The following is a 143,781-nucleotide window of genomic DNA, read 5'->3' as shown; positions in this document are numbered from 1 at the left end:
TCTGGATGATGATGGAATAGTTTGTGAGGATTACTGACATTATTTATGTCAGCCTTCCCCAGAGCAGTGCTTTCCACATCTTTTGCTCTATAGTGCCCTTCACCTGCAATCATTAGCCATCCTGGCTGGGGTTAATGGGAATTGTAGTACAAAATATCTGGGGCCATCAGGTAGGGAAGACTGATTTATATGTACTCCTTTGAATAGATTATTGCTTTATAATGCTTTAAATATGCTAGTGCTATATACATGGTTAGAATAATTTTCTCCTTTTCCTGGCCTTGATGCTTCTCTGTGCTATGAATTTCAGCATACTTATCTTCTTCCCCCATCTTCTCTATACCTTCATTTTTAATTTATATTTTGGTAACATGAGCCAGGATTGTCTGCAATAGGCTACCTGCCCTGCCCTTATCCTTTCTATCTGCAATTCTGCCACTTAACTCCTTTTTAATTGAAATTATTTTGCTTTTGTGAATGGAATTCCCTTTTCTAATCTGTTCAGCTGAGGATGTTGAACTCTTCACACCAGCTTTACAGACTAGTAGATTTCCCCATACCCGCTCTCTGGTGCTGATACATAGGCAATTTGAAGGTGAGCACGAGGTTTTCTTCCACCCTTAGAAACTGGGAGGACTGAAATATATCTTCAGCTTATCCCTTTAAAAAAGCAGGGTATCTATTCCCCATCTTTCCTCAATTGAAATATCTGTTGCTTTCAGATGGTTGCAAGCAAGTACCTCTATGATGAAGGGGAAGAGGAAGAAGTATTCAATGATGAATGGGGAGCTGCTGGCAAGGTGGATGTGCAGACCATGAACACACTGGAGAGGAATTTCCTCAGTGCCATTGTAAGGCTCTGGCATAAGTGCCATGTGAGAGAAAGGGAGGGCTGCACGTGCCTCTGTTGTTTCATGCTACATTCAGAGGATTGCTGGGATTAGAAGGTGTGAGGGGATGCATGTTATCAGTGTGATCATAAGGATGGAACTAAGGTTTGGTGTTTAGCTGAAATCTTAGTCTTTGCAGCTTATAAAGTGGTTTACAACAGTTCATTTGTGAAGCAGTTTAGTCTTAAAATTCTAACACTGTAACAATAACAGTAGTAATAAATCATCATCTCCATCACTGATAAACAGGCATTTAAAAAATAGTCACAGCAGGCTACAATCCCCCATTCAAACAAATAGTGCTGAAAAGAGTGGTTTTAACTTGATAGCACGTGAAATAAGGATAGGTGCCTCACTCATTAGTTTGGGGAGGGCATTTGTTCCATGTGCATGAAATCAGCACTACTGTTGAAATGTTGACAAATTGGGACAGGTTCAGTGAGAAGAGAGCTACCTGGCTTGCTCTTAGGATTTACTCCAACGGCTTTCCTTGCAGCATTGGAGAAGATTTTTTCCTGTTAGATGTGATTAAAGTGGGGACATGGCTATTTGTCCCTTTCCAGTTTTCCAGTAGGAAATCTCCTGTATTCCATGCAGCAAAATTCCATTGAGATTTGGTCCAGCTTTGTTGCAAGTGCAGGGATGGGAACACAATTTTACCTCACTAACTTAGTATTCCTTCCATGTTCTACAGGACTGGAGCCTCTATACAGATCCCAAGGAGCTTTTTGAGGTGCTCAGCTGGCTGGAGGGACGGTAGGTGTTTTTGTTCCTTTAGTCACAAGAAAACAAAACAGAAGAAATCCTTTGGCCTCTGTCCTTTTTTGGTGTGTGATCAATAGTCACTGTCCATCCTGGATGGGCTGAACATGGCCAGAATGCCTTTTCTTGTGCTCTGTTTAGAAGATAACTGGTAATCTGTAGCAACATTGCAAGACCTGAGTGAAAGTGCTCCTCTGTGAAGAGCCCTAGGCAATTAGCTGTGGCTTCTTAATGTAGCAACAAACAGTAACACTCAGCTGTGCTGAGTTCTTAAAAAGGGATCCTTCCAGGTTTAGAATTGGCAGCCATATCCATGCCAGACAGTTGGTCTGGAAAGCCAGAAGGGAAAGTGGAAGACTGCATTTACTGCTGGCTTTTATATCTGTGTGGTGCTAAATGATGTCTCTCTGAATGGTTGGAATCTGTTGCTGTCATAACAGGCTCTTAGCAAAGCCAACAGTGACAAGCTCCTGAAACAAAGGAAGCAGTGTCTTGCATAGTATTTCTGCCAGTGTCTTGCATAGTATTTCTGCAACAAGAAAGGGAAACTGTTCCTACTTGTGGTTCCAGGACATAAGGTCATAATGGGATGTCCGACTTAGGGCAAGGGCTTTAATTCCTCCTTTCCTTTTTGCAGTGTGGCTGAGAGGCAGGGCATGCGACGTGGCTGGTTCACTTACACTGACTTGTGTGTCTTAATGGAACAAACCCTGTGGCACCAAACCCTGGGTCAGTTCTACCAGCAGGTGGCTAAGGTAAGATGGAGCAGGCTGCATCCAGCATGAGGAAAGAGGACTGGCGTGGCAGTGAGGAAATCAGCTATCCATTCTTGGGGTGCGGGGAAAGAATGGAAATGAATGCATAAACATCCTACTTGCTAGGATCTGATATACCTCACAGGGGTTTATGTCTGTACTATTGCCTGATGAAAAGCTACCAATTTTACTAGTACAGTTCCTAGGCTACTTTTCAACTCAGAATGCTCTTCAACTTGTTAATTGAAGAAAAGATGAAAGTGGCTGAAAACATAGAAACCAACAAAATCAACCACAGCATGGTTAAGAACTGCAGATATACACACATGCAAAGGATAACACATCTAGCGGCATTTGTCCACTCACTCTAAAAACTCCACAAAACCAGAACCAGCCTTCTCAAGAACCAAAATTCACACTTTGGATGACACTACTGAAAAAGCTTTGCAAACGTTATCTCTGTAAATAATGGGATCTAGACAGAAATACATGATTATTTTTTTTACAGCAGTCAGGAACATGTGGCCCTCCAAATGTCATTGGGCTAAAATTTCCATTAGCCCTTACCGTTAGCGATACTGGCTTAGGCTGATGGGAGTTGCAGTCCAACAATATCCGGATGTCACACTTTTCCTAGCCCTGCCTTATCAGCTGGCAGCCCTCCCTTCCACTCACAGGCTGAATAGCCTGCACCTCCATGCCTGAAAGGGAGAAGATTCAGGAGGAGTGATTAACAATGTATTTTCCTGGACCTAGCTGGGTTGCTCTGTGCAAGGGGACTTTGGGGGCAGAAGGCACAGTACTTAATCATGCTTACTTTCTCTTTCTGCAGCTAGCTTGCATTCTTGGTGTGGTGTACCTGACAGGCATCGCTGCTGTCCTTGCTTCAGCTGCAGTAGTACATCACACTGTGTACGTGAAGAGGGCCGGTCCCACTGAGTTTGCTAGCCCTAGGGCTACTCTAGCTCCCTGCTTGCCTTTCCCCTCTCCAGTGCAACGTCTGGCTCGCAACTTGGTTCTACCTAACAGCTCTCCATGCCTAGGAGCAGAGAACAGAACCTTTCAAGATGAACAGCAACAACAGCCAGGAAGCAATGGTGTTATGGCTGCAGCACTCTACCTGTGGAGCAGCGTCCTTAATGCATTCTCTTACCCACCCCCAGCTCCCTTCAGTCGTTCACTTTGTCCACGCTGCAGTCAGCCCATCACCTGTGTGGCTGCCAACCACACAGTCTGCACCCACTCAGCTCCACAGTTGGCTTCTATTGGACTTGCTGCCCACTGCACCAGCTGCTCCTGCCGGGGCTGGCACCTTCCTGTGTCCTCTAACTGCAAAGACTGGCCTGAACCACCAGCACTTCAACAGTGCCCCATACAGGCTGCTTTGGAGCTGGGAAGGATGAAGGCTTTCATGTTCCCCAGCTAGGGCTGGGGGGAGGAGACCTAGCTTCGACTTCAGGGTGGGCTGGAGGATGCCTCAATGGGAAATGCTGTGGGTATCTGAAAGGCACAGCACACAAGGCAGGAAAGGCTGAAAGGGGCAGGGAGGGGGGTCATTGGCTGTCTGTTCGAGTGGAAGCCAACTTCCCTACCAGGTGCAATTTTGACCTGTCTGTCCTTCCACACCACAAGTTGGCAGCTGTGCTTAGAGGCCACAAAGCATTTCCTGGAGAGAGTCATCCCATCTTAGGAGTAGGCTTTGGTAGAATGAAGACTGAAAAAGCGAGGCCTGGGTCTGTTGTACCCTGTCATCCATTTCAGTTCAGCCTGTTACTTGCTCTGGAGGCTTGGCTGGACTTTTCTTCCATGAGTAGAACTTGGGTGAGTTTACAGATAAGGTCTGCTTGAATCAGGGCCAATGAGTCACCTTTTCACTTGGCTCTCTTGTGTGGCATTTTGCCACAGGCACTTGATATGATGATCTGTGGTGACTCAGTACCACAGTGACCAATGCCAGCAATTCTTTACATCAAGGCCAGTGTGCAAATAGCAAAAAATTAACATCATATGTGAACTCATTCCTGTCGGCCTGACCTGTTAAAACTATCTGCTTTCCTCAGTGGAGAAGGCAACAGCTCTGTCAGAACCATGCCAGCAAGCCTGGGGTTTTCTTCAGCCATAGCGCTGGAAAGAAAAGGGTGACATTTGACTGTGGCAGGGGCTGATTCAGGGCCTGTTAACATCAGCTTGATTCATGTTTGATACCCCTGCCCTATAGTTGTCTGCTTGACTGCTCCCTCTGGTTCTTGGGGTGTGAGGGGGTGGAGGGATGGCAGTCACTTCTTCACCTTATTCTTAGCAGCACTTTTTGCTTTAGTTTTTCACTGTTGAAGATGGGATCTCTTCTAATAAAGGTAGCTGTTGATGTGTTTCTCTCTCTTTCTCTGTTGTAAACCCCAGTCAAGTCCCACCAATCTCTTCTTGCTTTTTTTTCCTGTGCTGGGAGGCCGGGTGTAATCTAAAGTCACAATGGGCTCCACTTCCAAAGTTTGCAAAACTTGCATTGTATGGAATGTGGTATGTTTGGGCCAGGACTAAAAGTCAGGGCTTGGATTAAGGATTGTTCCAGACTCCCTATCTTCTGACCCCTTCTATCAAGGGAGCATTTAGCTTTTCGAACAGTATCTGGTGCTACTGTGTGTATTTTAAAAGATAAGAGGAACTCTTTTTCAGTTTAATTACAAAAATTTAGAAAGCAGTAAATTGACATTCTTAGCCAAATTCTGCATTGTTTATTTGCTGCTTATATGTAACAGGTGTAACTTTGCACTACTCATGGCACAGTGGAAGTGAGGAATTATTGTCTCCTTCTACAGGGTAGCTCCCTGAAGGAAGAAATTACCAGTTCCACATTGCTGTGCAGTTGCTGGGTTCAACATTTGTCTTTCTCCAGTGTCTTACACACTTCGTGTGTCTTCTCTTAGACCCCCTCAGCTTTGCCATCAAATGCAGTCTCGTTCATTCCTCCCCACTGCCTCTTAGGACAAAATGAAGTAGAGGTCCTACTGAGGTTCTATATATGTTCATTGTTCATATTGAGGCTTTACAGATGTTCAGTTGTTCATAGCGCTTTAGTATGCCCTGTCATTAGTAACAATCCTTCCAACCAGCAGGTACCTAATGGTTGCATGCTGCAGGGGCTCCCCCTGATGAAGGATATTGCCCTTAAACTCTTTGTTCGGCACCTTGTAGTGTAGTGCTCCCTATCACTATCTGGCATTGGCACTGACTACAAGAGGGGAGTACTTCTGACAGAGCCCTCTTCCAGTGTTGTGCTAAGGCAAAGCCACAAAGTGATGGGAATGGATCATCTTAAAAGAAGCACTACTTTGTTTCTGGGCTGAGGGTGGTGATATGACTGTGTCGTGATGGGGAAGAGCAGTATCTTGTGGGCCATTTAACCTTTATCATTGCCAGCCAAGTACAAAGGCAACAAAATAGGCAAGACTGGCATCTGCTGTAGTGGTGCACCTGGGGTCCCCATGAAAGCTGTGGAAAGTGTTGCCTTCTGAGACCATAATTAACATCACTTCCTTGGAGCTCCCCACATTACGTGGATGTGCAGAGCGGCACCTCTTAGACGAATGGTTGGTGCTGCCACAAAGTTGGAAAGATCTTGTATTGGAGTTAACAGAAAATGAGTGGATGAGCAAAGACATGAGCTATTGGGGCAGGTGATCCTCTCTGGGGAGAGTATTCCACAACTGGCATGTCACCTCTGAAATGGCTTCTCTAGTAGCCACCCACTGCATTCATTTGACACAGGCACCTGCAGAAGAGCCTCAGAGGATGATCTTGCCTCTGCAGGTAGGTAACCTTGCAGATAACCTGATTTTAAAGATTAGCACTCTGCATTTACTCCAAGAATGGACAGGAAACCAGTGCTAATGGATAAGTACTGATACAATATGATGGTACTGACCACTCCGTATGCTGCTATATTTTGGACCAGCTATTTCTGGACCATTTTCAGGGACAGGGCTACATATAACATGTTGCAGCAGTTGAAATGACTCTTGCAATGCCGCCCCGGGGCGGCTATGTTGTAAGCCGCCCCGAGGCTTCGGCGAATGGGGCGGCATAAAAATGTTTTAATAAATAAAATAATAAATAAATGCTACATCCAGATAAGTGCTCTGAGACACCAAACCTACCTATTCTTCCAAAGGCAGTTCTGGATATAAAAGTACCTGTTTTATTTATTTTTCGATTTATATCATTCCTTTTTCCTACAAAAGGCTCAAGGTAGCTTACATCTCCTTCATCTTATCCCCACAACAACAACCCTGTGAGGTAGGTTGGGCTGGGAGTCTGTGACTGGCCCAAAGTCACCCAGTTGGCTTCATGGCTGAGTGTGGACTAGAACCCAGATTGTCTTGAGTCCCAGTCCCATGCTCTTTACTACACCACACTGTTTCCATTGAAAACCCAATCCTCTGGAACAAGCTGAATTCCACCCAATTGGACAGATGAAGCATCAAATGCTGCCTACCAGTCTAATAGTTCCATGACACTGGCTTTGTCATGTTTCATCCCACGTTGGTCTCATTTATGCCTATTTCATAACCCCATGCTTTGGACTCGCCTTTCATTTCTCCTTTAAAATGCATTTGCAGTATTTAACACAGAGCTCATTACCCAAGCTTCTCTGGATGATCACAATCACAAATATAAAAAAAGCATAAAATCAAACTGAATAAAATCAAGAGAAAACTGAGCATTGGAAAATAACATAGCTACAAATAGTTTAAAAAGTACTAAAAGTGTTAAGCTAGAAAAGTCTTGGAAAGTAAAGAGAATGCTATGGTTCTGGGCATACTATTGCACTGGATGAGGACCAAAAAAATCTGATTCAAGACAGAAGTACTATAATAGATTTTCATTCTAGTCAGCAGCCACATTCTAGTCTTCTGCATTCACTGAAAGTGAACAAAAGTATTTAATCCACCTGTATCAGAAGCTGGTCTAAACTGCATGAAAACTTGTGATAAAGGAGGTTTCGAGTTTCTCTTGCTTCGAACCAAGACAAGTCTATCAGTCTGCCTAGAATTTAAAATGGTTGCTGTGTTCGCAGTGGACAGAATAAATTGTTCTCCACCTTCTTCCTGAGATAGTTTAGACCAACTGGCATGTGGGGGAAAATGGGAGCAGACCCACCAGCTTTACAAGCCGCATCAGAGAAAATCTAGGGCCACACTCCTAATTTAGAATAATATGAAAGTTATCGGTGCATCTTTCTATAATAATTTTTCAAACTATCCTTCCCCAATCCGGTGTACTCCATGTTTGGGACACCAACTCCCAACAGCCCCAGCAGGCACAGACAATGATCAGGGCTGCTGAGAGTCATTCAGCACCTCTAGAGACAAGAAGTTAGGAAAACCTGTCACCAGGCTAAATCCAGCTTCTGCTTTTTCATTCTGTAGAGCTCTGCATACAGGCCGCCTTACTTTCCTATAGATTGGCTAAGCTTTTCAACAAGCTCCTTGAAGTGCAATGCAGCCATTTGTCAGGCTTGATTGAGGCCACTCTTTTGGGGTAGATGGCATGCATCATTGAAACGAGAGAGGTTGGAGAATAAATATACATTTGAGGTCCATTGTATGAGGACAGTGATTGCTCCCTAAAATCTCAGGGAGACCAAGACTCAAATCCACTCAGACTGACCCTTCTCACAGGACTGTGAGAAGAACATGGCTGAGGGAAATCTCTTGGGTTTTATTCTTAGTCCTGCATAGTGTAGACTTGCTAAAATGAATGAGAAGTTACTCACTAGAAATATGAATCTCATTCATTTCAATGGGTCTACTCTGTGCAGGGCTTATGCATTTGAAACATGGTGTCAGAGGACAGCTTTGCAAGTTTGGACTGAGAAAGATGAACAAGTGGGTCCTCGATCAAATCAAGCCAGAGCTTTCCCTGGAAGCAAAAGTGAAAAACTGAGGCTGTCATACTTGGGGCATATCATGAGACAGCCTCCTGGGAGAAGGCAATCATGCCAGGGAAATTTGAAGGCAAGAGAAGCAAAGGTAGATCAAATATGAGATGGATAGACTCCATTAGGGAAGCCACGGGCTTGCATTTGGAATTGCTGAGCAGGGCTGCCATATGTCGGAGATGATGGCATGTAACAATAACTATGTAGGACCTCCAGTGGATGCTACAGTTGCAAAAATGCCCTTGGTCTCTTCCCCCGAAGGGTCTCAATTATTAGGAAAAAGGGAAGCAACACCCAGTAGAGCCTTAAACCATTTATTTTGCATGCAAAACAGGTCAACAGTGTGCCCAAAAGTGGGGCTGACAACAAGCAAAGGATTGGGCATGGTCTTTATAGGTTACAGATTGGCAAGTAGTTTGGACTGCACATGTCCAAGTGCTCTCCAGTTCCAGATCGGCCAATCCTGGCCTCTCAAGCCATGGCATCTTTAGAAAGTCATTAGTGGGGTCTTGTAGTCAGGTGTTTTGCTGGTCTTTTCTAAGAATTGTTTCTTGAGACATTTGGGATCTTGGTAGATGTCACCCAGACCTAGTTTGTGGTTAGAGTTAGTGAAAGTTTTCTGATAACCGCTTCCCCTTAACACTTGCAGTTATGCCAGGTGTTACTTTCCAAGCATCTAGGTGTCTCAGTTTAGCTTCTAACTGACTAACTGATCTGCAGCCTTAGACATGTAAAACTTTCACTCATTTTTTTATCTACAGCTTTAAACACACAGCGCCTAAATCAGGAGCTGCTGCCAGCAGCCCCAAAGCTATTGTTAAGGCTGCCAAGAGGCCTTTGGCCCATGGCCTGGCTGAGGCCATAGTTGTTGGGTCACAGAAACAGTCTGTGTATGGTCTTCCTGCAAGTTACAGCAAGCAAGCATCATTACAGAATGGCTGGCCTTTTTCTGACACTACCACTGGTACACAACTCTGGGATCATCAGAGAGTTAGAATCACTTCACATTACAGTTGTATTGATGTTCATTTTTACCATATTTTATCTGTTTTTCTTTTATTGTTCTGCGCCAAAATGTGTATACTGGAATATGGAGCAGTATATAAATTTTGTAAATAAACCAGTAACTTCAAACAGCTGCCTAAGATGGTTTATGTGTACACCTAAAAGGAAGGCATGTACAGTATGATGTATCCTGCAGGTACACTGCTCTGAGGAGGCCAGGATTCACAGTAGTTGTTGACGGCACATTCAGAAATCCTGGGGTTTTTGTCATGTGTGAAAATGGCTATCTATACCATAGAAGAAGAACCCCAATTCTTGCCCCTCTCTTCTTGTGAACACCAAACCCCAAAGAGGTTGGGTTCCCCCCCCCCTAAAATTACTACTGATTGTCCCGCTAATGTGGTTGTAGCTCCTCTTTTAGAGAGGTTACTCAAGTCAAATCCAGCTTAAAAATAAAGAACCATCACCACTTTGCACAGGGCAGTCAGGCATGCACGTCACCTGGTCATAGCCTTCCAAACCCTGTGAGATGTACTGCATTTTTATTTACAATCATGTTTTATAAATTTGAATCTATCCACATAAAAAGTCATATGCAAATATATCCTTTCTTAATAATGTGTTTCCCCTTTTTTTAAAGGACATAAAGGAGTGGCCACCTAATTTCTCCTTGACAGTTCCTATTGGTTAATCTAAGCTGTTTTCCCAACCCAGACAGCTCTCTTTTTCCTCGGTGGTGTTTCTACCTCAACCCATATGAGATGCAGAATAATTAAGCTGGCAAAAAATGAAACGGCTTATATTTTATACTTATGAATTGAAGATGTTTCTCAGTAGGTCAAGCATGGCCCATGGCAATGCTGTCGCAAATGAATCCAGCTTGCTTGGGTTTCCTCCCTGCTTGGTCAGGCCTTTCTCCTCACAGCAAGGGGGGGGGGGGTTTACTGGGCAAGCCAAGTTAATGGCTAACAGTTGGTGGCCTGGAAGGGCCAAAGGTGGAAGTTCAGGCATGTATCATTGCCAGTGAAGGGAGCAAACAAAGGAAGGGGAGGAGCTGGAGATATATCCCGTTGCTAGGCCGCTTTCCGGGCAGGAGGACAGCACAAAGAGAAAGGAAGAGGCTGACAGCATGAACAGAGCCAACGCAGTTTCCCGGAGCATCCTTCCCCATCCTTATTCAGAACCCAAACTGCCTGCCTGGCCCCTGAGCTGCTTGTTGGCTTTGCAGGTGAGTTGGGTTGCTGCAAGGTAGCACTGCAGCTGAGAAGAATCACATCCTGAAGAAAAGGGAACCGCCTTGCGATAAGGGCCATGACAGATGTGCAAAGGTCCAGCATCTGGTGGTTAGATACAGGCAAAGTATGATTCCAGGCTCCTGGCTACTCAGCTTCAGCCAAGAGTCAAGGTTTGAGGGCTGACAGTGGGGTGAGAATCACCTGGGTTAGAGAACTGAGGGCTGCTGTATCCTGACGTGGACTGCTAGGGATGGATTAAAGGTGGAACTGTGGGTTTGGCTGAGATGAATGGCTGAGCAGGGGTGTCACTGGGGCTAGAAGCCTTGCTAAGATTGTGGCTCTATAGGTGCGTCATGCCGACTTTTGGGCAAGGGTCTGTGGCTGGGTGCTGTTCAGGCTCACCACAGCCTGCTGTTCCTCCCCCCACCCCTCCCCACCAGCATCTCCTGGTCCAGGTGTCTTTTCTCTGCATCTTTCACTTTCTCTTCATCACCACCCTCCCACATGAAGAAGTGAGTGGGACGCCGCATTGGGATGAGCTTCTGGCACGCAACCTCTTTGCCTGTGGCATTTCCACAGCCTTACAGTGCGGACTGGGGGCCAGGTAAGCCGGCTTTCAGTGGTCCTTGACCCTTCCCAATCACACAGCCTTGCTTAGTGGAGGGGCATTTTTTCTTACTGGCCAGGGACTCCATTTGGGTTATTATACTTTTTGAAGCCTAAGCTGAGGAAAGGTGTTGGGGGTAATATTCTGGAAATTGGTCCAGTTCTATGTGAGCTCTGGATAAAAGTTCCTTACCATAGGCAAGGGGTAGGCAACCTTCCCTCCAGAAGTTTTGCACTGCAGATCCCATACTTGCTTGGTTTATTGGTTGGATTTGCACCCAGCCTTTCTACCAAGAAAAATGGCACCCCAGGCAGCTTATCATCATTGGTAAATAGGATGTGATTAAAAGAATAATAAAACAAATGCAGTAACACAGCAAGAAAATGAAAACAGGACCCAACTCAACAGAACTGTATACATGCCAAAAGCCTGTTTGAATAAAATGACTTTGATTACTGATGGAAGACAACAGAGGGAGCAAACAAGTGGAAAGATAACATACCCTCCCTCAGCAGGGAGTTCTACAGCTCAGGATCAACCCCTGAGAAGCCCCACCCAGCATGGCCAATGAACAGGGATTATGGGCGCTGTAGTTCAAAATATTTGAACAACACCCAGTTGCCTAAAGTGATCTTTAACATGTTTCACTCCTTGCAGCATGGTTGCTCTTGTCTCTTCTCTGCAGGTTGCCATTGGTTCAGGCTCCATCATTTGAGTTCCTCATCCCAGCTATAGTACTGACCCAACATATTGCTCCCATTCACCATTTGAAAGGAAACAGTGAGTAATGGACTAGCGTATCTCTTCCAGCTGCATAGTCACTGGGCACAGGACATTTTAACCACAGGGCAAAGATGGCAAGATTTCCTGTGCCACTTCCGTTGAGTGCTGGATCTAGCAAAAGGCTCCATCACATGATGAGACCCAGCCTTCAGTAGATCCTGTATGGCTGCACCAAAAGTACACTTCTTAGTGTTGGATGATCACATATTTCAAAAATAAATTCTGTCATCATGTTAATTCAAATAAGTTGTCATATGTTAACTGCAGGGGACAGAAAGGCGGGCTAGATGGCCATTGCACTCATCCAGAAAGGCAAGTTAGGGGGGCATGTCTTTCTGGATCAGTGTATTGACTATCCCGCCCAACTGTCCATCTCCAACACCAGGCGATTGTGTGTCTTACCAAATTTCATGAGAAAGCATGGAGGTAATGCTATCCCATGTGCTTTGTCCCTATCCTGCAGTGATGAATAGTGTGAGGAATCGAATCTTGGACATTTCATTGCCTGTCATAATTGGTAGCCACTGATAAACTGATACCACCATAGATTTCAAAAGCCATCCATGTCACCTTGGCCTTTGCAGGGATATTAAGCCATGCAAATTGTAATGTCAAATTTGCCTCATTGTAATGTCAGTGGCAAACCACTGTAGAGATTCAAACGTTCCAAATGTAGGTTGTTTTCATGTTAAATGTAGCTCTATTGTGCCTGCCAATGAATTTCAGCAGCAAGCTACCAATTCATGTTGCTACTACAAGCAATGCAGCAGCTGCAGTGTGGCCCCCAGAACAATCCAAGGACTGAAAACTGACCCCTGGACCACCCCAAATTGCCCATCCTGCTTAAAAACCTTGCTTGTCCTGTATAGCAGCATTCCATCTAGAGACAGTGAGTTCTACAGATCACTTTCATGAAACCTGCAATCCACTTAGCAGCTGCTTGCCAGATGCTGGACTAGATGGCCTTTGATCCAATCCAACATGGCTGTTATCATATTTTTATCTTCTCATTAGCCTGAATTCTGGGTCTTCCTTTTCTATTTATTGTGTTCTGTACTTCAGTGGCTAGTTAGCCTTAAATTATACATATCAATGACATACTCTACACTTTTCTCCCTTCCAGGCACTGAAGTTCCTGATGTATGTGCTGGGCCAGACTGTGAAAACACAAGAAACTGGGACCAGTTATTCTGTGAGGTTGGCCACTTTGAACTGTTCAATTTGATACAGGAGGCTGGCTTGGGTGGCACAAACAGATCCCAGGAAGTCTCGGTGTCTTGGCTTCCTTTGAATGTTAGATATCAACATGGTGGTCGTGCTGGCCTCATGGCACTATTATTGTTGTGACATGACATGACATGACATGTCCTATGGCCACTGTGATGCACAGAAAGGCATTCACCACCACACTGTGGCAAAGGGATGAGGAAACTGGCAGACGCTTCTCTTGCCTGCTTTGTCATCTCTTCCAGTCCCTCCCTAGCACTCCCACCAGTGTTTTCCTCCATTTCCTCCCACTCTATCTTGCCTGACGGGTCAGCCTAATACATTTTTCTCCCTGAGGTAGCACAGCAAATGGTGACCTCCTGCAACCCCAGGTCAAAGTATAAATTACCCCAAACCACCCAATGCTGGAATATGGGATCATCTGATAGAATTGACTGGCAGCTGGTACAGGAAGGAAGAACTTCACCCCTTATATGAGATATGCCTGGCTAAATGTCCTTGCAAAGGCCACAGACGAGGCCAAAAACCCCCACTGTACCTCTCTCCCTTGCTGGAACGAGAAATATAATAGCATCACACTAAACAAGCAACTATTTGCTTTCCTTTTGTGATGCCCCAAATCTGCAGCCTGAGGATGTCACATTCTGCCTAATGGGAGGGCCAGCCTTTCTTACCTGCATGAAACAAAGAGGATAGGGCCAGTAGCCCTGAGGAGGCAGGTAACGAGGTTTATAATTTAATCCTCCCTCTCTTACTTTCCCCCCCAGGTCTCTGGCGCAGTGCTAGTCTCGGCTCTGGTGCAGCTGGCTTTGGGGGTGTCTGGAGCCTGTGGGTGGATTGCCCATCGTTGTGGCCCCATGGTTCTGGCACCAAGCCTGTCTGTCATTGGACTGTCGGCATACAGGCCTGCTGCTCTTCTCTGCTCTGAGAACTGGGGAGTAGCTCTGCTGTACGTTCTTGAAAACTCTTATAACTAGCCCTTTTCAGAAGAAAAGCTTTTCAGAAGCCAAAAGCTTAGGTGCCGTTCTCCAATATCACCCAATAACAAGAGGTCTGCTGAGGGTTTAAAAGTGTCCTAACATAGTTTAAGATGAATAATTAATTTTAAATAAATGAGAGGTGGCATGGATAGGGTACGTGGAGAAAGAACTCTGTTTGGGTGGGGAACTCCAACTATTCTGTTTCAAGCTTTTCCCAGCAGAAGGGAAGCTGGGCACATTATGGCTGAAATCAGAAATTCAGAGATGTTCAAATGTGACGACTTTCTCAAATCCTAATTTAAATGGGACAAAAAATCTCCCAGAATTTTGAGGATGAAGCTCCAGATGTCAGATATTCAGAATCTGAGTTCATTGCGATGAAAACTAAGTGCAGCTTGGATATTTGCGAATTCTGACATTTCCTTCAAAGTAGGTGTTCAGAATGTCACATTTTTTAAACTTGCATTTCTATACTAGTTTTTGCTCTAATATTATTAGTGCTGGGATGCAGAATGCCAAAGATTAGAGATGTATGGGCTTTGTTAAATTTGCTGTGTCTGTATTTTATGGACCAGCAGACATCTTTCGTTCTGTGGCCATTCATTGACAGATTTGAATTTTTTCATGAATGTATGAGAATATCATTCCATTTGCAATAATGCAGATTTGAATAAATGCTCCCTGCCCACCCAAGTTTCAAAAAAGTCCAAGTCTGCAGAATTTGCCCATCTTGGAAAAAGCTAATGCACTCTAGAATCTACAAGTTGGGTTCAGAGAAATCTGAACTCATTTGAATCTGTTCTAGATTTTCCTAATAGTTCTATCAAAGATACATTGTTGTTTTGATCTGTGATTTTTTTCCTACCATAAATATGGAAACAGGAGAAAGTATGAGGGAAGAGGGCATCTATTTTGGGTCAACTGAACCATGACACCCCTTGGAACTGTACTGTTCCGAAGAGGGAGCTCCTGGTATATGCATATCTTCTTATGATTGAATGTGCTTTGCCTATGGCAATGCTTTGCTGAATGTCACCTACTTTCCATCTCTTTTAGGCTTGTGTCGCTGAGTGTTTTGCTATCACAGCACCTCGCTTCTTGCCGGCTGCCCCTCTGCCAGTGGAGCCAAGACAAGGGACTCTCTCTTAGAATGGGAGGCCCAGCTCTGCACATGTTTTCAGTATGGATTCATCAGATACCATCCCGCTGCAATCCCTTTCTCTACTGTCTGTGTCCTTCCACCCCTGGTATCACCTGTATCTTTAATGCCCTAAATTGACAATTACAGCATGGCGTAATCCTTGCACATGAGCTGGTTACTTTTGCAACTGACCTGTGGGGTTAATAAGATATTCAACATATGAAACATAACTTGTTAATTTTTATTAAAATAAAAGTAGGTAAAGTAGGATCCTCAGTGGGAACCAAGAAAAGTTTTCTGGGGTCACACTAGAGCCCATGGGCTCCATGTGGCCTACACCTGTATTAAAGAAAGCCTGAAGGAGCCATGAGGTGGCAGGTTCCTCTTATTCTATGGGGTTTATGGGGGTATAACTAGACCACAGATGCAAGCTGCCATATTGATCATTGTTGCCCATGGGAATCCTGGTGATTTGGGAGAGATAATGAACAAGGTACTATGGTGTTCATTCCTGCACCAGTGTTCCTCAGTATGTTTATTAATTATTTGGATGTGGAGGTACAGGGAATGTTCATCAAATTTGCAGATGTCACAAAACTGGGTTGGATAGCTAATATCCCAGAAGACAGAAAGACAATTCAAAGAGATCGTGAGACATTGGAGCACTGGGCTGAAATCAACAGAACAAAATTTAATAGGAACAAACACCAAGTTCTGCACGTACAAAAATGCATAATTACAAGATAGGGAATACTTGGCTCATCAATACTACAAGCGAGAAGGATCTTGGAATAGTTGCAGATCACAAACTGAATACAGATCAACAATGTGATGTGGCTGCAAAAAGGGCAGGTGCTACTTTGGGCTTCATTAATAGAAGTATCACTTCCAAATCACATGAAATACTAGTTTTCATTTACTCGACATTGGTTAAGCCTCATCTTAGGTACTGCATCAAGTTCTGGGTGCTGCTGTTTAAGAAAGATGCAAACAAACTGAAAAAAGTTTCAGAGGAGGGCAACAAGAATGATCAGAGGACTGGAATCAAAGCTCTGCAAGAAGAGACCTTGGGCATGTTTAGTCTTCAGAAGAGAAGATGGAGGAAAGATTTGATAGCACCCTTCAAGTACTGACTGAACATCAGGAAAAAAATCCTGAGTATTAGAGCAATATGACAATGGAAGCAATTATCTCAGGAAGCCATGGGATCTCCCACACTTTAGGTGTTCAAGATGCAGCTGGACAGCCATCTGTTAGGGACGCTTTACCCTGAAGTGCTGCATTGATCAGATGTGTTGCAGATGCCTCTCTTATTCAAGGAGGCAGTGCTTTTCCTCTGCAGACTTCTGAGCTTCATAGGGTTCTTGCAGGACTCTGCTTTGGGATGTGCTGACCCACCCTACTTTTCTAAAGCCAATTCTCTACACTTACTGTTGGCATGACTTTTCCTATGTGTATGCACCTATTTTTTGACATAATCTACTTTATTATAAAGATAATCTACTTTATCTTTTTACTGTTCGCTGCTCAGAAAACTACTTAGATATGGAGAGCTATCCAAATGTTGTAGATTATATATGTCAACATCACGTATCACTAAATAAATAATCTATGTGTAAAATCCTTGAGGTTGAGACAGCTGAGGTTCTTTGTAGAATCAAAGAGCTGCAAGGGATGCCAAACTTCCTCTAGCCCACCCCCTGCACCTGCAGCTACAGGAAGCCTGCTGCAACAACTTCACTGGTGGGTGGCCATCTGGCCTCTCCTTAAACACATGTAGCAAAGGGGAGTCTGTCACTTCCTTTGGTGGGTCCAGGGGAAGCATGAGGGACAGATTGGCTGATGCTTCTCTCTTTCACTCTGTGTTCCAATAGGTTCTGCTGCCATTCTGTGGAATCTGGCTCATCTGTGGGATTTTGAGACCTGCTCCAACCCCTTGGGACATGTTACATCCTTCTGCCCACCACATGATTCTTACCAATGGCACCTTGCACTCCCCATGGCTTAAGATGCCTTACCCAGGTAGCATGCAGCCTGAGCAGACTGTGCTTCTGTTGAGTTGCTGTCTGGGTTTCACTCACCTTCCTTCCTTTCTCTCTGCAGGTGAGCAGGGCTGGCCAGTGTTCAGTCCCCGTGCAGTGGGCATCGGTGCTGCTATGGGTCTCGCTGCAAGTGTGAATTCTGTAGGCTGCTACTTGCTGTGTAGCAAGGCCCTCCGGGATCCACCCCCACCGCAACATTCATGCAACAGAGGGCTCTGTTGCGAAGGCCTCGGCAGTCTCCTGTCTGCCGTGCTGGGGAGCATATCTGGAACCGCGTCCAGCATGCCCAACGCTTGCGCTGGCAGCCTGACCCAGGTAGGAAGGAGCATGGGTCAGGCATATGGATCTCATTTAGTTTCCCCAACTGCGCCCCATCCCAGTAAATTGAGCACTGGGAAGGCTAACCTCCTAGAGCTGCTCTGTGGACTCTGCCCATTCATAGGTTGCCTTGGCAACATGTCCAATGTCCCCCTTCAAGGGAGAGGGGAATATGGAACAGGCTAAAGTAGGCCTGTCTTTCATGTGACTGAAGAGCATGGACTATGCTGAGTAGTCAGTTCTCCCACCAAGGTGTCCATTCTGCACTGGTAGGTTTTCCAACAATTTCCTCCCTCCAGTGCAGGCCCCGCTTTGACACTCTGAGGAATGCTGAGGATCTGTGGGATAAACATGCACAGAGGATGTTCCTGGCCAGCTCAGTGGGGAAGTAACTTGCCAGTGACAAGCTCTCTCTCTCTTTCCTTTTAATTTTTATTATCCCAACATATACAATTATATAGAAAAAACTACAGAACAAAAGAAAAACTAACATACACTGAACAGACTAAAGGCAGTGGCAAGCTCTCTTACGCCGTTTCCCATTTCCAGGCAACTTCGTTTCGCTCAGTGTGGGTCAGCGCATTGGCATGTGTATTGCTGGGCCTGTCTCCCCGGCTTGTGAGACTCCTTACCACCATTCCTCTGGGAATTCATGGTAATCAATGCTCCCTTCTCTTCACTTCTTGCATCTCCCTGCCCCCAGGTTGAGGCATTTCACACTGCCATTGGCCACTTTACGCCAATGTCAGAAGAGAAACCAGAAGAGAAGGTGATTATGCAATCTATCACTGACCCCAGGCACCTGCAGCAACACTGTAAATGGGCAGGTGCACTTTCAGGGTGCCCTGTTGAATAGCAAGGGACCGTTTGTTTCCTCCACCTCACCCTGCTGCCCACTCTTGCCCCATTGTTCAATTCTATCCCGCTGCTTTGTCTCCTTCACCATCCACAGGAGGAGTGCTGTGTATGACGTACAGCGTGGCCGTGGGCACTGGAGTCTCCTACTTCCAACACACAGACATTGACTCAGGCAGGAACATCTTCATTGTGGGCTTCACCATTTTCATGGGATTGCTGGTTCCAAAGTGGCTCTTCGCTGCGCCAGAGTCGCTGGCCACAGGTGCTGAGATTGGAGACTTGACATGCTCAGGCTGTAGGAAGTGGGGAAGCTGGAGAGAGCACATTCTGCAGTAACAATGACAGAGCCTTCAGCCTTGCCCAACGTATAGTAATTCAGTTAGACATTTTTACTTTGCCAGACTTATTTATTTATTTATTTATTTATTTATTTATGTAAAATATTTATATGCCATCCTATTCGCAAAAAAAGCCTCAGGACGGCTTGCAATGTAAAATATAACATAAATAACATAAATAAAAACTTTTACCTTTTAGTTTGTAGCTTTCAGTGCATAAATGGCAGCTTCCTGAGGATGTTATTTTCTTGAGGATTTTCATTCTTTGTAAATACAACTATTTTGCTTTTCCTATTTATTCTGATTCTTTGTTTTTATTGTATTTATTCCACTGCTGCTCTATGCTATTTTACTATGGCATCTGTTTCTGAAAGGTGAAAAGAACTGATCATGTTTTTATGGAAAAATGGGGAGAGATTTTGAGCAGAAATATATACTAAATAAATCTGGAGATGTTGTATCCAGTATTCCTAATAGATGAGTTCTAGCACCCTGATTATGCAATGGGACGGCATACAAAAATTCTAAATAAATAAATAAATTATAATGTGCTATAACAAGGTCTACACAAAATTTATGCAATAATGATTACTGTTCAATTCATTTCAGAAATGGTTTGCAGAAATACATGTTTGATCCATTCCAGTTACAACTGTTTACTGTTGGAAGTTCTGTTGGGACAACTTAGAGGGATGTTGCATGAACAGCACTAGGTGATGGCATATCTAGATACCTGTGATGTCATTTCTGCAGGTTGGGTTCCTGTGGATCTCTTTCTCCTTTCTCTGTTGATGGTTCCAGCCTTTATTACTGGATTCCTGTCTTTCTTCTTGGAAAACACAGTCTCGGGTAAGGAAGCTACAGGTACTTTATTTTGATGGGATTTGACCTCCTTGTGCTCAACTCCGTAAGATGGTCTGCAGTAGATGTTCAAGTATTAGTAGTAATGACATTTTATTGCTTCTGGAGAATAATCAGATCTGCTAAGAACTGGCAGCGTCCATGTTTGTTCCCATGTTGACAAAGGATACCCCATGGAGATGGGAAACCTTTTGAGATAGCAGTTGTGATTGCTACTGCAGTGGTTGTGAGAATTTTGGTGCAGCAACATGCCATACTAAAACTCTGTCTCTATAAGGGTCATTTTTCTCATTACTTGAAGGTTGCTTCTTCACAGCTCCCCACTGATGGAGGCATTACTGTGCTGATTTCTTCCACCAGGAGAAACATTTAGGGAGAGCACATGGCAGGGCCTTCTCATTGTGATGACCCCCCAACTCCCGCACAAGAGAGGTTAGATTGGCCCTCTCATTAATGTTTTTCAGTCAGGAAATGAAGATGTGTTCGTTCCACTAGGCCTTTGATCTGTTTTATTTCTGGCCTGGCTCTAGATAGGTTTTATTGGCTTGTTGTTATCTGTTTTTGTAGTTTAATGCATTGATTTGGATTGGTTGTTTGGAAGGTGTAACTTAGGTAAGCTATTGCAAGGTAGAGATATCTAACACCCACTTCTTTTAAGTTACCCTGTTATTAACTTCAAGGCACCCTGCAGGAGCGTGGTCTGCTCAGCCATTCATCATCTTGCAAGCCAGAGACAGGGGACAATTCTTGGCAGCAAAACAGCAAGGGTTCTGCCCAAAGATATGAGTTGCCTCCAGCCCTGAGGAAGCACCCGCCATGCTCAAGGTGCAAGGGCTTTCCTCTCTGTCTGCTGTGTCCCCTTGAAAAAGACAAAGAAGAGATGGTGAATGTTCATGGCCTGGAAGAATTGTACCATTCGGAAGGGGAAGCCACAGACCTTCTGCTGAACCAGGGAACAGTGAAGCTGGAGTCAGAATTGGAGCCGGGGACAGAGCAGGAGCCTGGCATTGCACGAGGAAATTTGGAGAATCATGAATGTGGCAAACAGGTAGCTCAAGAGACAATGCCGCTGTGCTGATCTTGGGATACGTTTTGAAATGCAGGCGCTCATCATACCAGTTCCTGTAGCCACCCCTCAAAGAGAGTCCAAACATTCAGGCAGCTGGGCTGATCCATATCAACAAACTGGTTCTAGGAGCTTTCATCTCCTAGAAAAGGCATTATGTGAGGTTAATGCATTTAAGCTGCTCATTTGAAACCAAGCCACTCCAAAATACTTTGCATTACCACAGGGATACCTCCCAACAAGAAACTGCTGCTGCTGGGAAAATGCCTTCTCCCCACAACCCCAAGTTATTGTGAGAATTGCAGCTAAGCTCAGGGGGAACAAGGAAGTCTTGCTAATCAGAACAACAAGGCACTTCAACCCTGCATGCCCTGGCTTCACTACACCACTGTCTGGAGGAGAGTCCTTATTTGGACAGAAACATTATACAAGCACAGGTACTCAAGAGTCTCTCAATGGAATCTGGTTTCAGGCAATTCTGGAAGCAAATCTGAAAACTGCATGAGAGCCTGCACAAAACAGTCTTTTTTAACACTCCTTCTCTTTGTATTAGAGATTCCATCAGCATAACCTTCGACATGTCTTTTCTTCACTTCTGGCAGCTTGCATTAAGATATCCCATTTAATTTATCTGCATGTGGAGAATTGACTGGTCTCGTAGTGCTGGGCAGCATACAGGCTTAGTTCATGGGGCTAACAGTGCAGTTATGTGTGGATGTACTACGGCAGGGATAGATAGCTTGATATCCTCCAGATGTTTTGGCTCACAGCTCCCATAATCCCAGACCATTGATCAGGCTGGCTAGGATTTCTGTGAGTTACCCTCCAGATGCTTTGGACTATATCCCAGGTTGCCAACCCTGTACTTTGGGGTGTGGAAAGAAATTGGTCCATTTTTCTATACATCTGCCTTTTTATCTTTAACAGTTTAATCAGTTTCATCAACCCATTTCCAAGGGAAGAATAGCCCAATACACCTTGCAGTCCCAGGCTTACTGGTACCATTTGTGCTGTAGTAAAATACCTTCTCAAGTGGACCGTTGTCCTTTAGCTGACTGCCACTTTTCTTGCTATACAGATCACATGACACATTTGGGTTTTCCATCCTCCAGAAATGTGGGGATAATCTACACAGGCAACATTATTTTGTGTGACTGTATATGCATATGTGTAAAGATTTTCACTGCAGTTTTCAACCCTAATTTGTTGACTGACTGGTGATGCCATTCTAATTCTATGTGTTGTGGTTTCTTCTGACTCCTGTTATCCTCTGTAGTTGGATGAATCTGCATGGTGGAAGAAGGAAGGTTGACATCCCATGTACCCATATGTCTACTGTAGAGTGACTGCTTATGCATTCCCCAAAAATACAACAGAATTAAATAAAAAGACAAAAGGAGACACAAAACTGCACTGTATTTGTATGTGCTAATCATATGTATCGAAGCAAACTTAGAGATAATGATTATAACTTAAATGGGAATATAACACATTTCTCCATATAGCAAGGAAGACTATGGCCAGATGATCTGTCTGCTTGCTCAGACTGCTATCCCGGTGATAACTTTAGCCAGACAATGTTAAGGTCCCTGATCTGTTCTGCTTTCTTATGGGTCTTAAATTGAACCTGGACAGTTCTTCAGATAGAGGACTATCCTCTGTTACATAGGATGCATAGTCACCCTATTCCATTGGCTGGCAAGTATTTTATCTTTGCAGCACACATGGCTAGGCAGTGCTGCCTGTAAGCAGTTCTTACAAGAGAGAAACCCAGTACTGTGTAGACATAGGAGCATAGCAAGCTGATTTAGGCTATCAGACTATTGGTCCAACTAGCCCAGGAGACCTCAGCCTTTTTGCTTTTTGCGTCCATGGATACATTTGGGAATCTGAGCAACTGCTGTGGGAACCCCCACAAAATGCCTAATGATTGCCACTTTGGCCTCACCCTGTTGCATTTGTGGGTCATAGGCTGCATTTTACTCAGCAGAACCAGTTGCTTCATGTCTACTGGATACTACTGCAACATCTTTTAATAAGGAATTATCTAATAGTTAATTACTGGCAGTGCAATGCAGCTAATGCTTCTTTTAAATGTGTGTTTGGCAATATCCAGTAGTTGCTTCTTTTGAGGAGAATGTTATTATAGATAATTTTTATCTTTGGAACAGTCTTTAATATTCACTGATGTTCATGCTTTTTTAAATTACTTACCTGCTTCATGGAATTAACAAATGAAAGAGGAAATTGATTCTCTGAGCTTTTTGAACAGGCGAAAAGTCTGTTATTACAAAACTGGAAGGAAAGATACCCACTTGCTATATTGCAATGGATCAAGGACTTTACAGCACTTTTGATATATGAACAGGTGGCACCAACTTCAAATGGATACATATTTGTATATTTGGTCTGTTTTTGTTGAACCCTATGTCTAACTAGCCTGCATTCCATACAAATCAATGTATGAAGATTTTTAAAAACTCAAGGATTATTTTGGGTGTTTGTGGGCACTACATTGGGTGCTTCTTCACACTGGAAGTACCTGTGGGTGCTGTACTGGGGACCCCTGATCTAGCTCACTACTGTCCATCCCTCTGACTGCCTCAGGCAGAGATCTTTTCTAACCATAAGAATGGTTCTGCTGGATCATGTCAAGGGTATATTTAGGTCAGCATCCTATTTGCAGCCATGAGAAGCCAGAGGAAGCCGTGAAAGCAGCATCCATCTACCATGACTTACCTCCCTGAATCTAATTTTCAGAGGCCCATTGTGGAGATTCCATTGAGTTATCACCACTGCCATGAATTTGCTGAATCTTCTATTAAACCTAGGAATCACAGACATATCATCCAGTAGCAGATTCCCTAAGTGAATTCTGTACTGTGTGAAGGTGTATTTTCTTTTGCACATCTTGAATCTACCGCCCATCAGTTTAGACATTTGACAAATTCCAGCACAATGGAGCGGGGGCGTGGAGAAACTTACATCTACTCTCCTCATGCTGGGCCAGCCCTGCCACATGAAATTCCTTTTAACAAGAGAAGTAAGTTGGGGTTGAACCTTGAACCTTCTGCCTGCAAATCATGTGCTAAATCACCAAGTTCCCTGACCTGACAGGACAGCCTAGGAGGATGATCACCAGCTTTGGTGGAAGCACTTTTAACTATAAAGTTAAGGGCCTGAATAATTTATTTACTTTTCCAGAATGCTAGTTGAATGAATAAAAATAAGTTGAAGCAAAGGAATAGTTATAGGGTACCTTTCTGCCACTGCCAGAATTCAGCAGTCAGTTCTGCAGCATGGCAGTGCCTTCCCAAGCATTCATAGACAGGAGTCTAAGGAAGGGATCTCACCAGCTCAAAGTTGCTTCCGAGACAAGGAAGGATCAGAGCAACTCTTAGCTACTTATGCAATAAATGGAAGGCATCCTAGAAACAAGCCTGAAACTAACCTGTTCACACCTACAGAAGTCAGAGCCAGCTTTGCTGCTTCAGTTGGAACCTCTGGGTATTGTGTCCAGACCTCTTGGTGAGACTTTTATTTGAGCAGAACAAGATCAGCAAAGAAATTCCCCACATGGAGATACTGCAGCCCCCAAGGCTCCCAGCTTTGGAATCTTCATGCAATGTGGATACAGGCATTGGAATGTTTAGAGGACAGGAATTATTCCATATCAATGGGCTTCTCAATGGCAAAGGCACAAATTCCATAGCCCACAGCAATGCATAAAAGAACAACAGCTCTTTTCATGGCAGGTTCTTAACATTAAACTTTCAGTGAGATGAAAGTCCAAATTAGGAAGACTTTATGTACAGAGTGCCCCATTAGGTTTAGGCAGTGGTAAGGATGCAGATCTGGAAGACAAGATATTCCTCTACTGTTCTGTATCTGCTTTTAAAGCCAAGATATGACTAATAATCTTCCTAATTGACCAACAGGGGATTTAACCCAACTACAAGGCCTCTATTCAATCTGGGTATTTATCTTCTACTTTTCAAGAGTAAAGCTTCAACCTCAGTGGTACCTATGCAACCCCACCTCTCTGGTTCTCAGAGAAGGCTGCCAGCTTCTATCTCTGCAAGGTCGAAGTTGCCGCTGAATGGAGGGATAGCTACACCTACCTTCTTTTTCCCTGAGAGATACTAACACTGACAGATAATCATGCTAGTTTTTACTTTCCACAAACTGACCAGGCCTTATCCTTTTCCAAACTATTTCTGATCTGATTAGTCCAGCTAGAACTAAAAGGTTACTGCATTACTGACATTGAATGACAACACCTTTCTACTCTATATTCTGCAAGCACTTGTTTACAAAAATTACCCAAGTGAGCCAGTCTGCCTGAGTAGCATCTTTAGATTTGTCAATAGCACTTTTCACTTGAAACTCTTGTGTGTATGTGGGGTGACATCATTCAGTTTAATGCATTCATGAATCCTATGTATATACAACTGCATTTCTTTAAGTCTTTTACACAATCTGTTTTTCTAGGGGTCTTGATTTGCATAATAAGTAAATAAGTAATCATTTCTTGGGCCAATATGGGGGAGGTGATAGAGTTGTGACATTCATGCATTGGGTTGTATCCAGTGCTAGTTTAATTCCCATTCATTTAAATGGGTCTGTTTTTAAGTAGTATTAATATTAGATACAACCCAGTATTTAGATTGCAAGCTCCGTGCAGGCATGATGTCAAAGAATAACATAAACAAAGGCCACGTATACCGATGTTGGCAAAACACACACGCAGACACAAATTATGCAAATTATAAGTACTATAAATAGAAGTGTATTGCAAGTTTGGTTTGACACTGCTGCACATTTGGTGTTTTGACGCTTTGTGGAATAGCAGGGCCTGGCTAGTTGTATCCTTAGGCCTTGCGGCATGTGCACAGTCACCTATTTACACCGGAAAAAAGCACCTCTGCTATTGCCGTTTTCCTTGAAAGAAAAAAGGAAGGGCTCATCGGTGGAAAACTCCTTCCAAAGCCGCCTCGGAGCAGCAGCTGCAACAGGACTGTTTCCGGCGCCGCCTGAATCTCCTCCCGCTTCCTTGAGGTGGCCTCGCGTTTCTTGCTGTAGGACCCGGAATTCATGGTAAGGAGAGACGGGACACAACGGGAAGAGTCCGAGGGGTTTTTCAATCGCGATCTGCCCGCTGCCGCCTGGCTCCCCAATCCCGCGAGGGATGGAAGCCAGGATTTCCCGCCTTGGCCTCCCCTCACTCGGCAGCACCCCCTTCCAAGACTACAACCTCCGGCATGCCCTGAGAAATGAGAATGGTGTGCCGGGAATTGTAGTTTGTTGCGCTTAAAAACTAGCGGAGGACGCGAGCCGTGTGTACGCAGGAGGGTTGGGAATTAAAGCGGCTTAAAAATGTTCGAAGCACCAAGGCAGTCTCTGCCCCCGCTTGCCTGGCTCTCTTTCCCGACTGGGGTCTAAGCAAGCTGCGTGTGAAAGCGGAGTCGAGGCCGGCTGCTATAGCGAAGGGGGCCCTTCTTCCCACTGCGTGCTCCTTCGGCGGGTACCTTCGCCTCTCCCTCCAGCCGTTTTTTGCTTCGGCAGTCCCAGTTCTTTTCTGGTATCTGCCTTATCGCTGGCCTATTGTGCCTTCAGAGGAGAACCCCATACCCAAGCTACGTGCTTCTCCCAGTCCTCTACCATAGCCTTCAGTCATGCTATATTAAGGACCTAGGGTAGTTCAGTTTAAATCCTTGCTCTTCTAACCATGCTTTTACCGCCCCTCTGCTAGTTTTACTGGAGTCACACACCGATTTATTTCCAAATAAGAACAGCAGAGAGTCTTGCAGCACTGTAAAGACAAGCACTTTTTTTCTGACACGAACTCTGGTGCACATACTGCCTTATTTGTTATCTTCAAGTTGGCAGGTTTATATAATGTATGTTATGGCGGGGATGTGGGGAAACAGATATACACTTGTTAGAGGGAACTGAAACGTAGACTTCAGACAGCGATAACTGCCTTAACGCTGGCACTTCACAAAACGCTGCTTTGTGATGATAGTTACCTAGGTATTATGTCAGCTCACTGGTGAACTGATAAACGTGGGACTGTGACCAATTCGATTATCTTGAAATGAAATAGATAGGTGGCTTAAAAATATGTTTTACCAAAGGCTGCAATCATGTATGCATAACTTCTGAATAATGCTGCATAGAACAAAACTGCACACATTTGTTTTATTGAACATTCTTAAGTATCCAAAAAATCTTAGATGATTTGTTATTACAATCTAACTAGTGTTGGATAGGTTAGTGCAGTGCAGCCTTCTTCAACCTGGTGACCTCCAGATGGGTGGGACTCTAACTCCCAGTATTCCTGGTGCATTGTTCTGGAGTCAGAGCCAGTATTGCAGGTAGTCCCCAGGTCAAGAACTAGTTCAATTTCTGAGAATATCCATAAGTCGATTTGTATGTAAGTCATGAGTAAGCCAAATGTTTGTCTTAGTGTATGTATTTCCCCTTTCTATACATATAAAACACTTAAGGAACACTTCCATATACACTAAAACATCTTAAAAACAATACAGCATTGTAATAATTACAGTAATACAGTAATAATAAAGTAACTACAGGTACTAGAGAGAGAGAGAATTTGTACGTAGGTAGGTGTACAGCAGGGGTGTCCAACCTTTTGGCTTCTCAGGGCCACATGGGAAGAAGAGTTGTCTTGGGCCACACATTAAATACAAAAACACTAATGAAAACTAATGAGGAAAAAATAATAATCTGTGCATAATATTCATGATATCTACTACCATCCAGATAAGCAAAAAAGTTCTCACATAATAATTCTAATTATGCAGTGCCCCATTTGGAGAGCCCTTTAAAATCATTGAGCGGGTTCCAAGTTTGCAATTCCTAACATAGAAAATGAACATATCTAAGTAATAAAACTTCATTGATTTTTATATTCTTATTATAAAAGTAAAAGAAAAGAGGGCAACATAAAACTAGTGGGATATTTGAGATTGTATTTGAAAAACTAATCCATCAATATCTGGTTCAATGGAAGTAGTTGCAATTCTCAGTGAGTTCTCAAGGTGCTCATCAGATACTTTGGTTCTAATTTTACTCTTAGCATGCTTCATTTTTTAAAATAGTTGCTCACAAATGGAAGCTGCACACCGCCATAAAACTGAAGCCATACATGCGTACAAATAGTGAGAACATACATACGTTTATTTTACATGACGAACATTGTCATCCACAAAGTTCACACTTGAGAACCCCACAATCAAGTTGCAAAAAAAAAAAAAAAAAAATCTCATAATGTTTTAAGTCAGTTTACGATTTTGTATTGGGCCACATTCATAGCCATCCTGGCCCACATGTGGCCCACAGGCTGCAGGTTGGACATTCCTGGTATACAGTATTGTAAAAAACAAAAGAAATGGTTCTTAAAACAGTTTAGAACATTATTGAGGTAACATTAAGCCTAATATTAACTGATGATGATGGAGGTGGACCTGGTGCTGAAGAGTCAGGATTTCATTATGATGCTGGAGAGGGGGGGTGGGTTGCCACTGGAATCACTTTCTTGAAGTAGGCTTCAAGGGTTGTTTTACAGCCATTTTCTTTTTTTCATCATAAATGCCTTGTGGCAGCTGAAGGCCTCAGTAACTGCACAGTAAACCTTTGTGGACCTCTCCATGTCAGGATCTTGCTTCTCAGAGTTTGCCATCCCTACTTCAATGTGACAAAAGCTGTAAAAGCTGTATCTCTAGGGAACAATGCAGCCACTGAGAGATGTGTTGCCAAATGCATTGCATAACTCCCTAGAGATAGTCACAGTTTTTTTCTAAAGATACTCATTTAGGGTTTATGGCAGTTTGGACAGTCATAGCCCCTGTAATAGATATTTAGGATCCTTGTTCTTCCAGAGCTTCAGGTTATTTATTTATTTATTTAATTTTTACACTGCCCAGTAATCTAAACTCTCTGTTCTGAAATTTTTCTCAGAATTTTCCAAGGATGATGACTCAACCTTCACTCCACTTTCACTCCTCTCTTTTTTTTTCCCCATCCCAGCAAAGACCATGTAGCACTTTACCTCAGGAAAGTAAGTGCAGGCAGCCATTTTTCTCACCTTGAGTAGTGAAGGTGCTAGACTTTAGCTTCTCTTATATCAATTATTAACCCTTCTCACTTTAGCTACTTGAAAGCAGTATTGGTTCTCTTTTTCTGTTTTCTTCATCACAGTCTTCTCTCCTGTAGAAAAGATGAACAAATTGCTTTTTTCCTCAATCCCAAGGCCACTGTCAGGGGAGTGAAGCAGCCTAAAACAAACAGAAAAATAAGGGAGAGCGAAGGAAACGCCATATCCTGCACTCAGCTGAACACAGTTCATAGCAAACAATGCTGCTTGAGCAACAGCAGCAGGAATGCTTCTTATTCCCAACCAGTTCCCCAACTTAAATCACCTCATTCTACCCTGAGGCTGCTATTAGACCCACTGGATCAAAGAAAGCATTGGTTTTTGGGGCAATCTTACCAACTTTTCAAGTCTGACCATCTTGGGATGACTGAAGAGCAAGCCCATTTTGGGACAGCACAAATAACCAGAGGCAATACACTCAAAGCATCTTATTTTTATTTATTTAGTTGTTTATTTGAACTATTTGTATACTGCTTGATATCCTAAGCTCTCCAAGTAGTTTTATGTTAAAATACATAAACAATATAAAATCAATATAAAATTCAGTATAAAGTAACTAAAACATTAAATATAGAAACAGTAAAATAGAGCAATGCAATGACATGGCAGGGAAAGCCTGAGAGTAAACTTGTATTTCTTCAGAAGGTATCTTAAGTTCACCACAGCTTTGGCCTGTCAGACTACATAAAAGAGTGTTCTGACAAGGTGCTAGTACTGAGAATGTGTGCTTATGAGAATACATTATTGTTTGTGGAATGATCCAAAAGGCCTTCTCAGACATTTGTCAATTTGGTGTATATAGCAGATATGGACAACTTAGTATCCAGCTCCCAAGTTGTTTAGAATTTTGAATGTCAGCAACAAAAACCTTGAACAAGGCATGGTAGCTAATAGGCAGCTGGTGTCATTCTTTTAATACAGATGTCATCTGTGTATAACTAGGTGTACCACTAAACATCCTGGCTACTGCATTCTTCACTAGCTGCAGCTTTCGAACCAGGTGCAAAGGCACACGGAGCACATTCCATTAGATAGTTGTGACTTTGCCACTGCATGTATCACTGTGGCCAGGCTATCCTTATCCAGGAATGGGTGTAGGTGGTGCATCAGCTGAAGTTTCTAATGCGTGCTCCAGGCTACTGATATCACCTGGATCACCAGTCGCAAAGATGGGTCCAGGAGTATTCCCCAAATTATGCAGTTGCTCACTCACAGGGAGTGTAGTAAGAGCCAGAACATGTAAACACACCAGTTCCTGGATCTGAGAACCTAGGCTCTCTGTCTCAACAGGATTCAGGTTCAGTTTCTTAGCTGACACCTGCTGTATATCTGCATTCAGACATTAATTCAGAATGTGCATGTCTTGTCCCAATTTAGAGACTACAGGGAAACAGATACTGTCAGCATACTAGGGATATGTTGCTCTAGATCTCCTAATGGCCACTCCCAAATGCTTCATGTTCGTAGACTCTCCATTCAGTAGAACTCAAGCAACTGGCATTCTCAAACAATCAGCAAAAAATTCCTAGAAATAATACTTTAAATAAAAATTAAAATAAAATCAATTTCTAGTGGAAATGTAAGTTTAAACTTGGTGTGCCACACCTTGAGTAAGCCTGTGCGTTGGGCACCACATGTTTGTCTCCCACTCCCACCAATTCATCATGTGTAAACATAATGGTTGGTTGGGATCTATTGTTATTCAAATGTTATGTTCTCACCCAACCCCAAGTATGCGGAAACAAGTCCTAAGTAAGCGTAAACACATAGTTCTTACTCTCAAGCAGAAGATGGAAGTATGCAAGAAGCCTGAGATAGATGAGAGTTGTACAGCACTCATGGAAGAATTTAATGTCAGTTCATCAACAATGTATGACATTAAGGCTCAGTTTCAGAAGACAGAAGTTTGTCTTTATTTGTTTATAATAACTGTATTTCAATATTGATATCAAGTCAATACAGAGTGTATGGTATGGTATGGTATGGTATGGTATGGGGTATAGTATTAGTTAGGCCTATTTTTAATAGTAACTCAACCAGTCCAAAACTACATTTATCCGGCAGCTACCAATACTCATGGGGCTGATTAACTGAGAGTCTACTGTATAATAAATAACATTGAGGATAAAATAATAGACAATACACCCCACAGTTTAACTGTCAGAGGGCTGAGACGTAGTTATCCAATGTTATTTCCTGGAACTGACTGTATAAAGGCTTAAACACTCTAAAATTCATGGAGGTAGCCAAGGGGGTTACTGTGATCAACAGTACTGAATGCCACTGAGTGATCTAGAAGATGTAACTGTCACTTTCCCCCATCCCGTCTTGAAAAAGGTCATCAGGGTGACCACGGCTGATACAGTCCTGGAAGACTGGAATGCACCCAGAGAATCACTTTTATTCTAGAAGGCTTGCAACTGAGATGCCACCACTCATTTAAGCATCCCGTGAAAGAAGGGAGTATTGGTGACCAAAGGACATTTGGCATTTGCAGGTTTAGCAAGGGGTCTGTGATCTGTGAAAGTAGTCCCTGATGCCCAGTATAACTGATATTATCTATTCATTCTAAAATGGAAATTAAGCCAGCTTGGTTTGGAGTAAATAATTCACTGCTTGAGCTTTAAGTGATTTGGGAGCATTTTGATGAATTATCATTGATACGCTTCTTGTTTGGGGATTTATCCAGAACCAAAGATTGGCACAATAAGTTTCAAGTGTTAAAAATAAAGACCTATAATATTAAAATCCAGATCAAAAGCTCCCTTCTCCTGTGCTTTGGGAGCTGTGCTCCTATGATTTGTTAGGATGTTATTTCTGTTTCTTATTTCTATTTAATACAACAACTGAACACATCCCTAAATGTTATTAGGAATGTGTTCAGTTGTTGTATTAAATAGAAATAAGAAACAGCACATTTAAATGAAATGGATAAAAGAACATTTCATGATGGAGAGCATCGAGAGTCCTCATACAATTTCCATCCAATTTACAGGATGGAGTGCACTGAGGATGCAGACAGCAGACTGCTTCAGCAGCCCTGGGCTTCAGTTTGCTTTGCTGAGTCCACTACATTGATGGCCAAAGCTTGGTTTGGAAATACCAGCTATACCTTGCTCCTGTCTGATCTCAGCAATGTGTGGTATGAAAGTGCAGATGCTGAGATGATCCAGCAAAGGTCAAAGGTAAGTGAAAAATTGGGGATTGTGAAATGTGTGTATGGCATAACCACCTGCGCAGCTCTTTTAACAATCCAATTTAAAGGAAAACCATAGCAAGGCAATTCTGCAGAGAATACATTCTTGCCTGTGATTTGCTTTGTTTTACAAATGTCTTACTATCTGGCTGCTACCCTATTTCTAGGCATGAGCTCCAGATCACTAGAAAAACCTCCCCAGAACCCACTGGGACAAAATTGTGGTGGCATGGAATGTGAATTGTGTTATTATGGAATTGCACTTGTCAGCAATGGATGCAATCCTGTTCACTGTATGCAGAACTGACAAGTTTTTATTTAATTCTATTATACTTCTGTACTGCCAAATAGCTAAAGCTGTCTGGGTATTGCAGTCAATAATATGTTATCCAGAGGGAGATGCTGCATTTTCCCAGGTACAGACTATTGAATTCTGAGGGCTTGGGAATGGTTTCCAGAGCTTTTGGATAGCATGTCTGGGTATGCATACATCACAGTTCTGTGTGAACTAAGGATAGAGGGAAGCTGTGGTGGGGAAACGCATGCCCAATATTCTGTGGGGAAGATTATTTCCCCTACCTCATTGCTGGCTATATTCTTTTTTTCTTTTACAAAGCAATTCTGCAGAGAATACATTCTTGATTGTGATTTGCTTTTACTCTCCCAGAAGCTCAATAAACGGCTGACAGCTCACGTATCCTCATTCCTAAACCACTTGCGCAGCCTGATATGTCCCCTTCTGGAAGGGAAAAAGAACAGCTCTACCTGCTTCTCCTGTCAGCTAAGCCCCAGCACCCTGACTCTCCGTGTGAAGAGTGAACTCTCAGGACTGCCTTTCTACTGGGACTTCCACTGCTTGGCTGCACCAGTTGAGTTGGTGAGTTAAACATGGATGCTCATGGACTCGGGAAAGTAAGAGCAATGCAGCAGTGGAATACACCTGTGTCTCGGTTTCTGGATCTTTCAACTGAAGGATAATGATTTTTTCTTGACACAAGATAGGAAGCCCAGTTGCTTCTACCTGGAACTGGGAATGTATCAGTTGTAGAGCAGCTACTTCAGTAGTCCATGGAAATATCCTTACCTCTGAAGGTGCATCATTCAATTCACAGCCTTTGTGTCAGTGCTGCATGTCAGTTCAGTGGCAGCTGCTTGAGATCTGCTTGTTTTAAATGTGAAGCTACAAGGATGGCACTGTTCTTGCATGGACCACCAACTGCCAAAAAGCAAATCCTCAGAAGCAGTCTACCTTCACCTGGGCTGTCAGGATGTTTTGCACTACATCTCCCAGCATTGCTGTCCACTGGCCATCCTGGCTGAGGCTGATGAGAACCAAAGTGCAAACATAGGGAGCAACAGATACAAGAAAGCTATAAAGCATGAGAACTAGTTCAGTGTGGGATGGGAGCAAATTGATTTACTTTAGTTATTTTCAGGCTGCCTTTGGGGATGAAACTCTTACAAAGTAAGAGTAAAATATAGTAAGAATATAGTATAGAATATAGTAAAAATATTTACTGTATTTAGTAAATATAGCCCTAATGTTCCCTGACTGTCTTAAAGCGTTGTTAGTTGGTGTGTTGGTACTGAAAATTGTCACTTGGCCTGACCTAAGATGAGCAAAAGGTGAAGAAATGAGTCATATGAGACATTTGCTTTCCACCTGCTGCAATAAGGCTGCCTGCAAACTGGGCAATTGTATGCTTTTTAAAAAGGGGTTGCTTTAATGCTTCTGGATGGCAGCCCCCTATTTCTGCCCACACCCCCAGTGGGGAGAGTTCTCTTCTTTCACTGTATGGGCTTGCTCTCTCTACCTGCATAAGTCTATCTAGAATGTGGAAATCTGGTGATGTTTTGGGATTTGTTTTGCTCAGATAGCCGGATAGATGTTTCCCAATTTTGTAGTTTTCAGGGATTGGTTACACTTTTGCCATGTGTGCACCAGGGGGCACTATACACCAGGCAATGGTCTGCACTTGCTCTCAAATATTTGATTGTATTATGGCATGTGGGGTCTATTATTACTTGCATCTTGGAGAGCATGAGAGTGGTACTTCTTTCTTAAAGGGAAATATATGGCACCTGCACAGAATATTTCCATTCTGTACCGGCTGGGGTCCCAACAGCATTGGCACTCTGTAGCTGTTAAGTGTAGAATTTAGACATTGCTTATGCTTATTTTGCATTCCTTACTGGCTGTTAAGGGTTGTATGGGTCCTGCATCTACTCTAGTGGATGTGCCACCAGGTTACTTAGGGTCCAATCCTGCTTATTTGACAGGGAAAAATGCTGAAACTGTCATGCTGGCTGAGAAATGTTGGGAGTTCTAGGTGTTTTTGTTTTAAATCGCTACATGTCCAGGGTTCTGCTCTAAGTTAAGCATGGCCATTTGGCACCACTGTGCTGTGTAACACAAAAGTGTCACCTGTTAGCATCATGCCTTGGGTTGGGAAAAGTTGAGCAGATTGATGTCTCTCATATCTCTCTGTTTTTTTCCTTGTCCAATATGCAGTGGCCTGTAATCATTAAGATCAGTTGTGTATGTGAGAGCAATATGCATGTTGTTGAAGGAGGTTTCATGATTACTTTGGGTTGTTTTGTGGTTGAGGGATTAAGAATATGATTGTTGCAAGGTTGGGTCTAACCAAAGGCCCTTCTTTTCCAGGTGTTTGCACCAGGTGCCTCCACAGGAGCGGGGCTGTCCTGTGACACCCAGTGCTTCTCTATACAAGGCATTTATTGTGCACTCATGATCCCTGACTTGTGGATCCTTTTCACTATCACGTCATCCTCCAGTGTTTTCCAGCAGCTTATTTTTTAAGGGGAAGGAAAGTCAGCTATTAAAATTCAAATGCAGAACAAAGTAGAATGACAGTTTTGTGTATTGTTGCAATTTTCTGCTGTAACCTCCCCAGAGAGACTTATGGCTGATGGGAGTGGGTTGGAAAATAAATAAATAAATAAATTCTGCTGTACCATAGCAGCAGCTTCTAGCTGAGTAATGGAATATATAGAAAGTCAGAAAGACCAACTCTGGGGAGGGGAAAGCCCAGGTTTCTCTCCTGCAAAGAAAATTGGCAAAGAAACTCCAGTAAGGTGGTAAGTTAAAAGCCTCATGCAAAAAATCCCTTAGTGCTTGTTCCTACAGATATATGCCATTGTGAAGCCCTTGGCTGTATTTCCTTAATTTTGCTAAACCTGTTATGAGCCCAGACTCCATCCCTTTGGCATTTTCTTATAGCCAGAGCTGAAAATGAATCACCGCCTGAGTGGCTGATTTCTTGTGTGAATTTATCAAATGCACAGAGAAACCTTGTGCTAAGTTGACAGTCACTCAAAAGACATAGGGAAACCTTTGCTTGGGTGTTTCCCCTTCCATATGATGCACCTACAGCCTAGTTGCTAAATAACTGACATTTAGCAGACATGGACGCTGCTCAGTCACTTTCAAATTGGCAAGGTGGGTTTGATTGAAGTTTGTAATTTTGTCTGTGTGCTTAGATAACCTTTACTGGGTATGGGGAACCCCAAACCTGTATGCCTGATGTGTCTCATGGCATCTGTGGATCTAGTGGGTGAACTTGTCTTCTCTGCCCTTCCCTCCTGCAATTGTAGCGTTCATCCTAATTTTAAAAGCCATGGTTTTCTCAGAGATGGGAGCTGCAGGGAGAGAGGTGCACCCACTCCTTCCACATGCTGAAATCTCCACAAAAACCCTCCCCCCTCTGTCTGCAATTGTGCTTAGGGAAAAAGGCTGAGTGATCTGTCCAAGGATGCCCAATGAAACCATTACTTTTCCACATCTGAATCCAGTAGCTTCTCTGCAACACCACTTCCTTAGAGTCTGGGTCAGCCGTCCCCAACCTGGTGCCCTTCATATGTGTTGAGCTACAGCATGGCCCCTTTCTGGAGATGATAGTTGCAGCACTGCACAAATGGAGAGCAGAAAGCTGAGGAAGGCTGGTCTATAATGTGGGCAGTGTGTGAGTGTAGCCACCAGCTAAGTTTGTTTGCTCTGCTTGAGGGAAGGAGCTGAGATACCTTGCTAGCACCCTTAGTTCATGGTGGTGGGAAACCATGGGTTGCATAGAGAGGACCGGTCCTTAGTGCTGTCATGATTTGAGCGTTAGGATTCTTTTTGTATTTGATCTTTGCCTCTTGCTTTCCTTGAGCTGCTGTGTAGAATCACAGAATCAGAGATTTGGAAGGGCTGGAAGGGGTCAAGAAGGCCATCAGACCCAACTCCCTGCTGTTGCATGACCCCAATTTACACCATCCAGCTCAGATGACTGTTCATCTGAATGTCAGGCCTATGTGCATTACTTGTTCCTGTGCAACCTTTTCTAGGTCTGAAGAGACTGGGTCTGGATTGTGCTTTTCTCTCTTGCAGAGAAAACCTGCAGTTTCATAATTTTTATGTTTAAAAAGACCATGCAGCTAAGCTTGTTGTGGAGCCCTCTGCTGGCAGACAGAGGAAAGGCAGATAGTTCCTACTATGCTCTGCTGACTAGCGTTGCTCCTGGCAGGGTCCCAAGAAGAGCAGTGGCACATGGGGTGACAGAAATGCTTCTTCTTGCCTGCAGCCTGCCTTTGCCAAGATCTTGCAGTACCCTCAAGGCAGGTGTGACGCAGTTGACAAGGCAGGGTATGATTTAGTTGGCACTGCACCCATGAGCTCAGTTCTAAGAGCCAAGCCCTCTGCCATTGTTGCTGATGCTGCTTGACCCTTGTCCTCTGTTCTGTGCCCTGTGACAGGTGTCCTGCCACCTTGTGCGGCCCCTGATGGCGATGAGCTTGGCACTGCAGTATCAGGTGCAGGAACTGGCATCCCTGCTGCTCCGGAAGGATGCTGAGATTGAAGATTACCAGGAGGATGGGGCTACTCTCAGTCGAGGTGATATGCTATCTGCCCTCCTCTCCTCTCCTCCTTACCTGCCTTAAGGCTGGCCTCAGACATGCAGCCTCTGGCCACCAGCCAGCCTGATCCAGGTTTCATGGGCAGCTGCTCTGGAGTAGTAACCAGAAGTCTGGGGTCAATATCCTTGGGGATGAAAAGAGCTGGCCTTTGACCAGTCACTGAGTGCTTGGGGTCTAGCCAAAGGGCTCTTTCCTTTGAGTGCCTGGCTGCAGCCCAGGAGTCTGGGGTCAGTGCCAGCTTTTAAAGGAGCTTGAATGGAGTCAGGTTGTTCTTTTTTGCATGCGGAAGCTCAGTGAGCTCTTGGAGTAAATGAGGACTCCGTTTCCTCCCCCCCGCCCCCCCCCCATCACTACAAAGCTGAAGCCAAACTCCCAGTCCAGCTGCTTAAGCTGCTTGCAAGATGTAGATGGCATTCCTGGCTGTTACATCCCAGAGAATGGAAGGATCCAAGCTGGCCAGAGAAGGATTGGGCTATGCTGGTGAATCTTCTTTCACTCTCTGGAAGGGAGGAGAGTAGAAGGGACTGCTATTGCCCTGGATTGTTGCTACACAACCATGCCATGTAATCATTTATTGAAGGGTTTTAAGAGCCCTGCTTGATTTTGGCTGGGTGGTGGCCCAGGGCTTCCTGTACAGTGCAGTGCACTTTCTGCTGAGATGCCAACACCATTCCCATTGGTTAATTCTACAGCCCAGAAATGTCCAGCAACTGTGGAATGTAGCCCTGCAATCTTCCATGGCTTCCATTTGTTTTAAGGGAGAAAATGTGAAGCTCCTGTGAAAGCTCAGGGCCTGAGGAAGACTCCCTGTGGCCAATACACATCCCATGGTTACACCGTCCTGGTCAAATGCCTCACTGAAGCACCAAGCTATCTGCTTGAAACTTGCCCTGGGTCAGGGAAAAGCGGTCTGAGATTCCACTTTTTTGCTTTTTTTCTTTTTTTTGGTCAGTTGTGAGGGATGGGTGGAACAGACAGTGAGGTCTGCATCTTAGCCCTTGAGATCAAAAGGCTGGATCTCCTTTCTCCCTATAGATGCACACCTATGCATACTAATCTAGCCAGACATGTTTTCCATAGCTAGATGTATTACAGTGATTAGACTTGTATATACAAGATTTGTCAACCCCTATTTTATATCAGTTAAAAAAAAACCAGATGGGGAGTTCCCAGGCCACTGAGGATCAAGTATATGTATTGTTTGCACAGTAGGGAGCTGGGAAAAAGGAAGTGTTGCAATTGTCATCCATGACTTATATCATGTATGGGCAACAGAAGGCAGAGAACACACTGAGATCCCTGGTGTGTGAGTGGGAGGGTTGGCTGTTACCTCACCTTCATCGCAGTGATCCAACTGTATCAATCTGGCTTGGCATCACCATGCAGTGGTTCCCAGTGTGGCACCTGCAGGTTCCTTGCACTGCACTCATGAATGCATCCCGTCATGGCACACCTAGGTAGCCAATTCTTTTTTACGTTAGAAAGGTTCCCATTTTTTAAAAGCACACCACATGGATTTGTCTGAAATGCATACTGCTTTCTGGCAATTGTATGTATGCTTCGAGAAAAGTGGACCAATTATCCAAATAAATACTTGTTTGAAGGAGGTATCTAAATGCCACCCGTTCAAATACTGAAAGTACTAGGAGGTCCTTGATCAATTACTTTGTAGGAGGTCAGTGTTCATAATTGTAATATCAGTCTTGTAGCTGTCAAAAGAGTGGAGATGATCCATATATACTCACTGTTTGTTAATTTCCTTGAAGCAGGTAATTCATTTTTTAAAAGTGTATATTGGTGAATACTGAGGACTGTTCCAATACAAAATTTATTTATACAATAATATATTCCCAAAAAGACCTCAAAAGGAGCAACTATTGGGCATTGCCAAAACATTTTTGGAAGAAGCATCAGTTGTATTGGACTGCCAACAATTCCCTGAGTTATACCGTCCGTTAATAAAGAGATGTTGCAGTGTCTAGTAGACGTGGAACAAAAGATTTTGCTGAATAAGATACAACCTGTGATCCATAAATACCACAAGTAGTGGTGATCCATTGAATAAGTATTTTGTGGATGTGTCTATAGCAGTTTCTCAACTTTCCAAATGTACTCATGGTTCCAAAAAGGTTGAAGACCCCTGTCATAAAGGTGGTGGAGAGGTTTTAAATTTACTCCCCTCACAGAAATCTTGTTCAGGATCACTGGGGTGGAGAAGCCATAACCTTATTGCCCTCCTAGTGAACCTGACGCTGGGCTTATACAGACCACTGACTTTTCAGTGCAGCTTCTCAGTAGCTATGAGTAAACTGCTCTCTCCTTGGATGTTTAAAAGTAATGTTTTATGTAACATGGTCCCTTTATACGTTCTTACCTCATTTCTCTTCACTATTACCCTGGGAGATAGATTATCCCTACAAGCTGGAGGTTGGAGAGTGAGATTTTTAGGCTGTTCATAGAATTTTTATCTGAACAGGGGGTTGAGCTTGTTGAGTTCAGCTCTGTATGCATTGGACCATGCATGCTGGATCTTACATTTTGATGGAATGACTAATATTTCAAAGATGTTTGTTAATTGGCCCAAGGTCCACTACGGGAGACTTTAGGTCTAATTTCCTGTGGGCTCAACTCAGGTGTTGGCTAAACATGCATGTGTTCTTGGAGGGGAACAGGACTGCTTGACTCATCTTGCCAAGGAGGAAGCTATGCTATGATAGGGTTGGAACAAGAAACTGGGGCAGAGAACTTGCACGCTTGGCCACATTGGAACCTAACTCATTCTACTCTCCTTGGTGCTTCTGTTGCAGAACGTCTTAAGACAGAACCTTTCAAGGAAGAAACTTTCCAGCAGACATTTGAGGCTGAGGTAGGACAACTTTCCTGCTTCCATTCAGTTTTTCTGTATTGGGGAAGGGCTTTCCCAGTTAAACTGGAAAACTGTAAAGTCACAGGTAGTTGTAGATTCTAATCGGTATATAGAAGGGCCTCAAAGTATAATGGGCTATAAATTGTATCCATTTCTCCAGTTCTTTGCTTGTTCCATTTGACCACTGCCCCACCTCCTGTTGGTTCTTCTTTCTTCCTACTCAGTTACTCGAAAAGTCATCATAAACTGCAGCTTTTATGCTGATGAGCATAGTTGTGATTGGGCCATAAGGGGGGGGTTGGTTATGTTAAGGCAGGTGTGATTACTTTACCATAGGATTGGGTAATACTGTCTTTCTTAGCTGTTGTACAGTTGTGCTGTGAAGGGTCTCAAGAAAATGAACCTTCATTGTATTGTGTTAGCCGAAGCTTCAGTTAGCATGGAGTATGATTGTGTCATCGAGCTTGGATTAGCATGGAGTCTACATGAGAACTCATTGAGGGCACATCCATCCCACACAGATGTAAAACGGCTAGTTATTCTCTCTCCAGGAAATCCTAGCAACTGGAGTTCTGTTAAGGGGAGATAAGGATTACTATTAGAATCATGGCACTGAAGTAGACTATGATTCCAGAGTTCTTTAGTGTGAAGTAGTAGCTGGCAGCAAAGCAGTTCGATTTTGTACTAAGTTAGGGTATCTGTATAACATGTTAGCAAAGTAGTTTTTCTCCTACCTGTTAGTGCTATTGAAGCTTCCAGGTACTTCTGTATGAGCAGATTTTCCAACATCCTTACCAGCTTTACTGCTGTTCATGATCAAAGCAGATGTTAAAACTGCAGCATCCAGAACTGAGAACACTTAATGCTTCATACTGCTTTTATGGGGCATGAACCCTTTGGCAGCTCTGCTTTTCCGGCTCTTGGCATTTTGCTTCCTTGTAGTAATTGTAACCTCCCCACACCACCACAAATCTCTGTGTGGCTCTTGTCTTTTTGATTTAAAAAACCAGCAAACAAAGCCCATCTTAATGTGTGCATATTTAGAGTGCTATGCATTTAGCGGTGTACAGGATGTGTGGCTCTTCAGTGGTGCTGCTTTCATGCTGCTTTTGTCCATGAGGGTTGTGGGCATTTGGGGCGTCTGTGATTAGCTGCAGACACCCAGCCATGAAGGTGCTGATGTTAGTGGCTCTCCACTCATTCTCTTGGAGTAGGGCCTCTCTTTTCATCCCTGCTCTGGAGCCAAGGGTGCTGATGTGAGTGGAGATTGTGCACAAGCAATAGGCCCACCTATCTGCTGGGACTGTGGTGCAGGAGCCTGCTAATTTTGTATTAAAGCCCCCAGAGCTTCACTGCCCTTAACAATGTACAATCTTGTAATTCACTGCATAGGAAGTGGTTTGTGGAATTTTCCCACGCTCCTACCCTTACTGGCTACAATGATTTCATGCTCTCTTTCCAATGCCACGTGCTGTGACTGAAAGTTTCTTATTCCCTACAGGCCAAAGAGTAGAGGGCTATGGTGCAGTCTGTTAGCATGTGCTTCAAAGAGATGCAAGGTTGGGCTTCTCTCTCTCTCCCCCTCTCCTCCCATCGGATATGTTGGCATGGTTCAGGGCTCAAACAACTGAGTTGTTCAAATGGGTCTAGGTTAATCTCTGTGTCAGAAAACACAGAATCATAGAAACAGAGCGAGTCAGAAGGGGCCTCCCAGGCCATTCTAGTCTGACCCTCTGCTCCAGCCAGCTCCTCTCATGGCATGCCTATCATGGACATATCCAGCCTATCCTTGAACATCCTCACCAATGGAGCTTCAACCACCTCCCGTGGAAGCCCATTCCATATCCTTGGGGTCCTAACTGTCAGGAAGCTATGTGCAAACTGGACTTGGGGATTGGCTTGGAAGAACTGTCTTGAGCACTAGTTTACATAATTTGCTGCTCTGGGATCACAGCCCACAAAGTTAGCTCACCCTCTGACTTGTTTAAGGCAAGATGAAAGAGGGTCAGTCAATTGCAATATCATGTAAACTGCAGGTATAAGTGCCTCTAATTCCATAGGGAAATACGATGACCCAGGACAAAAGTGACTGGGGAGAAAGTAAAAGCTGACACAGATCTTTTGAGGAGTGACTTCAGAAAGGACACTTATCAGCCATACTCTGTGATATGCAAGGGGTGAGAAATATGGACTTCAGCTTTCTGCAAAGAAGCCAATTGGGAAAGACTGGACAGTATTCCATGTTTTTCTACACTGGCTGTATGTTTATCAGCCATACATTAAATGACAGAAGCATGTACATTTCAGCTATAATTGTTTCCAGAGATGTGCCATAGTACTGCTTTCAGGACAAGCCTGTACAATCTGTGAATGGTAGAGCACCAACCATGTATGGCATGATCCCACAGAGGTCTAGGTTTTGCTGCCCATGTGGTGAGTAGCATTCAGTTTGGTGGATTCCAAATTGTGTCAGTTCATCTTGAGTGTAAATGACAGCTACGCTACCTGGAAGGCCTTGTGAACAAATAATTTTAGTTGGTTACATAGCAAGCTGCATATACCAGCCGAGACACTTGGTCCATTTAGGCCAGCAGTTTCGACACTGACTGGGAGCAGCTCTCCAGGTTTCCAGGCAGAATTAAACAAAAAAATTCTGCCTGAAGATTCCAAAGACTGACCCTGGACCTTCTGTAAGCAAAACATGTGCTCTGTCTCTGAGCTGTAGACTCTCCCTATTAACCTGCTTCTAGTAGCTCAGTAGCTCTAGCTCAGTGGTAGATTACATACCCACCCGCCCACCGAAGGTCAGCCTTTCATCTTAAGGGACTGACTAATTATCTAAAACCCCAGAGAGCCATTGTCAGTAACCGGGTTCAGATTCAACCCATAGTCAAGGATTGAATGGGTTAAATGTTGTTGCTGAAACATGGTTTATTGTGTTGTCTGAACCCAGCTGAGATAACAGACCATAGTGAATAACCCACAGTTCACAATATGATAACAAACTATGGGTTCCCTTCATTCATTCATTCATTCATTCATTCACATATTTATATGCCACCTATAACTGTCAAAGGCCTTCCTAGATGGTTTACAAGTAACAAGATATTAAGGCCTATTAAAACAGTTAAAAGAATAAAGCATCAATACAACAACAATAAAAATATTAAAAAGCCACCAGCATTCATAAGGGCTAAGTATTATTTTTTTGAAAGGCATTTCTTTGCCTGCTGCTGAAAAAAAAATACAGATGGCACCAGGTGAATTTCTCTAGGGAGGGAGTTCCAGAGATGGGTTGTTTGCACTTAAACATAGAAACACAGAGTGAGTCAGAAGGCTCCTCCCAGGCCATCTAGGCTGACCCCTGGCTCCAGCCGCCTCTGCTCATGACATCTCTACCATGTGCATGCCTAGCCTATCCTTAAACATCCTCACCAATGGGGCTTCAACCACCTTCTGTGGAAGCCCATTCCACACCCTAGGAGTCCTGACCATCAGGAAGTACTTCTTGACATCCACCTTGAAGCTTGGTTCCCTGAGCTTTGCTCCATGGGAATGCATCCTGCCCTCATCCACAGGGGGAAAAAGGTCATGACCCACCTCTGGAGGACACCCCATGACATACCTGTATGTCGCTAACAAGTCCTCTCTGTGTCTCCTCAAGGCTGAAAAGACCCAGTTCCCTCAATCTTTCCTCCTATGGCTTACTCTGCAAACCAGCCACCATCCTTGTGGCACTTTGCTGCACCAATTCCAACCTTGCTATATCTCTCTTGTAATGAGGGGCCCAGAATTGAACACAATATTCCAGCTGCAGGTGCAGCAGAGTCATACAGAGTGGCAGAAATACCTCTCTCAATCTAGAAGCCATACTTCTGGCTATGCATCCAAGGGTGGCGTTCGCCCTCTTGACCACTGCGTCACACTGCTGCCTCATGTTTAGCCTGCAGTCGACCTGCACCCAGAGATTCTTTTCACAAGTGTTGCTCTCCAGCGACTTGTCCCCTAACCTGTAGTTATGATACCCTTTCCAACCCCCAAGTGCAAGACTTTGCATTTATCTGCATTGAATGCCATCCTGTTGTCCCCCACCCACTTCCATGGTCTGTTCAGATCCTTTTGGATCTGTAGTACTTGCTCCTCAGTTGTGTCCCCCCCGCCCAATTCTAGTATCATCTGTGAATTTGATCAGCAGACTTGTCACCCCCTCTTTCAGGACATTGATGAAAAGATTGAACAGGATTGGTCTCAGGACAGAGCCCTGTGGGACCCCGCTCGTCACCAACTGCCATCCTGATGATTTCCCACTTAAACCATGGATTGTTAGAATAGCTGGGTTCAGACAACACAATAACCTACATTTCAATGACACCCATAGTTCAGTTACAATCCACACTCAAGCCATATATATTTTACCCATGACTGTGGGCTAGTATGTTGTCTGAACATTATTAGTCTGGAGTAAGATAGACCAATGATCTGTCTTGCTATGAGGCAGCTTCCTATTTTCTGGTACAAAGGATAAGGTTTATTTATTTAAAATTATTTTAAAGCTGCTTTTTAAAGACAAAGCCCTCTCAAGACAGCATACAGGATATAAACCAAACAAAAAGTATATAAACAGGCAAAATAAATTTGCTATAAACCACTATTAAAATAAAATATACAAATAAAAATGGGAAAAGATCATGAAAGCCTTTCTGAAGACCTGCAAAGAGCAGGTCTTACAAAGCGTAGATGGAAATGGGTTCTGGAGGTGCAGGACCACCACTGAAAAGGTTGCAGACCTCTCTGTTAAGAAACCATACTTCTGAGCTAAGCTTTTGAGCTTAGCTAAACTTTTGTCATAGTTGCTCCAAACACTTCCAAAAGAAGGACTACTTACTGTGCAGAATGGGCACAAGTGGCTGGAAACCTAACTTGAGAAAAACGGGATTAATACTTCAGTGCTGGATGAATAGGCAATACTAAGATTGTGAAGCCCTCATGCGCTGATAAATTAAAAGGGGGAACTATAGAAAAATGGTAAGAAGAATCTAAGAGCTCGGAAGGACGGTTTATCTGTGGAAGGGGAATGTGTGTGCATGAAATGTGTATTGTTTGGTTTGAGAAATTAACAGAAGTAGGGGTTATCAGTTCTCTCCACATCCTTAGTGAGAGTCCAAAAGAGAAAAGAGAGCATTTTAGGCTTAGTCTTGCATATACTGTTTGGGACTTAAAAAAATAATGGGGCAATGGGAGAACTTCTTAGTGGAGCAAAGTTAGGCAATACCCAGCATATTTCACTTTCCACTTCACTGTGTTACTCCACAGAAAGCTTTTTCCTGGGCATTGTGTACTGCAGCCTGCTCATCAGCCAGTCTGGACCATGAAGAACGAGTGTGCCTGTAACTTCTTGAGCTGCAGGGAAAGCCTGAACCTTGATTCAGAGATGATTTGGTTTGGCTGCTCATCTGCTAGTCACCTAGACAGAGTTGATTCAAATATAGTCTGTCCCCTGAGAAATTTCCCTGGAATATTTTTATGTATCATGGTCCTGAGTTGTGTGCTGCACCTCAGTCCATCCCTGCACGGTTAGCTCCAGCAAACAGGACGCAGAGGGTTCACGGGTCAACCTGGGCTGGACCAGAAGGATGTGCCATCAAAATAAGCAATGCTGCAGAGGAAGATAAACAAACAGGCGGCTCCACAACGTGTCCGTCACTGTAGTAGCTGGGCAGGCTGAGCAGGCAATGGGACAGAGAGCATGGACATCTGCGCGAGAGCACCCACCCACTGACGTCAGTAAGTGCTGGGTCAAAGCTGCTGTTAGCACAGCTGGGCAGGCTGTCTGGGAGGAAGGGCTCCCTCTGCGGCATTAGGGTTCAGAGGACCTTGACCATGGGTGTCTTGAAAATTAGATGGAGACCAGAAAACCAGGACTGAGCAAGCCAATCTGAAGTGTCCAGTTGTGGTATAGTGTTGCCTTTCCCTTGCCCTGCATGATGAAGAGGCCAGAGATTAAGGGTGAAAGAACTTATTACATGGTTTTTTTAAAAAAAGGTATACCAAATATGAGATGAATTGACTGTATTAGGGAAGTCTCATGAATGAAGTCTTGAATTTGGAAGAGCAGGGCTGTCACGGGTAGTTCATTTTGGCAGGCTTTCATTCATAGGGCGACTGTATGTTGCAGCCAACTTAATGGCACATAACAACAAGAACCCAGGTATACCAGGCAATCTGGTCATATTATTACTCCCAGCAAACTCTGGGACCTGGCCTTAGGACAGAGGGTATGAAGAAGAAAGCTCATAATATATTCTTGGTACCCTCACCAAATCGCAATTGCAATTTGGTGGACTCCATGACAGTTAATAGAATATAAAAGCCATCAGTATAATACTGCTCAGAGAACTTAGGCTATTGGATGGTAGAAAAATGTAACAAACAATCATCTATAGTGTAGCTATGTAAAGCAGTTCTAAATTGGATGGCTGGACAGAAGCCTGTGGAGGGTTTTGTGCTGTGAGCGTGCTACTGTAGGATGGGGTTGCTCTGGCAGGCACCCAAACCTTTCTTGGTGGGAAGTATGCTTGGGACAAGAGGATGAGACAATCCCCCCTTTTAATCCACGGTAGCCTCACATCAGCTGAAGTTGCATGAGCTGAAAATTCTGGGAGAACGCTCTCGTTCTTGAATTGGTAAGGTCCTGAGCTCAGCATTGCCTCAGCCAACACCTGCCTATTCCTTTGCTCAGCTCCCTGGCCCTTCATTTTTATTGGGGCTAAAAATACTCCCCTTAGAGAAGCAGCTATTGTCTGGCTGGCAGCACTGAGTGATCCTCCTCATGCGTTACAGATGGCCGTGGCAGTTGCCCTCAGCCTGCTGCCAGCTCCCTTTGCAGAGCGGGAGGGAGAGGAAGCTCCTGTTCCTCCTGCCTCCTTCCTTTAGGGGAATGTTTTTCTTTAGCAAAAGGTGTCTGTGGTTTGCTGCTTGGAGAAGCAGGGAAGCGGGGTTTTCTGGGAAAACACGGCCATTTCCAGAGCTGAGGGGTGCACCACCTGCAGCAGCGGGCAAGTAAAAAAGGCTGTAGACTTTCTCTTGGCCCCCTCCTGCATCACTTGGCTGAGTTGAGGGTGAAGGAGAGGGAAGGGGCCACCTTTTGAATTATGATACTCCTCTTTTTTTAAAGGACCATCAGCAATCATGGATAGGAAATCACCTTTGTGGCTTCCATAGGACCCATAGGACTTGAACTCCTCTGTTCTGAGATGGCTTGTCATACAGAAGTGTTGATGAGAGGGCTAGAGAATTAGAGGCAGGTTCTGATTTGTGCTCAGCTATATGAAGCTCACGTTGGAGCCAGTCGCAGCCTAACCCACTCACACTATTGCTGTGAAACGAAAACTGGAGGGAAATGCCAACCCTAAACTTCTTGCAGGCATGCAGGATACACAGTCTACCACTTGTAAAGATTGTAATGGTCAGGTGTGATCCATTAAAGCCTTTGGTGGGTTGGCAGTTACTCCATATTGTTATGATGCCATGATACTTGATTTCCAGTTTGACTGAGATTGTGTAGGATAAAAGAGAAGCATACCTGGTAGTTATCAGTGAGTATCTGGCCCTCTTCTGCCAGCTTAATAACTGTCTTATTTTTAGTAATGCAAAGCTGGTGATCTCCCAGAGCCCTTTCAAGGAGACTCTTCTAAGCTGTTAGGAGGAAATCGCTCATCCTCAGATTTTAAAGGGCTGGTTTCATTGTAAGGTCATCCTGAGCTAACTTATTTGAGAAAGTTAAACTTGTTGATCTTGTGTTCTTTGCCAGGCTGCTCCAGGTTGTAAACAGATTCCTTACTACTGTGGTCTTGCCTCAAGTAAGTTCCAGACCTTTTATCCAACCTTGATTCCACCTTTGCCAGTGATTCCTGAGGCCATTATAGCAGGTTTTGGTGGAAGCTGGAAAAGAGGGACCAGCTTGCTTTCCAAAGATTCTTTCTTCTTCATATTAGTGCTTTAGAGCCAATTCAAACATGCAGAAATGGTGTGTGGTACTGTTCTTCCTGGACTGTACCACTTCAGACTGCATATGAGGGATTATATATTTGAGCAGTCCCCACATGACAGGTCTCTTTGTACTTCAAATGCTAATCCTAGACATAGGGAGGTTTTGTGTGAGGCAGTATTTAAACATGGGACACCCTTCGTTCCTGCCAGCAGTGCGAAACAGACCAGTCCAGGAGAGCAGTCCCAGATGCTGTTTCTCCACTTTTGAACTGGCGCGAGGGTGTCCGTAGTCATGTTTCCACCCAAACACAGTTCCTGCTATTGGATGCAAGGTTGATGATCATTTTCTTTTCTTTTAAGTAACTGTTTAGATCTCATGGTTATGAGAACAGTTGATTAGGACTATAGGAGGCTGTCTTATATTGAATGAGATTATTGGCCCATCTGGTTCTCCACTGTCCACATTGACTGGGTTCAAACAACACAATAACCCACACCCAAGGATTGAGTATGGTTTCTTGCTGAACCATGGGTGGTTGTTGAAATGTGCCTTATGTTGTCTAAACTCAGCTGTGCTAACCAAGCATGCTATGTTAACTAAGAGCAACCTAAGAAGAGAATCCATGATTTCTGTTAGGTTGTGAACTGTGGATTGTTTATAGTTAAGAAACCTTGATATGTTAGCACTGCTGGGTTCAGACAACATGGCTGCCCATGTTTCAACAACAACCCACTACCTAATGACAACCCACACTTGATCCAGACTTAAGCCTTGAATGTGGGGTATCAAGTTGTGTGAGTCTGCTAAATGATCGAAAGCAGCAATCCAGGGTTTCAGAGAGGAGTTTTCTTCAGCTATATGCAGTGATGTTGGGGGCTGAATCAGGGACCTTCCGCATGCAAAGGGTGTGCTCTGCCACTCAGCCTAGCTTGGAAGTGTGGGGCAACGCCTGTTGCAAGCTCAGAAGGGAGAATTAAGTTACATTGGGTTCCTAGCAGTCAAGGTATAAGGTTGCCTAGCTAATTGCCTTCCCTGACTAGCATAGGTTTAATTTGCATCATTAAGACAAGCTGCAGATTGCAGCCTTTCTCAGCATGGATTTTTCTGATTTTACTTATTGAAGCACAAAGTGCACAGAGTCCTGCTTTGCACCCTTTCCACAAATGGAAGTTCATACAGCTGTTCCCAGATACAGAGAGAGAATCGTGATGAAAAGCATGTCAGCACAGAAAAGTACTAGTGAGCTCATGAGTGCGAAGCCAAGGAGAGAGGTGATCCTCGTCAATGCACAGTTTCATGCAAGGCCCAGTGGCTGAGGGCAGGGTTGCCCCAGCTACAGCTCCGCAGGGGGCTGAGTATGTATTCCTGCTCCCACATGGCATGCGTTTATGCCTCTTCTGCCCCATCTGTTTGCCATTCAGGCGTCTGTCAGAGGGTGAGCCACTGTATTTATTTATTGATTTAGGCATAATCAGGTGAGGCGGGAGCTGGCTCAGTGGAGCAACCGCAGTCCGTTTACCCTGGCTTGTGAGTCAGCTGGGCTGCATGTTGCTGAAACCAGACTGGGCACAGCAGCCCCTGAAATAGAGGCCAGACCACAGGCTTGAGAATAAACCCCCGTGGCAGGAGCAGCAAGGCCCTCATTGGCCGTGGGCCTGGGGTGTGCTGCTGCCAAACCTGGGTTCCTTTCTATGGGATCCATTCTTGAAATACGGCGTGAGTCACAGGCATGTGCATCTGAATGGGGTGCTCTGCTTGTATGCCTTGCAGGGTGGAGGATGTGTGGGCTGGCCAAGTCATGAGTCGGGGCAGTGGCTATTACATCATTTAGTGTTTGAGGCCTTCTGGCCATGCCCCAGCTGCTACTGCTAGCCAGGAAGAGCTCTGCCTCATTACCTTTCTTTCCAAGGCATCCTGTGGATAGAATCTAGTCCTTAAGCTATTGCTCTTAAATGTTCTCTCTAATGCATGGGCAGGAGATGAACTCTTAATTCCCCATCTTTTCTCTTGATACCAGGGCACACAGGCAAAGGTACATTGGCTTAATCTGGGTTTGCTTGCGTGCTTGCGTGTGCATGTGTGTGCGTGCGTGTGTCTTAACAAAAGAAAAAAGTCAGATCACTGGTCTGTACATACGTCTGTTTTATGTCCTTCCAGTAGGCAGCAACTGACCTTCCTGAGATGAGGCAGGGCATCTCACAATCAAGGAGGGCCTTGCAAGAAAGCAGAGGGTCCTGACTATAGTTGAAGCCATAGTGTGCAGCATTAGTGTGCGGCATCAAGGCCACATTAGCTTCCTCATCTAGGAGCAGAGCTTTGGGTATGCTCTGTGGTATGGGAGTAAGCTGTGTTTTTGGTTGCTTTTAAACCTCAATCAGGCAGGCTCAGAAATCGGGGCGGGGGGCGGGCTTGAATAGAGCTTCCCGTAGTTGAGAGAGAGCACACATACGTTTCTACCAGCTCCCTCTTCTTGTCATCTTGTCCCTGATTATGCCAGCTCTGTCTCTCTCCACATCCACTCCTGTTGCCACCTGCAAACTTTTTTGCAACTTGGCCAAAAGAGTTCAGTTTGGATCCAAATCCCAAATGTATGAAGGATTCATTAAATCTGGATGGAGGGGAAGTGCATTCCAAGTTCTGCCTTGGGTAAAATGCTTTATGGCAGAATTAAGTAACCTGCTGCATTCCAGATGATTTGGACTACAACTCCCGTAATCCTCAACCACTTATCATTGCTGGCTGTGGTGTATGGGAGTTTATTTATTAATTTATTTAGTTGCAACAATTCAAAGCATGCTGGCTAGGAATACTGGGAATTGTGGGTTTGTTTCTGGCTAAAAATACATAGGATTGAGGGCTTAATTGCTATCCCACATTTCTTCCAAAATTGGCGCTGAACATAGCTAAATCAATCCCAGGATATTTCTGGGACACCAGATTGTCTATCCCTGCTCAAGGAGATGTGAGTGACCACAGCCATGGACAAAGAGACCATGCAACATGAAGTGCCAGATTGTACCAGGTTCTCTGCCTCCAGCTAGTCACAGCTCTCAATTCTCGGTTGTGACGATGTTGCTTGTGTCACTTATATTAATGTCATGCTAAGGTTTGGATCTCTGGAACAAGAATATCATTGAGGGAAGCTTGGAGCAGCAAGTTGGTTCCAAGCTGGTGGAGGCACATGCTGCATAAATCTGGCCTCAGGGAAACATATTCTCCAAGTGTGCAAATCTAGCAGAGACGGCTTCAGTAATGCCAGAACTGGATCTGGACTCTTTGCCAGTATGTGAATCAGAATGCCAGCAGTGACGCCTGTTACCCTACTTTTCTGCGATTCCACCTTTCTACTTCCATTCAGCAACATCCACCTTCTTGAGAAGGTGTGATACAGTGTTTTCTTTATGGGTATGGGAAGAAATGCTGAAAAGGAAGATTCCCTCCACTACTAAGCAGCATCTGTTTGCAACTCAGCATATCAGGCCCATGTGTCTTGCGCTTTCCTTGCTAGATGTCACAGTGGCAGGAGACTGAACCATTTGTGGGTTCTTCTCTCCCTTCATGTGCAGTATACATCTTGGTCGAGGAGCCGCTCCATTGATGGAACTTCTCCTTACCACCCTCGTGGAATTACTCAGACAAGACAAGTCAGTGCGTGTGCGCGCATGTGCATGCATGTGTACAATGCATAATTTATTTACAGCTTGCAGATATTTATTTAGAGGGAGACAGACCTACATGCATGTGTATCTGTAACATTTATATACTTTTACTGCTGTGACGTGCAGATGTAAATATGATCAAGGGGTGAGTGCTGTAATAGTCAGCCTAACACCTCCATATCAAAGCGTGTTGTGGCTGACCAAGCTACCACTGGAGACAATTTGGCCTTCCACTCCGTCAGAACTTCTCTGGGGGCTGAAAGCATGTCTCCTTTGCTTGCTTGCCGAAGGATACTGACTCACCTGAATGTGTTTTGGACAGGAAGAGTATTGTAGGGCATTACTTGTATAGAAGGGGTACTTGTACCCCTCAGACAAGCTGCCTGGTCTTTCAAGAAGGAACAGAAGCCTCTTGTGTGTCCCAGCAACCTGCCATTTCATATAGGCTCCTTCGTGCCCTATTAGACATCATCTCCTGGCTCTAGAAGGTGACCACAACTTTTCTGAAGACCTTGAGTCCTACCTCAGTGTCATGGCATCCACCTGTGTGTTTTTGGGAGGGACAGGGCAACACAAAGTCTGTCAGATGTTTCATATTTACAAACTTGAATATGATCTAGATGGTTAGGAGATTGGAGGCAAGAAAGTTGGAATGGAGTGGCATCAAATTAAAAGGTAGATTTCCCTTTGGCTTCCCAGACTCCCAGTTGAAACATCTATGCTCAGCCAACGCTCTTGAAAGCAGCTGCTGAGGAACAACGATCTGATGAGATGCACCTGAACATCTTTTTACACATATGTGAGTGGTGCCCCCAGTTCACAGTGTAGAATTTGGCTGCATTTGCTGTGTGGACAGCTGTACAATCAAGGGTAGGCTGTGTGTGGCCGCCGTGTTGCTCATGACTTGCTGATACATTTCGTGAGTGTTCTCACATCCTGGTGTAATTTAACTGCAGTGGTATCCTTTCTGCCCATCTTGTCCTCTGGTGCTGTAAGCACCTGCACCCACCTGAAGACTGTGTTGTGTATTCAGCTGTGGTGCTTTCACTTCAGTGCCAACAAAGAGACTGGTTGTGCATCTGCGGCTACAGCCTGTTACAGCAGAGATCAGCCTGGTAGCTCTCTGTACATTTGCACTCCGTGTCATTTCTATATGTTACTGGCATCACTCTGGCCCCTTGGCTAATCCATTTTGTTCTAGAAAAGGCAGCAGAACCAGAGGCAGGGAGGCTGCCAGGAACATGAAGAAAGCCCTGGGTAGTTGCAAAGAGGTTAGAATCTAATTGTCTGTGCATCTCCTCCACTGATTAAATTAAAGAGAGTTGCTGTCATGGCATTGCAGATGTAAATGCCTACTGATTGGCAAATCAGCTAACCAGCAAGGATACCTGTAAATTGGCCAATCCAGAGCCTTGGAGCAATCCTTAAACATTTCCATCCCTAAAACAGATCAAGGGACTTTTATACTTGAGGACTCTTTGCAATACCGTTAAAAACCTATACCTCCACTCCATGATCTCCCATAGAAATGTTCAAGGTAACCAACTTTCAAGGAGCCAGTTTTTCTTTCATTTCCTACTTGTTCCCCCATTTTTTCCCTGTCCGTGAGTCTAGCCTTATAGCCATGGAGTTCTTATGCTCTTTGTTCTGAAGCCTGTAACTTCCCTTGATTAGGGTTGGATCATGTTCTTCCTTTTCATTTGGGCACACTTCACATTTGTGGATTTGGCTGTTTCTGTACAACTGAGCACTCAAGAGCACCCCAGCGGCTTGAGGCTTTTGCCACATTGTGAATTGTAACCCAAAGCTGGGAGATCTGATGATAGCCTACTTTTATTTTCTCAAGTATCTGTGACCAACCAAGATTTGAGATCCTTTTTGTTCCCCTCTCTCTGAAACAAGGTAATTATAACCGCATCAACTTTGATTCTTTTCCTTTGCTCTCTGAATCTGTTTATTCTCCTGTGCAGTCACCATTTCCCCCTAGACCCAAGTTTGCCTTTGGCATGCATCTTTCCAAACCTCTGCATTGCTATTTCCATAGTGCCTCCTTCCACATTTAGCAGACTTCAGCTTCTCTCCATTTACATCTTCTGCTGTCTTAGGATTTAGACAGAAAAAAGAACTACAACTTCCAGCATCCTACAAGCCAGCAATGACTTTTTTTGACTGTACATGTATAAAATTGCCTCCCTAAAGTTAGAAATAGTACACTGCGTCCTGTATTTAGGAGCTGATAAACTAACTGATTTTTTTCTTTTTTTGGTGGTGGTGGGGGGCATTATAATAAAAGCTAGTATTCTTTGACTTTAGTGATTGTTGAACAGCTTCTCCCACTTTCAAATGGAGTGTTTCTTCCTGCATCCAGCCTTGACCCATATACACTTGCAAGTTTGTGTATGCATGTAGATGGAGGAATAAGGAATGGTGGCATTGTTTGTTCATAGACAATCATGTTGGAACCTAGTATTTGCAGGAAGCAGCAAGAAGAATCTGCCTGTGCCAGTGTGGCTTGTTTGGGTTCAAATACCAGACAATTCCATGGCAAGTTAAGAAACAGGAATCTCACTATACAATAATACATTTTCATGGCAGTCATTCACCACCATTATCTTTAGTAGGGATAACTCTCCTGGAGGAATGAGTCCTGTAAAACTAGCAAGTAAATTATAGATAACCTTTGTTTTACATTTGATGCTTATTTATTTCATAGATATTTTATCCTACTTGTTCTGCCATTATATGAGATCATAGATAGCATTTCATGTTCTTTTTCTCAAACCAGTGATAAATTGACTCTGATTCTCATATAGAAGCAGGCCACTACAGCCATATTTTTCTCAGCTGCAGTCATTTCAAAGATCTTAGATAAAAATTATCTTTCTGGCTCCCAACCCCTGGAAAAGAAAAAGTCATTTCACACATTACAAAGCTGCAAACCTGACCCTGCTGGCATGTTCATTTAGTGAAGCACACAGTCAATATTCAGTGTGTGTATCATCCTTAGTACACATATTTTTACATTTCTGTTTTGCACCTGCACTTAAGAACATGTAAGCATACGTCTAAAAATGGAATATGCGCATAAGCTCTTAATTTTATAGGTTTTGTGGATCATATGTGATTTATTGGAGAACTGTGGTAGCTTGGATACCTAAGTTTTGTGCACTTCTGCAAGTAATGTGTTCTGGATGCTGTGCTTTTTCAGCATCCATGCAAGATGATCAGCAACATTTCAAAGTTCATTTGCAGTGGAAGTCAAGCCTCATCTGAAGGACTTGTCATATATGCCATCTCATTTGAAGTGCTGTTTTGATATAGGCATCTCTAAATGGGTCCTTCTCTTTACAAACCTAGGAAATCAGCTTGTCTCCGAAAATATAGAAACATAGAAACCGAGCAAGTCAGAAGGGGTTTCCCGGGCCATCTAATCTGACCTCCAGCTCCAGCTGGCTCCGCTCACGACATGCCCACCATGTGCATGTCCAGCCTATCTTTGAACACCCGCACCGATGGGGCCTCAACGACCTCTCATGGAAGCCCATTCCACACCCTCGGGGTCCTGACTGTCAGGAAGTGCTTCCTGGCATCCAAACGGAACCTTGGCTCCCTGAGCTTTGCTCCATTGGAGCACATCCTGCCTTCCTCTGCAGGGGAGAACAGGTCTCTACCCATCTTCATGTGACATCCCCTCACATACCTGTATGTCGCCAACATATCCCCTCTGACTCTCCTCTTCTCCAGGCTGAAGAGACCCAGTTCCCTCAGTCTCGCCTCATACCCCATCCCCTGCAAACCAGCCACCAACCTTGTGGCCCTACGCTGCACTGACTCTAACCTGGCTATATCCTTTCTGTAATGAGGGGCCCAAAGCTGAACACAATACTCCAATTGTGAGTGCACCGGCATCATGTAGAGTGGTAGTAATACCTCTCTTGATCTAGAAGCCACACTTCTGGCTATGCAACCAAGGGTGGCATTCCCCCTCTTGACCACTGCATCACACTGCTGACTCATGTTTAGCCTGCAGTCAATCAGCATGCTTATTTTTTATTTTATAACCTTTTATACAACTTCTGTTTCCGATATGCCCAGAACATAAATGTTTGCCTGTCTAGGTCTATCTCTGCTATTACAATGGCTAAAAGCTAAAAATGGAAGAGAGCATTTTTAGGTGGCTGGCTTCTCAAATGTGCTTTGGGGTGGATAAGACTCCACACTGGGCAAATTAAATATGGGCTGTCCATCAGCTCTCTTCCCTATGGTTTTACCTCTCATCCTTGACTAGCTAGTTCTGATCCTGGGATCATGGTGTGGGTCTCCTGGAGTGCCACTTGGAGTTGGGCAAAATGTGAGGGATGTAAAGGTTCAGTCTTGACTGAGCCAGAACATGTGAGGCTCTTCTGTGCTTGTTGGGGAGGAGGGTGGGCTCACTGGGGAGAGAGCTCTTCCAAATCCCAACCCCAGACAGGAGGATATTGGAGAAATCCTAGCCGCAGACCCCATCCCTCAGAGGGCCTGCCCCTCAGCCCCTTTGGCCAGATGAAGTGGCCATTCTTCTGCCAACGTGCGTGTGCCCAGACTGTCCCATTCTGTGACTGTACAGCACACATGGCTAAATATATATCCCCATGTGGAGAGTTCAGAGGGTCTATGAGATGTTCTGTCTCTATGGCCCCTTTTCATGCCTGGTGCTAATGAGATTCGCGTCTTTCCCAAGCTGATGTTTTGTGGGCCAAGGGGCCTTTTCAACTGGATGGGCTTTGGCATAGTCATGGCAAATATTTACCAAAAAAAGGGACATACCATATAAATTTAGAGTCCTGAAAATAGAGAGAGAGAGAGAGACAGAGAGAGAGAGAGAGAGACAGAGAGAAAGGGGTGTGGGGGAGAAAGCGAGAGAGAAAGACCAAACCAGAAAATACAGCCTGGTCTGTTCAAGAGCAAAGGAGTAAAAATGGAGAGATAAAACGAGCAAAACCTCGGCAGTAAAAACAGCATCTTGGTAAATAGTCTATTAAAAACCCTGCTGACCTGCTTTATGGCTTTCTTGGCTGCCATTCAGCAGGCACCGGGGGAAGGTAGCAGGAGCCGGCGGGCGGGTGCTTACGCTCCCCCCTTGGAGTGGGGCGTTAAATTTAGCCACATAATGACGGCCCTGAGGAAGCAGCCTCTTGTCGGCCACGCAGTAATTACTGCTTCCCTTATGCATTTTATTTTTCTTATTACGTTGCCTCCTTTCCCCAAATGGTGCAAGAATTGCCCAAGGGCAGTGATTGGCTGTATGCCTCCATCAGGACTGCAGCTTCAGTGAGAATTTGGGCTGAACCTGGGGCAGTGCTGGGATGGGGGCGAGAGGAAGATGTCCTTTGAGGCCTTGGGTATGTTAATGTTGTTGCTCTGAAGGATGATAGGTTATAGTAGCCTTCCCCAGTCTGGTGTCCTCTGAATAGTTCAGACTGCAACTTCCATGATCCAGAGACTCTAGGAGATGCTTGCCTGGTTAGGGATGCTGAGAACTATAGTTCAACATATCAGGTCAGAAGCACTCCCAGACTTCTTTTTCCTGCTGCCCATTTCTTTGAAGCAAGGACTTCAAGTCTATCATATCTGATTGCAGGGTGGGTAGATTTAAATAGCCACCAAATACAACTGATTTAAATTATTAATTGAAATGAAGTTTCCACATGTTAGAACACTCATATTCCCTGAATAAATGAGCACACCATTTGGTTGCTGCTATAATTAAAACATATTTGTTTGCATTAAATAGAGACTTGATATTACTAGGATCACGGTGCAAAAACTGTGATCATGGAACTAACATGTATTTTTACTGCAGTGTTATATGTGCTTTAGGAACAAGGGACTAGTTGTGAATTTAATAGATTTCGTTGTACAGTGCACAAAACAAGATCACCTAGTCAAGGCTAAGAATGCAATCCTATGCACAAGAGTCTGTACTTAGTGGAACTTCCTTTGGAGTGGCTGCTTTGGGCAACAAGGGGGTGTTCCATATTGTGGGACAGAAAGGCAGGATATGACTGCTTTAATACAGACATACAGACATACATAGAACTGGACTGAAAGCACTGGCAAAAGTGAAGCAAAAATCAGTTATGTTTTTCCTGCTTGCACAAGAAGTTATCTAAAGATTAAAACTGCCATGAAGCCTACAGATTAAAGCATTGTGTGGACATATATGGAAGAATTTGGCTATGTTTCTTGTTCATATTTGCTGGATTAATTCTATCTTGTTCAGATCTTTCCCAAATTAGCAGGGCAGAACAATGTTTCTCCATGAAAGTATGCGTATCCCCTGTTTGTTTGATAGTCATAATCATTCATAATTTAAGAAATTTATCACAAAGCTCAGAGAGCTTCAAATAAGAATGCAAGACTACACATAGGAGCTTTGTGGATATCCTGATGAAATACAGAATTGCATTTCTTACATATTAGCAGCCATGTTGATGTGCTACTTTCCGGATCCAATAAATTATTGGGTCTGTTGTGCCTTATGGTACAATCCAATGCTTGCTTAGAAAGATAAAGCCCTACAACTGCCAGCATTCCCCAGACAGCCACTTAGGATTTTTTTTTTTGTGGGGGTCTGAACTTGCATAGGATTGCACCCTACTTAACTTTTCAGGTCAACCACTGTCAGTATTTTCTCAGTGCCAGTATTTTCTCATTCTGTTTCACTGGGCTGAGTCTTTACTTTCAGAGATTAGAAATATGTTTCTATCTTTTGTTCGCTCTTCCCAAAGAAGCAATATAGTTGAAACATGAAACAGTACTGAGCTGTAGTCTTTTTGTCACTTGTGCTACTATATTATACTCTCTAGTGCAAGCAACCTCTGTTGTTGTTATGTGCCATCAGCATTCCTATTTTAAATAAGTCAGAAATACGCAACAGACGTTCCCTGTTTTCTGTTGAATTGCCATGCATGGTGGGAACTATTCAATATAACTGACCCTATAACATTGCTTACTGAGCACATGTGAGACACCGTGCATCAGTCACAAAGACATCACACCTCTCCAAAGCTGGACACGATGCCCGTTTCTAAGTAAGCTTCTGTTAATTCAACCTAAAAGTGGCATTTGCCTCTCTCTACCCCACCAACATCACACTACTGTGATGTATTGTCAAATTTGCACGTATGGTTCAGTGTATGATCTCTATTAAATAAACTTTTTAGTGTTTTCAGAGGCAATTTATCAGAGTCCTGCTGAGTGTTGAATATTTTTCCAGTGGTACTGTATTTGCAAATCTTCAAGCACAGGAGTTCTGTTGGTTGGTTCTGGTTTTTATGTAGCAGGATGGAGTCAGACCAAAGTTCTTTCAGCAGCAGCCTCTTGCTCTTTCTGCGCAAGAGAAACAAGCTTTATGCTTTTCACCTTTCCCATTGCTAGTCTATATAAGCCTCCTTGACTTTTGGGGCCGGAGGTCAGAGGGGAACGGCTTGTGCTTGCACTGGTGCAGTTGGGGGACACTTTTAGGCTGGGCAGCAACATTCCAGGAAAGGTCTCGTACTTCTGGTTGTTTTCTCAAAACAAAGGAAGCAGCCTTGCATTGCTGGAAGTCGCGTGCTTGGGTTGTGCTGCCTTGTTATCATCCGATAACCTGACGACCCTGTCGCTGCCCTGCTCCTCACCCGGCAGCTTCAGGCTAGGGGATGTGAACAGCTTCCGCACACTGACAGTTGTGCAGAGATTCACCTTCCTTTCAGTGCACAGTATGAATGTGTGTGTGTCTGTGTCTATACATGCACATGCAGGGATAGCAGTATGGAGGGAGCCCTGTACTTTCTCTCCCTTTTCCTTCCACAGTAAAATTATTAATATACTTCTGTGAAAAGGCTGCCACAGAAGGCTGAATTTCCCATCATTCATAGCGCCTGAGATCAAACCTAGGGATAGCCACACTCACATGCACCCCTCTTTCTGATACATGGAACAGTATGCTACTCAGAATGACCCAAAGCTCTTATTTAAAATGTGGAACAGCCCTGCACATTTGAAAATGACTTGCAAGACTGACACAAAGTTGTTTTATAGTTTCTCTAGCACCAGGCAATGCATTGCCTTCTGATATCCTATTGATCTTGCAGTCTCTACTGACTGGAGATAGCATATTTGGGCTACAGGCTGCTGATCGGACTTGGCCACAGACATTATTGAAAGGGGGATGTGCAAAAGAGGAGGTTGTTCAGCTTTCTTGTCCCAAGGCAGTGCTGCAGATTATTGTCGTAGATACTGTTATCTACAACAATAACACGTGTGAAAGAAAGCTGAATCCGATCCCTGCATAAATAATTGTTCACACAGACTTGAGAGAATGAGATTTGCAGAGAAAAGCAGAGCCCTTTGATTCTGCTTTAGAAAGATGTTAGAGGACCTTGATTCCTTTATTCAGAATTTGCTGAAATTTCCTGATTGCAGGTTTTGCTAGATTCTTGAGTGGTCTTTCCAGGTTTTGCTACTGGGTCTTGGAGCAAATGATAGCTGTGTTTTAATTCCAGTGAATTCAGGTTTTTCTTCCTGCCATCCTTTGCAGGAGAAACATATGAAGCTTCCAAATGGTTGATTTACAGCTCCCATTATCCCTCACCATTGGCTGTGCTAGATAGGATGATGAGAAATTCAGTTCAACCACATCTGAAGGGTGACATGTTCACCATCTCAGCTTCACAGGATGAGATCAGCAATCCTTCGATTTGAATCTTTGCTTTTCTATAGCATTTATTTCTAATAATCTAACCCTTTTGATTGCACAGAACAAAGGTAGAACTATCTAATTGTTGCTATTGTGGAAAGTATGTCAGTGATGTGGAGTTTTTGTGCAAACCTTGCATAATAAAGTCTGTTTGCAGAATATGAGTTTATGAAAAGCTAAGATGCTGTCTGATAGCAGATCAGACCATTGGCTTGTCTAGTCTAGCACTGTCTCTTCTGATTGTCAGCAGACATCCAGGGTCTAGTGTCTTTCAGATCATCAGCTACCTGATCCTTATAACTGGGGACTGAGACAGAAAAAGTACAGAAAATGCTGAGCCCTACTAGACTGGTCTTTTCCTTTTAGCTCTCATTGGGTCAAACGCATTCATCATTTGTACCTGCCACAAGGATTTCAGTAATGCATCTGCCTATTTTAAGATCTTCTGGAAGTAGTTCTCTATAACAAGGATTCCCAACCCTTTTGGGGCAGTAGGTATATTTTGAATTTTGAGAATTGTGGGCACCAAAGGGCTTCGATGATGGGTGGATGGAGCTTTCCCCTTCATAAAATGGCTGCAGCTGATCACAAAACACTCATTTTCCAGAGAGCAAACTAAGGATATGAAAGGAAAAATATCTCACACAAGAAGCAGGGGGGAGGTCTAAGCTTCAAAACACGAAAGCACACTTTTGAACCCAAATAAAGATAACACTGGAGGGCAGCCCTTCAGTTTGCAGTGTGCCACTATCCCAGTTTTTAAAAGATACTTTAAAAATCTTATGAAATAAAAAATCTAGAGATAGGGGACTAGTGGCTGCCAGGAGAAAGACCCCGTGGACACTATGTTGGAGAACTCAGTGTTTCAAGACTAAGATGCAGGAAATCTGATATCCAAGCTAGATGTAGGCAGCCTGCTTGGGCACTTGAGCCATTTGGGGTTGGGCAAAAAGTTGGTATTTGCTTGCAAATATTATAGTACTTGAGGGGCAAAAATCCTGCAAGTACTGTTGGAAAAGAATTGCATAAATGGAGCAGGATTATCCCACCCTTCCACCACACCCTGGAAAATGAGAAGAACACGAACATGCCCTCCCTGCCACGATCTGCACATGTGCCAGTGTGATGGAAGCTGTCTATTTATTTGCTCATCGTCACCTCTTACTCACTGTGGATATTTTTCTTTCCTTTCTCTCGGGTCTCCCCTCCCCACCCCCACACTGTACCAGATCTATAATTTGTTTTATGACTTCCCTCCCCCCGCCCCAAGAACACTAGTTTTAGGAGCTAAAAACAAACAGTATTTTTAGCCATTCACTTCTGAAAGATCATGCCTGATGCATCGTTGCTGCTGTCTGAAGCTTCCGTCCCACACATGCGCATGAAGAAGAGCGGGGCCACATGCTGGGATGGTAAATGAGCACAAGACATCTCCAATCTGGCCTTTATTGAGGTCTGGCCTGGTGTGGCATAAGAAGGATGTGCCCTGGAATCCGCCAGCCACCAGCGTGGGCAGGCCTTGTAATAAAGCAACTCTATATTTATTCTCTCTGTTTATCCTTTGCCCTGTAATAGTCCAGGGAGCCTTTCAAAAGGCCTTTCCCCGTTTGGAGCTGGAGGGGATTGGAAAGCAGCAAGGAATTTGTGGATGTTCCAAGGACCATGTGGGCTTGCTCTCTTTTAACCATGTACAGCTGAGAGTCAGCTCCCATCTCTGAATATGGAAGAAGAGAATGGGAGGGTCTTCTGCTTTAAACCTGCCTTTGGAAAAGGTCCAAACCAAAAGGCCCTCTGGAAACCTTTTTACTTTCTTACAAACTTCAAGCATATAAAGAGAATGTTGGAACTCTGAACATTTCTGTTTCTCTCTAAAGTTGCTTGTCTTTCACAGAATATTCTGTGCTGCAGTGAATCACAGTTTTAAACAGATTTTAAAGCATTTCTTATAATAGGCATTGTGTGCCTAGAAGATTCCAGAATCATCACTCTCAGAGGCTTTCCTGGAATTATTAGAGCAGATTTAGGGTGCTGTATTGATTGACTTGCCCTAGGGAAGCTGTTTAAGCTAACTGACTCATGGGAACCCTTTAGACTATAATTCCTTGTTGTGTGTTTTACCTGGTGTCAGCTGCAGGTTTTTGAGGTGTTTGGACAAGACCCCACTCAATGGGCCTACCTACTCAGTGCCATTGTCACGACCCTCTTCCTTGACAGACAGAGAAAACCAGTAGCCAAGTAAGCAATGGCATCTTCAGTTCTTTCTTCTAACTATCTATGTCTGGAGTAGGGCAAGAAGCATGCATACCACCTTGAGTTCCTTGGACAAACGATGGAATATAAATGTAATAATTTCACAAACAACATGACAGTGCCTGGGGAAACATGTAACCAGGGGAATTGCAAGAGAAGTGGAACCGGTACAACTTGTATGTGGAAAAGATAGACAGTTCTAAATGCAAAATGTCACCTTGTTTTTCTCATTTCTGCTTTTTGTTCTTCTAGCTCTGCTTTAATGTACAAAATGGTAGAATTGGAAGACTCGAGAAAGAACATGCCCTTATAGCCAATTCATACAGTGCACATATACTGCAAGACAGTACTGACCTGCAGAGTCTGAGCAGGGAATACTGATTTCCACACTTGCAGTGCTTATCTGCTTGCAGTTCCCTGGTGTATGTTTCCGAGTGTCTTATGTCTCCCCTTCATTCCATATCTTTACAGGAGACAAAGCATGACTCTCATGTGAAGTGTGACACAGTTTTTAGTAAAGTGGAAGAGCGAAAAGGGAGGGAGATGGGTGAGGGAGAAACTAAGCATAAGTGGTTGTATTCTGTGGAGTGGACAAAAGCCCCAGACCTGGCATCCCTTCATAGATAGTCTCAAATAAAGCCTTACAATGGGTTTTGAACCAAAGACTAGTTTCCAGTATGGAACATTATTCTTTTGTTTGTTGACTTGGAGAATGGAACAAATCAAGCAGCAGAGGAATAGCCAAAAGTCTGGTTATAAGTTCTTTTTAAATGAAATTATATGTAGTCCTCATGCAGATCATTTTCTGTGAGGACTGGCATCCATATCTTGTTGGGTGTACACTGTGCCTCCTAAGTGCATGTACGCCACATGCATCAAAGTACATGTGTGGCAGATTGACAAGAATTGTACTTTATTTTCTATGTGGAGGCACTTTCCATGTTGCAATGGCATACCCCACAAAACAGGTCAAATTCTAAGATTGTGGCCTTTGTGCTTCTCCTGTAAGCCATGAAGGATGCCCCCTAGTTATAGAATCTGTGTTTGGATCACTGATAGTGATCACTGATAGTGTTTGGAGGACACTGAAAGTGGCACTGATGACTGATAACGTTTGAATCACTGGAAGTGGCCTTCCCTAGCTTGGTATCCTCCAGATATCTTGAATTACTCAGCTGTAATCCATCCTGCTCAGGGATTACCATCCCTTTCTGACATTTCCATACCAACTGGGGAGGATAATGCTCTCAGTGGCTGCTAGTCCTGATGTGAAATTAGCTATTAGGGGCAGGATGCTTACATACAAAATTTACTGGTGAATATGGGCAAGAGGGTGCTGTTGCACTGATGTCCTGCTTGTGGGTTAACCACAGACAACTGGTTAGCCACCATCTGCAGAGAATGCTGGATTAGATGGATCCTTGGGCTGACTTATCAGAACATTTAAGTTCTTTTTTTTAATTTTATTAAAATTTTAAACTAATACTACAAACATCAAATATCACATACATCGGATTTACTGGGTCAACCCCCTACTACATATTTTTTAACGTTCTATAGTCAAATTCAAATCAGTTTATAATAACTTGAAAACATCTCTAAATTTACGCCAAGTCCCGTTTCTCCAGCCAGTTATAGAAAAAGTCCCAAGTTTGATAGAAGTCAGTGTCTTCTTTCTCCTTCAGTGATAAAGTCAATCCATCTATTTCTGCGCAGTCCAAAATCTTCCTTAAAATCAGTTCATTGGTGGGTAGTTCCTCACTTTTCCAGTATTGAGCAAATGCAATCCTCACCGCTGTGATTAAGTGTAACATCAAATACATTTCCTGTCTGTTAATATCTTCCAGTATGATGCCTAACAAGAAAACTTCAGGTTTAAAAGCAAAGGGTTTTTGTAGTATTTCCTCCATCCATTTATGTATTTTAATCCAATACTTTTTCGCATTATCACAAGTCCACCACATATGATAAAAAGTATCCACTTTACAACATTTAAGTTCTTAGGCTGGGAAGGTAGCAGATTGAAGAAGGTTGCCCTGGAGTGCTCATGTGTAGGTGTTATGAACTCTCCAGACTTGTACTGAGCAACGTAGCCATTTCATCTGTCATGAGTTCTACGGCTTCTCTGCTTGCATATCTTTGCTGCACCAAGTTTATTTGTCTTCACCTTTGGTGTTAGTGTCAGTGTCTCCTTCTCTTCCTATTTCTCCTCCTTTTTTTCTTTTTCTTTTCTTTTCTTTCTTTTTGTTATATCATAACTTGCTCCCATTTTTTCTTTCCCCCAGTTCCCCAGTTTTTCTACCACTGTTTTAAATCCTGAAGGCTTTGAATATGCTTTAGTCCCAACTTGCAGTTCCATATGCCCTATTATTCCTTTAAAACCAAACTGAACATAAACTAGCTTCATTAACCCGTACTGAACTGCCCTTTCCCAGTGAGTGTCTGAGAGCTGGAACACTGCTGGCCTGTTTGCCTGGGTGCCTGTAGGTCGAGTGCAATCTCTCAGTGAAAGCAACAATGTGAAAAGGCCAAATAATTCCTGGAGATACTGACGCCGAGGAGGAGTGTGACTCTGAGCAGCCCATTCACGCCTGGAATTCTATAAATACTTTTACTGTGTGGCACTAGGAAAACTTCAAGCCTTTTTATTAGTGCTGCATATAGTGTAGTAATTGTGTGTGGCTTAAGTGTGATTCCTGAGCCTGGTCTGGGGTTCACGTTCCTGGGTGTGACCTTCTGCCCTGATGACTGACAGTGACGGGAGAACTGCGAGGGAAAGTGACACCAGAGGCTCGACAATGTCAGCCCTTTGGGGCATTTATGGAAGCGCCATCACGCTTGGCAGGTTCTCTCTCTAAGCTTGGTGCCCACAGTCCTGATTCTCTCGTGGTCTTGCCAGAGCAGGATTAGGGCAGCAAGAGGTTTTAAAAGCCCAAGTCAATTATCAGGTTCCTGTTGCTCAGCTTTCTCCAACCTGGTTCTCTCCAGAGGGATGTGGACTATGATCCCCACTATCCCCATCCATATGACTAGTTGGGGTGATGTGAAGGGTAGACCATGCTCCTCTGGAAGCCAGTTGTTTGAGAAAGGCTGCTGTAGCTTACTTATTTTTCATCTTTGGTTTCTTGTAGATACTCAGTTTTTTCTCTCCATGTCTGTCCTTTCTTACACAACCCACTCATCCCTTTGCCAGTCTCCACCTGCCTGCCAAGGGCTCAAATTCTGCTAGTTTTGCGGCAGATTTTTTGTCTCCACAGTAATGTGCAGGAAGTTCCCCTACCCAGATCCTTTGAATGCATTTTGTTGCTTGGCTAATGTCCATATTGTTGTTGGGAGTCCAAGGGAAAATAGGATGCAGGGTTGCACATCCAATAATGAACTAAGTGATCCATTCAAGGTGGGTACTGATGTCTTCCTGCAGAAATGCACTGATTTTAAACCATTTGGAGACTGTTCTTGAATATGATCCTGGGATAAAATGTTTCTTGGGTGTGTATTTCAGTCTAGCGGGGCCTTCTCCAATGTAATGCCTTCCACATGTATTTGTAGTGGGAGTCCCATTATCCCCAGTCATCATGAGTAGATCTCTAGAGGGCAACCAATTGGGGAAGGCTGATCAGATTGATCAACCACAAGTTCTCTTCAGCAAGTGCAGTTGATAAACTCTGTTTTCTCCCACCATGAAAGAGCGCCATCATTATCCCATTTCCACTGTATCCCAGCCCTGCCTTCCATCTGTCCTGTTGGTGCTGCCTTCACCTGCGAGATAGCTCTGCCACTACATCTGCTTGATGTAGCTTCGAGGCACATCCGTTAGAGCCTGGCGCAAATACCTATATGTGCAATAGGTGCTGGTCACTCATGGAAGAGTAAGCAGTGTGGTGACCCTTGTCAGGCTTCAGGCAGTTCTTTCTGGTGCTAGACAAGGCTTGGAGAGGAAAGCTGGAGAGGGTGAGGTGGGACTCCCCTGTTCTGTGCTCCCACTGGTGTTACTGAGCTTTCTTAGCTTCCCTGGAGTGGATATTGGCATCCTCGCTAGCCAAGAGTAATATTAGGTCTTACTAGTCTTGTTGATGTTCCTGCTGCCTACAGGGTCTTATCCATATTCATGAGTCCACAGAGGCTCATCCATATTTATAAGCTTCCCTATAGCTAAGGTACATGCCCAAATGTGTGTGCAGGTTCTCTCTCCTCACCTATGAGGCACATGCCAGCCCACAAAGTGATTTTGTCAGTGTGAGGCCAGGGCAGGAGCAGGAATTGTTACCCAAACGCCAAGTGGAAAAGGCAGTTCCCTTCTCTATGAGAACATCTTGTCTTGCTGACACTGTTGCCTCCTGCACCTCTCTGTGTAGACCTCTTAGACAGAGAAGACCCATGGTTGCAGTGTCAGGACAGGATGCAGCATTTCTTCTGCCTTCCATCTTCCTAAGCACCAAAGTCCCACTTCTTCCCAACTTTCATTCACAGTCTCAAACAGCTCCCCCTGCAGCTTTCCACTTGGAAATCACCTCATCTTTTTAAGGTCAACTCACTGCCCTAACAGACACATGCCCGAGAGACCTTTGTTGGCCAGAAGGTCCTGAGCATTGGAAAAAAACTAGTGCTGAGCCACAATTTTGCAAAAGGCTTTTTTCTGAGAAAATTTCTGATATTTTTCTTTTTCTCACTCCCATTGCCCAGATTGGGATTTCCATAGTTGTAGCTGTGTTACTCTGTACCAGCAAAAATAAGAGGTGCCTTAAAGACTAATACATTTATGTTGGTATAAGCTTTTGTGGAAACTGTGCATTTTATCAGATGTAGCTAATACATTTTTTCCCCCAAACATTTCTTCTTGTGGCAGCTGCCATTTGCCCCGATACAAATGACAGCATCCCAGAGCAAAGGTAGGCTGGGGCATTGTGGAGGATGCAAAATGGTGGCCAAGGCTGCCAACACAGTTACTGCTCCACGGGTACTGATGGAAATCAAAGCCAAACATACAAACAAGAAGCTGTGCTACTGCCCCCATGAGGAACTGCTGGGGAACTTTTCTTCCTACTGAATGTTTCCACAATTTCTCCATTCAGAAATAGGGTTGAGAATTTACAGAGGTCATTGTGTACAGCTCTAGAAAACAGCCTGGGTGACAGGACAGCAAGTGTTCAAAGAAGTCTTGGTTTCGGACTCAAGGATGCCACTGTCCTGCTTTCCTGCTCCTCACCAAAACGAAAGGCAGAGACTCTTATGTAACCTCATTAGTGGTCCTCACCACCACGATCACCCTTTTTCCAGTCATTCATGCAGGATGAGGAAGAGAATGTATCTTAACACTGAATCTGTGATCTTCAGATGTTCAAGGAGAAAATGCATCCTGCGTCTGAAATTGCAGTAATAGTTTGAGCTTCTTCTCTTTTGGCCTTACCATTACCACAGAATGTAATCTTCCTTGATTAGTTTTTCTGCTAGGACAGAAGCCTTCCTGTTGAGTCCTGAGGTTTGAAACCTGCTCTAGCATCTCAGGTGTTTCTGGGTCATCATTAAAATGTTGTGAGAATCATTTTTACTGCTGAGAATTGTAATGGAAAGGAATCTGCTCAAAGGCAGCCATTTCTCCATGCGTTCCCTTACCTTAGGAGATGAATACAAGTAGACAAGATCCCCTGTCCTCTTTCCAAGGGCAGAGCTATTTGTATCTAAGATTTTCTCTTGTCCTCATAGCATTGGGGACTCTCCAAATGTTGATGAAGGAAACAGAAAGCTATACTGTAGGAGTGCAGAACTTAAGGCTGCAATCTGGCACTTGAGGGTTCCAAAGATGATGAAGCCCCCTTTCCCCGGCCCTACCCTCTTTCCCCAAGCAACAATTGATTGGTTGTTTGCTGACTGCTGAGCAGTTTTCACTGCCATTCAAAATGGTTGAAATGCCTCTCCCAAAGCTTAGTTACTGGCAGTAAGAACCTTTAAGCTAAAATGTGCTGGGAATTTTGGTTTGCCTCTTTGCCTTTGGCTCCACCCACCACTGGATTGTGGCTCCCAAGCGCTTGTCTGAATGGAATCTTGCCCTTGGGCTGAAAATAATTCTGTACCCCTGCTGCACAGTGTGGATGGGCAGGTAAAGCCAGCCTCAGCCATGAGTTATTGGAGGATGTGGCCCATCTGCCACCTCTTAGGCAAACTTAGGACAGCATGGATTGTGGCTTCCTGGGGCTTCCAGTTGGAGGGATCCTACATTACTAATCAGATGGCACTGTATAGCAATTACATCTTTTTTCCTAAACAGGTGTGTGTGTGTGTGTGTGTGTGTGTGTGTGCGCATGCATGCATGCATGCGTGTGTGCAGAGAAAAAAAAACAAGAAAAGTGATGGGGAAAGTAGAAGGTCTTGCAATTGGAAGGTGACATTTTTTGGACCCCCATAAAATTCCATGCTAATAAAAGCATCATCTGAAAGCACTCATGTGTAAAAGAGAAGGGGATTTAACCAGGACAGCTCTGTCATTTCTCAATAGCAATGTGAGCTGTGAGTTGTCCCAGAAGCAGGTTGACACTGTCTTTTCCTCTGAGGCAGCAGTCTGCAGGAGGTAGGAAAGAAGACTTGCTCTGTCCTTTAACTTTAAATAGGGGAGAGTGGGAACTGTAAGAATACAGGGTGGGTTGTTACCTTGGGCTTTAAGGGCTTTGGAAAAAAGTTGTCTGGAAACACAAAGTCCATGAAATAGAGATGACTGCACCACTGGCCCCCAAGTACTAATTCACATGAGTGGAGCATATACAGACATTCTAATGGTGAATACACAGACCCTTATTTCCTGGTAACTTGCACATACCCTTGTCTGAGCTGACTATAGGTAGGGAAGAATTTCTCCTTTAACAATTGCCCATACTTTAAAAACCTATAGATTTGGGTCACTGTGGAGATTTTTCATTGGCTCTGTGACAAGTGATAACATTTTTTTCCAGAGAGTCTAAGGGAACATGAGAGGTCCCTAAGATGGGGGAGGGGGGAACCTAGGAAGCCAAATTATATTGGCAAGTATTGTCAATATTGATTGCCAGGATTTTGGGAATTTTGGAGATGCTAGGGATTGAAATCAGGACCATCTACAAGCAAAGTATGGTCTATTTCATGCTCCTCATATAGCAGTAGGAATTTATTTGTCCTACTTCATGAGTTAACTGGCCTTTTGTTCCTTGGCAATAGGCTGGGTAGCCATAGCCTCCTTTTCTACCTCCTCTCTCGCTGGGGTGAGCCTGCAATCCATTCAGCCAAGTCCTCAACTGGTATCTACTGTTATAAAAAAATGAAATAGGCTTGCCTGCATTTTCTGCACATGCACAACTCTCCTCCACATCCTTTGGCATTTCCCTTGTGGCCCGAAACCTCCAGAATTCATTGTCTTTAGGACTGGCCAACTTGAACAATTCTGTTAGAGAGGAGTCTTATGGCTCCCTAAAGAGTATAGCATTTGTTAATACATTCACTAGCCTTTCAGTCACTGCAAGACATTGTGCTTTTTTTCTGCAGTGATAGTTTTAACATAGCTACCCCTCTAGAAATTGCTGCTGCCATTCCTTCTACCAGATGTTGCATTTGTGAGTTTGCACTGATAAGCTTGCTTCTCTAGGTCTTCAATAGCCATCTTGGCATTACTGGGACAAGAGGTGGGCTCAGGATCCTTAGAGGAATCCTCTTGGAGCAGGATAGTGGGTGGATGGGTAGGTAGGTGAGAGCATGCCTCCTTTACTGTTCCTTTGCCTGCCTGATTCCATGCTTCAGCCTTATGCTGCCCACAGATTTCTACCATCAGCCTTCTGAATATCTGCCCTTCCCCCCTGCCTCCTCCCAATCCCTGGGAGCGCCTGGCTGTCTGAGCTGCTCCTTTCAGCTACTGGACTCGGTGACTTTGCTTGGTCTCTTGTTCAGGGTGTTTACGGCTCCAAGGGAAGCAGCCCTGCTGAATTCCCTGTGTACTCTTAATTTCATAGTTATATATATCTATCTCCATCCATATCCATATAGTTTTGATATAGGTTTTATTGGCATTTCCATACATTTTACAGACACAGCTGTTACAGAGACACATTTCACCCAAGAAACCCCAGGGGAGATGGAGCCTGAATCGGCTCAGTCTTGGCCCAAGAACAAGGCTCTCTTCTCTCTCTCCCCCTCTATCAGTGTCAGAACGCGCTTGGGGACGACATGTTGGCTGGCTAGGCTGGGCCTCGAGGGAGCTGTCTTGCTGCCATGCAGCCATAAGAACTAAGATCTGAGGCCTTGCAGTAGCGAGGTACTTTTGTTTTCTTCTGTGGTGAATGTTTACCATTTACATGGCAGTGCCGAACAGTTTCTGCTGGGCCACACTCTGAGATAATGATAGGCCCAGTTCCAATACTAATCCCTTGTTTGTCTGATGCCAGTCAAGAATGAAGTGACAGGAGCACAACAATGCTAGCATGCTGTGATTTATGACCTAGGAGCATAGGAAGGTAGGTGCCTTATACCAAGTCCAGAGTATTTGTTCATCTGGCCCAGTGTTGTCTCAATTGACTGACAATAGTTCTCCTTCATCTCAGGCAAACACAATTTCTATCATCAGCACGCAACCAGATCTTCTAAAGCTGTGGAATAAACCTGGAACTGATATATTCTTCCATTGAGTGGTGGGCTCTCTACCTTCTCTTTTCTTCCTTCAGGATATTGTTCTCAACCTATAGGTCCTGCTAGCTTGTTTGGAGGCCTCTTGCAGCTCATTCTTGGAATGGTTTAGGGTTGCTCGCCCCTACCACTGTGTAAGGAAAATTAATAGGTGGCCTTTTCATAAGGCTTATCCAAGTTCTAGAGTTCAGTGAATATTTGAATTCAAAGGGCTACATATGATCCCTTCTTGGTCTCTGTCTTTTAGTGTATCGCCTACCCCTTTCTAAACCCCTGATGATAACTACTCATATGCTGCTCAATCTCTCTCTCTTTTCAAAATTTTCTCCATAGTCCATTGTATTCCATCACTGGGCAGGAAGCATATGGATTCTTACAAGCAATTAGTTTTATCAACAAAGCTTGAGTGACTGTGCACCTGCCAGCTTAAATGTAGCCAATTACAATGGTAAGTAGAATGACAATGGGGTTTCTTAGGGCATTACTCCCTTGGTCAATAGCTTGCTTTCTGAATATTTCTTTTAGACGTCCCAAAGTCAGTCTCTCCCATGTACAATTAACTTTGTATTTCAGCATATAAATCTCTCTCTCTCTCTCTCTCTCTCTCTCTCTCTCTCTCGAGAGAGAGAGAGAGAGAGAGAGAGAGAGAGAGCTTTGACTATCAGGTCATATGGAAGATAAATAAATAAAGCACACACAGTCAACCAAAGGCGTTAAATTAGATGGTTGAACTCTGCTTTCATATTTGCCTTTCTGAGAATCTCACTTTTTAGGTTTTATACAACTAAGTTGCTCGTATTCACTTTTAATTGTAGAAGACATTTTTGGATGTTTCAGAAATGGGTGCAGATCTCACACACACAACTTCTAGGGATCAGGTTGAGATTTCTATCCATTGCGTTATGTATGTTGCCTTTTATGACTGTTATCATAAAAGGAGCATTGGATCTCCTGTATGATAGATAGGGTTGGATCCTATATATCATAAGGGGCACATTAAGGTACAATAGGTTAAAGCATGTTCATGAAAGGAAACTTCCTACAGCTTCTTCCTCCCAGAAGTCCACTGGAAAACCCTACATTTTTCAGAAAGCACCCCCCCCCCCGCACTCTCTGAAACAGTTTTTATGGGCTGTAGGTGATTGCAGTAGGTAAGAGGATACAGGAAACATTCCAGCTGTGAACCTCCTGTAGTTAGTTTGTCTTAAGATCTGAATCATAGACAGTTTTCTCTTCCTCTTAAATATTTTTCTCCTCCATTTTCTGAGCCCTTACTGACATATCACTCTTCTCTTACTGTTGTTAAATGTCCAGTTATTGCAAATGATGCATGCTGAAAATATGAGAAATCATGTAAAACTATATTCTTTGCATGCAGTATGGATTTTCCTTCATGCAAAATTTGGCTACTTAAGTAGTTTATGGGGTACTTTATTCTGTCATTCCACATGCACACATACTCCCACACACACTGTCTCATCAGGCCTTTTCATTTTCTGTAGGCAGGCCTATAGAAAACGTAAGTGTATTTCAGTAGCTCTAACAGATGAGGTCTACATAACATGAATGGCAGATGCAGGCAATTCTTGACCCAGTAGAGGAGATAGTTCTACAGCCACTGCATTCTGCAAAGAACAGCCAGCAGGAGGCTACACTAGCATGTATTTTGCTTAGTGCAGAAAAAAATAGCCATTTCTGAAGACCGTGTGCTCTGAGGAGTGCCCCTGAATGGACAGTTGAGATGCTTGCACGTGGCTAGAGGGGTAAATTAAATGTAATGATGGGAATGGGGGTCTGAAGTGCCTTTCCCTCACCTCTGCAAGTCTAGCATGAACAGTCCCTGACCACAGGCACACCATCTTCTTTTGTGGGAGCTTGTGATGATTTGAAGCTCTGTTTTCTTTTGAGGAAAGAGAGGAGTTCACGTCTGCTTTCCCACCGGATCTCAGTGTTTGGATTGCTCTGAGTGGCCTCCTCCTCCCATGCTACGCTATCCAATTTTCTGCAGAAACCTGTTTAGTCTCCCCCTGCCTCCTCCACTCCTCTCCCTGCAGACCTTTCTCAAGATGTACAGTCTGTTGGCTCCTATACGTCTGGGACAGGCCACTTTCCATCCCAATGACTGTTTCCCTGGAGCAGGTCCCCAGTGCTTTGCCTGTGGCTCCAAGGCCTGTCATATCCCACGGTGGCCTATCCCCTGGACTGTTTACTGTTCTTTGTGGGCTGATGGGTTTCCATCATAGCCAAGGGTGCCACTGGGGAAGAGGGAGCAGGCTCGTGGCCACACGAGGGCCGGGAGACTGAGCAGCACAAGCCTAACCTTTATAGAAGCCCATGGACTGCACAGCTCATAAAGCAGCCCCTGGACAGAGAGGGGGATAAATCACTCGGGTGCTGGCACTGGTGGTTACCCACGGTGAGACACTGGCTTTGCATTGGACAGGCCCCAGACCAACAGCTGCAGAAGAGCGGAAAAGCTGTGAAAGCTCAGGCAGCCTTTTTCTCCCCTTTTTCCGTTTTCTTTGCCTTGTCAATTGTCTTGCCAGCAGATTCAAGTGTGCACTTTAAGGCTGTGTGCCCCTTTATCCTGGACTGGGCCCTAGAGGTAGAGAGAACCAACCAGGAGTTAAAAAGAAGTTTGCTTTCAGGTTTCACCTCCACTCCCTAGGTTGTGCCAGAAGGCGATGTACCCTGCTGTTGATGGCAAGCATTTATAGGTGAATTGCTTGGTCTGGGGGAGAGGGTGGGTTCGTTCAAATGGCAAATAGACATTGTAAAGGGCGGGATAGAAAAAGATCTAAATAAACAAAATAGGCAGTGGGACAAATGCTGGTGAGGCAGGTCTTCACAAATGGGACTGTGATAATGTAGACTTCTGCATGGGTGGGATACCATGAAACTCACATGAAATCTTGATGCCAAGCAATCTTCAAAAGACAGACACAAATCATGAGACAGAGCACAGGATTTGTGTGGTGCAATAGGCAACTTCCCTTGGATTCTAGCTCTTTCTTTTCCTTTGCTACAACCCTGGTTATGTATTCCTGTCTGACAGTACTTTATAGATGGGTCTGATTAGCAAAGTGTGGCAACTTGATCCTTTGTGGTGGGGCCTGTCGGCACTAGATCTGGAACTCCTGTGCCAGAAGGATGAGAACCGTTCCCTACTTATATCCATTCTAGTTTATATTATATAAACTTGGCCATATTTATATTATGCCAGTCTGGGAATTCTTCAGTCCTATCCGCACCCCAGCACATTCCTCTGCTCACATAATTGCCTTTTGTCATCTTATTTCATTTATGAACATACAAAAGCCCTGTTGGATCAACTGGTGTCCATCTCAGCCAGCTTCTGCTCACAGTGTGGTCTAGCAGCTGCCTGTGAGAAACATCCGAGCAAGACATGTGTGCAAGAGTGCTCTCCAGCAGTGATGGAGGCAGCATGCAGATGGACTAGTATCCAGCGATAGCCGTCTCCACAACAGATCCATACTTTAACTATGTGCTGTGCAAAGAAGCACTTACTTTTATCTGTCCTGAAGCATCCACCAATCAGCTTAATGGGTTGACCCTGGATTTTAATATTATGGGAGAGAAAGAGAAATGTCTGTCTATATATCGAGTATAATTGTGTACGCTTCTATCATGTCTCCTCTTACGCTGACCTTCCACTAGGAAGGTTAGAGGGGTGTACATGGTAATCCCCATTCTCACAACAACCCTGTGAGGTAGGTTGCGACTGGCTCATGGATATCCACTGAACTTCATGGTTGAGCAGGAGAATGATCTTGCTCTCTTTCATTCAGGTCTGGCATTTTATCTACTATACACATTGGCTTTCACTGAATATATTAAACCTAGCACTAGTTTAACCATTATTTCAGGTCTGGTGTGTTATTATACTGCTACTACTGCTGTTCTTACCATTACATTTATGCACTACTTTTTTACCTATGCAAGGAACCCAAGGTGGCTTATTCTTTAGCCCTCCTTACCATTTTATCCTTACAACAACCCTGTGAGATAAGTTAGGCTAAGAGTCTGTGACTGACTTAAAGTCATGCAGTTAACTTCATGGGCCTTGTGGGGATTAGAACATGGATCTCCAAAGTCCCAGTTTAACACTTTAACTCAGGGGTCTCAAACTCACGGCCCGCGGGCCAATTGCCGGGCTGGGTGGGGCATGAGGGAGGGGCCCTGCGGCCTTCAAAGCGCCGGCGGTGCCCGGGCCGGCCTCCGGGTGCCACGCGGGATGAGCGGCCCACCACCACCACGGGGGTGGAATACTTGATGCGGCCCAGCCTCACCCAGACTGCCCCCAGGTAAGTTGAGTTTGAGACCCCTGCTTTAGTATGCCACACTGACTGTTTCTGTTATGTTGCTCCTTTAATTTAGCTTGGGGTCCTCCCTCTCTCATTCTTCCAGACACCCACCTTCCCCATGTTGCCTTGTTGAGCCCATTCTTGATTGACCCACTCAATAGTGCAGCTGTGGAAAGGCACACAGAATCTTAATTAACTATGGTATTAGTAGTTCACTGTATGCCCAGTTGTAAACTTTATAACTTTTTTTGGGGGGGGGGTGAGGAGGGTGTCCTTGCAAAGTGCATTTAAGGCTTCTTCATACACCCTCAAGTTATATGGCACCCATCTTTAACCCACAGGAGTCCACAAAGCCAGGTTAGGTTCAGAACTGTACTGCTTTGGTAATGCGTCCCTAACTTCCAGTCTCAATACAAGAGCTTTAGATGTTCTTCTCTTAACTCATCCTAGAATGACTGATACAATCTGAAGCTACTGGCTGGAGGATGTTTAGGTACCATGTCCAGTTAGTGGGACAGTGGTGGGGCAGGAGGAAGCCAAATTAGGCCCCATTCTCTGCCCCCAGAAGCGGAACTGCCAAGGCTGTCCTGGTAGTATACAGGCCAGTTCACTCCCTGCCTGTGCTGCTGATGCTGCATGCCTGCCTTTTGGCTCTGTAATAGCTCCAGAGCTTTGCTTTGGGATTAGTCTTTAATTGGAAGCCGATTTTGTTTCTCTTCTCCCCTTCACAAGGCTCGCCAGTCCCAGCGGGACAAAGCGATTAAGTTGAGGTTTTGGAGGGTTTTTTTTAATATGGCAGAATTATTTTGGAACGGCCGGGATCCTTACATGATGGACTCCTTGAGAAAAAAAAATTCCCCAGGCTTTGCCTTTCCTACGGGGGCCCCTTTTCAAGTGGTTTTGCACAGTACATGTCTCTGGGCAGCATGCATCTCAAACAGTTGCTGGTAATTATAGAAGCCTCTTTCCCACACGCCCATTACTCAAAGGATTCTTGTGTGTTTCACAGAGTTTTGCTTCAGCCTGAATAAGACTCTGTTCAGGATTTCCGAGGCCTGGGATAGCAAAGCATCTCCCCGCTCCATGCAGGCTTATCCCCCTTCAAGTTGTTGGATGGTCCAAGGGCTGGGACAGTATGAGAGAAACCCTTCTTCGTTGCACGCATGTGCACACACCTCCATGAAAGTTTTTTGCACTTGTTGGATCATATGTGCATGCATACGTGTGCACAGCGTTTTTGCAGGCTGTGTTAATAAAGGTCAGGAATCCCCTATCAGCAGGGTTGTGGGGGAGCAGACCTTTTCCTTCTCCCAGCAGTCTTAGCAAAAGGAGGGGGGTGTAGGGGAGGGGGAGAGAGAGGTGGGAGAACTATTCTCTGCTTGATCACAGAAACTCTTTCTGCAAACAGAACCATAACTTGGGGTTGAGAAATTCGAGTACCACATGAGGTAGGCTTCTTCCAAAGTCCTCTTTTACACAAGAAAGATCCTGCTGACTTGCCTTAACATTTTTTCCTTTACATGGGCTATTAGCCATCCTGTATGCAAAGAAGATTTATTCTCCAGACATTTATGCACGTATTATTTGGAACAGTTTTCTGTTGAAGTCAAAAGGACTTACTCCTAGATAAACAAATTTAGGATTATGGGTTTCAAAAATAATTAACACAGCCCATATTGTTTGTATGGAAGGTATGTCGTTAGGGTATCTTAAAGAGTAAGAAGTCTTTGTTGGGATGTAAAAAAGCCCTTGTGTTTGAGCCCAATACTTTTAAACCATGAAGGAGCAATGCCCATATGAATCAGTATTTACCTTTGTTTCTTTTTATGTATGTGTAAAAAAGCACGTGCTTCTGCACTGCATACACTCACTTTCATATTACACTGAAATACTGAGCCACACAGCTGTAGAATATATACCTTCTAGTCTGTGATGATTGTGCACATACTTGATACTGCTTGTATATTTTGGCCACAGCCCAGCTAACATTAGTCATGGTAGGCATTACAATCCTATGGTCCAGGTTAAGATAACTGCCACCATACGTGGACTTACACCAGTGTAAACATCCTTGGGTTCTTGGGCCCCTCTAGCAATAGTACTAAAAGTGCATCTACGGTGCCCCCTTGTAGATGATGGGTGATGTGGTGTGCTTTTGGCTCTGCCCCTTGCATTGGACATACTGCTTGGCCCATCCTGTCAACATTCATGCATTATTAGAGGGAAAGCTTACTTGCATCTGCATGTATTAAGCTTCCCTGTTCGATGTGTAAGCCACTGTTTATGCATGTGCCTTCTCACTGCAGAGGACTATGCAAACATGTGGGCATCTGTAGACTTGGCCAGGCAGTACGCCTGAGGCCAGGGCAAGGAGCTGCTTATCACATGAGTGATGCCCCCTTCACATGCATAATGCATGCAGGGGTCTAATGTAAGCAGAGCTGACACAATGACTGCAGTCCTGCAGAGAGCCTTGCAGTGCCACTGCAGTGCCACTTGCCAGCCATGCTATGGCTCCCTGATCACATTTCTCTTTTAGCAAGGCACTGAAGGCACCAGAGAGCACTTGGCAATGGCAGGAATGCTGTGATGTCGTTGTGTGATGCCCCCACAACTGTTGAACAAACTGGCTGTCAGGAAGACCGTGCTGCATCTCTTACATGCCACAGGCTACATGCTTCTCAGATAAGAGTTTGTGTCCTCTGTAGTTCCAGTGTTGTTTTCATAGCTACGTAACACTGTATGTACCGCAGGTTTGTGCTGTTGTATATTCTGTGTGCTTACAACAAGTATGCCTTTGGCAAGGAATTAGGATTGAGGGTGATAAAATTCTAGCTCCTGGTAAATGTTTATGTCTGAAGGCTTAAGGTGGAGTATTCATAAGGGTTTTGATAATCCAGATGATCCATCTGTGCTTCCTCCTTTACTGATAGCCTTGGCTGCTTGTTTGTACAAACTGTTCCTCCGGTGCTGAATTCTATTTCCTTGAAATTCCCATCATTAAGTTCTCATACTTGCATTCTTTCATACTTGTGTTTTGTTGGGATGGGATAGATGTTTGTTTGTTTGTTTACTTACTTAGGCTTCTATATCCTGTTCTTTAGCACAGAGCTCTCAAAACGGTTGTGCATTTCTCTACTGCAAATCTTGATATTTGGGCTCATGAGTCTTATCTGGTCCTGTGTATACAGGGCTGGCTCCTAAACTGGTCTGAATCCTGTTCTCCAGTGTGACTGGAATAGAGATAAGATGGGCCTGCTATTTCGGGTTTTCCATGGACTGATGAAATTACTTTTGCTTACAGCAATTGTTTTGCTAGTGTAAATTTATGCAGATAGGGTCAGAGACCACAGGACCTAGATTGATCAAGATAATTTTCCTACCACATCTCCAAATCATCCCATTTTATATAAGCCTTAGTCAGGACCAGCATTTTCTGGGTCATGGCCTTTTAGCTGCACTTACACCTATTCAAAGTAACAAAACTTCATAGGCATAATCTAGTTATTACACACAAGGGTAACTATAGATTATGCTAGTGAAATTGTTCAACTTTAAAATGTTAATAAGGTCTCGCCTATTTATCATCTCGTTGTCCAGGCAGCATAAGACAAGGATAGTATGTAAGTTTAATGGAACATTATTGGAGTTTCACTGAAACCACTGGAGCAAATTGGTTGACACTAACTTGGTCACATTTTTATCTCACCCCTTCTCTATGGAGCTAGGGATAGTATATACATAGATTTCCCCTTTGTTCCCTTTTGTTCCTAGAACCACCCTGTGAGGTGGGTTAGAGAGCAATATGTGACTGGCCTGAAGTCACTCAGCATGCGCTTGGCCAAGTAGAGATTTGAGCCTGGATTGCTCTGCCCTTGTGCAATATACTTACCACTACACCATACTTGCTTTCTTCCTCTTGAACAGCATGCTTTCAATGAGTCCCAATCATGGCTAAATTAGTTGGGCCGTAGCATTTCATTTTTATTCTAGCCCAAATTTCTCTATACCGCATATGGGGCCTAGTTAAGTGTTCTGTAGTTAGAATTTTTTTCTGTCATAAAAGAGTGTTTGTCTGCATGTCTTTCCCCCAAACCCTTTATATCAGCCAAAATATATTGTATTCTTACTGGATTTTATTGGATCAGGAACTGAAGCTTTCTGGCTCATTTTTTAATTCTTAGAGAAAGCATGGAGAAACCCAGATCAGTGTTGGGAAAATATAAAATCCTCCACCATATTTCACTATGTTAAAAATCCAAAATTGACTTGAATGTTTTGATAGAGTAAAGAACAAATTGCTACCTACTCACATTTCTGGTCCCCTTCTTCTGGGAGGTAGCAATATAATTGAGATGTTCCTTAGTCTAATCCTAAAATGACTGATCCATGGGGTGTTCTACCTCTTTTCACATGCTTTACTTGCATGGGGAACAGCAGAAAGCTGGTGCAAAGCATCCTCTGGTACATGAATAACTGCAAACAGTTGTTACTTTAACAGGAGAAGGCTGTTAGCCTATCTTATGGTAACTCCATTTTTGGCTTTGACTTAATGAGTGATATGATCACAGCTTGTAGCTTCCAGTCATTACCTGATCATGCTGGTCTAGGGCCAAATAGCAACTACTTTGGGCTTCAAAGGGCAGCTTTCCTGGAGATGAGTTTGGAAACATCACCAGCCAAATGGACTGGAAATGCAGATTTCACCAGGGAAATGTGAACAATAATTGGGAAGGTTTACTGGACAACCAGAAAGCCACAATTGCAAAAGATGGTTGCTTTGGTCAGAATCCCATCCTGGTTTGGAGGGGAAGTGGGTAGCTGCAATTAGAAATAAAAGGGGGGAAAAAACGGCATGAAGCAACTACCTAGGAAGAGAGCTGTCAGTTAGGGTATTAAGTAAAACTAGAGATTCATAGCCCCAAATTTGGGCTGGCTCTTTTGAATCCGTATATGAAATCCAGTCTTCCTTGTCTTTCTGCTCCTCCTGCAAATAGTACACATCCCCTCCTGTTCCTAAGCTAGGTGAGTTTTTTATCTTCCATCCTGTCTTCTTGGCTCTGCAGCCCCCCGCTATACACAGTCCCTCTTGTCCTAGACTCTTTATATGGCTTTCCCTTCTCCATCCTCCTCCTGTCTCCATGGCCCCCATATTGCTCTGGGATGTTCCTTTCCTGTCCAGACAGAACTCAATCCAGTTGTCTGCCATGGATTTCTTATGGAGACGAAACTCTGGGCCAGTTCACACCTTTGGTGCTTATTCTGCAAGCTGTGATACTTTTTTTAAAAAGAAGTTGTATTGAATACCTATGCGGTGAAATAGTCTCTTCATATGCACACAGACTGATGTGATAGTGGAAATGTTTCCAAAAATCTGTTTATGGTGGCATCCTAAATGGAGCTGCATGCACAGAGGAGAAAGCTTAATGCTGGACACTTTTAGCCTAGCTAGCCTATGAAGTGTAGCTGCAGGAGTATTGGAGTAGGACTGGAGAGCCTCAGGTTCACTCTGCCATGTAGCTCACTAGGTGACCTAGGGCCAGTCACTCTTTCTCAAAGTAACCTACTCCAGACGATTGTTGTATGGATAAAATAGGTGGAATAGAAAAAGACAATGTATGTTTTCCTGAATTCCGTGGAAGAAAGGCAAGCTGTAAATTTAATAAAGAACATGGTAACCTCCCCAATCCAAGGCTGGCACTAACTGAAAATAAGCTTTCAAATAGATGGTGTAAATCAGGTTTTGGCTTGTTGTCTGAGGGGTTGGATCTAGCCTGTTTCGATGCTCCTGAGGAGGTAGTGTACCAGGGTACATGAACCACAAGAGGAAGCGGTAAATACCCAATGTTTTCTAGCTAGGGGGCCAGAAACTTGAGAACAGTTTCCCTCTCTAGAATTTAAAGTTCAAATGCCAGCTGGTGGGATGCAATATAAAAATCACTGGTAGTAATTTTCAGGCAGATCTGATGTTATTCAAGAGCTGAGTGTGGTTTGTGTATTTAACATTATTCAGAGAGAGTCCTTTGTTAAACCCAGAGAGTGCTTTGTTTCTGCATTTCTTTTGCAACTGGTCTGTGCTCTTGCAGGTATGAAGGCAATCTGCCTGTCTGTGTGTGTGTGTGTGTGCGCGCGCGCGCGCACGCATGTGCACACAGGCAGCCAAACAGATATGTATCCATGATAACTGACAAACTAAGGTAGCACTTAGTGATAGGGCCAGAAGCACTTGTGGGGCTGAATGGTGCATTTAGAGACAGGTTTATGCTGGTGCAGTGGATTCTGCATGACAACACAGCAGTTCTCAGAGCATGTCCCTGAAGTGAGTCCAAAACGGTAGGCAGCAGTATTGATCCGTATCAACGAACCCAGGCTAGAAGTTTTCATCTCCACCACAAGCAGGTCTTTTCTAAAGCAAATGGGTCTTAATTACTCATTCAAGGCCTGCAGCAGGTCAGCATCTTCCTTTTCCCTCACTCACCATGTCCTGCTGGCACTACAGTCTTGGCCCATCCATCTGACCAAGCACATAAGGCAGATGTGGTCATCCCCATTTATAAAGCTAGTAAATATATTGCAACCAGTTTGTGTCCCCTCCAAAGGTCAATATTTGTGCAGAGTTTAATTTTAACTTAACAAGCAACTGTTTGCTGAGCTGCTCTCTTGTTTTAGTTTCTTACATACTCCAGTGTGTTCCCAAATATTGGCATGCCAACTTTTAAATTGTGGGAGCATAGGAGTGCTATATATCAGGGATGATGCATTTCATTTTAATGTACATGAATAATTTAATAAAATCCTTTAGAAGTGGAGCACTGTGAAAATTTGTAGGCATGTTTTCTGTGCAAATATGTCTTCACCCACTACCTTTTAACAATCATCAGAAGTATTGATATTGAAAGGTAGCAAAGATGTCCATGAAATAAAAATAAATCAAATGCACCTTCTCCGTTTACACAGACACCATTTATATGCCATTCACACTTAGCTTAACAGTTCATCACAACTAAGGAAGTGCTCTTTTCTTGCTTTTGGTTGTTCCTATTAGAAGCTTCTAGCTCCTTCTGTCTTAAGTCCTCTGTACTGACTCCAACATGGGAGTGAGGGGCATTGCATGAGCACTCAAACATACTCTCAGAAATCAGTTTCTTGGGGTTTTTATGTTTCTGATCCATTGTCCCTGTTGGCCCCTTGCAACTCTACTGTTCTGTAATTCCTCAGGTAGATATTGTTCTGTGGGAAGCTGTCTAACCTGCCTCAGTCACTGGTTTGGGAGATTTGCTTTGGGGAAGTTGTCCAGGTGCTCTTGAAGGCTCTCTTCTGAAGATGGCCCTGTGTGTGGTTCTTCCTTTACCTGCCATTTTCACTCTTTACATCCTTGAGTATGGCTGCATGTACTTTCTGGTGTTAAAATATGGTGCTTGCGGCAAAGCTGAATATAAAAATCTTAGTGTGGAGGCAATCATGGTATGTCAATTAATTGGCAAGTTGCAGTATGGGATTTGCTGCTGCTGCTGCTAAACCTGGAGTGGGAAATTACATTTATCAGTGCAGTCACTCTTGTTTTTCTACAAATCACCACAATATGAAATTTCCTAGAAACTCTGAATGAACCCCAGGGAGCAAGCTGAATAAGGGCAGGTTCACATGACACAAGAAGGCACTGAGAAATCTTATCATTGTTGGTCTGTTGTGTTGTCTGGACCTTGTTCCTGAGTTTCTGTGTGATGGGATTAGCTTTCGGAAACCTTGAAGAGAAACAACCGTCTGTTCTAAGGTTTTTAAGGCTTCACTGTGACTTCTCCGGTAATTCAGACCTAGAAATCACCATTTTACCATTGTTGATACGGAAACACCACAGAGTCCCTTGGCAGGAGTGGCTACTGAAGTGGTTGCTTCTAGCCCTTGAGCTCTACTGCACTGAAAATCCTACAACAGACATATCATTGCCCACTTTAGTTCCATCGGCCAAGTGATTTGTCTATCTCCTTGTTCATTTTTGGAAACAGGGTGACAGCATGAAAATACACAAAGGAAGTAGGGGGCAATCTCAGCAAAAATATTTATTTTCATTTAATAGATGTTTCTGTGGAGGCTGGAGTGGCTGAGGAGTTCCACAGACATGGGGGGTATATTTGGAAAGGGAAAGGGAGAACTCGGCCCAAGGTTACAGCAGACCAACCAGGAGGAGGCTGCTTCAGTCCACAGCCAAGAGCAGAAAAATGATGGATGCAGTATACATCCAGTACCACTGACATGCAGAACCTCAGGTCCAGGAGACAAATCCAGCCTGCCCAGTGACTCAGTTCAGCTCCCCAGATGGCCATGCTATCTTCCCTCACCTACCAAACGTTTGGTGCATTCCTGGCTTTTGTGCAGCTTTTTTCAGCTTTCTAAAAGGTTCAGTTACTGGCAGTATGTGCTGGTATTTGTGATGTTTTAGCCACGTCCTTTCTGCTGTAGTCCCCACCCACAACTAGAAGGTGGTGCTGAGGGCTTCTCTGAAATGGAATTCATCCCTTGCACTGAAAGAGGTTCAATGCATCACTGCTGTGCAACAAACACTCCCCATTTCAGTCTTAGAATGCATGTAATGCACCATAACAGTGATGATCTACAAAGGATTAATTCTGCTTCAGGAGATATTGAAGTGCCGTTGCTGCTGTACAGTACAATAGATCCAACCTAGTGGGAAATTGTCCATCTTGCAATTGGTTGGTTAGCTGAGATTTTGCTGGTGGATCTTTTTGCAGTGTTGTGTTGGAAAGGAAGAAAAATCGTTCACTGCTCTCTCATGTCTGAACTGCCAAGGTTAACCTCTGAGGAGTTCATTTGGCTACTTCTTTAACCTGAAAGCACCATTCTCACTTTTGCATTTTTGCGGAAGATAGATATTGGGGGAAATGGATAGTGCCTTCAAGTATGTTGAAATGCTTATTCAGTCTGTGGGACTGAATAAAGGGATGGAAGGAGAAATAGTGGAAAGGGATGGAAGGGGAAATTCTGTTAGCGTCTGTTGTTTTTCTGTTTCCTATGCTATCCAGCCCTCATTCACCATATAGGCTCTTGGCAACCAGCAGAGCCATGGAAGCCACCAGGGTCTGCCTACCACAGAGAAAACAACAAAGAGGCACCTTAAAAGACTAGCAGATTTATTGTGGCTGAAGTGCTTGTGAGCTTGAGCTCACTCCATTGGAGACAGATGCACAAATATAGGAGGGAAACCAATCATATATAGTAGAGCATAAAGGACATATGGGAAGCTCAACTATATGGAAGATAATGATCAATTTATTATTTTTGGAAGATAATGGAAGATAATGATATATATAACTATATGGAAGATAATGATTAATTTATTAATGATCAATTTATTATTAAACAACCCCCTGCCCCTACCCAGCCTCTCCAGATGCCAACTTTATCACCAGTCCTACTCAGGGAACACTGTTGCTGGTTCTAATCTGACATATACTGGCCATACTGTCTAAGTACTACTGCTCATTTACCTGTTCATCCTCCAGCATGCTACATGCTTTCACTTGCTGATGTTGGCTTTCTGCTGTCTGCATAGGACAGATGGGTCAGCCTTTAAGAACTTTAAAAACAATTTGTGACCTTTAATCCTTTAAAAACCTTAAACACCTTAAAAACCATTAAAAAAGAGGGATGGATGACATAATGTGGAAATGACCCCCAGACCCTCTGACGTTGCCCACTGTTGACCTAAACAATTACAACATGAAGAACTAGTGGGAATAATATATTCTTCTGGCCCAGAACAGTCTGCTGCTCTCCTCAGAAAAATTCTACTTGAAAAAGCGTTCAAAAGAAGGCTCCAGTTTGAAACTGCTGAATTTGCATCAGCCAATTTGATATTATGTATGTAAGTCTTAATTACAGCTATTCAGTTTGTATTGCAAAGCTGGGGAGATTGTATTATCTTGAGTTAATGTGGTATTCATTGGAGCCTTGCATAGAAATGCCATGGACATGTTGAACCTCTTGTATTTCATGGCCTTTTGGTTCTGTTCTGGCATAATGACCACCCTGCTGCCCATCAGACTTCCTGTCTGAACTGATGGAGGAGGTCTCAGACCTGGTGTTAAGGACCCCCAGAATAGTGGGGATCTCAACTTCCATGCTGAGGCTATGGGGCTCAAGATTTCATGGCTGCCATGACGACCATGGGACTATCTCAGCATGTAATCAGTGCAACATATGTAAAAGGACACACTCTCAATCTGGTTTTCTCAACTGGGCAGGAAGATGATGATCTGGAAGTGGGGGGTTTAACACTAGCTCCCTTGTAATGGTCAGAACACCAGCTTTTGAGGTTTAGGCTCTTGGCTACTTTTCTCCTCTGCAAGGGTGAGGGACCTCTTAAAATGTTAAAATGATTTCCAGAGAGAGAAAGGGGAGTTTCCAACTAGTATGGTTGGCGCTCTTGTCAACGCTCAAGTTGTCCTATGGAATGCGGAGATGATTTGGATGGTTCACCTGATTACACGCTCAAGCAGAGCTTGGCCTGCTCCTCGGTATACACCTGAGCTGAAGGCAATGAAGCAAGAGGGAAGACATCTAGAAGCAAGTGTCAGAACTTGTGCTGAGTCCGACTGAACATGGCTTAGAGCTCACTATCAAGCCTACACTGTGGCAATGAGGGTAGTAAAGAGGTAGTTCTTGTCCACCAGCATTGCATCTTCTCAGTGTCATCCAGCCAAGCTTTTCTGAGTGGTCTGGAACCTTTTACAAGCTGGGCCAGAAAGGGAAACTGTGGAACCCTCAGTAGTTCACTGTGATGCATTTGCACAGCACTTTGAGGATAAAGTTGCTCAAATTTGTTACAAGTTGGATTCCACATTTAATGTAGTCCCCTTAACAGAGGTGTCCAGAGTACCATCTGGTCCAGTTTTGTTGGATGAGTTTCAGTTATTGAGGCCTGAGGGTGTGGACAAATACTTGGTCAAATTTGACCTACCACCTGTATGCTTGACCCTTGTCCATCATGGCTTATTGTCAGATCTAAAGAAGGGATTCACACCTGGGTCCAGGAGGCTGTAAATGCCTCCTTGTGGTGCCAGCCTCTTTGAAAGTGGTTATGATTAAACCACTTATTCACAAGCCTAACTTGGACCCCAAGAATGCAAATAATTATTGGCCTGTTGTAAAAATTCCATTCTTGGACAAGATGTTTGAGTGAGTAGTGACCAAGCATCTCCAAGTATTCTTGGATGAAACTTAATATCTAGATCAATTTCAGTTGGGCAATTTCAGGTCTGTTTTTGGAGTAGAAAGTGGCTTGGTTGTCCTGTGGGATGACCTTTGCCGGGAGAGAGACAGGGGAAGTGCAACCCTGTTGATTCTCCTGGACCTCTCAGCAGCTTTTGCTATCATCAACCATGGTATCCTTCTGGATAGGCTGGTTGGGTTGGGAGTGGGAGGTACTGCATCGCAATGGCTCCACTCCTACCTGACTGACCAATTCCAGAAAGTGATGCTGGGGGATTATCGCTCTGTACCATGAACATTATGTCATGGAATACTGCAGAGCTCCATCCTACCCTCGATTCTTTTTAATACCTACACAAAACCACTGGGGAGGTTATCAGGAGGTATGGGCTGAGGTCTCAGCAATATTTATGCAGGTGACCCTTAGCTATACCTCTCTTTTCAACAAACCCAGGTGAGTCAGTAGCTGCTCTGAATCAGTGCCTGGCTCAGTAATGGACTGGATGAGGGTTAACAAACTGAGACTCAGTCCAGACAAGATGGAGTAGCTGTTGGTGGGTGAGTTTACTGTCCAGTTGGGAGATGTTCAACCTGTTTTAGACAGGGCTGCACTCCCCCTAAAGAATTGCATTCATAGTCTGGGGGTGCTCCTAGATCCAGAACTGATACTCCAGTCACAAGTAGACTTAGTGACATAGAGCACCTTTTATTAGCTTAGGCTGACTATAACCCTGTCTGGACAGATAGAGCTTAGCTACAGTAATCCATGCTCTGGTAACTTCGCATTTGGACTATTGTAATGCACTCTAAGTGGGGCTGCCTTTGAAAACAGTCCAGAAACTTCAGCTGATTCAAAATAGGGTTGCATGGCTATTAGTGGGGACTGGCCCACGAGAGCATATTACGTTGGTCCTTTTTCAGCTGCACTGGCTCCCAGTTGAGGTCCAGGCTGATTCAAACTACTTGTACTAACATTTAAAGTCCTAAATGCCTTGGGGCCAGGTTATCTGAAGGAACGCCTCTTCCCATATGTACCTACCTGAGCCTTAAGATAATCTTTTGAGGTCCTTCTTAGGGAGCCTCCTCTGAGGGAAGTAAGGAGGGTGGTGACCAGAAGAAGTGCCTTTTTGGTTGTGAACCTCTTTTATGGAATCAGCTCCCCACAGAGGTATGCCTGGCACCTACCCTTTTCCTCTTTCCAGCGCCAGTTGAAAACCTTTTTATTCTCCAGATATTTTAACAGTTAAACTTTAGTTTTAAGATTGTATTTTATATCATGACTGTGCCTGTATTTTTTAACTTGATTACAGCAGTGGTGGCATTGTTGGATTGAATTATTGTGTGGAAGTTTGTAACTTGATATGGCAATGGTGGCCTTGTTGTCACTGGTTGTTGTAATGATTTTATTGCTTTTACTGTTTTGTTGTATTATCTTAATTTTATGTCTCTGTTAAGCACCCAAAGAGCCTTCAGACTTCTGGGCAATTTAAACATGTAATAGATATTTTCCCATCTCCATATCCATGTAGATAACCTCCTTTATTTTATGACTGGTACATCTCATGGCCAGTCCTGAATCTGGTCCACAAAGCTTACGTAAGTTACAGGTAGCAACATGCATTGTTTTGCTGCAACACTCTAACACTGGAATATCACAGTGAATATGTGCAAAGGTTCTCACCACCCCCTCCCTGCTGCTTTTAAATTGGAACTTTCCCATTGCTGACAACTGTATTTCAATTTACCCTTATGTCTGCAAACTCCTTCCATCCCAAAATTCTCCATTTTTTCCCATTTATCTTGTCCTTCATAAGTTATGCTGCCTTTTTAAAAGGTATTTTAATACAGTTGTATGATTTTTGAAGTTTCTTTTGTGGACTGTATAGAGAAATTCAGCTATTGAAGAGTAAGAAATGCAATGAAATGGATTTGCTGATTGATTTGTCGGCATTTCTTGGAATGCCATTGCCTCCTGTGTTGCTGCTCCGGAGAGCAAAATTATGGGTGCATGTATGTCTGTTTCCTCTTCTTCAACAGATGTATGTAGGAAATCAGAGACTCATCTGACACTTCCTGGGGACTTCTATAAGTCCTCTTTCATTTGCCCTGGAAAGACAGGGAAAAGAGAAGAATGAGGCAGGTAAAAGGAGAAAGCATAGGGAGCAGAAGTGTGGGGAAGCTGTGTTCTCCGCTTGAAATTATTAGTTGTATTTCTCCTCCTCCTCCCTCCTCTTCCTCCTCCCCCAGTGCTCTGAGGTTGACCTGTGGGTGCTGCGGTTTGTGGGCTTGTGTTTGACTCTAGTATTCTTTGTTGTTTGTTTCTCTCTCCTTTGCCAAGCACTGGGCTGCCAGCCCCAGTGAAGCTGCTTTGGTCAGTGACAGCATGCAGGGGGTGGGCAGCTTGGGTGAGTAAACAGAGGCTTCTTGATGGCCAGTGAACTCATCTCGTGACAGCCAGCCTGCGGCTGCTCCAGGGGAAAGCAGTGGTTAGCCATTCCCAGAGGAGCGGCTCTGTTTTCCTGCTGTTGATGGTCTGCTCCCGGTGCCCGTCTAACGTATAAACTTTAATGGCCGGTTTAAATGGTTCCTGCCGTGAGCACTTCGGTGCCAGATTTAGTGCTTTAATTTGGAAACTTTCTCCCTTTGTGGTCATGGGGAGGAAAAGGTCTTGGGCCGCTTGGGGCCAGTCAGGAGGATTTGTGGGTGCTGAGGAGACAGTGCTTCCAGCTGCTGATGACATCGGACAGGGTGGCTGGGCTGAAGCAACGGCCTGGTTGGGAAATTCGTGGTCCTTGTTATCCCCCACCTCCACCCCTCTCCATGCAAGGGACTGTCACCTCATACTGTTGCAGAAACCATCTGCATTAGAAGGGTGGAGACTGCATAAGAACAGGGGAGGCCCAGGTTCATGGCTGGGCTGAAGCAGAGCCTTGGAGGTAGCACACGGAGGCCCAAGTAAAGAGAGTAGGGTCAGTGGTGGTGGGGGGGGGGAGTTATTGGAGAGGGTTAGAGTAGTGGAGCAAGAAGGCAGCAAGCTGGGAAACTGGTGGGTGAGGTGATGGCAGGCAGAAATGACAACTTTCACAGATACTGATAGCCTCAGCAGCCACATGGACAAAACATCAATGCATATGAAAGCATTTCAAAATCTGGCTCAAAGCATTTATAGTCAGACGAGCGCCGCAGGAGGCAGTGGGCTGCCTAGGGTTGGGTTCAGATGTGAATGGCCCTGGTTAGTTGGGAGGATGAAAGGCAATGCTCCCCATTTCTTCCTCCACACTGCAGGCCCTTGGTAAGCACAGGAAGGGCAGCTGTGCACAAACCAATTGGCTGTCAATCCCAACTGTATGATGGATTGCGAGTGTTATTTGGATGAGAGATCAGGTGTGCATATGAGTAGCCCTTTCTCTTCTCTGGACTTGCCCTTAAAATCTCTTCCCAGACTATTCTGAACAAGTTGTGGGTGCCTGTCCCTCCCTCTCAGTACCTTCCCCAACAACAGCTGACTCTGGTAGGGTAAACTGCCAAGGGGGTGGGGGATAGTTTGGCAGGAGGCTGTGCCACAAGATGGAAGGAAAACCCAGGGTGGGCACCAAGAACTCTATTTATAGAGCTCCCATCTTGAGAGGCAGAGGAGTGGCCATGCTTTCATACCATGCTCCTTTCAAGTGGTTGGCATGTTCCTTCCACATCAACCATTTGTACAGCTGCTTCCCTTGGGGGAGGGGGGGGAGTGGGTGTGGCTGGATGGGAAAATGGTTCTGTTCTTAGCCATTCCTAGGGATGGAGAGATTTGGATGCTGTCTCTGAGCTCTCTATATTTCTTTGGCACACACTAGCATGAGGCTTTCTCCTGTTGTGGTACCCTCCCACCCCAAACCAATGCAGACATTTTAGTAGAGTTGTTAGAAACACTGGGAAAGCTTCACTTAATTTTAGGCCACAAAGAAACTTTAATGGTAACTTTATAGCATTGTATTGTGATCTTGATGAAGAGAAAATGCTGAGTTCTGATGAGAAGTCTACGACAAAATTAAGTGTACTGCTAAAGTGGAAGTGGAATTGGTATGAATCACTTTGCCACCCCAGCCAAGCAGTGCTTGGCTGCACTGCTATGCCAAACCAGGATCGACAACCTCTCATTGGAAACTCAGGTTCTAGCAGCACCATACTGAAGCAAATTTCTCTGGGGATTCAATGACTTTGCCTCTCTTGTTTCCCAGAAGGTCACAGCAGTGATTTCAAGATGTATGAGACTTAGAATTTTCACTGCCAAGGCTCGTCAGCTCTTCCAAAGTACAGTAGTAAAGTATTGGAGGGATACATCTGTAAAAATCTAGAATTCATTACAAACCATGGTTCAAAATATTTTGAGCAAATACTGCAAATTGCTGTGTAAACAGTTGTACCACTATAGTGGAAGTTATTAAGGGCACAATCCCATGCAAGTTTAGACAGGGAAAAAAGGCTTACCACTCCCAGCATGCCCTAACCAATTAGCCTGTGCTACCTAGGGCATGCTGGGAACTTTAGGTCTTTTTTCCTGTCTAAACTTGCATAGGACTGTGCCTTAAGTAACTGAACTTGCAGCACAGTTTTGTGTAAGCTGCTTGTGCACTGAAACATGTGAGCCCCATGAAGGAAGCTTCTAGTGATTGCCCCCCCCCCCCCCCCATGATCCTGTCAGCTCTGCCACTATCGCTGCATGTCTAGCAAGGAGCCTGCTTCAAGGTCTCCAGCAGATACCATAGCCTGGTATTGCTTTGACTTGAGAGTTTGTAGATGAATTGCCATAGTTATTTATTTTATATGTGTCTTCTCTGCATATTTTACACCAGATTGTTGTACAATACAAAGCCACTAATAAAGACACAAAAACCAATAAATCAACACTGAGGCTACTATGAATGGTATTATGTTCACTATGGGTAAACAGTGATTCATCACTGAGATAGTATAACCTTAATGACTTAGGTGCTTTCCCAGATTTCTAAAGGTAGTGGATTGAACTTTGCTTTGTCTAGATTCATGGTATGGATTTTGACTGAATTACTACTACAGGGTTTTTAATGTATGCTTGTGAAAAATATCACACCCATAAGAGGTATATGTGAGTGAGTGTTTTCTCATTTTTACCTCACCTCTTCAGAAAGTTTCATGTAGTGACTGGCAAAATATAATAAAAATTGCATTCAGACCTTAGAAACATAATATATAAAGCAAATCTATAGCAATATGTGCATACAAATCTGATAGCATCAGATAAACTGCACATTAAAAGCAGGGCATGCAGGGGAAATCCCAGTGTATTTAAGCTCTTTCTAAAAGATATGGAAAGAAAGGACTTTCAGACAAAGGGAGTATGCCGCATAGGCAAGGGACTATGTTCAAGAAAGCTCCTTTCCTCATTAACACTTGCTTCATTTCAGGAGATAGGTAAATCTGAGCAGGGCTCCTGATGGAGCTCTTGAAGGACAGGAGACCTGTGTGGACATAGGTGGTCTTTAAGTACTGAGGACCTGTTTTTGGTAGGATGGCATGAGAGAACGGAGAGACAGCAAGCTTTGTATTAGTAGCAGTGTCTTGCTAGACATCAAGTTTGCCCATTACTAGTCCTTCATTGCCCAGCCTTGTCTGTGCCTTGCAAACTTGAATTGTACTCCTCCGAGTTCTGTTTCCCAACCTCACCCCCTCCAGATGTTTTGGATCAGAACTCCCACCATCCCAAGGCAACATAGCTATGTTGTGCTGCCTGTGGCTGATGGTAGCTGTACCCTTGCTTATCTTGGAGTGCATAAATTTTGGAAAGGTTGTATTACAGTCTTGTTGGAGTGGTAGTATCTGGAGAACTGACCATTTTTGTGTCAGGTGATGGTCAGATTCATACCAATTCCTTCATTGTTATCCTAGGTTCCTACTGCTGTGTTCTGCTCCTGGACTATAGACTCAGGGCATGTATCCATTCCATCCTTCTGTCTGATCATAACGTTTGAGTCTGTTTCTGTTTCCTTGCCAGTTTTCTGATTTACAAAATTATGCCTTGTGTGGAGAAAGTTGATAAGCAGGCAATTTTCCTGTTTCTATAATACTAGAATCCAGGACCAGAAACTGATTAGTGGTGGATTCAGGACAAATATAAGGAAGCACAGTGCATAGTTCATGTATAAATTTTGCTTCCTCAAGATGAAGTGATGGCCACCAAGTTGCATGAGTGTAAAAGGTTATTGGAGGATATGATGGCTACTAGTCCTGATGACTCTGTGCTACCTCTCGTGGCAGAGGCAGTATGCCAGCACATACCAGTTACTAAGCTACATGAGTGGGACGGTGCTCTTGCAGTCCTGTCAGCCCTCTCTAATCCCTGGCTAGCTGTGTCTATGCCTGCTTTGGTGCAGCTCCTGGAGGGTGTTTTGACTGGATCTGTTGTATGAGCACAGTTTGTCTTCATCTCCAGTTAGTGCTGGAAATCATTCCTAGGTTTGGACTGTGCTCTCAGTCTCTTGATGGGTCTTTCCTGAGATGGCTGCCTCCATTACCTCTGGCTGTAGATGATAGCCTAATCTGTTGGACTGAACAATGCAAAGGTGTTGCATCATCTAGATGGTGTCATAAGACACCAGAGTGTAGGACACAGAATAATCAATTCAAGTTGCGACAACCCAGATTCAGGCTGGACATCAGAAAAAGCTTCCTCACTGTCAGAGCAATACGACAGTGGAACCAGCTGCCTAGAGGGGTGGTGGGCTCTCCCACACTGGAGACATTCAAAAAGAAACTGGACAGCCATCTGAGTGGGATGGTGTAATGAAATCCTGCAACAATAGGGGGTTGGACTCGATGGCCTTCATGGCCCCTTCCAACTCTAATATTCCATGATTCTATGACCCTCTGTGAATTGGAACAGAAACAGCTCCTTTTGTGTTTACCTTATGTGGTTCTTCCACTGTGTGTCCATCAAAGTCAGGTAGAATCTTTATAGACCTGGAGGCTCTAATGGCATCCCATGTGTCTCTTAAGTCAATCACTATTGCTAAGGAAGTGCATTCAATACTGAACTGTACAGCAAGCCCTCTCCTTTCTAGGATCTCATTCCCACCTGTAAGAACATGATGTCACAGCTGCTCTGACCTGTTGCACTGCTGATACGCTGTTATACTTGAACAATTTTGTCCTAAGTTTGTCAACAGTTTTGTCTTATCTTGAATGCACTTCTCTGCAAAAGTGGCCACATAACAGCAAAATAAATAAATAAATAAATAAATAGGCCAACATGTTCTCTTCTTCCTGTTCATCCTCCAGCAATAGACTCAACCTGTCTGGTTTTTCTCTTTCCTCCTTCTGTATTGCAAGTACCAGTTTGTCAACATATCCTCCTTGTATTCTGGTTCCCAGAACTGAATGCCGTACTTGAAGTGCAGCCCCTGTGATTAAATGAGTGATACTACTACTCCTGGAGTCTTTGATGCAGTATTGCCTTTGGAGCAACCACATCTCATTGTTGACTCATGTCTCATTGTATAATCCATCATAACCCCTAAATTCTTCCTGGCAATGTTGCTTACTGCCTAACCACTTATTCACCCAGCTTAGGTTTCTGTGCTGGGCCCTATGTATGAGGGGATTTGCTAGTTCAGAGAGCCATTCCATTCTTCCTTGGGCGAATGAAACACTCAGGTCAGGGGGTATTTGCAAGCCTGGCCTTTCCTAATGAAGGGCCTTATTGAGAGAGATCATCACTACTTTTGCAAATAGCAAAAACAGGTTGGCACACTGATTTCAGTTTTGTCATTTTCAGTTCTTTACAACAAAAACACAAGCTGGAAAAGCTGCAAAACCCAGCTGTTTCCTCTAGCTTGCTTTTACTCTTCACAAATGTGGCAACCTTCCTCTTACTAATGCTTGCATCTGGAATGGCTGAAAGAAATGGGATGATGTCACCTAAGAAAGAGATGAGTACAGTGGGTGAACATAGCCATTTTTGGACCAAAGACTGAAGTTCAGAGCTAAGTGGACAATTTTGAGAGTGGAAGGCAGTTCTATGTAACTGGGAACTAAAAGGAATATTTGAAAATAAAGCACAATTGAAAGGTTACAGCATATATTTGAGTTTTACTTTTATTTTTTGTATAAACCTTTCTGCTTCCTACCTTACCCCAACACCTCAAGTCTCTTAATAAAAGTGGTTAAGAGCACGGATCTGGGACTCAGGTGATCTGGCTGAGTCCCTGCATGGCCATGGAGCCAACCGGTTGACTTTGGGCCAGGCATAGCCGCTCAGCCCAGCCTATCTCACAGGGTTGTTGTTGTGGAGATAAGACTGAGAGCAGGAAGAGGAGAATGATGTAAGTCACTTTGAGTTTTTTTTAACAGAAAAAGGCATGATATAAATCTAATAAACAAACAAACAAACAGCATATGGATTTCTTTTGCCAAGAAATGGTTTCAAGGTGGTGTAAGATTGAGGTAACTGAATACTTTTGTATGTTTTTGGCTCTTTGGGAGCATTTCTAGCAGATCCCAGGATTTGATACTTGGTATATCTGGTGTAGGAAAGCTGAAGCAACCTCAGTGGCAACTCAGCAGAAGCTTCTTGCTGCTTCAATGGTTGTAGAAAAACAGTTCTGGTGCCCAACAGAAGTTCAAATAAGGATTGTTTATGTTGCTTTGAGGTTCATATTTGAGGATCAATGGACCTTGGCACAGTTTAAGAGTTCTTATGTTTCCCTTTGCTGAATTTCATCCTGTTATCAACATCTTCTCAGTTCGTACAGAATTCTAAGCAAAACTTTCTCAAATGCATCCCTCTCGGGTCTATAACATTGCATTTATGCCTCTGTAATGTACCTATGGAGTCCATATTCCTGAGAACAGTTTAAAAAGTGATATAGACAACCAGTGGTTTGAGTTGACTTAAAGGAGGACCTTTGTCCCTTCAACTGTTATTTGACTTCAATTTCTATCATCCCTGGCTATGCTGGCTGGGGCTGATAGTAGTAGGAGTTCACCAAGATCTGGAGGTACAAAGATTCCCTGATCTTGATTTAAAGCACTTTTTCCTTTTCATTTCCCCCCTTTACAGTTAGTTTCTAGAGATCATTGCTATTTTCCTTCATATATGAAATGATGCTTTAATATGGGGTTTCTTCATTGTCAGTCCTTAAGTATTGTATTTTATGGAATCCTTTCCAAAGTACACTTACATGTATTTACCTACTGGAGCCCCCTAAGTTTTCTATGAAAAATTAACATTATGACTGTAAATTGCAGACATACACAATTACTGGTTGTAATGGTCAGATGCCAACTTTCCCTTCCTTCCTTTTCTGTGTCTTCTGAGGGAATATACAGATTTATTTCTAGATATAAGAAATAATCCAGAAAACTGTACAAACTGGCTCTACACGCCCAAGTGGGACTTTTGTCTTACTAACATCAATCCCCCACTTGGCTCCATGGCAGATAGTTTTGGAAGTTGGGGAAATTTCCAAAGCTATTTATGACATGGCATGGAGAAGCAGGGTTCACTACTGTTCAAAGTAAGAAAAAGAAACTTTAAAAATCCTGCTGGGTGTGTGCAAGCATTTATGCACATATAAAGAAGTGCTCTGGATGATGTCCATAGCCACTGATTATTCCTTGCAAGTAATGGATGTTTAGTTTAGTTTAAGTAGCAAAGCATTTAAAAGAAAATGGAGCAAATTGCTGCAGTCAGTGTTTTATTTATTGCACTTTTAGTCCAGCCTTCCCTCAGAGGAGCTCATGGCAGCATATTTCATTATCACCACCCCCACTCTGTTCATCCTCACAGCGAGCTTGTGAGGTAGGCTGAGAAAAGCTGATTGGCCCGAGGTCACCAAGTAAGCTTTGAGTTGAGCAGGGATTTCAACCCAGTTGCCACTGGTCTACGTCCAAGATTCTAACCACTGTAGCACACTGTCAGCTTTTTGCATAACACTTTGTTTTCAATTGGGGCAGCGGATGAATTGGCATATGACTTCAAATGTTGTCCAGTGACACCTCATCAGAAGAGTTGCATACACGGTCACTTCCATGCCCTCATATGTTAGACTGGACTGGTGGTGGAGGGCAGATTTTCCTGCTTGCTGCAGAAGAAGGTTCATTCTTCATATTCACATTCTTATTCTTTTAATGGCAAGCCACACCTGTCTCCGTGTACCATTCAGCAAGGGGACAAATTACTGATGAAGGGGATGGGGCACCAGAATGGCACTGCTCAGGGCACTGAGCCAATGGGAAAAAAGTTTCAGTGGTCTTGGGGGGATCCTATCCATGCTGATTTCACATATCTCTCCTATAGCAACATGTACTTTATCAATCTCTCAAAGCACCGTTACTCTGACAGCAGATTCTTCCATTCCAGCTTACTCAGCTATGCATTTCTTCACAGGTAAAATATGGATTGGATGTTTAGACACGTATTTCATATTTTAATATCCATGCAGTATGTAGATTCAGAAATGTGTTATTTCAAAGATGCCACATTTTCTTTTTGTTCTAGTCCTTGAAACAAGTCTGCGTGCTACTCCCTGCCTACCCACCCACCCTTTAGATAAGGGCCTATGCCGCAGTGAGACTCCTGAAGAACAACTCTGTAAGTTAAGCAGGGTGCTGACTCCCCCCACAGCAGTCCCACCTGCTCTATAGCAAGTCCTCTTGCCACAGATACCACTCTCTCCACATCCCTTTGAACGGACCATAGCTCAGAAGAACATACATGCTTTCCATCACAGGTTCAATCCTGGACACCCCTAGCTGGAACAATCCAATAGACTGAGGTAGGAAAAATTCATACCTAAAAACCCTGGAGGGCTTCTGCCCTTCAAAGCCAACTGTACTGGGCTAGATGATCTTCTTGACTCTAACTTGGTATAAGGCAGTTTCCTATGCTCCTACTGGAGGGAGAACCCCTCTGGTGCTGGATTGGGCCCAGAAGTGCCTCCAGTTCCTGAATCCTAGTCGACCATTGCAAAGCATTCTGCTTTTGCTGAATGTTTGAAGCCCTGATAGATGCTACAAGAATGACATAGGTGCATGCATCCGCTGTTCTGTTAGGTTTAAATTTTATGGATTGATGGCAAAGAAAACATCTGAAGAGGATGTAGTTGAACTTCAGGAGAAACTCTTTTTTATTTTCTTGGGACTTCTGTTGAGGTGATTTCATGTAATAGAAACAAACTTTGAAAACTACTTAGCTTTTTTTTGGAGGGGGAGAGGTGTCATAAATTAAGTCCTTGGTGGTTGTCCTGTGTAAGGCCCTGTCAATGTATTCATTGGTCCACTTCCCTTTGATGTTAGGGGTAGAGTATAAGGGTGGTTGGTTGTGCAAACAAACTTCTATGAACAAGTGGATTTTTATGACTCTGTAATTCCTTTGGAGTAGGGGATCCTTGATCTTTGCTGTTTGCCTTGTGTCTTCTAATAAACAACAGTAAATAATTAAAGGGGCCCTAGAGCCAATAGGAATGATGGAGCTGGACTTTAGGAGTATGCAAGGGGATCTTCTGCACTAATGCAGGCTTGTTGGTCTTGTTCCTTGAGAGGAATTTCCCTGGAGGCGTGGCTGCTGGGGCATGCACTGGCAGCAGGGGTGGGATACCGGCGAGGTGTTCAGTGCTCTCTCTCCACCTTGATTGCTTAGCAAATTCATTGAGTTTGGGAATGGAATGCCAAGAGCAATGCCAAACAGTGCTCCCAAGTGCTCAGTTGGAGCAGGTATGGGCCCAAGGGGCAGCAGTGAAGACAGGGCTGGCTCAGACAAGAGATAGAGGACTACCCACAGCCACTTGTGACTTCCTTGCACATGTAAATGTAGTCATATATGACTGTGTCAGGTGTACACATTAGTTTCCAACATGGAGGGGGTTCCGTGTAGGAAATTGTTCCTTTTACTGCTTGTTAGCTCTACACCATCTGCATGCGCGCGCGCACGTGTGTATGCATACTTGAAATGAGGATACCATTTCAAGCATCTAATGAGGTGGGTTCTGATCCACACAATATGTCATAATAGGTTTAATTAGTCTCCAGAGTGTTAAGAGATTCTATAGCATTTGCTGCAGGAGGGCTAACGTGACTATTGCTCTAGAATTTGTATATGAAGGTGGTTCGTTTAGGCATTTGTGTATGTGAACACCCATAGAGAATCAATATGTATGGGCCATTCCAGGATCTGGCCCTAGGGAGTTTGAATTCAGTTTGTCAAGTCAGTAACTTAGCAATAGGTAGATTGCCTCCTCTCAGGCTCACTTACAGGTAGATTCAGCATAATCGTGAATGAACTCTCTCAGGGAGTTTGTTATGGGGGGTGAATGAGGTAAAGATTGTGAAGTAACTAGTTCTTAGCCAGTGCTACAGAAATGATGACATATTTAAGGAATGCTACTTATGTGGCTGTTCCTCTGCTGCTGAGGTCAGAGGGCTCCCACTTAGGTTTATGGATATTTCTATCTTTCCCTAAATACTTGAACCAGAGTGATGAAGATGCCGTGCTATTTATGATGAGAAATTGCGGCACTACAATTTGTAGCCCAGAAACGGTTGGCAAGTTCTTTACAGGAGCCAGCATACTTGTTTTGCCCTTCTTGCCCTAAGGAGACAACTCTGCTTCCCTTGCCCAGGGTCTTCAAGAGTGATTCCATGACAAGAATGTTTTATTAGCAGCAGGTGTCCCTCGAAACTTGAGCTCTCTCAGTCCCCTCACCTGACGATGAACCCAGGGCCAGGGCTACCCCTGCCCGGTGCCAGAGATTACTGTTGCCCATAGCCTGACGAGAACATCCCAGTGCTGGGGACAGGCGCGTAATGTGCAATTTCACAGTGACATGGCGCTCTGTTTGCTTGGCGCACTGATCTGTTGTGGCCCTCCCCGTCCTGCAGCCTTGGGTGCTGTCAGCTTGGGATTAGGGCCACGATTTAGTGGCTGCCACTAATACTTCTTCAGGGACTGGATCACTGTCTGGCAGGAAGCGAAAGGGAAAACCTCCCTAGGAATTTGAGGGAAATTGGCACTGGAGACAGAGAGGCCTACCCGGTGTGTGGGGTGGGGGGCACTGCTCAGAGCAGGAGAAATATCTGAGAGAACAAACTCTACCTAGTGATATTTCATCCCCAATCATTGGCACACAGGATCATTTCATCAGGAAGACACTGAAATTGGCCCCTGGCCTTTGGAGGTCCCAACCATAAACCCAGGGAGAAACGCACTCACCTAGGAGAGTGTGGGTATGAGAGAGAAAAGCTGTTGGCATTGGTTGAGAATCTAATGAGGGGAAAGGCTGAGGGAGGCTTCTAGATGAAGACCATCAGTTGGGGTGTGTTAATGGAAGTGAGAGGCAGTGTTCTTCTAGTTCTTTCCCAATTCAGGAAAGCTTCCAGTCTGTATAAGATGCTGAGATGGTGGGTAGAGCAGAAAACAGGAAACTCCATAGGGATATCCTTTTTTCATTTTGCAAAGGAGAGAACAAACTTGCTTGTTGAGATTAGTGAGATTGTAAAGCACTGAATTGTGCTGTTCATTACGTGCTGCGCTGTCCTTGGGAAGCTGCTCCTGTGATGTAATGCCATCATTGTGCTTTCTTCCATGCCAAAACCTGCATTTATGTGCTCAGGTTATTTGTGTGTGTGCTTGTGAGAGTGCAAGAGCGAATATTATAGTGCCTACAGTTCCAAGCACAACTCCACCTAGATCCCCCCTCCTTCCGCCGCTAGGCTTCTCCAAAAGTGTCACTTCCTCACTATTTCCCTGGACCCAGTGCTGCTGGCTTTGTTGACTGAGACAGTTGAGCTTTGACTGGTTGTATCGTGCCCTGGAATGCAGGGCCAGCTTGGCCCTCTGCCAGCCCAAACATCCCCACCCTAGTGCACGACACGAGGTGATAAGAATGACTGCTCTGAGCGGGCCGGGATCCCTCACGGAGGGGCAGGTATCTTGCGCCCAGCCCATGACCTTCCCTCCACATGACCTTAGAGGCCATCGTTAATCTTGTGAGTGTATACGCGCACGCGTCTTTTCCTTCAGTTTCCCCATGAAATATTCTCAGAGCCTCGGTAGGCCAAACCCACAGTGCCTGCTGCCCAAGACCAACTTCGAGTATCTGCTTTGATGGGTAGGGGCTTGACTATATATTTGGCATTCCAGCTGCAGCACGCGGAGGGTGTGAAAGCCTTTGCTTGACAAATTCTGAGGGCTGTCGCCTGCCTGCCTGCCAGCCAGCCAGCCAGCCAGCCAGCCAGGCCACGGATATTTTTAGGCTCCAAATGTCAAGGAATTTTTCACCTTCTGTTTTTTGTTTTTGTGTTTTCAGTTTGTTTTGTTTCTTTTCCTTTTGAAAGGGAATTTTTAGCTCAGGCGGTGAAAGGTGCCCCTGACTGACGGGCTCAGAGACTGAATCCTCTATTTATCGCCAAGCAGGTAACGGTTTCCACATGCCACCCACCCTGTCTCCATGGCCAATTCAGCCCTTGGTAGCTACAATAACCCTTTGCTTTCTTGTACTCACATCCCTCTCAGGGAAGTTTGTATCGCAGTGGCATTTGGGGATCCAAGTAATTTCATCCCTGCTGAGATTACTTTCCTCTTTTCATTGAATTTTGAATCCTGGCGTTCAAATAATGTTTCTGAGACTGGGGACAACTGTCTCTGAGAGCACATACAGACATTCTTTCAAAGTTTGATTCCTGCTCCTCATACATATTGCACACATCTGAGCCCCCTCTGAGATTCTCCAGTTTTCTCTAGCTGCTCTGTGACAGCTTCTGTGCTGAGTGTGACTCCTAAGCTTCACGTGGCACGTTGATAGGAGACTTTCCATCCTGGTGGCTCCTTCCTTCATCCCTTGCAGTTTGGTGGTTTCCACCAGGGGGAGCCAGCAGCCTTCTCTTTTGTCTGTAGTAGGGCACCAGGCTTGATCTGGTCCTTCTTGTCTGCCCAAGAGGGAGTATGAAGTATGGCCCTGTCAAGGTTGCAACAATTGCCCATTTTATTGCTTCATGTAATTATCCCTGTTTTCTTAGGAGCAGCAAACAGGATTCCAGGAGTGAAGCCATCTTCACTCCTGCAACTACCTGAACCATTAGATACAATGTGCAAAGCCAAAGTTCTAAGGGTTTAAGTTTAGCAGGAAATAGTGGAATTCCACTACTAGGCCCAAACAGCAATGATGTCTGAATCAAGCTTCAAAACCCCTTCAGAACTGTGCTTGCTTACTAAAGAATTATTCACCATTGTTCCCCATAGTTTGGGTGTTGCTCAAGGCCTGCCCTACCCTTATTTACTTATTTCTTTGATTTACAGTCTACGTTTCTACCAAAAAAATGGCAATTAAAGCAGCATACAATCATAAATAAAACTTGATTAAAATAATTACCCAAATGTACATTAGTAACAGAATGAAAACAGCACCCAACCCATTAAATCTACTTACACACCAAAGGCTTGCTTGAATTAAAAAAGGTCTATGCCTGCTAGTGAAAAGGCAGTAGAGAGGAAGAGAAGCTGCCCCCCTCCCCAGCAGGGAGTCCCATAGCCCTGGAGTGGCTGTTGAGGGGGCCCCTTCTCAGGTCCCCACTAAGTACACCTTTGAAGACAGTTGTCTTGAAAGAAGGGCCTCTCCTGAAGATATTAAGATCTGGGCAGCTGTATGAGAGAAGGTGGTTTTTTTAGATAGCCTGGTCCCGAGCTGTATATCGTTTTATAGGTCTTAACCAGCACTTTGAATTCTGCCTGGAAACAGACTGGCAATCAATGAAGCCCTTGTAACAAGGGAGACATGTGCTCCTTCTAGCCGGCCCTGTTCCATAGTCTGGTTGCAGTATTCTGGACCAGTTGAAGTTTCGGAATAGTTTTTGAGGGTAGTCCCATGTAGAGCATGTAGCAGTTGTCCAAATGAGATATAACTAACACAGGCATGGCCATGGCCTGATCATACATTTGTAAGCCACCCAGAGAACCTTCAGGAATAGAAGTGGAATGAAATAAATAAATACACACATCTTTAGGAACAGGTGCTGTTGGCTGTTCCAGGTTCAAGGCAGAGTCCAGGCATACACCAAAACTGCAATATCTGGGGAAGGGCAACCCTATCTGCACAGGCTGAATACCTGTGATTTGCCTTGCATCTCTGATCTGCCTTTTATTGACTAGGAGCACACCTGTCTTGTCTGGATTGTTTCAATTGTTTGCCTTTGTCTTGTCCATTACCAACATCAGACACCAGTTTAGAACTAGAATTTAGAGGAAAGAAGAGATAAAATTGAGTATCATCAGCATACTGGTGATAGGGAACCCAAAACTCTGGACAGTCTCTCTGAGTATTTTCATGTCTATGTTAAATAGCATGGGGGATAAGATTGAATTTAGAGAGACACCACCAGCCATGATGTTGAACTGGAACTCCCAATGTCATCTTCTTTGATTACTCTTCCTAGAAGGATTGCAGTCACCATATAACACCTCCAGTCCTGTCTCAGAGAGATGCCTCAGAAGGATACCTCAGTTGATGGTATTGACAGTGGCAATCTTGCCTGGTCTTGCCTGCTGCAGAGTAAGATTGTTGCCCCAGGCAGCAGATGCTGGATAGTATGGAAAGGGCAGCAGTGCTATTCCCTGGCAGTTTGACTGTTCCCCTCTTCTGGAAACCTGCCCTCCTCCCCTAAGCCAGTCTGCTGCCTCCAGCAAGGTGTAGGATGCTGGGTTGTAAATTCAACCACCAGTCCAGTCAACCCCTGTAGACAGAATGGCTGCTAAGAGTGGGAAGATGTGCTTTCTTGATCTTGACTCGGGCAGCAATATGTTTTGTGCTGCTGGCCCTGACCTTATTAGTTGATCCCTCCCACAATGCTGCTCACTTAACATTGCCTGGTATCTTATGCCATCTTTGCTGATGGGAGGATCCTGTCCATCTGGGACCAAGGTGTTTTCAAAGTTCAAGAGGTTGTTTCCAGAAAACAGAATATACTTCCTGGAAATATACTTCACAGTGTAGAGATTGCAGTTCAGTAGGTTTGCATCAGCATTTTTCCATAGCTTGTGTAGTTTCTGTACTTGGGTAGTATCGTCAGCATCCAAAGTGCATTCTGGTAAAATGTGAGATATGCAAGTTTTCAGTGGTATCTTTGCAGGGCGGCCATGTTCTGATTACAGCAGAACATGGATGGCTTTGTGAGTTAGACATGTTAGTGGAAAGGCTGTTTAATGTAGTCCCTTCTAATTCTTAGCAGAATCTTGTAGCATTAGTTGTAGAGCAAGGTATCCTTTGCCAGCGATGCATTCCTGAACTTTGTGTAGAGAGGAGACCAGTGCATGGCAAAGTGGAGGCATCTCTGATGTGTTGCAGGGTAAGGACTGTTCCTGTGAAGTGGAGGTCTTGCTGTCAGGGAGATCCCTTTTGGAAACAATCTGCAGTATTTGGGCTTGTGCCAACTGTTTGGCCAGGTCTAGAGCAAGGGGGAGCTTTTCATGTGGCTGCTTGCAAGCTTTTGTTGGCATCTCTGGGACCTGCCCTGCTCACGGACCATTCACAATTTTTACATCACCTCTCTCGTCCTGTGTTATGTGTGTTTTGGCCAGGGGAGAATCCCACTGCAACCTACGCAACAGAAAAGCCCATTCTGCCGAAGAGAAGGAGAAGGCTAGAGGAGGTGTGGGGGCTGGTATCCCAGTGCCTGAATAAATGGGATGGGGGAGGGGGAAGGAGCTGGGCCAAAGACTGTTGGCTCTGTGGGCTATGAATGAGACAGCTGTGCACTCTTAGGCTTACCTTTCTCCTTCGCACCAAAAACACTGAACTAACATTCCACAACAAGGGACTGGGCGGAGGGCCAGGAATTGCCTGGGTGATGCCTCCCTCTGCAGCAGCTGGGAGCCAAATGCCTGTGCAGATTCCTTTCCAGAGGCAGGCATCCAGGTAACTGGACAGTGTGCTCTCCTGAAGGTTGGCTGCCAGGTGCTTTGGACAGTGTCCCTGTTCCAAGGGTTGGTGGCCACTTGCCCAGATGGTGCTGCCTTCTCACGTTTTGACAGCTGAGAGCACAGGCAGCACCAAGGGCAGTCAGCCCTATGGTGGGTGGGTGGGTGGGTGCCCTTCAAGGAAATGGGGTGTCCCAAGGTCTACACTGTGCCCTCTCTCCAGCTGCTAGGCCAGGTGTTCATTCAGGAGCCCCACTGAAGGCCTGTGTCTAGATCTCTGGGTGATGCAGTGCCCTAGTATCATGGGTACCAGTGCTCTCCTGCTGTGAGAGGAAGGACTATGTCTTGGGAGCTGTATGTGGAGACAGTCTCAAGGAAGTTTCATGTAGCTGTCTCTTTCTGTGATTAAGCCCTGTGCTCCCTCCCTGTTTTTGTGGTGGTGGCTGAGACACTTGACTCAGTGGCATACTTATCTGAGTATTTGCCGCTTCCGCAAGATGGAACACTGTTGCCACATGTTTTTCTATTTCCCTGTGTTGTTTGTGGGCCTTTCACTGGTACAGGGGACGCAAGTGGTTTGAGTTTACCCAAGAACCACAAATCCTTCATCCCAGCCTACTTGCCTGGCAGCTAGGCCCACCTCATTTCTAAATCCCCCCCACATAAGCCCATAATCTGGACGTTTCTGCTGCATGCCTCTTCATTTTCTGTCTGTGTTGTCTTGTCTAATCCTGAGGGGAGGTGTGTTGGCTGTTGCTGGCCCATCCCTTGGCCTCTGATTGCCTCTGCTCCTCTTAGGCTCCCATCACACCTATCCAGGATCTTGTAGCATTCCTTGTTTTCCAAGAAGCTACAAGGGGATGCAATGCTACTATTATGCTCCCAGGTTGCAGGGAGGGTAGGTGCCATGCTGTGGTCTTCAGCCCATTTCTGCTGACTCCAGTGTACCTACTGTAGCAGCAATGTATAAAACATGTCAGACATTGAGTATAGAGAACTGAACCTCATGGTTTGTCTGCAATGGGTTTTGTAATAAGTAGATTCTGCGTTGGTGGTTAAGGCTTTTGGGTGACTTCAGGTTCTGAGAAATTTGAAGAATATTCCCCTGGAATACCTTTCACCACCATTATATGTATAAAAAACAGTCACTAAATACAGTAGTGAACATAAATCAGAGTTACAAGGAGGCGCAGAGCTTATTTGAATACAGAGAAAGGTTACATTCATGACATGGATATCTCAGCAAGAAAATGTTTCATTCATTGCAACTATTTCAGTGCTTGGTATAGAAGGCTGCTTTCTGGCCTTTTCTGAGTTAATTCTCCTTACTGAAAATTTAACTCTAAAATGAAGCCTGGGGTTTTTTTTTTTCCCTATGATTTTCAACTTACTAAAGAATCCACAATTGAAGTGAGCTGGAATAGACAAAAGAAAGTCCATTCTGGGATCTTTTCATGGTGGTGGCTCCTATTCTTCAGATTCCATAGTAATCTTTTTACCACTGTTATGTTTTGCAACTGTTGGAATCAGTGCAAGGAGTGTCAAGTGTCTTGAATTTGGTAGCACACTGATACATACACTATGCGACAAAGGTTGGGCTGGGAGCAAGAAAGCCAGGTGAGGTTGACACCATGCCTGATGAAGGTTGGTACAACCTGGCACAGAGAAACTGCTCTCAGGACTTGACTGTTGCCTCCTGCCAACTGAGTTTGGAGCAGTGATCAATAAATCCATATAATCTTTGGCAGGCATCCGTGCGGCTTGTGGAGGCTCCCTCTGCTTGGAGAGGATACTGCCCTGCTCTCTATGCTGTCCTCAGGTGCGGAGTAAGAGTAGCGCTCTGGTGCTCTTCACTCACTGCTGCTGGGAGCTGCCTTTGGCTCCTGTTGACGCTATGTGGTTTGCAGAGTGACTCAGGGTGGGCGGCAAGATCAAAGGTGTCTCTCCTGGCTCGGGCGGGACAGATTCCACCGGCTGCTCTGCAATGTGTTTTCTTTCCATTGCCCCCCCACCCAGTCCCAGCTACTTATTTACTTTTTGCTTTCTCTCCTTGTGCAGCATGGAATAACCCACTCTCTGTCCTCCCCACTGTGCATGTGCATTCCCCTTCGACACTAGTGGCTTTGCCGGCTCTGCATGGCACAGCACTGTGCATGAATGGCTCTTTCTTTACAAGGATGCTAGACTCGGGGATGAAGAGCAAAATGACAGCTCTCCTCTCAGCTCTCAATTTGTCACAAGTGCTGGGGTTGAGGCCTCTCTAGTAGCTCTGGATCAGACAAGCCCTGCTAGAACCCCAGTGGCAGAGTTGAGTTTCCATGTGGACATAAGGCCTCATGCTGAGTCAGAGCACCGGTTCATTTAGCCCAGTACTGCCTACTCTGACTGGCAGTGGCACTTCAGGAAGATCCTTTTAGCTTGGAGATACCTGGAACTGGGGACTTTCTGTATTCAGAATACATGCTCTGATACTGAGCTTTGGCTCCACTTGTTCTCTCATTCCAAGATCCTCATGTGTTCCTTTCTGGTGGGCAGCAGGAACCCCAGCCGTGTCTTTCCTGAACCACAAACCCTTCAGAACACAAAGGAGGGTTAGAATTACAACAGGTACCAGGACATTGCCTGAAGGTACATGAGGCAGCCACCTTGCTAAAGCTCAGTGGGTTTGGGTCTGGTCTGTACTTGAAGGGGAGACTGCATGAGAACCACATGTAGCTTGAGTTCCACAGTGGAACAAAGGTGGGATAGAAATGAAAATGATGCCAATGGTGATGATAATGATAGATGTAATATCCAGTATCACATTTTTCACTTCCATATCACATGCTCATATCACTCAATGCTTTGGTTTACTAATTGGAAACAGGAGCCTGGTGGAAATGAAATGGATGAGTCAGGGCCCTGTTCCATCTTGCCAGGGCCTGAATCTTGGACTTCCTGTATGCAAATTGCATGTTCTATCACTGTGCTGTGGTCCTTCCCAGAACAGGGAGAAATGATGAAAAGCAATTTGAAAAGGGTAAATGGTATATGCAACAAGTTACAAAACAAAATGAATATGATTAAGACTCTCTTGCTAAGTTTTGTCTCCTAGAATGAAGACATAATGGTAACTTTCCAGTTCCAACTTTTGAAGGGTTAAGGTCTTTCTTTTGGATGAAAACTCCCTTTGAAGTGTCCATCATAGATGAATGATGTGAGCCAACCTACAGTTCTCTTATTTTTAAACTAAAATTTCTGCACTTTGCCTATCAGATACATTCTTGTTTTTCTGGAACGTCCCCACCATCAACCATTCTGCATACCAGTTGGTCCAACTTCCTCTCCAAGCTGAGATGCTTCAAAGGCCAGTGGAAATGCTTCAGTGTCACCTTTGCTTTGTTACACTGAGTGCAGGTTGGCAGAAGACGCAGCCAATAGGAAGGAGTCCATTTTGAATAACCCTTCATTTAATTGAGATGGATGCTTGAACAATCCTTGTTTGGGAGTGATAGGGAAGACTCTAAAGATCATGAGGTGTTTCATAGTGAAAAGTTACCTAAAATAGGCTGAAAATTTCAGGATTGTGGAACAATTCTTGTAGTGACAAAGTTGCACTTGTTAAAAAACATGTAGATTTAACTACCTTCCTCCATGTACTGCAGATTAATGCAAACTGGCCAGGCCAGGAAGCTGTAAGCAAAAACTTCTGCAGCTTCCCACAGAATTGGGACTTATTTCCAATACTCTTTTTGCAGGTTTTTCCTTTACCCTTTCTTAAAAACAATAAAACCCAGATCCCATGATGAACTTTCTCAAGAATGCTTCCTCAAGCTTTGCTTCCTTTAATAGCTTTTCTGCTTCAGAAAATGACCCCCCTCCCTTCATCTATAGACCCAACTTTACTCAGACTATTGCTCCTGTTGGCCCGCCTGTGTCACATAATGAAGGAACATTATATGACACTGTACACAAACTGGCACAAGTAAAAAGCACACTCTTGTTGCAGTTCACACTGTATGTCTATATTGTGAATATCCCTTTCATGGGCAAGGACCTTCAGTTGGTGGTGGCCAAACAGGTCCAAGTGCTCTTGGATGAGAGGCTTCAGGCTGGGTTTTAGCACAGAAGGGTTTGGCTGCACTTGATGATGACCTGTGTTGGGAGAGAGATGCATGAATTGTCACTCCTGGATCTCTTGGTGGCTTTCAATACCATTGATCGTGGTACCTGTCTGGGGCAGCTGGCTGAATTGGAGTGGGGGATGGGAGTGCTGTGTTGCAGTGGTTCCACTCCTGCTTGGTGGTGGTGCTTGGGGAATGCGACTTGGCCCCATGGACTCTTCTAGTATGGGGTTCTTCTGGGCTCAGTCTTGTCCTGCATGCTGTTTCACACCTACATGAAACCACTGAGTTGGGTCATCAGGAGTTGTGGAGTGTGTTGATGCCGATGACATGCAGTTCTATTCACCTTTCCATCTACAGCAGGTGAGGTTGTGAATGTACTAAATGGTTCTTGGTTCTGAGAATGAGGGACCAAACTGAAGCTTAGTCCAGAGAAGACTAACATTCTGTTAGTGGACCGTTCCTCTGACCAAACAGAGGGTCTTCTTGATGGGGTCTCATGCCCTTCAAAGGAGCAGGTTCATAGCTTTGTCACTTGAAGCTCAGGTAGCCTCAGTGGCATGGAGAGCCCTCTTCCAGCTTTGGCTTGTGACCAAGCTATGCCCCTATTTGTGTAGAGATATCCTGGTTTCAGTAATTTATGCTCTTGCAATCTCTAAGTTAGATTACTGCTATACTGTTTGCATGGGGGCCACCCTTGAAGACCATTCAGAAACTGCACTTTGTGCAAAATATGCCCCACTTAGCACCAACTTTACCATATTTTGGCACCAGGTTAAGACTGTCCTCCATGACAGCACATTTAATCTGCTCTAAATAGTATATTGGATTGTCTGACAGGTCTTGGGATTTACTTTTATGTTTACTATTTTAGCTGTTTAAACTTTTAAACCTGGGGTTTTGAATTTTGTAGCATAATGTTTATGATGTTTTTGCTGTTATCTGTATTTTTATACTTCTATTGTATTTTATGTGCTGCTTTAAGCCACCCAGAGAACTTCATCTACTGAGTGCTATAGAAATAATCATGTTGATGATGATGATGACTTGACTGCAATTTGTAAGACATTGATCCTATCCTAATAATTCCTGATACTATGAAGCAGCACAAGGCAGAAAATCCTTAACTCTAGTCTGTAAGTAAAGATTTGGGTGGCATTTGTATTAGCTTAAGAAATATACCTCTTCTCTCTTTTTTGTTCTCATGGTACCAGGTAAAATATGTAAAAAATTAGGACAATGATCAGAGCAGTTTAAATGATGCACTGCCTACCAGTCATTGTTCTAAAAAATGCTACAATCTGCAGAAATTAGGTCTTGCAATACGAATAATTTGGAAATTAGCTAAAGTGAAATGTAATTATGTAAAGTGGCATTTAATCCTGATCAAAAAATCTGGAGCTCTTTAGTCACAAGAAAGTGAGGTGGTCTTGATAGATCTTGATGAACCTCTTCCAGTTTTTTGAATCAAGAGAGTAACATTCCTCCCCAAACCCTCGTGCACCCCCAAATTGTGACTTGCATAATGTTGAACTCTATTGCTCCTCTCTCCCATGACTGACATCCCCCAGTCTGTAGCTCTCAAATTCAGAAGTATTTCCAGCTGCTAGGCTGGCAACATACCAGTTGTTGGAGTGGTAAGATTCAAAACTGCAGCAAGTAGAGTTTTCCGGATCCCTGTTCCGAGCAATTATACCTGCAGCAACTACTGTAATGTGGTCAGATCTGTGACAAACACTAATAAATCCTTGCTGGAAATTGGGTGGTAGAATATGTGTCTGTCAATCCAGAGGCAAATAACTAGCTGGCAAAGCATGAACATTTTGTATTCCAGTGGATTGTGATGGCTGGGTTTACAGGACAGCTTTCAAAAAATAAGCAAGCACATGTCCGGTGTACTTATCAAGTGATCATTTATTTTATTTTATTTTTCAATTTATATCCTGCCTTTTTCCTACAAAGGGCTCAAGGCAGCTTACAACATTCTCCTCCTCCATCTTATCCCCACAACAACAACCCTGTGAGGTAGGTTGGGCTGAGAGTCTGTGACTGGCCTAAAGTCACCCAGGTGGCTCCATGGCTGAGCGGGGACTAGAACCCAGATTGCCTGAGTCCCAGTCCCATGCTCTTAACCACTACGCCACACTGGCTCATCTGGTGCTTTGCAACATCTGTTTCATGATGGCTTTCCTTGTATGCTGAAAACTGACCCGTTTCAGTTTGAAGGCTCAGGTCCATGCCTGCACTAGCAGTGTGTGTGCTCCAGTAGCGACACAGCACCATAAGCCACCTGGTTCTTGACCGTAGAGATACAGTGGTGCTGGAGCACCAGGCACCACCGTGTTTCTGAACGCTCACAACAGTGTTCTGCTGCAAGTGGCAGCAGAACAATTACATGAATGACTATGTCAGCTTGATCTGTCAATTTGTACACCTTCAGATCCAAGGGAACAACAGATCTATACAAATGTCTGACCTCAGTTCTCTCAGTCTTATAAGGCAGCAAGGAAGTATTAATTAAAGCCAAAATTCTATTTAGCACAGATAAGATGAATGTAAAACAGGGTGAGCAACTTGTGGCCCTCCAGATATTTTGGACAACTTTCTTCAGGTGAGGGCTGATGGAGTTGTAGGCCAGAACATCTGGAGGGCTACAGGTTACCTACCCCTGATCTAAAACATTCAGTTTAAGGAAGAAATAGGCATTAATGACAATCTCCCCCACCCACAACTTTATCACATCCTTCTTATGAAGCCATGAGTCGAGGCTAAAGGTTGAATGGCTTTCTGAGTTCTTAGTTGTGAAGCTGATTATATTTTCTGCAAGTCCATGGGAAGGAAGCTTTTTTATATTTGACTCAGCCATAGGAGATTATAGAACTGATCTGGAGAGTGCAGGGGCTTCAAGATGGCATTAGTAACTGGCATTAGTCTGTGCTTTGCTTATTCCCCATCTTGCATGAGGACCTCAGACTACAACTAGACATGACATTGGAGGTTCATGATTGTATCACTGCTGCTGTTTTTCAGAAGTCGAACAGGAGTTACAGGGCCCCTACAAAACCAGTTGGATATGCAGTGATGGGGAGCTTGCTTGTTACAAAGAAAACATTCCTTTCCCTGCCACTGCTCCCCCCTGCCCCCCGCCCTAGTTTACTTACCCCTTTTCTGATTCTTGAGTGCAGACTTAGGGAACATCTCCTGTGGTCTGTGGAATTGAGTTGATACTTAAGGTCTATTGAAAGGAAGTTTTTTATCTCCAGTCTTGCTTAAGGGCCTGAAGCTGAACACCTATCATAGATTAACTTCCATTTAACTCTGTAGGACTTAGTTCTGAGAAGTCGTGCATAGGGTTGCAGGACAAATTTCCTGAACGCAGAGCAGAAGACATTCCTGTGGAGTTCCTTTGATCTGATTTGGATGTAACAATCCCAGAACAATAATTTATGATCCTCATTTCTAGGGAGTCCTTTAACCATGTCTTCTGGGATGTCACAGAAAAGGATACCTGAAGATCAGGATACCTGACGTTTCGCCAAAGCTGGCTGTGCAAGGAGAAAGGCTGAAGAGAACTAGGCCTTCTGTCTTCACTAAAAAAATAAAAAACCCATTCAATCTACTCAATAAGTTCCTTCCAGTTACTACTTCCCCATCCCAAATACAAATTTATTGGATTTTTATCCCACTACATCAGCCAAGTCTGAGCAGCTTACAAAGGCAGTTCTTTCTTAATTTGTCATAATTAATAGCTGTGGCACTTGAGAGTGGTGATGGAGAGGACAAGGGAAGAGGCTAACCTGATTATATTTTAGCCAGTTGCCACGGATGTATATTTTAGTAAAGTTTATTTGATATTTATGTGGCCATTCCTCCAAGGAGCCCAGGATGGTATACATGGTTTTCTTCTCCCATTTTATCTTCATAAAAACCTACTGAAATAGATTAGGTTGAGAGATAATGGCCTGGTTCACATATAAAGACCACACTGAATACAGTTGATTGGCTGTATGGGAAATGTGAATATTCTAGAGCATGGGTCCCCAAACTACGGCCCTGGGGCTGGAACCGGCGCACCATGCCCATTTATCTGGCCCGTCATACCCATTTGGACCCGCTGCGCGCACCCACTCATGTGCCTGCTGCCGCCCACCTCGCCCCATGTGCAGGAGGCAGCAGTTTGCTCACTTGGAGAAAACGATCTCCAAGTGAGCAAGCCGCTGCCTTGTGCACTCACCTTACGGTGCATGTCCGCCCACCCGCCTGCCCGCGACGCGCCCTGCGCCGACCCACACGCACCGCCCGCACCGCCTTTCCAGCCCATGCCCAGCACCAGCAGCTTTCGACTGGCCCCCTGGTGGAAAAGTTTGAAGACCCCTGTCTAGAGCAATGTCAATCTGTCCTCCCTCCCTCCCTCCCATCACCACAGTACACATTAATGGGGAAATGTGGGTAGATTGCTCTTGAAAGCTCCATCTCTTGCTCTCAAATATATCAATTCACATTGATGGCACTTTGCAAATCATCATCATAATGGAAGGAAATGTATTGACAAGCAGGGATTGTTTGTAGCCGAAGCTTGCATACGGATATTGTTTTAGATCACTTTTTGCCATATCATTAATGTTTGGTGCCTGGAACTGTTGGAACTTTGGCACCTGACCCCGCTGTTCCACCTTGGATGGAACATTTTCTCTTTCTTCAGTGATCTTCACTTTGGCTATGTTATTGAATTATCATCTTCAGATATCCCACACAAAGTGGTGGCATAATTTCAGTAGAACTGCTCTTTTGTACATATGCCAAGAACTTCAGTCTGCATGTACTTTTCATTGTTTGGAGCACCCAGATTAAGAGATACGTAGATGGCAACCAGTAGGTTCTTATCCCAGTGATGCTGTTAAACATTCACAGAAGGAAAGCTGCTTTTCAGCTGTATTAGAATTTCCTTGAAAAGGAATATCATCCTGAAACGTGTCCCCCAGTCATTAAATTACCACTGCATAATGCTTTACATATCATCTTCACAACAGCTCTGAGGTAGGGCAGTGTCTGTTCTGCCAAGATTTGCAGTGGGGTCACCGACATTGAGTCTCAAACACATTGCCTGTTGCACCATGCTTTCCCATCTCAGTTCAGCCCAAGTACGTGATGTAGGGTTCTTCTAGATGACATGCCCCTAGCATCTTCAATCAGCAGCTATTCTGATTGCAGCTATTCTGTCTGTTTTTGCTATAACTGACTTTCTGCAACAAGGAAAAGGGTGGAAGAAATCATGCGGAAACATGGGACCTTCTTTGTAAAATTCCATAAATTTAGAAGGGTAATGGTATGATAAAAGCCTCATCTGGCAGCTCCAGTATTGTGAGGCTTGCAGCTCTTGGAAAGAAGCGCTTTAATATGATACTTACATGCCTCTTGGTGCTGTTTAGCCAAAGGGGGAATGATGCTTCTGAAAAGCCTTGCCCATAAGTGCCACACCTAAGGTTACACAGGGTCTCTGTGGCAGAACAGGGAACTTAACTCATTTCCTCTAAACTCCGGGCCAGGGTCTGAAATAGAGGGCTATCCCTTTCCCTTGATATACTTTCTCCCAAGCTCCTGTAACTCCATCCCCTTTCTTTTGGCTTGATTCCTGGGGCAGAAATATTTCCACCTCACTTATAAACAGCAAGGAATTGCACAAAGATAGGGGTGGGGTGGGGTCTGTGGGTGGGGATGATTCCACATGGGGCTTTTACAATGCCGCCCCCCCCACTCTCTCAAAATGGAGCGCTGTGAGAAAGGCCTGTAACTGAAGCCAGGAAAACAGCAGCAAAAGGGGAAAGAAAAGGTTATTGAGCAGCAGGCAGGGCTGCTGTGGTCTCAGAGTGAGCATAGACTGTCAGTTGTTAGGTGGGTGCCTCAGTGGGGAAAGACTGCCTTGATTATGTGTTATGCAGCAGTTACACAGGGACAGCGGCCCTGCATTCCCCGTTCCACAGTGCCGGCCTTTATGTGCCTGACATTTACTCTCCAAGCGTCGGGGCTACGGGGGGGAAAGGAAAACATTGTGTGCAGCGCCCGGCCACGCTGGCCTGTCACGCTCCCCACTTCCGCCCGGCCGGCTTCTTCCTGTTTGCCCCCACTGCCGCCCTGCCTACGACCCCTCAATCCCCCTCAGCCATTGCTTGACCCTCCTGGGGCTTTCCTGTCTGATGGGGTCCCTGGGATGACCTGGAAGCGAAGACCTGCCTGCACATTGGCCTGCTAGGCAAATCCCTTCGTTTCTTTCTTGGCGCACAGGGTCTGACCGAGTGGCTTGACCAGCACTTCCCCCTTTGCTTTTGCTGCCCCCTTCTGATCCAAATTCACTGTAAGAATATGGGGTGCAAGACCCAGGTGAAAAGAGACTTCCGTTCCTGTTCTTGTACTTTTCCCCCACATGAGCCAGGACTGTTTCTAGCCTTTTTCAGTTCTGCTACTCAGTGTTCCACTTATTCTCTCTCTCTCTTTAGAAGCATCCATTTCCTTGCTTTAAGAAAGCAGGTCCTGTTAGAGCCTTTAACTCCGGCTCTGCACATAGGCCCGTCCTGCATGCATTTCTTAGCTTAGGTCTAGCCTCTGCTCCCCAAGGCAGGGATAGTTAGATGGGAAATTGTAGGGTCCCGTGCAGTTTTATTAGCTCACTGACTGTCTAGCTTCAGAGTCACGCCAAAAGGAGACCTGTGGCTGCTTGTCCCAAAGACATAGCAGCATCTCACAAGGGCCTGTGCAATACAGCACTGTGGTGTAGAGAGCATTTGCCTGGTGGCTTGTTGATGAGACTGGTGGCCTGACCTTCCTTGGAAAATGTATGGGCTAACATGGGTTGATTGGTATCCCTTCCTGTCACCAACATAGCTGTTCATTTCATAGCTTATCGGCTTGGTAAAACGATAGTTTAGTTAAGCAGCCCCAAATCAGTGTTTCAATAGATTTACTTAAATTAAAATACTCCAGGGATGATAGACCTCTTCAGTGGTTCCAGCATACCTTACTGTTACCATGTTGTTGAAAAGAAGCTGGCAAAGCATTACATCGAGTCCCTTTTGTTGCTTCAAAGCCTCGGCTGCCCCGCAATACCTCCAGTTCACTCCCTCTGGCTTGGCATGGATGACACCAGCCCTGTGTCTTGGGACCCACCCTACTGTGCCACGAACCAACGCTCAATGCCTTATTTCCCTTCTTCCCTACCCCCAAGCCCCCTCCAACCCTGGCCCACACCCCTGTGCTCCCCTGGCCACAGGGTGATTTATTAAGCATGCCCTCCCTCGATGGAACATGTGCTGAGGTTGCCCACGGGAATGTGGGCAGATCTGACAGTCGCACCGCCACAGCCCAGGCTGTAATTTCAAAGCCGGCCCCAATCAGTTAAAAATATATTAAAAAATTGGAATGTGGGCTTTGCCAGGGAAAATGTTTGTAACCACTTGGCAAGCTCTGGTGTGATAATGAAAGGGTCCGGCCTGCTCCTGGGGAATGACCGATTTAGAGACTCCACTTGCAGAGGGACTCAGTCATTGGACCCTACAGCCTTCACCGAGTTGCTCCCCCTTCCCACCCCCAAGCACACACAGCACTCCCAAACCGCTGCCTAGTGTTACTTGCAGTTGCTTCCTATTTGAATATAGGTGGGAGGGGTAAAGGAATGTGCAAAGAATAAAGGAGGAAGGAGTGGGCATTTGTCTTAGGTAATGGTAGGCTGAACCTAGCCTCATTTCTTGTGCACTACAGACTGTGTGGAGAGCACGGACTCCTCCCAGGTCAGTGCCTGTTGTATTCGGTCTGAAAAGTGCAATGAAGGCATGGCATCACAAGAAGGTTGCAAATGTGGAGACAAACAGGCAGTCATAGGCTTGCAATAATAAAGCTCATGCTGACACTACCTACTTAAGAGCACAAGAAGAGTCATGTTAGGTCGGACCAAAGGACCATCTTGTTGAGCATTGTGTTCACAAGGTGGCCAGTCAGTTGCCCACAGGAAACCCACAAGCAGGACGTAAATGCAACAGTACCCTCCTGCCCAAGTTCCCCAGCAACTGGTGTACATAGGCATATTGCTTCTGAATGTGGTGGTAGCACATGGTCATCAGGTCTAGTAGCCATTTGTCCAGTCCCCTTTTACAGTTGTCCAAATTCCACAGTTTAACTAGGCACTGTGTGAATAATTCACTTTAGTTGCCCTGAGTCTCCCACCGATCAACTTCTGCCTCTTCCTCTGAGAACATGCCGTGTTGCCCTGCATTCTAGTCATAAGTTATCTCTCAAGGGAGCATATGAGAAGGACATTTGGAATGGTTGGCCTAGTAGGGGCATTTATTTATTTATTTATTTAGGGGACTTCTATGCCGCCCCATTCGCCGAAGCCTTGGGGCAGCTCATTTCAGCAGGTGCAGCATGTGCTTACTTAGTATTAAGCCTCACTGAGTTCCATAATATTATAGCCCATAGTATAGGAAGATAGGGTGAGAACCAATTAGGGGTACTTGTGAAGAACCTTACCTCTGAATGGGACACCACTCTGAACACTCTCTGTGTAGCCACTGTCCATTGAGGTTAATGCAACATGCTTAGAATAGGAACCTGGGGGTGGGGGGATAGCTATGGCTCAGGGATAGAGTGTGTGTTTTGCATGCAAATAGTCCCAGGTTCAATCCCTGGCTTCTCTAGGAGAGGGAGGGAGAGAAGAGGGGAAAAACAGTGATCTGGTAATAAATGATGTGAAAGTCACTCCAACTGAAACCTCGGAAAGTTGCTGCCTACAAGAGTAGATCATAATGGATTAGTTAGGCAAATAGTCTTGCAAAATATAAGGAAGATTCCTAAGGTACCTTCCCAGCCATCTGTGGCTTTATAATGCTGAATGATTACACTAACCACAGTGGTGTGAAACTGCTCTTTTTATATTAGGAAAGCAGTGTGGACATCTTCTTGCCCTGGTCTGACAAATAGATGAACTTTGCTCACTTTAGGACAGAGGTTCTCAAATGTTACAGAAACACCCCTAAGTCAAGCAAACCACTGTTTGAGGCAAAGCCTTAGTTTAATGTGTAGTATACGCGTATGTATGTTTACTTGCAAGTCAGTCCTGTTAAATTCAATGAGGCTTACTCCCAGGCAAGTGTTTGATTTCAACCTAAAACTAGGACCTTGTGAAGATTAAGTTTTTATGCATTAGACATTGATTTGTTCTGTATTTGGTATTTTTCTAATCCAGTTTACTCTACCTTCAGAAGCACCCTTCCATGCTTGATTGCTTTTAAAGGAACCCCTGACTTCTGGGGCACGTTTGAGGATGCACTGTTCATTCCTATGAGTACAGACCAGGCCTAATGAGCCCTTGCAATTGTCCTGAACAAATTTAGTTTGGCCCAAAATAGAGCTCTGATTTCCTCATATCTATATATTGCATGGGGATGATCTCTAGTGGTGTCCAGCCGTCCTCTCAGGGAAGATCCTCCAACCTTGTTAATGTTCTCATGAGGGATCTCTAAAATCTTTTCATGAATTCACCTTTTCTCAGAACACAGTTGGGAAAACCATTGATAATCCAAAACACATCCAGATTTGCTTTCTTTAAATAGCAAATTCTTTCTTTTTATCATTTCCACCTTTTTGTTATCTCTCATAGGAACACATAGAAAGATGATTTTTAATGGTTGGCCTCATAGAGGTGTTTCAGTAGGAACAGCACATGTTTACTCAGCATTAAGCATCAATGAGTTCCATGAGGTTCACTGTAAGCTAACATGAACACACACAACCTTTCTTTCATCTTGCCTTCTGTTCAACAGATTAATTCTTTACCTCTAAATATTCTTTCCTAGCCAGAAAAAAGCATTAATCCAACACAATAAATGATCTACCATGTAGGATGTGGTCCCTCCTAGATAATTTCCTGCAAAGCGAAAGCATATTGTCTGATGGTAATTGTTAGAGTATCTGCATGCTTTAATTAAGTCTTCGATTTAAGATGGAAATGAAGTTTGGTACCCACGTGATATATTCTGATTATCCATGAACTCTTTGGTTTTGTGGTGTCTGAAACCTAGCAAGCCATGCTGATTTTGCTCTAATTAATTTGGATGTTTCTCATGTTACTGGCGTGTCAGTTCCTCAAATGTCTAAAGCATTTGAAACCTATGCTGTACTTTGGGGCAACAATGTAGAAAGGTTTCTTTGAGCTCTGTTTTAGAGAGAAGAAACTTCTAGATAGTGTCTTCTAACTTCTAGAGAGAAATGTCTTCTAATTGTGTCTTCTAATAGACATGTCTCACTTCTTAGCTAGAAGTAGTCTGAACTAACAGAATTGAGCTTTTCAAGTAATTATTGCCAGTAACCAACACTTAAACCATTGCAAAAAATGGATCCTACCAGCCTTCCTACTCCTCATTCTCTTGCCTCTCCAAACCTCCTGTTGCATACCTGAATAGAAGTTCTGGGTACCAGATGCTAGGAACAAATATCAGGGAAGAGTTCGTGTCCTCATGACTTTGCAGGCTTCACAGAGGCAACTGCCTGGCCACTGTTAGACATAGTGGTGGCCTAGATAGAGGCAAGTAAGTCTTCCTGAAGCACTAACTAAGCTCCAGAAGTTTGGACTACAACTTACATCATTCCAGACCAGGGAGTCATGGTGGCCCAGACCAATGAAGTTGTAGTTCAAAACCTCTGGATAGACCAAGGTTGAGGGAGGCTACGCTCATGTAAGGAAGAATCTGAGCATCTTTTAACTCACCATTTTCTGTTGTAACATAACATTCTTTTTGCAGAATACAAACTAATGAGGATGAGAGAGTTCAGTAATTTGCACAAGTCTACAAATGGAGGACAGAGCAGAGGTGACGAAGGCCCATAGATCAATAGTAAAGCATATGCTATGCATATAGACAGTCCTGAGTTGAATCCCCTATTTTTCCTGGCAGGACTGGAAAAATCTCTGCCCAAAACACCCTGGAGAGCCACTGCCTGTCAGTGTTGACAGTACTGGGCTAGATGGATCAGTGGTTTGGCTTCAGTGTACAGCAGCTTCCTATGTAGAGCCTAATCTCCAAACATCAAATCCCTTCCTCTCAAATAATTTCCTCTTCCAAAAATGCATTCCTCCCCCAGTTAATCATTGCTTCTGTTCCTCATTCCACCCCCAGTAAAAAGCAAGTCCTCATTTTTTTTTCACTCACCACCAGCTCTGTCTGTCTTTATTTAGTGTTTCTAAACCTAGGCAGACTGACTCCCAGTTCTTACACTCAGTTCAGGTGGAGCTTTCCTCTTCTGCCTGATCCTAAAGTTCCTATTCTTCTGGCTCTATCTGCTAGTGCCCTGATACTGGTTTATAGTATTTTTGTGCCACCTTTCCTTGGAGTATTTCAAGGTGAATATGGTTCCCCACCCCCACCATATTCTATTATCCTTTGGCATGGAAGAGCGACCAGCCCAAAGTCACCTCACTCGCTAACCACTACACCACACTGACACATGGATCCTACAAAATAGCCAAGCCACCCTGTTTCCACCACTGAGCCACATAAAATGGTACCTGTGGTACTCTACGCCAGTATAAAGGATAAGGAAAAGGGCAAATTCAGCAGACTTTCTTAGAGTGGCTACATTGGTTCATTGACAAAGGCATTTGTTGTTGTTGTTCAGTTAGTTGCACAGTCATGCCCTGCTCTTCGTGACCCCATGGACTATAGCACACTGGGCCCTCCTGTCCCCCACTGTTTCCAGGAGTTCACCCAAATTCATTAGACAAAGGTATTGGAGCTTCCAAAACCTGGCATGCCCTGCCTAAAGTTGCAGAATGGATGGCATAGTGGTTTATCTGTTCCACAACTAGTTTCAGTTCTGCCCTGTTTGTGTGAGTGTTGAAAGCTCAGAATCTCTGCCCCAGTGCCCTGCAGATCACTGAACTTCTGCCTGGCAAGACTGTAAAGTTTCTTGCACTCCTCCCTGCCTCAACCTTGAGCTGCTGGCATCTGATACATGCTTGGTCTTGTTGTCAGGTAGTCATAACACAGGCAACAGCGTATTCCCCCACTTAACTTGCCTGCTGACGGGCACTGAACATCCGTCATGCTCGGCAAAGACATAGCTTTTTACACTGATTTCCTCCAGGGACAGCAAACCACCCCCACTTTCCACCTCAGCAAAAGCTCCTGGGCAAAGGAATGGCATGTGTTCCTATTTGGCATCTTTCCCCCATTGATTCCCTTTATGGACCTTTTACTGTCTGGTAGCTATTTTGCTATCTTCAGGACATTTTTTATCTCAAGCATCCAGTTTTCTGCTGTCCCAGAAAGCTTTAGTTGGTTACTTTGTGAAGCAGCTGGCCTCAGTGGAATTGTGCAAGGCCTGTGTGGACTTCAGGATGATTTTATTCTAGAAAGCAGAACAACCGGGGAAGATTTGAGGCTGTTTCACTTTTCTCTTTGTAATGATCCAAAGTTTCACAAAACATTTCATGGAAGGATTGTTCTGATCTTTGCATTAAGCAAAAAAGATGACAACAGGAATTCAAAGCAGAAGGGGACCTGGAATGCATCTTTTTAGTTTATAAATTATTGCACACATTTCTGAAAACTCAACCAATATCTTTGGTTTTACATTCTGTCCACTCCATTCTGTCTAGTTTTATTTTCTTGTGGAGGGAGGTATGATAACTTCATGTGTGCCATTATGATGTGGCAGTTTTACCTATTTAGAATCTGTGTTTTTAAAAGGGTCAGTTTGATGGTTCTCTCATTTTATTTATTCAGTATTTCTTTGTCCTTCAGTGACTATTTTGTATAATAAATTTCCTCTGAGAAGCCCATTTAAAGATTTGTGCTGTTGAAAGAAGCTGTATTTGACACATTTGATTTTGGTTCTGTATATTTGCTCTACTTCTATAGGAAGTCAACCTTGATTTACATATTACATGTAATATGTAATTAATTGCATTTCATACATATAATGAAATACATAGGATGCCTTTACATGCAGCTGGCAGTCCCCCCAACCCTCTGGCCTCAGCTTCCCAGCAGACTGCTGCTATCATGGGCTCTTGCACGGATTGAACTAAGGTGTGCAAGAACAGGATGATGGTGTGTGGTCCTTAACGCACCTGACAGCTCATGTTAGCTCCAGAGCTGTAAGTGCCACCTGAAACTCCCCTGACTGTTATTGAAGTAGGCTTTGGTCCTGCACAGAAGCAACAAACAGGAAACATATGGCAATGTGAAAAGAAAAGGAGGTGTTCTGGGCTTTCAATCCATCCCCTCTCATTAGGCTAAGATACACTCTGAGGATGGGCTGCTGTGAAACAATGAGTACATAGATGCTGAAAATACTTGAGCCAAGGGATTGCCAGTCTCCCAGCTGGAGTTGTGTATGGTCCTTTTTGTGCTGGACTTATAGAGACCCCATGATTAGTAACCTTGCCCTTCTCCAAATTTGTGTTCTCCAGCCAGCATAGGAGTTGAATCCCCTCACATGTGGAGGACACCAGGTTAGGAGAGGCTGTAGGTTGGGCACAGGCAGGCTTCAGTCTTGAGGCACATTTTCTTTTCTTTTCTTTTTACAAATCTGGAACAGTGTCAACACCAGATGGCACCAGAGTTTCCTCAGGCAAGATGATCTTGTTCTTCTGTGTCACCTGGTCCGGACTAGGCAGACCCATCCTGGGACCCCCTAACTCTTCTCAGTTGTATAATTGTCCTTCAGCAATGTCACTATGGTACAGATATTTTCCTAGCTCCAGCTTGTGTGGGGAATCCCCTTCCAGAGGATGCAATGAGAGCACAGACCATGCCCATCCCTTCAAGTTACAAAATATGCAGACTCAGGTGAGGGTGTGCATGCATGCATGTGTGCGTGCGTGCATGAGTGTGTGCACTTGAGCCTCAGTTTGGACAAAGAAGCATGGCTTATCTTGGTGGAGGCGGAGGCTTTAAGACGCACTGAGCTCAACTTCTGGCAGTGGCTTAGAGAAAGCACCGGGGTTCGCCATGCCCTGGGATTCGCCACCACCCTGTTTTCTGCCAGTATTATGGTGGGGAGGGTTGAATGGACTGGGAAAGAGACGAAGGGCAGCAGTGACCCGCCACGGTGCCTGCCTTGGGTACACTGTTTTTGTTCTGTGCTGGTCCCTTGCTGTTTACTTTTCTCTGAGTTATGACTCTGCCTTTGCCTTTGATCTGGCACTTCTTGCTGCCTATTGGCTGGTCCTGCCCTACCTTTGGGGTTCATTCACCTGCCAGTTTTACAACTCATTACAGCCTGGATACAAAAAGAGCTGATCCACAGCCTTTACTGCAGAATATCTGGGGGCCAAAGGATGATCTCCTCTGGGTTCCTGCCCAAAAGCAGACCCACTTGCTTCTCTTTCCCCACCAACACATCAACAGTCCTCTGTGTCTCAGGAAATGAGAATGTGCACTGCAGAAAAGATACTTGCAGATGCGTAGATCAAGCTAGCCGACTCAACCATGTACTACAGAGAGAAGACGCAGGGTACAGATCCAGTGGCCATTCACAGTTACCCAAGTCTCTGGCAAGCCCTTCCTTCTTCCATGTTATCTACAAAAGCAAACCTGTAGCAAATGCATTTATTTTCTCCTGTGGGAATGTATGCAAGTTAACACAACAAAGTTCTGAGTGTGGGATATTTGTTTCCCTTTAGAGATGCTAGCCTATTTTATAAGTCAGGTTGTTTTAATGAGCAAGGCACCAACATTTGATGAGTTAGGTACCAAAGTATACTGTGGGAATGAAATGACACTGTCATTAGGAGTAGCAGTTCGGCTAGTTCACCCTCCTAATTCCTGTAGTTACTCAGGGTGCTTCCAGGTATGGTGTTGAAGGGGCTATTGCCCTGCCCAGTTGATGCAATTTTATGGGGGAGTCAAGATATCATCATCTTCAACTCATAGCCTCCCTGTGTTTTCCCACTTCTTCCTCTGCCTTTTCTCTAAAAATCCATTAAGGGTACAATGCTAAACATGTTTAAACAGAAGAAGGCTTGTTCCAGCCAGTGTGACTCACTAGGGCATGCTGGGAGTGATAGGCCTTTTTTCTGTCTAAATATGCATAGGATTGTGCCTTAAGATACAAAAGTTGCACAGTACCTACTCACTGGTAGCTCTAGGAGCCCTCCATTTGGAATACACTAGGTTTCATATGAAAAGGGCATATTTCTAAGCCTCATGGCTGCCAGAGGTGAGCACTGAAGACACAGTGGGCCTTTCCAAATGTTGGAAGCAGGAGACCACATTTTATTTTTAATGCTTTTCAGCCAAGGGCCAGGGCCATAATATCCTGTTCCAACATAGTGTGTAGGGTGGGGTGGGTTTGTTGCAATGGGGGAGACTTTCAGTATGCTTTTATTGTTAACCAGGAACATTTGTGTCCTTCTTTGCACAGCCTCCAAAATGGAAAAAAAAGTTGCTCATTAAATGGCAAGGCTGTGTTCCAGGTAATGGGATAGATAGCTCTGCCTTTGGGCACATTTATTTTTGTTTTTTAAAAAACAAAAAGGCTTCCTGTACTTGCAAATTGCTCATGGATCATGGGCGCCTATTGGCTAGTGACCATAACGCAACAAGCAATGAATGACATCTGCTGTGCTTATGCTATTTCATGCTGAGTTTCCTCAGCTCTGCTTTCCCACCATGGGAAAGTAGTCCTTTCCTGTTCTGTACTCAGAACTCCTAAGGTTGTAGGGAGGACTTACAATAGCACAGGCCCAACCAACATGGTCATTCATCACCAGTCATGTTATGGTCACTAAGCAATAGGATGCTCATGATCCAGACGCCATTGAGTTGCAGCTGCACATGATAAAAGAGGAGAGGGGATCGCTTTTTTTTTATTTACATTGTACTGTGTTTTTCAGTGCTGAGAAAATGCAATATTTCTGCAACAGAAACCCTTCTCTGAAGGAACATGTTTGGATTCCTTGCACTTATGCAAAACAACAACAAGCTTGTTATATGGGAAAGGCTTTGATATGCAGGAAGAGCTTTCAATAGCTATAGTGAGACATCTTTTGATTCCTTCATTCATTATCATACCCTGGGGAGTCTGTGATTGTGCTCTATGAGACCCTGTCTCTTTTGCCCTCTCTAATAGTATCTTTTTTGCCATCAGGGTAGTTGTATTTGTTGCATGTGGTCCTGCACTGTTCTATACCACTTCTGCTGATGTGAGATAGTCTCCTTCGGAATAGATCAGATGTGATGGATTTATTAGATCAAAGAGCAGTTGTATAACATGTATCATTTGCATGATGCATTTTACACATGACACACTCACAGGGCCTTTTCTTCTAAAACTTTGTCTGCTGTAAAGTTGGGTTTCTACTTGTTGCTGTCTGCTTTGGATCAGGTGAAATAGGCACTCTTCCATCTTGGTGAGGGTGACTTATGTGAAGTCACCTTGGTGTCAAAAAGACAAAGTCTTTTGTGGGGAAAAGCAAAGTCTGCATCATGAAGTAGATGGTTTGAGACTTCTGTAGGATGTTGTTGTTCCGGCATGGAACTTTCCTAGGATTTTGATGTTTGAATAGAACTAGATGGTATCTGTATTTAAAGAAGTCTTTCTCTACCACCCCCTCTAGGGTGATAGCCTTAAAGCTCAGCAGCTCAGCCTGCTTTGTACTGCACAAAGTCCCCAGTTCAGTCCCTGGCATCTCTAGTTCAAAGGAACTTCTGGCAGCAGAGCTGGGAAAGCTCAGCTTTGGGAAGCCATGGCCAGTCTAAACAGACAGTTCTGGGCTAGTCTGGAAGAATGGCATGACCCAGTATAAGGCAGTTTTGTTACGTTCTTTCCAGAGAGAAGCCAGAGGCTCGCACCATCCCCAAATACTTCAGAAAGGATTTGGGATCATTTGGGAGTCACATTAGGGCCGATGTAGCATTCCTCTCTTGCTCCTGTCCTCAGCTGCGTTGTCCCTTGTACTATTAGCCAGGGGCTTTGTGCCACTCCTACGGCCTGGAGTGGGAGGAGAGGGTGACAGGCAATGCAATGCCTTTGGACTCCTGGCCTTGAGCACTTCAGTGGGTGAATGCCTGGAGAGGAACTACTCTGTTATCTGTTACACTTTGTTCTCCCGACTGTTTGGGTGTGGAGCGGCACAGTGCGTAGAAACCTTTATCTCTGGAAACCTTTGAAACACAGGCAGCAGGCCAGGCTCTAGGCTCACTCTGTTCAGGGGTGGGGTAGGTCTTGTGCCCCTCTCCCTGTGCCATGACACAGTGGAGCACCTATCTTCATCCTTTTGCCATGCTCCTAATGAAAAAAAGATTGGGTGGGGGCTATGAATGGCCTCATAGCACCTCCTAATGTATGTGTGTCTAGTGTGCATGTCTAATAACTTGAAAGCCCTACTGCATACATGAATTCCCCTATTTAGAACTGGAGAAGTTGGGTAGTTCCGAAGGAGCTCATCTTTTCTGTCCCATTCCGCTCTAGCTTCTGTATGGGGAATAAGAGACCCTTTGGGGACCTACAGCAAGAGCCGTTCCTGGCCATAGATGTTCCAGACACTGATTGCTTAGCAGTAAGAGCCATTGGAGCAGAGGTGCCAAACTCAGCTGGGATCCCAGTTCAGACTGCATGGATCCCCAGCCCAGCCCAGCCCTTCAGGGTTCCCAGGTGGCCACATCACCTTTCACTGACCCCACCTCCTTTCTTCCAGTCGCCAATTGTTTAGTGATTTCTTGGCTTTTGCACTAGTTACAATGCCTCTCCTTAAGGTTTAATGACAGGCAGTAGGAGCTTTAAGCTAGGATGTGCTGGCATTTTGGTCTCACCCCTTTTGCCTTTGCCCCCACCCTACACTGGAAAACAGCCCCTGAATGTTTCTCCAAAATGGAATTCGATCCTTGGGGGAAAGAGATTCTGCACCCTGTGTTAGAGGAATGAACACAGGAAGTTGCCATATGCCATAATTTGTCCATCTTCGCCTATGTTGTTTACAGGGAATGGTAACCACTCTCCATGGCTCTGGCAGAGATTGGTCTTCCCCACAACCTGATTGAACTTTCTGCATGCAGAGCAGCTCCTCTACCCTGACCAATGATCTCTTCCTGATTATGGTTTTGAGGAATGCAAAGCAGCCACTGAGGTGCCTTTCCTAATGTAGGCATTGTTGATAAAACCACTATAGAGAACCAACAACCTTCCTGTAGTTGCTGGTGTAGTGAGTAAAGGGGTACTGAGTTGCTCTTGTTTCTTGTGTTATATTGCCTGGTTTATAGTTTCTGCATGGTCACTGTTTAAAGCTCCCCCTTTGCTTTGCAGACTTTGCCCCAAGCCTGCTGCCTTGGAGATGGACACCTATTCACATCTAACCTGAAAGAGCTCTACATGGCAGTCACCCGGGAGCAGGCCAGAGTAGCTTGCAAACGGCACCGAGAAGGTGAGTGAATCAAGGGTGGGAAGGATGTTTCTACTTCCCTTCCTTTCACATGCTGCAAAGATGAAAATACTGCTAATTTTTATTGCATTGCATTTATATCTCACACTTTCTCCTTTTGCAAGGGACTCAAGGTGGCTTATATAGCTCTCCTGCACTCCATTTTTATTCTCACAACGACAACCCTGTGAGTAGGTTAGGCTGAGAGAGAGTGATTGGCCCAAAGTCACCCAGTGAGTTTCATCACCAAGTGGATACTAAAACCTGCATCTCCCAGATCCCCAAGCCACTACTCTCACCACCATACCATATTGGCTCTCCAAATGATTACAGACAGAAGAATAATTTTAATTCTAATATTTGTGGACTGCCTCAGGATAGCCATCCCATTCCCTGACATCTTTGATTTGGCTGTTAAACCCTGCTGCCTCCAAAATCCCCCCTCAATTCAAATGGAGACTGAAGCCAAGAAATTAGAAGACTGGGACCTGGAAGGGCAGAAGAAACTAGAAAAGATCATCAAGTATAAGCATTTCTCACTGGCGATCAAGGCCAAGATCATCCACACTATTGTATTCCTGATCACTATATATGGATATGAAAGCTGGACAGTGAAGAAAGCTCACAGGAAGAAAACCGATGCATTTGAAACATGGTGCTGGAGGAGAGCTTTGCAAACCCCTTGGACTGACGGACAGGCAAACACGTTTGTCTTAGATCAAATAAAGCCAGAATTTCCCTGGGAGCAAAAATGGCAAAACTGAAACTGTCATACATGAGAAGGCAAGACTCACTATAGAAGACACTAATGCTAAGGAAAGTTGAAGACAAGAAGAAGAAGACCAAATACGTGATCCATTGATTCCATTAAAAAGCCACAGCCTTGAGTTTAGAACAGCTGAGCAGGGCTATGAAGGGCAAGACATTTTGGAGGACGTTAACTCATAGGGTCACAAGTTAGAGATGACTAATGGCACATTACAACAACAACCTCCAAAATTTATGTAGCTCCCCCAAAAGAGTCAAACAGCCTTTTGATGTCTCTGTTATCTTGTATATTCTCCACTTGCTGTCGTCTGCCATTTCTTCTTACAATTTCTGCTCATCTGTTGACCAATAATGTGGGCAATTTACAAAAGGTTTAAACACTTTAAAATATAATATAAAACATAATATACAAATAGCTTACATATAAAAACAATGTAAGCTAACAACAAAAATCCCAAGGCCAGTTAAAGCCTCATCATACATTGTCTAATGCTTGAAAATAGAGAAAGGTATTAACTGGCACCATAAGGATGGCAATGGTTGTGCCAGTTAATCCTTAATGGGAGAGTGCTTCATAACTGGGGAGCCACTGTTGGAAAGGACTTCTTCCTTGTTGCTATTCCCAAACCTTGTTTGGAGTGCCTGAAGGATTGGTACTGTCATTTATGCTTTGGTGGCTTCCATCTTAGATGGCTACAATGCACCCCATGTGGTGCTGCCTTTGAAGATACTTCAAACTTCAACTAGTACAGAATGCAGCTGCTAGCCTGTGGATGGGCATAGATCAATACTGTCACATATCACTGATTTGCATCCTCACAGGCCCATTTCAGCATGCTGTTGTTGATCTCTGAAGCCCTGAAATGCTTGGGTCTTGATTATTTCTGGGAATGTCTGCTTCTCTCTCTCTGCTCTCCTGACACCTGAAGGCTTGGTGCCTTTTCATTGGCAGCTGCAGTGCCCTGGAGCTCTTCCAGAAGAGATCTGTGCATCTTTCTCCCTGTTGTCCTGCACATTCAAATTTGGCAGAGTCACTTCCAGCCATTTCCATGTTAAAGTATTAGATTCCTGAAAGTGCTCTAGGATAAAGATTAGAAATGCATGAAGATTTTGTCCATCTGAATAGCACTTCCTGAACTAATGAGCCTATTAGAATGTCATTATCCTTCCTATTCTTCATTTCTTTCATTTGTACAATGCCATTTTTGCTTTTAAAATATACTGATTATAAGTGTTTATAAAATGCATGTTTTATGATAAAGTGTGTATTTAATCATAACATTTGTATAACATATGTGTTTATGACAAAATATGTATTTTAGAATAAAGAGCATATGGGTATGGATTTTCACTTAGTTTTTTATTTAAAAAATACAGACTAACGTTAGTCTGACGGTGCTGCTGCTCAATGCCAGGTCGGTCAATAATAAATCTTCCCTCATCCATGACTTGATTGTGGATGAGGGGGCCGACCTGGCTTGCATAACGGAGACCTGGGCGGGAGAGGGAGGGGATGTTGCCCTCTCCCAATTGTGCCTGCCCGGGTATCTGGTTCAACACTGTTCACTCCCAGAAGGGAGGGGAGGGGGAGTCGCGTTGGTTTACAGAGCCTCCATCTCTCTCACGGGTCTTCCGGTCCCTTTGAGACCAGGGCTGGAGCGCCTCTACTTGGTGTTGGGCGAACGAGACAGATTGGGGATTCTATTGGTGTACCGTGCACCTTTCTGCCTAGCAGTCTCCCTATCTGAGCTGACAGAGACCGTCTCGGACCTGGTGTTGAGGACCCCCAGGATGTTGGTCCTGGGGGACTTCAATCTCCATGCCGAGTCTGGACTGACCGGGGCAGCTCAGGACTTCATGGCCTCTATGACGGCCATGGGCCTGTCTCAACACGTCATTGGCCCGACCCATGAACGTGGACACACTCTGGACCTGGTATTCACGACGGGGCAGGAAGAGGATGACCTGAGGGTGAAGAACTTATGTTTGACTCCCCTGTCATGGTCAGATCACCTCCTGGTGAGGTTTGTGCTCGAGAGCGGCCTCTCCCTCTATAAGAGTGCGGACCCGATTGTATGGGCCCGCCCCCGGAGCCGGATGGATCCGGATGGATTCCTGAAGGCCCTGGGGGAGTTTCCAGCTGACAAGACTGATGCTTCTGTCGAGGCTCTGGTCGAACTGTGGAACGGAGAGATGACCAGGGCTGTGGACACGATCGCTCCTAAGCGTCCTCTCCCACCGGGCAGAGTCCGCTCTTCCCCTTGGTATACACCTGAATTGCGGGCGATGAAGCGAGTTGGGAGACGGCTAGAGCGTAGGTGGAGGAAATCACGGGATGAATCTGACCAAACACACTTGAGAGCCCACTATCGGGCCTATGCTGTGGCGGTGAAGGCGGCGAAAAAGAAGTTTTTTTCCGCTTCCATTGCCTCCTCACAATGCCGTCCGGCAGAGCTTTTTCGAGTGGTGCAAGGCTTGGTTCGCCTGGGTCCTAAGGAAGATCCGATGCCACCCTCAAAGGCCCGCTGTGACGACTTTGCTAGGCATTTCAGGGAGAAAATCGCTCAGATTCGTCACGAGCTGGACTCCACTAATGAATCAGAGGTCTCTGAGGAGTCGCCAATGCCACCGTCTGGTCCAAAACTATTGGAGGAATTTCAATTATTGCGGCCCAATGATGTGGACAAGGTGCTTGGAAGAGTACGTCCCACCACTTGCCTATTGGATCCTTGCCCGTCTTGGTTAATAAATAACTCCAAGCACGGGATTGGGACCTGGATCTTGGAAGTGGTTAACGCTTCTCTGAGAGAGGGTTGAGTGCCTGCCCCTTTAAAGGAGGCGGTAATACGACCGGTCCTGAAGAAAGCGTCACTGGATCCAGAGATGGCCACTAACTATAGACCTGTGGCCAACATCCCGTTTCTGGGCAAGGTGTTGGAGCGAGTGGTGGCGGGACAACTCCAAGCACTCTTGGATGAAACTGATTATCTGGATCCTTTTCAGTCCGGCTTCAGACCCGGGTACAGTACTGAATCTGCCTTGGTCGCCCTGTACGACGACCTGTGCAGGGAGAAGGACAGGGGGAGTACATCCCTGTTGGTTCTTCTGGACTTCTCGGCGGCTTTCGATACCATTGACCATGATATCCTTCTGGATAGACTTGCAGGATTGGGGGTTGGAGGCACTGCTTTGCAGTGGTTCCGCTCCTATCTCAACAGTCGATTCCAGAAGGTAGTGCTGGGGGACCATGTCTCTACGTCATGGCAGCTATGCCATGGAGTACCACAGGGCTCCATTCTATCCCCTCTGCTATTTAACATCTATATGAAACCGCTGGGAGAGGTCATCAGGAGGTGTGGGCTGCGGAATCATCAATACGCTGATGATACCCAGCTTTACCTCTCGTTCTCCACTAATCCAGGTGAGGCAGTGGCTGTGCTGAACTGGTGCTTGGCCGAGGTAAGGGAATGGATGAGGGCCAATAAACTGAAACTCAACCCAGACAAGACGGAGGTCCTGTTGGTTGGCGGATCGGGTTTCGGAGAGGGTGGATTTGACCTGGTCCTGAATGGTGCAACACTCCCTCTTAGGGATAAGGTCCGCAGCTTAGGAGTACTCCTTGACCCGGAGCTTTCTTTGGAAGCTCAGGTGACAGTGGTGGCAAGGAACGCCTTCCTTCAGCTTCGGCTGATTAATCAGCTGCGCCCCTACCTGGAGTACGACTGCCTGGCGACGGTGACACACGCGCTGGTGACTTCCCGCCTAGACTTCTGTAACGCGCTTTACGTGGGGCTTCCCCTGAAGACAGTCCGAACACTTCAATTGGTGCAAAATAGAGCTGCCAGGTTGCTGACGGGGACGGGGCGTTATGCTCACATGACTCCAGTCTTCCGTCAGCTTCACTGGCTTCCCATTGAAGCCCGGGCCCAATTCAAGGTGTTGATTATGACCTATAAAGCCCTAAACGGCTTGGGTCCTGGCTACCTGAACGAGCGCTTATGTCCGTATATGCCCGACCGCCCTTTGAGATCTGCGGGAGAGTCCCTTCTCCGGGAACCCTCCATGAAAGAAATTAGGAGAGTAAGTACCCGGAGGAGGGCTTTCTCTGCGGTGGCGCCCAACCTATGGAATTCACTCCCCAAAGAGGTCCGCCTGGCACCGTCGTTACTGGTTTTTCAGCGCCAGGTAAAGACCTTTTTATTTAAACATCATTTCAATTGTTAAAACATATGATCTGGCCAGGGCAACTTCTTCTTCCTTCTCTTTCTCCTCCTATATTTTTATTTTGTACTGATAATTTTAATTTTATATTTGTAAATCAATGTATTTTTTGTATTTTTATATTTAATGGTAATTTATTATGTACTATTGTATTTCAATGTATTTTATCATGTTGTAAGCTGCCCCGAGGTTTCGGCAAGGGGCGGCATAGAAATGTTATAATAATAACAACAACAACAACAACAACAACAACAACAACAACAACGTTGATGCTGGATGGAATGGCCATACTTGCAGAATTGATGTGGATTTGAAATTAGTCACATTCATTCATAGGATGTGTAACGCTTGAATTAAGATAGAGTTATGAGTTGCTTGTTTCACTGCCCTGAAAATTACTTCTGCCTAGAACAGTTGACCTCTACCTGCATTAAAATTCCCTTCTTTCTTGAGTCACTATTGTTTTTCCATTGTAAATCAGTACACCCTAAGGGTTTAGACTTCTCTCATTCTCCATCTCAAAAATCAGCAGTAGGCAACCTAGTGCCCTACAGATGTTCTGTACAATTTATACAAACCCCAGCTAGCATGATCAATGGTCAGGGATTATGTGAGTTGTAGTCCAAGACATCTGGAGATTACCGGATGTGTACCCCTGGTGTGCATATTTATCCAGTTATCTGGATGAGATCCACTTTAAAAAATTACCTGTATTTGTTTTATATCCCACGATCCTATCCCACCATATATGCACAGGCCTGCATGTTAGTGCTGTACGTTAGTGCTGATCATGTTCCTTCCTTTTGTTGTTGCAGCATCAGGAGATTCTGGGACCCATGAACATCCTGTCTCTCAAGACCTTGCCAAAGGAGCTGTGGATTTGCCAACTGAGGAGGAGAGGACAGAAAGCCAGGCAGACACAATGGTGAGGGGAAACCCAGAGCATACCCTAGGAATGGCTCAGGGAATAGTGAGCTTGATGAAAGCATGGCTGACCATGCCATAAGTGTGGATGGGACAGAGGATTCTGATGCATTTACCTGCCCATACAGCTCTCTGTTGCCTGTAGTGATGTACCAGCCCCACCAGGATGCATGGCTCAGAGATGCCTGCACAAATGTTGCCAACCTCCAACTAGGCATGGACAGATGTATGTCAACAATCTGGGAGTCAGGGGGAAGCACAAAGGAACACAGGGTCCTGTTCCTCACTTCTTATTAAATACCAGCAGTGCATCGTGAGTGCTGCTGAGAGAAGATCCTTGGAGAAACTGTAAACCGTCTAGGTTGACTGGACAAGACAGGAAAAAAGGGCTCAGCAAGATATGTTTATTTAAGCCAAGCCAACTTATTGTGAGGAAGGGGTAGAGAAGAACTCCTTAGCATCCAAAGGTGGTGGAACATTGAGAACTGCTGGTCCATCTAACCCAGCACTGCCTGCTCTGACCAGCAGTAGCTTCCCTGAGTCTCAGGCTGAGAGAGGCCTTCCCATCATCTTCTGCCTAGTCCTTTGCATTGGAGGTGCTAGGGACTGAAGCTGGGACCTTCTGCTTATGAAGCAAGTGCTATTCCTCTGAGTTTCAATCCCTCCCCGTGGGGAAAATGATTTTTTAAAATACTGGCTGTTTTGGAAAAGGGTTCCAGGGGTAGCAAAAAGTGGCCATTTTGTAGGGGTGAAAAATAATAATACAACTGCGAAATTCCACAGTGCTGTGGGGGCCACAGGTGACCCATGAGTCATGTGTTGCTCTGATGTACAATTTCCTCCATTCCTCTGCAGCCATTCCTTAGAGATTAACTCAGGAAGGAACTGCATAACTGTCTCCAATGATAGTAGAAGTCATTCAATGTAGACTGTAGAAATACAAAGCGTTCCCCAGCACGATGCCTTCCATATATCTTGGGCTGCTCCACTGAGGATGATTGGAGATTGGAGTTGAAGTTAAAAAGTTCTGGACTTCTTGTGTGAAAAAGAATGATTGTGTAAAAAGTCCTTAGATACATAGCTGTCATTTAACGTTAACAAAGGAGAAAGGTTCATGGCAGCACCAGGCTAAAGTAGGTCAGGGCGGGTCCTCACAACCACCCTAGCCAGGGGTGAAGAGAGTTGTTATCCAGCACCATCTGGAGATCCACAGGTTCCCAGCTGTGAGCCAGGTCAAATCAAACCATGCTTCTCTCTGCAGTAGGTGGACTAGCTAGCTGGTGCCTGGAGAAGGAAACCGGTTTTCTCCATGAGGATGATGTTTATGGTTGTTCAGCAGGTTTCTCCAGCTTCTTTCACCCAACTGACATGTCCTCCATGGAATATGTATGGAAGCCATACTTATTCTCTGACTAGCATTACTACACAACACTGTTTGGTGTGGAGCGGTGTTCACATCCCCAGAAGCAACCAGAAGCTCTGTGTCTAGGTGATTATACACTCTGACAGAAAATGCCAGCAACATCCTCTGTGTCTTAGCAGTTTTTATTCGTGCCTCCCATTGAGTGATTCTGATTGCCACCTCTTCTTTCCAGGCACTGCCCTCCCAAACCCAGAAGACACAATTGCCTGTTGCCAAGGTCAAAAGGAAGAAGGCAAAGGGGCTGTTTGACTGATGCAGGTGTCAACTCACAGAGACAAGGATAATGTGGTTGCTTTGAACACTCTTCTGTCTTCTGGGAACATCTGGAAGGGAACCATACCTCCCACTCCAGCACAAAGCTGTGCCACCCTGCTCATTTTGCCATGCCTAAGTATGGTGGCAACGAAATGTCCCAGTGTACACTACAGCTGTCTGGCCTGCTGTCTTGCCCTTCCACACCTCTGCTGGAAGCCTAGAAGTAATGCTTGCAAATAACAAGCAGAGGGAGGAAAGTGTGCAAAGCATGGGGTCCAAATGGTGATAGTTGTAGGAACTCCTGTGCCTGCCTCATCTGTAGAATCTGTATCTTGTTTTGATAATGGATGTGTAATAAAGAGCTTGGCTGTAAGAGTGTCCTATTCAGTAGAGTGCCTTCTGTGCAAAGTAGGATCATGTGCATACATTTGCTCCCCTGAAATCCTTCCTTTCTTTTTATGTTCATCTACAGCCTTCTTGGTGATGCAGAAAGTTTCAAACGTGTTTAGCCTACCAAAGCAGGGTGTAGGCTAAGATTGTCCTGGTCTGCTGTCTGGTTGGCATGGTCCTCTAACCGCTGCACAGGACTCTTGATTCAGGTTCCCTTTCTTGTTGCTTCACCCAGCACATTCTGCTCGCTCGCGCGCGCTCTCTCTCTCTCTCACACACATTCTCTCTCTCTATTCTGATTCAAACAAGTTTACACAAAGCTTATTTACTCCTGGATTCAGTGCTTGCAGCTTTCTCATTAAAAATATTTGCTTTTTTAGGCAAAAGATCTGTTCTAAATATCTAATGCTTAGTCTTGGAAACCTCAGCCTTTGCCAATGAGACTTCTCCTTCTCATATGCCTGGGGATGGGATATAACCCTGTTGCCTAAGGCAGGAACCCAAATGTCCCCACCCCTTGGTAGTTAAAATACAGTAATGAATTAAATGCTTTGCAATTTTTACTCATACCACACTGCCTCCCTCTCCGCTCCTTCCAGCCAGCAAGCTTCACTATATCAAGGCGCTAACCAAGGCAGCAGCATATCAAAGCTCCACTTTATGCCTAGAGTTGTAGGACTCAGTAAACTATATAGTACAACTGGAGCACAAGCTTCTGGCTTCATGCTCCTCATACCTACTTCTAGGTACCAATGGTAAAGCATAACTGCATGTCCTGGACCTGAACCAGGGAAATGACAGGGTACAATTACAGTGATAAACCACATTGTAGGGCAAGACATGGAGGAAGGAGGCTTCTGTAGCAAGAGATGTTAAAACAGCCTTCCCCAGCATGGTGCCCTCCAGGTCTGTTGGACTGGTCTGACTGGGCTTATGGAAGCTGTAGTCCAATACCACATCTGCTGTCTGTCTTATTGGAAGAGGCTGGGTTGAATAATTATCTATCTCCCAGTGCTCACCCCCAACTTTGGTCAAGGTGTCTACCTAAGCCATCCTTCAGCGCCACTCCCATTCAGAATAGACTTAATTCCTCTTTCTTTTTCTCTCCAGTTAATCTGGAATAATACATCTCCAGGTTTGTTAACATGACATCAATATGAGGGACTTCAGAAATTAATCATGCAGTTCTGGATGTATCTATGTATATATATTGTTCTTTCTTGTGCTAGCATTTTGTGTTTTGTCCACCAAATCATTTCAACATATGCAAAAGTTCAAATATAAAGAGAAAGACAGAGACATTATACTGTGCTGAGTGTAGTGACTGATGTATTAAAATAGCATTGCCATTTTATACCATTACAGAATTTTAAGGATGGTTTTGCAATTCAGGGTCCTGACTCTATTTTTGAAACTCACTCTGAGTTTCTGTATAGCACAAAACTACATGTTCTGGTAGAGCAGACCAGCTGTAGAAAAGACCTGTGTCTGAAATCCTTGTTAGCCACCGCCAGTTAATACCAGTCCTGTTCACACATAGCAGTTAAGTCAGAAATCCTGGCTTCATTAAGTCAAATGGGGACAAACTGTGTGTTTCTACCAGCAGCCCTTTCACTCTGATTCCACTCCTCATGTGAGTAAGTAAACAAGCCAGACAGATAACATCTAAACCTGCACTGAAACCAAGGATGTAAATCAGCTTTAAACTGGTGCTTGTTGCTCACTTACAAATCTCTGTGGCTAAACCTTATTCTGGATGTTACTTGATTTTTTACAAATCAAAATGCTATTTTGGGATGCATTAATAGAAATACTACTTTGAAATCATGAGAGGTAGTAGTTTCCCTATACTCCTCACTAGTAAGATCTCATCTGGAATACTGTGTTCAATTCTGGGCATCCAATTCTGGGCATCAGGATTTAAGAAAGATGCAGAAAAATTAGAAAATGTCGAGAGGACAGCAACAAAAATGATCCAGGGTTTGGAACCTCTGTCCTCTGAAGAGAGACTGAGAGAACTGGGTATGTTCAGCCTTGAAAAGAGAAGAATGAGGGAAGGCATGGTATCACTCTTCAAGTACAGTGGTACTTCCACTCACAAATGCCTCAGTTCACAACCAAATCTGGTCACAAACAGAAATTTCAGAAAAAGTTTGCCTCAGGTCGTGATCTCTGCCTGTCTTCCCTGTACAGGCATGATCACAGTCGTGCTCAGGGGATGCGGGGATTTGGCTGCGATCTTGGTTGTTCTTTGTTACTTTGCTTCACATTTTTGGGATTTAAAAAATAGTTAAAGAATGGATTAACCTTATTTACATTGAACCTTATGGGGAAATTTGACTTGGCTCATGACCAATTTGGGTCACAACCAGAGTCCTGGAACGGATTACGTTCGTGAGCCAAGGTGTCACTGTACCTCAAAGGCTGTCACAAAGAGGAAGGTCAAGTTCTCACTGATACTAGAATGCAGGACAGGGAATAATCAACTCAAGTTGTGATGGCCCAGGTTCAGGTTAGATAACAGGAAGTTTCCTCACTGTCAGAGCAATATGACAGTGGAAACAGTCGCCTAGAGAGGTTGTGGGCAATCTCACACCAGAAGCATTCAAAAAGAAATTGGACCATCATCTGAGTGGGATGGCATGAATTTGTTACCTGCAACAGCAGGGGGTTGTACCTGGTGGCCTTCTTGGTCCCTTCCAACTCTACTATTCTATAATTCTATACTAAGGCCAGTTCCTATGTTCAGTCTTGATTCTTGAAATATTAGCCAGTGCTCTTCCTCAGGAAACTGGCTTCTGCAAAGGCAAGTCATGTCTCAGTAACCTTTCAGTGTTCTTTGAGAGTACCAATAAACATGTAGATAGGAATGGTTTATCCATTCTCACAATGAAGGGATATTAATAGTGGAGTCCCCCAAGGATCTGTATTAGGATTTGTGCTTTTGAACTTATTCATAAATCATCTGAGCTGAACAGTGAAGTGACCAAGTTTGCTGATGCCACCACATTATTTAGGATGATTAAAACAAAAAGGAATTGTGAGGAGCTCAGAAGGACCTCTCCAGACTGGGGGAGTGGGCATCAAAATGGGAAATGTGGCTCAATGTAAGCAGGTGTAAAATGATGCATGTTGTGGTTTTAAAAAATGCTAATTCTCTATAAATACTGATGGGAACTGAGATGGGGCTGACTAACGAAGAAAGAGATCTTGGGTCTGTGGTGGATAGCTTGCTGAAAATATTGACCCAGTATGTAGCTGATGTTCAAATTTTTAAGTAATTGGAGACATGGTAGAAGTATGTAAGATTACGAAAGGTGTAGAGAAAATGGACAATAATTTCTTATAATACTAGGGCCTGGGTTCACCCAATGTAGCTGAATGGTGGGAGATTAAGGACAGAAAAGAGGAAGTTTGCATAATGCCTACTTAATTTAAGGAATTTTCTACCAAAAGATGTAGTGATGACTACCAGGTTGAACAGCTTTTAAAGGGGATTATGCAAATTCATAGAGAATTCTGTTATTATTTTTCCCGATTACATTTCTATATTGTCATTCATTCATTCATTCATTCAGGCTTTTATATTCCACCCAATGTCTCAGGGCGGGATATTTCTTCCTCTTTCTTGCAAGGAAACCAAGGTTGCTAACAACGACTACTAGTCATGAGGGCCTCCAGTAGCAGCAGCAGCAGCATCCCCCCCCCCCCCGATACCAAATACTAGGAACGTAAGTGAGAAGATGCTGTTGCTTTCATGCCCTGCTTGTTCATCCTTGAATGAACGTGTCATTTCGCTGCTTGGTCAGTGAGCAGCAGGTGCATTTGACTGGCATACTTCAGTCACTACATCTAGAAAAATCACTTGCTCCCAGCCACCACATACTTTCCTTCTTTGAAAAGTTAAGCATCTATTTTCAAGTCCCTCTCTCTTTATTTGCCTCCATCTGATCTGACTCAACTGCTGCTCTCAGAACGTTAATCTTTGCAGTTGTGCTCTGATGGAAGTTAATAAATATTAGAACATACAACTCAGACATCACAAACTAAGTTTTCAGAGTGTCTGTGTGAGGAAGACAGAGGAGAGAAATGTACAGACTGAATTTGAACTTGACGATATCTGCCCCTCTGTAGGTTCAGCTACTTGTCCTGGGCTGTAAACACCACAGGACCATGAGACTATCACACAAGCATGGAGATTGAGACATTTATCTGAACTTGGACTCTTTTAGATCCACCACCAGCACCAGCTCTGCCATCATTATTATTTAAACATTGGACACACATCCAGCAGCCACATATTTGAAACCATAGAGAATCTGGCTAGAGCTGCATGTGTGTGTTGGGTATCACGCACAGCTTGTTGTGCCTGAATCCCATGCTAGCTCTTTGCTTGCTCTTGACTCAACTTGTCAGCCTTCAGTTTTCACACGTTTCAGCATTTCAAAATGCATTAAAGGTCTTAACCTTTTCAGGAAAAAAAGAACATTTTGCAAGGTATGGCGCTATAAACAAACACACTTCATTTATGCTGATCACAGAAAGACACCTTTAGGCCCATAAGCCTCTTTCTGTCTTGTTCTGTTCACTTCTGCCTCTCTTCCTCTGCCATTTTTCCATAGTGCCATTCTCTCCACACACCGCTTTCATTCTAGAAATTTTTATGTATGGCCTCATTGCTTCAGTTTTTCTGACTCTCCTAGACAAGGCTTGGTATTCTGATAGACCTTACTGTGTACCTGGAGTCATGTGCCAAGGAACAAGAGTCATTTTTCATCTTTTTTCTGGGATGAAGGAGCCTGCAACTCTCTGTGAACCTTGGCGTACTTGAGAGAGCTGTTGTAATTTCAGTGCCCTGAGCACAAGGCCCCAATCTCTGGCAGGGATGAAACATGCCTTGCCCTTCTCTTTGTCAGATACCAAAGAGGGAAATACCACCCCTGTCTCCACACAGCTCTGTCCTTCCCACTTGTTTTTTGCGTGCAGCTTTTGGACAGCCAGGCCTGTCTAGCCCCAGAGCCAGGTGAAGAGCAGAGCTGCTGCCTTTTATATTTCCTGTGTCCAAAGTACAGGTGACCTGGCCAGCCATGGAAAGGGGGAGACATAAATAACCCCTCACCTCTCGTTTGGTATCCCAGAATCCATTGCTGACCTGCCCAAAGGTCCTCTGCTATCCTTGACTGGTTTAGTCCTCCGACATGGAGCAGACAGGGCTGAAATAATAAACAGACACAACTCAGACATAGGAAATATCCAATATTCCTCCCCACTTCCAAGAATAAGTGGCAGAATGTTTCAGGCTCCCAGGATGCTTTGTGACTGACATTGTGGAGCAAAGGAATTAGGGGAGCCTAGGAAGCTGCCCTATCCTGAGTCAGACCCATGGTCCTATGAGCCCCATATAGTCAGTGCTGACTGGCAGCAGTTCATGCTTCAGGCAGGAGCCTGTCCAGCCCCCTAACCAAAGATGCTGTCAGGTGAACCCACCACCTTGTGCAGGCAGGAGAGGTGTGCTGCCACCAAGCTATGAGATGACTGAGTTAGACTTCATCAACAGGTTTAATTTTTACCATCAGGGGCTTGGATTGAGGAAAAAGGATTTTTATCATACCACATGTGTTAATGACTTACCTAGTGCTGGGAGGTTTGTGTCATCAGTCACAACTGAACTGTGAACAATGAGATTGTCACCTTTTGCATTTCTTTTGACCTCGCTGTTTACAATATTTCCTCCGGCACCACCACTATATGCATTCTGCATTAACTCAACATTATCTGTAATACTCCATGCATCAGATGAAGTGGGCTTTAGTCTATAAAGGTTTGTGCCAAAATGTTGGGCTTTGAGGTGCCACAAGCCTTCTCTGTTTTGGCTTTCTGGGCTCCAGAGATGAACTGGAAAGTGAAGTGTGCTGGCATTACTTTGCCTGCCTGCTGGTCACAGGTTGGCACAGACTGGCATTCTTCGGGATGGCAGCACTCTCCTTGCAGGTGCTGTCTCTCCAGAGATGTTCCTCTCAGTGCAGTACCTGATAGCCACACAACGCACTGATAGTAAGCAGGAAAGGATTTTTTGAGGGATAGTGTAAGGGGAGAGGAAATCACTGCAAAGCCAAACATATTGTCAGTGCAGTTTCAAGGCTAGGTTAAATAATTTCTGCTGTTCCAGCCCATATTGTGTACCTCTCTCTCTAATAGGAAAGTATCTACCCAACACCTATCCCAGATGAGAGAACTCTGGATTTCTAACACTTGTTTTGCACTCGGATGCCTAACCTTTACTTTTCTGGAGTTAGCAATGGAATTGTTCCCTTTTGATCCCTCCTCCTCCTCCTCTTCTTCTTCTTCGGGTGTGGTGGGGGAGATATCACTTGGATTCGACTTATGACATCTGAATTTATTTCAGGGATCAAGGGGATGAATTGCTAGGAATAAAATAATTGCGTTAGCCTCCTAGAGCTCAGATCCAACTTTCTGCCTTCACCCTCCGGTATCCACGGAGCAGTGCAGACCTATGGACTCCGTTATTGTGCAGCACCTTCCAACCCAAGGCTGAGCATCCTGCCCACCAAATCTTACCAGCCACCTAGTTGTGCATCTGTTTTACTCAATGGCCTTATTGCTTATGGCATGCAAACAAGATAAACTTTGCAAGTCTTGCACTGTTAGATCACATCAGAGCACCTTGTACGTATTTGGCTCATCTAAAAGTTAAAGAAGGCCGGACAAACATTGCAAGAGGTCAGATTAGAGTAATGCTTGCCAATACAACAAAGCCAAAACAAAGTTGCCATTCAGCCTTCAAATATGCCTCTAGGAAGGTTTTTTTGTTTTTGCTTTTTAATACAGGATTGTTAGGAATATAAAACTATGAAAATCCCTGACCGAATTTTATCAGTTTTACATTCAAGTGGATCAAGGTTTGGATTTGGTGGTCGGGGCACTGTGACTTTGTTAGGCCACGGATGTCTGGGTCAGAAGAGGATGCTTACTTTGCATTTCTAGGTCTTTGACGAAGTGGTGCCCCAGTGCTTGCTTTCTTATACTGTCTGGAAGTGATGTACCAGGCAATATGATGATGATGGACAACCAAGCATCCTCTCCCCCTTCAGCTTTGGAACATTACAGGCATTCAAGCAGGATGTTACATGTTTGTTCAGACTAATGATCAACCTCCTTGTAGTATCTGCTACTGCTGGAAATTCTGCAATGGGGCAGAAATGGACGCACAATTCTTTCTGAAAGCATTCCTGATTCCCTGCAATCTATATGTATGAAAATCTGTTTTTTTCCTCAATCCTTATGATCTCCAAGAAGACATAAGGAATGTAATAGGAATGAGGCCCAATGTAACAGTATGATTTTTCGGAAAAGCTGTTACGCAGTGGTAGAGCACATGCTTGCATGCAGAAGGACCCTAGTTCAGTCCCCAGGGAAGGGAAAGATCCTGTCTGAAACTTTGATGAATCGTTGCTAGTCAGTACGGAGCAGGGGTGGGCAACCTGTGGCCCCAGAGTCTAGTTCAAAAAGCTCTCTGCAACCAACCAGACCTCCGGCAAGAGTGATCTGTCCACAGCCTATTGGTTGCAGAAAGTGCGGGGAGAGAGAAAGAAGTGGCAGAAAAAGGAGAAGGATTAGGTCCTCCCACTGCTGCTCCAGCCTATTCCTGCCACCTGCATGTGGACCTCAACAGAAAAATCTCCTTGTGGTAGATGTGTCTAAAAGTTCAAGAGTTTGGGAAACAAGAGGGATATTGCCAGGATAATTGGATACAACCTGCCTTCTAGTCCCAAATTAATGTTATTATAGCACTTTCAATCCGAGTCCCCAAAACTGCATCAGCCAATAATATTTGTTTTTGTTAATGGCAGCAAAAATGATCATTGCCAAAAACTGGAAAAATAAAAAGGCAGCCACATGTAAAATAGTTGTTGTTGTTGTTATTACAACATTGCATTTATATCCTGCCTTTTGCCCTATTGTGAGGAACTGAACCTTCCTGCACTTCAGTTTATCCACACAACAGCAACCTTGTGTAGTTGGCTAGGCTGAGAGTGAGTGACTAGCTCAAAGTTACCCAGAGAGCTTCATGGTTGAGCAGGGACTAGAACCTGATCTCTCCATTAAAAATCAATCAATAGCACAATTTTTGAAAATCAGTGAATCATTTAGATTGAGAAATGGTAAGCAAAATAATTGCAAATTATGGAGTAATAAAAACATTTTTGAATACTGGAAAATACTTATGATGTTGCTTCTTAAACTATTGGTATGATGATATGGAAAATTGAATGTTTTGTGCTATTTATTCTATTTGATATTCCATTTAATGATATATGTGTAAATGTGGCATTGAGAAGGATCTAGTTGATCAGGTAACTAATATATCTCAATGAAAAGTCATTTTTTACTTTAAAAAACAAATAAATGAAAGAAAAAAGAAAAATGGTGTAGACCCATGGTGTGGACCAACACTCTCCAACTTGCTGTTTTAGACTACAGCTTTCATCAACCCAGCCAGTATAGCCTGTGGTCAAGGATGCTGGGAGCTGTAGTCAAAACATCCAGAAGACAGCATCT

General features: G+C 44.4%; 3 protein-coding genes across 9 annotated transcripts in view; all 3 read left to right on the top strand.

The window, feature by feature from the left end:
* CNPPD1 (cyclin Pas1/PHO80 domain containing 1) overlaps positions 1–4,776 on the top strand; it is a 12,555-nt gene extending 7,779 nt beyond the window's left edge. Inside the window, exons 5-8 of the mRNA XM_044438503.1 lie at positions 723–851; positions 1,585–1,646; positions 2,290–2,407; positions 3,240–4,776. Coding sequence (XP_044294438.1) covers positions 723–851; positions 1,585–1,646; positions 2,290–2,407; positions 3,240–3,833 — 903 coding nt within the window. The 3' untranslated portion in view covers positions 3,834–4,776. The remainder of the gene's footprint in view (positions 1–722; positions 852–1,584; positions 1,647–2,289; positions 2,408–3,239) is intronic.
* Positions 4,777–10,315: 5,539 nt separating this feature from the next.
* On the top strand, positions 10,316–22,200 carry SLC23A3 (solute carrier family 23 member 3). Of its 4 annotated transcripts, none has more exons than XR_006415524.1 (12): positions 10,316–11,189; positions 11,878–11,972; positions 13,099–13,172; positions 13,970–14,151; positions 15,239–15,362; positions 17,198–17,345; positions 17,427–17,680; positions 18,233–18,338; positions 18,636–18,803; positions 19,633–19,728; positions 20,421–21,243; positions 22,083–22,130. XR_006415524.1 is itself a non-coding variant. In XM_044438498.1 (12 exons), the coding sequence occupies exons 1-12, from the start codon at positions 10,939–10,941 to the stop codon at positions 22,116–22,118; spliced, it is 1,902 nt and encodes a 633-aa protein (XP_044294433.1). In that variant the 5' UTR covers positions 10,316–10,938; the 3' UTR covers positions 22,119–22,200. The 4 variants fall into 4 exon arrangements, 3 of the variants coding, with proteins under 3 accessions (XP_044294433.1, XP_044294436.1, XP_044294435.1); XM_044438498.1 differs by having other exon boundaries at positions 20,421–20,788; positions 22,083–22,200; XM_044438501.1 differs by lacking the exons at positions 20,421–21,243; positions 22,083–22,130 and adding an exon at positions 20,042–20,398.
* A 3,433-nt stretch (positions 22,201–25,633) lies between these two features.
* NHEJ1 (non-homologous end joining factor 1) lies at positions 25,634–135,189 on the top strand. Of its 4 annotated transcripts, none has more exons than XR_006415519.1 (8): positions 25,634–25,903; positions 31,981–32,170; positions 32,849–33,058; positions 36,937–37,075; positions 39,906–39,964; positions 62,464–62,570; positions 127,106–127,223; positions 133,025–133,124. XR_006415519.1 is itself a non-coding variant. In XM_044438382.1 (8 exons), the coding sequence occupies exons 1-8, from the start codon at positions 25,692–25,694 to the stop codon at positions 134,807–134,809; spliced, it is 1,029 nt and encodes a 342-aa protein (XP_044294317.1). In that variant the 5' UTR covers positions 25,634–25,691; the 3' UTR covers positions 134,810–135,189. The 4 variants fall into 4 exon arrangements, 2 of the variants coding, with proteins under 2 accessions (XP_044294317.1, XP_044294315.1); XR_006415520.1 differs by lacking the exon at positions 62,464–62,570 and adding an exon at positions 47,775–47,823; XM_044438382.1 differs by lacking the exons at positions 36,937–37,075; positions 62,464–62,570 and adding exons at positions 47,775–47,823; positions 134,729–135,189 and having other exon boundaries at positions 133,025–133,134.
* The last annotated feature ends 8,592 nt before the right edge of the window (positions 135,190–143,781 follow it).

This window comes from Varanus komodoensis, unplaced genomic scaffold (assembly GCF_004798865.1).
Source record: "Varanus komodoensis strain SLA01 unplaced genomic scaffold, ASM479886v1 scaffold32, whole genome shotgun sequence".
Lineage (NCBI taxonomy): Eukaryota > Metazoa > Chordata > Lepidosauria > Squamata > Varanidae > Varanus > Varanus komodoensis.
This window is presented reverse-complemented; position numbering and strand designations above follow the sequence as displayed.

What these genes read in the sequence shown, in the direction of transcription:
- SLC23A3 (XM_044438498.1), top strand. Translation starts at nt 10,939, where the DNA reads ATGCCGACTTTTGGGCAAGGGTCTGTGGCTGGGTGCTGTTCAGGCTCA. An exon ending in CAGTGCGGACTGGGGGCCAG is followed by an intron (nt 11,190 to 11,877) that starts GTAAGCCGGCTT and finishes TCTTCTCTGCAG; the next exon opens with GTTGCCATTGGTTCAGGCTC. An exon ending in GCCAGAGTCGCTGGCCACAG is followed by an intron (nt 18,804 to 19,632) that starts GTGCTGAGATTG and finishes TCATTTCTGCAG; the next exon opens with GTTGGGTTCCTGTGGATCTC.
- NHEJ1 (XM_044438380.1), top strand. Translation starts at nt 25,692, where the DNA reads ATGTGCACAGTCACCTATTTACACCGGAAAAAAGCACCTCTGCTATTG. An exon ending in AGCAGACATTTGAGGCTGAG is followed by an intron (nt 39,965 to 127,105) that starts GTAGGACAACTT and finishes TTTGCTTTGCAG; the next exon opens with ACTTTGCCCCAAGCCTGCTG. An exon ending in AAAGCCAGGCAGACACAATG is followed by an intron (nt 133,135 to 134,728) that starts GTGAGGGGAAAC and finishes TCTTCTTTCCAG; the next exon opens with GCACTGCCCTCCCAAACCCA.